Source organism: Mya arenaria, chromosome 11, assembly GCF_026914265.1.
Source record: "Mya arenaria isolate MELC-2E11 chromosome 11, ASM2691426v1".
NCBI classification, from domain to species: domain Eukaryota; kingdom Metazoa; phylum Mollusca; class Bivalvia; order Myida; family Myidae; genus Mya; species Mya arenaria.
Genome location: NC_069132.1, coordinates 8,902,915 through 9,047,093, shown reverse-complemented (window position 1 = coordinate 9,047,093; position 144,179 = coordinate 8,902,915). Strand labels below are relative to the sequence as shown.

General features: G+C 36.4%; 8 protein-coding genes across 10 annotated transcripts; 4 read left to right on the top strand and 4 right to left on the bottom strand.

Annotated features, from left to right (window-relative positions):
- Nucleotides 1-7,804: 7,804 nt before the first annotated feature.
- On the top strand, nucleotides 7,805-8,600 carry LOC128207885 (uncharacterized). Its single transcript, XM_052911066.1, has 2 exons — nucleotides 7,805-8,004; nucleotides 8,255-8,600. Exons 1-2 carry the CDS (start codon nucleotides 7,805-7,807, stop codon nucleotides 8,598-8,600), a joined length of 546 nt encoding a protein of 181 aa, XP_052767026.1.
- A 5,577-nt stretch (nucleotides 8,601-14,177) lies between these two features.
- LOC128207884 (aplysianin-A-like) lies at nucleotides 14,178-19,552 on the bottom strand. The gene is made up of 7 exons (XM_052911065.1): nucleotides 19,432-19,552; nucleotides 19,070-19,267; nucleotides 18,670-18,865; nucleotides 17,835-17,939; nucleotides 15,948-16,175; nucleotides 15,366-15,477; nucleotides 14,178-14,969 (listed from the first exon to the last, which is right to left on the bottom strand). The coding sequence occupies exons 1-7, from the start codon at nucleotides 19,550-19,552 to the stop codon at nucleotides 14,295-14,297; spliced, it is 1,635 nt and encodes a 544-aa protein (XP_052767025.1). The 3' UTR covers nucleotides 14,178-14,294.
- A 4,730-nt stretch (nucleotides 19,553-24,282) lies between these two features.
- Nucleotides 24,283-36,700, bottom strand: LOC128207883 (aplysianin-A-like). The gene is made up of 8 exons (XM_052911064.1): nucleotides 36,607-36,700; nucleotides 36,216-36,413; nucleotides 35,923-36,013; nucleotides 35,818-35,892; nucleotides 26,608-26,712; nucleotides 26,159-26,386; nucleotides 25,798-25,909; nucleotides 24,283-24,957 (listed from the first exon to the last, which is right to left on the bottom strand). The coding sequence occupies exons 1-8, from the start codon at nucleotides 36,698-36,700 to the stop codon at nucleotides 24,283-24,285; spliced, it is 1,578 nt and encodes a 525-aa protein (XP_052767024.1).
- Nucleotides 36,701-40,229: 3,529 nt separating this feature from the next.
- Nucleotides 40,230-42,735, top strand: LOC128207449 (uncharacterized). Its single transcript, XM_052910374.1, has 2 exons — nucleotides 40,230-40,467; nucleotides 41,224-42,735. Exons 1-2 carry the CDS (start codon nucleotides 40,432-40,434, stop codon nucleotides 42,031-42,033), a joined length of 846 nt encoding a protein of 281 aa, XP_052766334.1. The 5' UTR covers nucleotides 40,230-40,431; the 3' UTR covers nucleotides 42,034-42,735.
- Nucleotides 42,736-44,973: 2,238 nt separating this feature from the next.
- On the top strand, nucleotides 44,974-75,989 carry LOC128208165 (WD repeat-containing protein 81-like). 2 transcript variants are annotated; one of them, XM_052911581.1, is made up of 28 exons: nucleotides 44,974-45,190; nucleotides 45,988-46,166; nucleotides 46,376-46,532; nucleotides 46,665-47,945; nucleotides 48,105-48,275; nucleotides 49,449-49,489; nucleotides 49,750-49,882; nucleotides 52,326-52,519; nucleotides 56,221-57,050; nucleotides 57,348-57,505; nucleotides 61,149-61,674; nucleotides 61,939-62,078; nucleotides 62,276-62,395; nucleotides 62,644-62,914; nucleotides 66,294-66,473; nucleotides 66,707-66,821; nucleotides 67,101-67,192; nucleotides 67,464-67,674; nucleotides 68,018-68,088; nucleotides 68,231-68,290; nucleotides 68,903-69,023; nucleotides 69,126-69,228; nucleotides 70,313-70,443; nucleotides 70,663-70,724; nucleotides 71,069-71,208; nucleotides 71,837-71,939; nucleotides 72,290-72,390; nucleotides 73,527-75,989. In XM_052911581.1, the coding sequence occupies exons 1-28, from the start codon at nucleotides 45,104-45,106 to the stop codon at nucleotides 73,653-73,655; spliced, it is 5,907 nt and encodes a 1,968-aa protein (XP_052767541.1). In that variant the 5' UTR covers nucleotides 44,974-45,103; the 3' UTR covers nucleotides 73,656-75,989. The 2 variants fall into 2 exon arrangements, with proteins under 2 accessions (XP_052767541.1, XP_052767540.1); XM_052911580.1 differs by lacking the exon at nucleotides 49,449-49,489 and adding an exon at nucleotides 49,260-49,357.
- A 77-nt stretch (nucleotides 75,990-76,066) lies between these two features.
- Nucleotides 76,067-81,284, bottom strand: LOC128208166 (beta-galactoside-binding lectin-like). Its single transcript, XM_052911582.1, has 4 exons — nucleotides 80,965-81,284; nucleotides 78,558-78,640; nucleotides 77,860-78,079; nucleotides 76,067-76,840 (listed from the first exon to the last, which is right to left on the bottom strand). The coding sequence occupies exons 1-4, from the start codon at nucleotides 80,986-80,988 to the stop codon at nucleotides 76,727-76,729; spliced, it is 441 nt and encodes a 146-aa protein (XP_052767542.1). The 5' UTR covers nucleotides 80,989-81,284; the 3' UTR covers nucleotides 76,067-76,726.
- A 5,632-nt stretch (nucleotides 81,285-86,916) lies between these two features.
- On the bottom strand, nucleotides 86,917-112,229 carry LOC128209883 (poly [ADP-ribose] polymerase 1-like). Its single transcript, XM_052914142.1, has 25 exons — nucleotides 112,053-112,229; nucleotides 107,801-107,821; nucleotides 107,422-107,545; nucleotides 106,881-106,999; nucleotides 105,322-105,461; nucleotides 105,055-105,129; nucleotides 103,993-104,086; nucleotides 103,485-103,601; nucleotides 102,886-102,968; nucleotides 102,265-102,384; nucleotides 101,617-101,718; nucleotides 98,947-99,098; nucleotides 98,490-98,635; nucleotides 98,232-98,304; nucleotides 92,950-93,027; nucleotides 92,534-92,666; nucleotides 92,235-92,433; nucleotides 91,792-91,920; nucleotides 91,409-91,492; nucleotides 90,943-91,104; nucleotides 90,000-90,179; nucleotides 89,540-89,692; nucleotides 89,004-89,131; nucleotides 88,746-88,807; nucleotides 86,917-88,063 (listed from the first exon to the last, which is right to left on the bottom strand). Exons 1-25 carry the CDS (start codon nucleotides 112,170-112,172, stop codon nucleotides 87,870-87,872), a joined length of 2,988 nt encoding a protein of 995 aa, XP_052770102.1. The 5' UTR covers nucleotides 112,173-112,229; the 3' UTR covers nucleotides 86,917-87,869.
- Nucleotides 112,230-117,543: 5,314 nt separating this feature from the next.
- LOC128207269 (kinesin-like protein KIF6) lies at nucleotides 117,544-140,094 on the top strand. 2 transcript variants are annotated; one of them, XM_052910101.1, is made up of 22 exons: nucleotides 117,544-117,697; nucleotides 120,459-120,568; nucleotides 121,111-121,185; nucleotides 121,623-121,665; nucleotides 121,929-122,033; nucleotides 123,938-124,047; nucleotides 124,254-124,383; nucleotides 125,172-125,290; nucleotides 125,517-125,604; nucleotides 128,540-128,683; nucleotides 128,946-129,136; nucleotides 129,243-129,348; nucleotides 129,522-129,675; nucleotides 129,981-130,098; nucleotides 130,423-130,592; nucleotides 131,498-131,656; nucleotides 133,614-133,664; nucleotides 133,976-134,054; nucleotides 134,375-134,510; nucleotides 135,890-136,167; nucleotides 136,408-136,502; nucleotides 136,772-140,094. In XM_052910101.1, the coding sequence occupies exons 1-22, from the start codon at nucleotides 117,638-117,640 to the stop codon at nucleotides 136,783-136,785; spliced, it is 2,535 nt and encodes an 844-aa protein (XP_052766061.1). In that variant the 5' UTR covers nucleotides 117,544-117,637; the 3' UTR covers nucleotides 136,786-140,094. The 2 variants fall into 2 exon arrangements, with proteins under 2 accessions (XP_052766061.1, XP_052766060.1); XM_052910100.1 differs by having other exon boundaries at nucleotides 135,887-136,167.
- Nucleotides 140,095-144,179: the final 4,085 nt, after the last annotated feature.

Sequence of the window (144,179 nt, the reverse complement as noted above, 5' to 3'; positions counted from 1 at the left end):
TCTTCACGGACGGGGCATCGGCAACGGTAGTTACCGTCATATTAGCGACTGGCTACCAGACGAGATTTCCTTTCATTGGGGAGAAACTGGCAATTTCAAAGAAGACGTCATTCTACCCAGAGAAGATATACAAGGCGACCGTGCGCATGGGTGTCGCCGATCACAAATTATTTTTCATTGGATCCCAAGCTGGGTTGTATTCTTTTAGCCTCTTCGACAATATCGCAGCATGGATAGCTCAGTGGGCATAGCTTATGATATAGTGAATTAATAGTTTTATTGTTAATTGCAAGTATATATCTTTGCTTTTGCATTATTGGTCATTTAACCTTAATTATACATTGTATGCTTAAAGATGCACACTTATGCCCAAATAAGATGTGCCACAATTTAAACAATTATTTTAATTTACCGGAAAAGAAAGATAAATATCGAAAACGATGGTTATTATGAAGGATACCTTGTTTAATTTAAAAGAATTGTGTAGAAAACATGGTATTTCTACCTTTTCAGTTGATAGTTATCACTTTAAATCTTTGAGCACTCACCAAACACTTAATATTTTTGCGTGTTAAGCTATTAAATACACGGACACAATCTTGTTGTCAGTAATTGGTTTTTCCATAAATGCATTATTTAGTAAGTATTTAAAGGTTTATCATTCAAATTTATGTTTGTTATACATGTGTATGTAATACACAAACATGTAAAAATGTGTATTTATATACCAGTGTCACTTTAAAATATTGACTTTTTCTCGATGTCTAAGACATACATCCTTTTTTCTTACAGATATATCATGAAAGTCAATCAAAGAAATGGAAATCCATTCGAAGAGGTTTGTAGAGAGGGCAAAAGGGCTAAAAGATGTCGTCGCCATTGCAAACTTTCAGAACGACATAATGATGGAGCTTGCGATTGACTGGATTAAGTACCGGACAAAAGCAGACTGCGTCACAAACGGGAGGCAAGGTCGGTACCGTTCATGCCGGGCAACCAGGGAAAGAAAATACCGGCGTACAAGACACTCTTTGACGACAGCCTTGAATCATGGCTGAAATACTGACCGATAAAAGGACAGCCTTGAATCATGGCTGAAATACTGACCGATAAAACCGAAGTTGCATTTTGAATTTTATAGATCGTTCTGTGAATGTGTTGCTTTAACAAATGCCGATCATTTTTATTTCAATGACAAATAACTCAGTTAGTTATACAAAGTCCAAATATCATTATTTTATGTCGCTTATATCCATTTTCTTCTATAGCATTATATATTCTGTGTTATTAACCAATACGTACGGTATGGTTTATGGTGTATGATGAAGTAGCTTAATCTGTCCATCAACATATCTTTTTAGCCGAATTATAACACATATCAACGTACTTATTCATATTGAAGATGATTATTAAGATGAAGTTTGCACACTTACTTTCTCGTGTTATTTGTCTCATCTTTGACTAATGACATAGTTATGTTTAATAAATCAATGTGCTGTGAAATAATGGTGTTTATACTCGTTGGCTTTGCTGGTGTATGCTGTTGTTTTTTCTCCAAAAGTAATGCTAAAATAAAGATAAAGCTTAAAATCAAAATGTTTGTCTATGAAGAGATGGTGTGAAACGTGTTCTAGGTCTGTGGTACTATTTGGAGGATTCAAAGTATAAAACGGAAATATCAAAATAAGCTAATACCCATATAAACACGTCAGAGAAACGGGACATTTTCTTAAAGTGTGTTCGTCTAAGATGCAGTGTCGGTATTTCAAGCTTCCACTGTAAACCTGATAGTCTTGCCATAACATGGGTATGAAGACATTTTCCCTAGTTCATCACATGGGTATGAAGACATTTTCCCTAGTTCATCACATGGGTATGAAGACATTTTCCCTAGTTCATCACATGGGTATGAAGACATTTTCCCTAGTTCATCACATGGGTATGAAGACATTTTCCCTAGTTCATCACATGGGTATGAAGACATTTTCCCTAGTTCATCACATGGGTATGAAGACATTTTCCCTAGTTCATCACATGGGTATGAAGACATTTTCCCTAGTTCATCACATGTGTGTGAAGAGGTTGCGTAGGATTTATAGTTTATCACAAGAACATTTGTATTACATCAATATTCATCATAAAACAATATATCAACTCAAGGTATACATCACGCTTTGACCAAATACGCATGTGTAGTTTCATACTGATTATTCATACTCGATAATACTAGTTTTATCTTAAATGTAAGCTTCTTGAGTGAAATTCACCTGAAAATTGGTGAAAATGTTCTACTTTCGTATGTAAACATGCATGTGTTTGATGGGAGAATCGGTTTTATAACTCCATAAACAATATGTTTACAAAATAACCGAAATACGTGTGAAGATTAAACATATTTATATGGCACTGCATTCCCCGATTTCTCAAAAAAGCCCTCATAATTGTGATATTAGATAACGAGTCATACTTATGATGATATCCGTTCTTTTGCTCTAGCTCGGAAGTGTCATTGGCTCTTTTTTATACACAGCTCCTAAAAGAGCTGGAGCCACTGTTTCGCAGCCGTGTACTAGTGTTGCAAAAGAGGAACAAAAATGCTGTGGATTCACGTATCGAATCGGCAGGACAATTTCGATATGTTGTCGGAGAATAATGGAATCTGTATAATTTTACTTTTTCTGCATGTATTGTGATGAATTGTATGTATTTAAATAAATTAATCGCTTATTATTATTATACACAGACATGACTCAATTCGCAATATTTTATACCTACAGACTTATGTATATTTGAACAATTCTGTGTTACAGTCTCTACTCACTGTTTGCCATCTATTGTCCAAATTACTAGATGCCTCTAATCAATTAACGCAACATATAAATTCTACTTATTTATGCCAATCGTTAAACTGGTTCGTTTTGCTGGTGTAATGGTTCTCCAATTTACGCGTAAATTAACTCATAGCTTCAAAGCTTGCCGATGTGTTTCGATCCATGATTTTGCGTTCATGTTGCTAACGAACATATTTCCATAGGGCGATTCGTATTAAATGAACGTGTCATAGCCTGGCAAACGTGTGTTAAGGTAGCGTATGAGTTCATTAATCCAGTTAAAAAACAAATATTCATAATATATAGCGGAATGACGGTTGATCGCCTTTATGATGACCTTACAATCATGCACCACTCAAGTTTGACCCTTTGAACTGCTTAAAAAGGTATGCAAAAACTTATTCCATTACAAAATCATACAATTATCATCGAAAATAAAAATGAAAATCTTTATTTACTACGTCAGTTGATATGACTAGTATCAAGTCTACCAATTTATCGCTTGACTTCGCGTGTGAATAAATTGCTTGAATCGACTTCGAATGCAGTTTTAAAATGCGTATGTTTCTTTTTTTCGAAATGGTTTTACAGAGGTACGATACTTATTATCACACTTAAATCATAAACATGTTTTTGTCCTTCCCCTGAAGTACAGAGAGGTGAGTATTAACTGGGTCACAAAGCTAATATACTGTTAAATCATTTCTATTTGTGAGCTTGAACTTTCGTGGTTTTTCGAAAAAGGACAATATCGTGCGTACTTGAATTCGTGCATTTTTTAAATTTAAACAGCGATCGTAAAGCGTCTGCAAAATCATCACGCGCTGATCTCGTGCTATGTTTTATCTTCGTCAAGTAATTTATGGCACTAATTACAATATGCCAGTTGGCACAGATAGCCCTGTCAGCTATCGCTTATTCACACGCGAAGCCATTAAAATGATGCACCCTCATCAAGGATGTGATCCGAAATTCCAATCCGAAATTCCAATCGTCTATCATTACCAATTGACATCGCATAGAACCTTTTGGAAAAAAACAATATAACCTATTTTGCTTTATGGTGCAGAAATCTGGTGTTTTGGTAACAATGATAAATTGAAGAGTTGAACTTCAGTATATAAAATATATACTCAAATTGAAACTTTCGACGCCAAACAACATGGTATACGGCGAAACATGAATGAAACCTTTATCGATTAATATAGAAGAAAAAAAGTATTGCCTTTTGGAGAAGATTATTTTTTCCAAACAAAATAACACTTATGACAAGCTCTCATCCCTATGTTAATTGTATATACCTCATTTGCCATATGTTATGGTATGGGAGAAAAAACATTGACTTGAGGATATAAAATACTGAAGTCATTGAATGTCAGTAAAGTGTTTTTTTTGCAAACAAATATTAAAGATATAGCCGGATACAAGAAGGCCAGAAGAGAAACATTTAAGGCGACTACTGTAGATGTGCTCGAGCTCTGTTCTCACGTTCATATTGCATAGTAGTGTATTCCTTGTTGACATTTATTCATGTCAATGATAAGCTCATATCATTTCAATATTTATTTCATCTGTATTTCCTTCAATGAATATCTTTTTTACGTTCACTCGATATCTGTACATTTGATTTGTATGCAGCTCAGAAATAATCGATTCAATATTTTATCAAAGAAACTAAGTCACAAACGCACTACGTTTAGCACGTTTTATATAAGTGATGACACGATGAAAACTATCGTGTTACGGGTTTTTAGATGTAATGTCCGGAATACAGGGTGTCGCACACTGTATTAGTCGACTGTGACGCAATGTTGTTATAACTATAAGTTGTCTAACGCTCACTTCGAAAGTCTCATAGTAAAAGAGCATACAAGTTTTAAGTGTTTTATTTGATTATGAAGATAATCAATAACAGTGATAACAATTTCCTTACACTAGTTTAAAATGTTAATATATATTTGTGTCAATTTGATAGGAAGTCCAAGCAGAGGTGTATCCTCGACGCTTGTCAAAACCAGAATGTTTTATCATTATCTTTTGGTTATTATCTACCACGTGACTGTAATAAGGCTATAAATTCATTAATATAACTTTTATCCATGCTGGACCGCCGCATTTAGAAACAAGACGTTTTAACAACAAAATGCGCCTAGGGCGATAAGCATTAAAGATAGATATCTAAAGAATGTACTTGTAACGTAGTGGATATTTAACGAAAAAAAATACATTGTAAAATCAATATGCAATGAACATTTAAATAATGCAAAATATATATGTATTTTCATAATATAAAATTCAGTGATTAAATTGCTACAAGTAAATTATTTGCAAATAATTGGCGTTGTAGCATAAGTTGTACACATGAGGTAAAGAAACCGGCAATGTCATACATAGAAACTGAATACATGTACTAGTAATTAACTGAAACTTATTATCTATCACTGAGGTTAAATAATGTATAATATAAAACACTAATTGTAACATAAACAATGATAAGATACCCACAGATTGTAAACAGCGACCATGCATATTCATTTAAATGTATGTACTCCCTTTTACAAAGACAGTATGATTTCAGAATTAAAGGTAAAAAATTCGTTGGATCTTGAATTCGTGGATAAGCCAACCCACGAAATCCTCGAAATCCACGAAAATTAATGCCCAACGAATAATTATGATTTCACAGTATTAACGCTCAGTTGGATACTTTACTTACCGAATTTTAACGAGTTGGTTTGTATTTTATTGGTCAGGTATACTCAATATTGAGTGTTCTACTGTATGGTACCCACGAACCTTGCATTAGACAAAGTGGGTTTGTTTTTTTGTTTTGTTTATGACTTAGATATGGCTTCAAAACTACCTATATGTATTGTCGGAGCTGGGGCCGCGGGACTTTCTGCAGTGTATCAATTAATGAAGCTTCCGGACATACCTGATATAATATGCTACGAGAAACAGGACACATGGGGAGGAATCTCGAATTTGTCCTGGCGAGTTGGTACTGATTTTATTTTTTATGTATTTTAAGTTCCGATAAAGAATTAGAGCGTTAAGCAAATATTTAGTCGTTCCTACATACTATTTTGTGAATGAAATACGTTGTGGTGTAATAATTACCTTTTTATTTATGTTAGGTTATATATCTATTCCGATTAAAATAGCGATTGAAATGAGTCTTTTTTAGCCTTTTAAGTCTACCAACCTCATTTTACAGGCGTTGATGAGTATGGCGAGCCGGCTCACAACACCACCTATAAACACCTGTGGACTAATGGGCCGAAAGAAGTTTTCGAATACCCAGACTATTCGTTCGAGGATCATCTGACACGAAAGTGAATGATTCCGCGCTTTTATCAACGGATAAAGAATGATATTGTAATCTATGTATATGATTCGGGCTGTAAATGATCTGCATTAATAGTTTCTAAACAGCTTCGTTGTAAATTGTATTGTAATTGATAATCATGAACACGATTACAGATTAATTGATTTTTTAAGTTGTTTTTACTACTTTATACTGACGATACTGTTATATTGACTGAATCGGCTTGACATGTACTTAATGCACTATACATGTATGCGAACTATCGTTTGCAATTATAGTTAACTGTAAATACTTCGAAAACTAAGGTTGTCATTTCCTCCAGAGGTAGAGGAAATCATTATACATTTTTTATGTAATGATAATAGATGTTGTTACCGCATATACATATTAGAGTGCTATTTTTGCTAAAGTGGTGCGTTTTGTAAAACAAAGGACTATATTGCAAAACAGGCAACAAAGGCCATTTCTGTCTGCTTAAAAACTTTGCAACTAGATTTGTACGACCAAGTTATCAAACTTATTTTACTATACGGTTGTGAATGTTGGGGATTTGGAAACAATTATATACCCGAAAAGAATCAATTGATTATTATTTTTTTAATTTTCATTAAATGTATAAATATTATATATGGTGAAACGGGTGTTAAGCCTTTACAAATAGATATAGACTAACTTGTTCGTTCCGTCTCGCTATAAACGCTTAATCTCAGTATAAAACGTCATATTAAGTTATTTCTGTATTCTGCAAATGTAACAGCTAATGCTCACTACATTGCTCATTTCGTCATGCGTGTATGGCATGAGTTTACTGAATGCATATGAAACTTGAAACTTAAACAAAATCTATACACACTCAATCGTAATAACAACAAAGCGATCGTTTTGCCAGATTACATAAAACAGAAACATATTTAACTGATTACTATTCAGAAATAAGATATCGTACTGTTACTGTGAAACGACACGAAGTAAAAAAAAAAAGGGAAAATCATACATCCAACAGAGATATACAAAAGGTTACTCACAAATAAAAAAAACTGTACGAATGGGTGTTCATAATGCAATTTTGTTTTATATTTTATTGTGCGTAATCATTAAGTTTACCCTCATTTTCTTAACTACACTAAGATTCAATAGTAAGCTGTGCCAGACAAGCCTTATTAAATAATGTTTTACCACCATAACGTTTAAAAGTGCATATGGAATTTTTAAAGGGCGTTTCGGGAGGATCCCTGACCTAAAAGAGAAGATCCGGTTCCATACGGCTGTACGGCTGGTCGAATACGATGAAGACAATGACGTTTTCCACGTTACCACAGCTGACCTGAAGACAGGCGCCGTGGAACATAAGGACTTCAGTCACGTTATTGTTGCAAGCGGTGTTTTTTATTATCCTAACACACCGGAAATTCCTGGCATCGAAACCTTTGCAGGAAGGATAATGCACTCGCATGACTTTAAAAAACCCGAAGAGCTGAGGGGTCAGACAGTCTTAATTATTGGAGCAGGATGGTCCGCAGAGGATATTGCGGTTTTGGGTGTGAAGTTTGGGGCAAAGATGATCTACTTATCTTATCGTAGCGTGCCCATTGGTAAGAAATGGCCAATTGGCAAGGGGTGACCTTCGAGTATACACGAACACCCGATGGTAGAGAAGTTTGAAGGTAACACCGCATTCTTTAAGGACGGGGCATCGGCACAAGTAGATACCGTCATATTTGCAACTGGCTACCAATCTTTGTTTCCATTGCTTGATGAGAAACTGGCAATTTCAAAGGAAACGTCATTCTACTCAGAGAAGATATACAAGGCGACCTTGCGCATCGGTGTGGCCAATCACAAATTGTTCTTCATTGGAACGCATGCCTGATTGTTTTCTTTTAGTCTCTTCGATAATGTCGCAGCATGGATAGCTAAGTGAGTATAGCTCAAAAGAGGTCAGAAACGAGTGTTTCTGTTTTGGGGATTTTTTTTTGCAAAAAAAGTTTCAGTTTAAATCACTTTAATAATTAATTTATCCGCCTTCATCTTTAAACTGGTTTTGGTAATTTTACTGGATGTCTAAAACATGTTGTTTTTTTCTTATTGCTTACAGATACATCATGAATTTGATTCCGGATGAGCCAAAGTCAATCGCAGATATGGAATCTCATTCGAAGAAGTTAGTAAAAAGGGGAAATGAGCTGAAGGAGTTCGTCTCAATTGCGACCTTTCAGAAGGACATAATGCTGGAGCTTGCGGCAGACGCTGGATGCCAAACGACCGCTTTGGAATTGATTCAGGCGTTTGAAGTCTGGAAGAAGTACCGGACAGATGCAAACTGCGTCACAAACGGGAGACATGGTCAGTTTCGGTCATCAGTGACGGGCAACCTGGGTCATGATATACCGCCATATATCTCAATTTTCGACGACAGTCTTGAGACATGGCTGCAATACTGAAGTGAATTGGCATATGATCTTCCATACATACAAACAGTTTTGTAAACAAGTTGCTGTTACAAGTTGCCATCGTGACTATAAAAAGTATCAAGTAATTTAAACGAAATCGAATTATGTATTCTCTGCTTACAGTCATAAGCTTCGTCTATAGTATTTCATCTCATAATAAAGGGCCTTCAGCAGTGCTAAAGTGGGGAAGGCCAAAATTAAAACGTTTCTAAAGTTTATGTTTTATTTAGCTTTGAATAACGATCTTTTCGGGAGTAAAACATACATTTTTGTGACATGTTTTGGGGTAGTAAGGAGGTCACCAAATTTTACGAAATTTTATCAAAGGGCATTATTTTTCTTCGATAAAGTCTATCGACGTTATAACTTTGTTTGATGTGTCAAAATGCCTAAGACTATCTAATCAAAAATCAATTATTTTTTACACAGAGTACAAATCATTTTACATACTTGAGCACAGTAATGGAAAAATAACGATTTTATGTTTTTATAGCTTTATGCACTCTCGCATAAACCTTCTACCGCCCACACACACGCACGCATGCACACAGACCCACACGATCCACTCACGTGTACACATTCTTCCAATCTCTCAGGCTTTTTTCCCTTTATGGATTTTCGAAGCTAAGTATTGTAGTAAGTTATATTTAAAGGTGAAAAGGTAATAATGATTATTATTATAAAATACTGAACCAAATACTAGTTACGATGGGTCATTCGTGGCTGTATAAAACGTTATGGTAGAGTGCCGTATTTACTGTGAATTTTATCTAAAACTTCTCGTGTGATTCATATTTATCATTTTACAGTGCGATATGCAATTCAATTCTTTTTCTCAAAATCAAATACTGTTTGTATGAGTTGAAAGTCGGTATATTGTTTTTAGATTTAATAGAGAAGATATAAAATTTCATTTACAAAATTAAGGAAATACATATTACTGTGTATATTACATTTCCTTGAATACCTCTTGTTTTGTTATCCTGATATGTATTGATTGAGAAGCAATATAAATATTGAGTTCGTCCCATAAAGGTTGTATCTTCTGACAGTCACATTATACGTGCTCTATTGTTTCTGTATCTATGTTACAAAAGTCACATAGAGGTGTTGTTTTTATTTAGCATGTATACAGATATTTATGGGGTTTTATATTACATGTACATGTATACATATATTTATAAGTTAAACAATTCAAATTAAATTATTTATAATCTAGTGGCGACTAACTTAAAGTTATTTACATGGAAATTGAGAGACAGTCCCTTGTGTATGTGTTGCAAGGAAGTTGAAGATTATCAACATTTTTTATCCATTGTTCTTCATTATCCAATTTTTGGTCGACGATAAATGCCTTATTTAAAAAATGTGGTATAAAGAAAATGTTTCATGACATCAAATATATTGTAATAGGATATAAGATACACCAAAAAGAATACAACTGTGTTATTATTGTTTTAAGTCAAATATGTTACTGTATTTATAAAACATACTTCATATGCGACCGGAGAATGAAGCCCATAAATATATTGTCTTATTTATATTACGATCTCATTGCTTTAGAAACATACCTACGAATAAAAAATGTCAATTACCGATTCCTGAATGGCTTTATAAAAAACCTTAAGTGCATTCAATAGATACTTTGAGTATATATATATATTTATTCTTTGTCTATGTATTACTTTATTACTTGTGACATTGTTGCTTTTATAATCTAATAAACGGACTGTTATACTTTAGCAGTTGCAAAAAGAAAAAAAAAAACTTGGGAATAAAGTTCGCCATTAACGTTCTAACGGCGGTGTTAACATATATCTCTTTGCTGTAATCAATCAAGGAAATCTTTCTCTGTTTTTATTTCAGTAATTTATCAGTTTATTTATCTGGTGGTGTTTGGATAATCATAACAGACATAAGTTAAGTTTTTAATGATGCTGGTATAGAATTAACAAGTGTAAGATAATTTAGAAAATCTTGTTCATTAATGTCAAACAGAAATCAATGTTCATCAAAAGTGTAGCAGATATTGGTTCCTCGTGATGTACTTTCAAATAAGAAAGATATTCAATAAAATAATGAACAATCGTGGATTAAATTCATTTCCTGATTACTAAGTGCAAATATATTTCTTATTTCTTAAAATAGCTGCAATTAGAACCAGCCTTAAGAATTTGTTAATTGGGTACTATTGATAATGTTGACACAAAAACAACTGTTATAATGTAACTGTTATTAGTAGTTGAGCAAATTTAACGAAAGAAGATTTTATCAGATTTCCTATCGAAATGCATTTTCAGAAATGTCTAAATACAAAATGAATATGTGTTTGTGTCAAAATTATCAGTACTATCGAATCATTAAGATTTTAACTCAAGTCATCTAACTGTTACAAAAATAGCAAAACTCAATATATTTATTTATCTAAATTTAGGTAAAAGTTAGATAATTTGAACTTATATCTAATTTATTAAGAATTGGCGGATCGAGCGTTGCGAACGAGCCCTTCCTTAGCATTAAGATGTTACTTCAGCTTATCTAACTGACTTAGAATACAACCTCATTAGCTGACGCACTGTCAACGCGAAATCTGACACAGGGTGTGTGTATGGATGTGCCCGCGAAAGTTGAAGTTCTTCATGATTAAGTCTAGTACTTAATGATTGCTTATTCGCATTTCATTGGTTGAAAATGTTGTTTGTTTTCAACCCACTTATATTCTATACATTATATAAACTCCCAGTCCCAGTTTCTTTCAGTAATGAAAACTTATCGAAATGTATGTATATCCAAATGACTTCTCATCTCGTTACATTTTGATATGTTTAATAAGTGAATAGTGGAAACATTAAAAAACACACACACAATGACAACAGTCCCGGCATCCTGTTGAAAATTCGTTTTTTACCGCTCCGCTTGCGATCATCCTTTTTTCTTCGTAAACAAAAATTCGCGCGAAAACAATTGCATTACACACGTACTGCTAGCAGTATTGCTTATTTAAGTGTACACTGCGTGTTCGTAACTTACGAACTAGAACGCTACTTACGAGACCTTTAAGAGAGCATTTCAGATATTGAAGTAAGGCTTTCGTAGGCGAACCTTAGCGCCTACCTTATATGAATCGTAACTTGAAAATTTACGAGAGCCTCGAGATACTACTCCTAGACAGACTTACTGTATTTTTTTTAAAACGGTTCTGGAATCATTAGGAGGTGCATTCTCCATTTCGTTATGTACAAAGTTCATTATGTTATGTGAACTGATTAATATGTTAGGTACGTTCTAACATGCACATGTGTAAAATGAATAAAAAAAAGTATTCTATAAAAAATCATAAAATTCATCAATTCACTGTCGAAAATGAAACAATTCATTATTTACTATGTCAGTTGATATGACTTGTATCAAGTCTATCAATTTATCACTTGACATCGAGTTTTTATAAATTGCTTAGATCGCCTTCTAATATAGTTTTATAAAGCGTATGTTTCTTTACGAAATGGTTTTACAGAGGTAAGATAATTTTTATCCCACTCAAATCATTAAAATGCGTTTTTTCTTCCACTTCTGTACAGCGAGGTGAGTATAAACTGTGTCACAAACTTAAATTATAAAACCATTCTTTCAACATACAAACGGTTGAGGTTAAATAACAGTGTATGTATTAACATGTAGGTCAAATAAATTACTCTTCTATGGGCCGTGTGGATATATCAATTATAAACACATTTCAATATGAATAAGGTAAAGCTATTTCAAATAATTTAGTGAACAAGAATCTCAAGGTCAAATATATTTAAATAATAACTCTTTTAAAGTATAAGTAAATAGCACTACCTCGTGAGATGTTCTAGTTAGCATTGATAGTTTGTACTCATAATTTTACCTTTACACACTTTAAATGACTGATAGACACTGGACCTTGCAGGCATCTGACTGTCATTATTCACAAATTAACAAGCCGAAATACTTTTTATTGTAATCGTTCGTACCACTAGCAGCTCCAGGTGCGCCCTCTCCCCTCCCCCTCAAATCGTCCATGTTGACTTTTTATTTCAATATAGGAGAAAAAAGATAATATTATGCCCAAAATACACCATTTGGGACAAGAAATTGTTAAAATGTTCGTAGGGGGTACCCCCAAACCCCTCTACCAACACATTAAATTAACTAGTTTTCGGTTCTAAAGGAGGGGAGCAACTCAAGAGGTTACGCACCTAAGATACGCCCCCTCTTACGTCGGACCCTGGACCCGCCCCTGCATACGGCATGACCATTATATGCCTGATCATTGATCATGCCTCTAAAATTTACAACCTGATCATTTAACTATACTATGTGCATAACATCAATTAAATAAAATGATTCAGAAACTGTGTCTTTACAAGACAATTGACTTAGATCGATTCACATCTTTTATGTAGAATGAGCAGTATACATGCACAAGTGTTTGCAATTTCAAATTTGCATTTGTTACCCTAAACGCCCGGGAATCCTCGGCATCAAAAGGCTTGCCGGACGGACCATAAACTCGCATGACTGCAAACATCCCAAAGAGTTGGACGGTCACAAGGTATTTGTTATTGGCGCAGGATGGTCCGCACAGGATATGGCCGTTTTTGGAGGCATATTTGGGGCAACGGGAGTGTTGTTATCGAATCACAGCGTACCTATTGTTATGAAATGGTTAATAGGCAAGGGCTGGCTCCGAATATTTTAAAGACGGAGAATCCACCCGAGTGGCCATAGTTATATTTGCAACCGGCTACCAAACGCTTTATCTTTTCCTGGAAGAGAAACTGACACTATCAGAAACAGAATACTGCTCTCTATCCAGAGAAATTATACAAGTCGACCGTGCGCACTGATGTTGGCAGTAAGAAACTCTTCTTGGTTAATGCCCTTACTGCACTGTATACATTGACCATGTTTTGCTGTACGCATATAAAATTAAGTATGAACCTGGCAAGGCGATAACCATTGACTTAGTTAATTTAAAAAGTTGGATAAGTATTAATAGAGTTTTGTGTGATTTTGTTTTCGTTTGTGGTTTCTGTTCTTTTTCGTCCGGTGAAGGTGTTATCGATCTTTACTCATAAATGTTTTGGCAAGCTTGTGACTGAGTTCTATAAGACTATTTTTACTTTAAGATTGCAGTTTTGCTGGCGATGCAAGGGCGGTTATTTTATAAGAATATTATTAACTATATCTAAAGTGCTATACGTTATTCTCTCTGTGTCGAATGACGCAGTGTTATTTCTTATCTCTATCGGAATATAGCATACGTAACCGGCTCGGTGTTGATTTGCCAGCGATGTGCTAGTTTTGATGTTATGTTGATGTTACATGTATTTCTGATCTTACTCATAGCTAGGTAAACTGTTTCAACCATTGTGGGTACATGGGGTTAGCCGAACACAATCAAAGAGTTGGAACGTCTGTCTAGAAAACTTGTACAGAGGTGCAATGGTATCTACATGTATGTTCGTAGTAGCCGCCTTCCAGAACGATATAGAAATCCACATGCACGGCGCCTATCTATGGAGTATTACAAGTATGAGAGAAAAAGAGCAAGTTCATTTAATGGTTACAAAAGTGTGTATTGTATAAGTATCTCATTTGAACAATTTATGCAGGTTCACTGAGATCGACGTCGTATTTCTTTTGTTTATACCTTCACACTTAAATACTTAACAACTTGAGAACCCGTTCGACAGTTTCCAGGGCGTTGTTTGACCAGCTATCAGTCTCGCCAGGAGCGTACGATCCGGTGGCGAAGTAGACGTGGTCGGTTGGTGATGGTTGAAGAACATCTCTCCGTACATCATCCCAGTTATATCCTGGCATCCAAACGTGCCAACCACCACCGAAGGGAAACTTATCCCAAATAGATATGGCCCCATCTACCGGTGTGGGAATACTTTCCAATGGAATTTGAAATATTTCTGCCAGGAAGTTGGTAACGTGCTTTACCGCTGCTTCCGAAGGGCATGTGTCATTTCCGTTCAAACAGTTCATAAACGGCCCACGTGACTGCACTTCCCGCCAAAATTTCACAATGTCCATATCTCCGTAAGCCGCGGCCAATACAGACGTACTCGTTTGAGCCGAAGTTCCGAAGTCATACACCTGTCTGTTGGGGAGATCTGTTTCCGCGTGTGTGACGTTGGTCGTTCTCCACCATGGCGTGTCGTACGCTAGGAATATCTTGAAGGCAGGCACGTCTTTCACAGCGTTTTCTATGCTGTCGCTTAAGTCATGAGATATTGATAGTCCAGAAAATGTGACCTTTGACAATGCTAATCGAGGCACTGTTAACACTACTTTTTTCGCGCAAACTTCCAGCATTCTAAAATTCTATAAAATAAAAATTGTGTAAATGACTACGGTGGTTTCAAAAGGAATTACATTTTGTAATTAAAAAATATCTATTTCTATAGTTAGTTCTTGCTTTATTCTTTTATGGGATAAGGAAAATGAAATAATGTTTGTCTTTCAGTTGCTTCTCACGTCGATAAATAAATATTGGTACGTGTACTGGTGAAATATCTCAAATCCGCCGTGAACTCAGTGTTTCCAATGACCGTTTTAATGCGTAATATTCTCATACATAGTTAGGTTGTGTCTACATGTTTGTTTCTCTTTGATGGTTTATAAAACGTTTGTCAGTTTGCCTTAAACAAGCCCATAGTTAAATTTCTGGCAACTGGGCTCTTGCCTGTGCAGTTATTTGTATTATGAAGACATACTTACTTTTGCATATGTAGTTATACCGTTGGTAGTCACTGTTTCTTTGAACCGGAGCGTGTATGTCGCTCCTGTTCGTATAACCTTCGTTAATTCACGATTTAGATGAAGTTTGTGGCTGCAAAAGGATAAATAAATCAATGTTAACACGAGCGATCTGCTTTGTTGCCTTCCAGATGTCTGTAAGTGTGTATAACTAGGGTCAGGACACATAGAAAAGAATAGAAGATGGTTGTGTGTTTCGCCATCCGGTATCAATTAACTGACATAAATTATATTGTATCTGAAATAATATTTTTTAAAGCATCTCATCCTAGCTAAAATTCTCGACCAACCGCGGATGTGTAGATTTACTAAAAAGTTTGTTGAACGAACTTATACCAAAAGAAATTAAAGAATCGAGTGATATTACATTTGCTGTAATTTCCGTTCAGGAAGGAAGCTATACATATAATTCTTATTCCTAATTAACAGACATTGAAAAGAATACGATATATTTTGGCGATGATCTCAAACAAATCCATTCCTTGATGTAAAATGCATGACCGATACACAGGCTTGAACCAAGAAATAACTATGTTCGAGTACCTATGGCTCGTTTGGAGAAATCGGTCCATAAGAGTGTGCGGGACTGCCTCCATACCCTCTTTGACGGTCTGCACAACCCGCGGTCCTGTTGGGATGCGATTAGGGTTAGAAAGAGGTACGGCATTTGCGGAGGAGACGTCACCAAACATGAAGCGAAAACCTACCACATCGCGAATGAGGTCGGACATCTCCTTGCTGATTCCCATCGTGAAATACGCCGCCCTTGCACTAAGTAATAAGTACCAAGATGCGTATATAGAACTCGAAGTGTTCACTGCATTGCAAACATTTCATCACCTGTGTGATTATATATGTAAAGTATGATGTGTCAATACAGGACATCTTCCAAATAATTTAAAGTTCAATAATACTTATATCAAATAGAACAGATTTATATATGTGATACTTAAAAAGTACTATTTATTATACATTTATGTCATTTTTTGTTATACTATGTAAAGTTATGGTTTAAATAGTTGATAACATTATAACTAGAGGCCCATGGGGGCTGATGCTCCACTGGCATGGCTCTTGTGGTCTTTTCAATCCAGAGCATATATGTATGGGTAATAGGTAACAAACATAGTTCACGTTTTGTGTTTGGGTTAGCTGAAAATGTTGCACGTTCAACATCTGAGGACAGAAAGTGTTGAGAGCAGATTAGTTGCATGAACTAATTTAAGATGTGCCAGGTAAAGGTCATCTGACGAAAAAAAATATTTGCTTTCAAACCTGTACCCATGGTCAAAATTTCATTTCTGTAGCTTTAAAAATAAGGAGTTGGATCAAAAGGTCAAAAGCAAGGTCATCCGAGGACAACATTGATGCTCGTTTTCAAAACTGTACACATTGTCAAAATTTCATTGCTGTAGCTTAAAAATAAAAAAAAATAGGTCAAAAGGGGTTGGGCCAGCTTTGGCCCAGGGGCATAATTTTAACTGTTTTGCTAGACGGCCATCATATGATGCTCCACAACAAATATCAAAGGTATGAGCCTTGTGGTTTGAAACAAGAAGATTTTGAAAATATTTCTTAAATAAGTCTCTAGGAACAATCATGGTAGCGGACCACTAAATTATTCTTTTTTCAAAATAGCAAGGGTCTACATATCTGGTTCAAACAAAAATATTTTAAACATTCCCAATTTTAGTATACCAAACCTGTGAACCCCGGGGGATGGCCAGTAATGACCCCAGGGGCATAATTTAAACATTCACAAGCAATTGTGTTTAGATGGATGCGCGAACACACAAAAAGATGTTCAAACATTTCCCAATTTAAGTATACCAAACCTGTGAACCCTGGGGGGTGGTCAGCAATGACCCCAGGGGCATAATTTGAACAAACATTTACAACCAAATATGTTTAGATGGATGAGCGAACGACAGACATTTTGGCCTTTCAACAAGAACAAGGGCGAATAATTCACAAAATCAACTGCCGAACCAAAACCATGCCTTAAATCCTAGACTTGACTTTACATGTAAACTTGGCTAAAAATAGACTTCACTCATATACATGTTAACTTGGCTAAAAATAGACTTCGCTCATGTAGACTTGGCTAAAAATAAATTAACAAGAAATAGCATTTTTTTTAAACTTTCAAGGCCCATAATCTGGGCATGCATGGGCGGATCTGGCTGGTTTTCGAAAGGAACCAAGCTCTGATGGATATTTAAATACTGTACAAGTTTCATCGAGATACAATCAAAACTGAAGATTGTATCGTGTTCACAAACAATTGTTTACAGACGCACGCACGGACGCACGGACCCACATACGACATTACCATCGCATAGGATATTCTGGCCTTTGGTCAGTAGAGCTAAAAACCATGTTTGTATCATGGATAAATACAGTGTGGTGCATTGAAAGCGAGAGGCCCACCTTTGTTTATACAGTTCCAGTCCATCCTTAGTGCGGGTGTGAAGGAGTGCGTAATCGTTGAAGGTTCCGTTGGCCGGGAAGTCTGTCCCGTTCAAAAGCGCCTCCCTGGAATATAGATTATACGAACAAATGGTATGTTTATCATTTTCGTTTCACCATTGCACATATAACTGGTCGTATCGGTAAATGATGTTATCTGATAGTTCAATTACGCACCTAGATATCGACTTTATGTGTATGGAACATATTCCACGTAACTCCTAAATTGTTGCTCATACATATAACGCGAAATGACTTATTGGCTGTAATTCGGGTGGTGAGGGATATATTTTTCATTTAATCTTTATCAAGTTTCTGACTTTTACCGGGATATATCAATTCATTTTAACTTAGCTTATTTCCATCACTGATTGCTTCATTCGAATTATGATAAAGCAATATGCATTTATACAGACGCGACTTAATAGGCTCCAGTGTAAAATGCATATTGCTTTATTATAATTCGAATGAGGGAAAACACAAGCATAAGGGTTCAAATCAGTGTTGGAAATAAGCATGAATAAAAATTAATTGATATACGTTAAGCTGTAACCACCTTGCTGTTTTGAAATGTTCATTTTTTATGTCAATGCTCTTACATTAAAAATAGTCTTGTTGGATGTTTGAAAGCTAGTTGGTGTATGATATATTTCGTGTTGTTCATATCTTTGTGTTATGACTGTTATGGCATTGGTACCAATGTACTAGCTATTCGTAAATTGTTTTCAGACATTTTGGCTTGGCCTGTAGTTCAGGTTGAAAATGGGTATCAAACATTGCATTCCTGATCACTTACCACCGGAAATGTTGCAGGTCCAGATTTCTCTCGTTTTCATGCAAATTGTAAGGTATATGACCCTTTTTGATGTCACCAGAATGAAAATGTTGACCCCGCATGTACATAATATCTTTTCCTTCGACACCAAATCCCGGCTTGAATTCAACCGCCGCTAGACCAAGGTCTTGTATCGTAGATACAAGAAGTTGATGGGCTGATACAGTAATAGAAATGGAGCTAATATTAGCAATCAGTTGTGTCTAATGTTCATTCTACATTTAACATTTAATCAGAGTTTTTCAAAGTTCAACCTTTGTATTCAAAACTGATGATATTATAATATATGTAAACGCAAAATTAGTGCCTTTTTTCTTTAAAGATAAAATGAAACAAGTTTCAAAAGGGATGAAAAGCGTACCTGCTGGTAAAAACCTCATGGCACCTAGTTCCACGTTGATATCGGGTGAATTCGGAAACCGAATGGTCCGGAACCGACCTCCGACCCTGTTTGAATATTCGTACACGGAAATGCTGAGATTGTGGTCCCGAAGCCGCCAGGCAGCATAAGACCCACTGATTCCAGCGCCAATGATGGCAACATCTTCACAAGTTTGTTCTGAAACATGATTTAAAACACTAAAAAAGGCTACTTGAAAAGTACCGTTGTATACGATGAGAGGCGAAAGACCAAACAAGTGCATACAGATCTTCTTAAATGTGTAATAAACAAAATGCCATCCAAGGTGCGCCTTATATGTTATAACATCATCTTCAGCATACTTGAAGTCAGGTCTTCCGCTCTCGTACCGTCCAAGACAAATCCAGTCACAGAGATCAACAGGAGATCAAAGATGATGATGCAAGACAACTCATGGCGACAACGCTGTCCTTTAAACGCCATATTTCAAACTTAAACCGCGATTTTCCACAGGTTTACTCTGGATGTCCCTGATGTTTTGACCCGTAAAAAGAGCCGCTATAACTACTGCACATACTGACACTGTCAGAATGTAGCTAACGTATTTGTAGCTAACGTATTTGTAGCTGACGTATTTGTTAAGTTCGTCAACTTGCTATTAAGAGTGTTGACATAAAAATTGAACATTTCAAAACAGCAAGCTGGGTACAGCTTAACGTTTACTGATTTGTCAGTCACCAAACTATGTGAAGACATACATAGATGTTTTACAGATAATACCCTAAAACTATGGTTTTGAAGTGTGTTCAGCTCGTTTGACAACTCAGCCACGCGGATGATAACTGAATGTATATGTCAATGTTTATACTGTACTTTAAATTAGACAAATTTCAATCAATTTTCAAATATTTTCTCAGATAACCCCAAGAACACACATTTCTTGAACGTATTTTAGAAACACGTGTTCATGTCAAAAGAAAGAGACAAAGAAGCTTAAATAACAGTGGTTTCTTTCTTCCTCCCAGTGCCAAAGCTTATTCTTGTTTTGCGAAAAAAAACTGATACCTATTTTACTTTTCTCTCTATGTTTTGAAGCTTTCTTGTTAATGTCTTTAAAACTACTTATGAATTACAGATGTTATTCAAAAAAAGACATACTTTTTCAAAACTGAAGGTCATTGACTCCATTTCTAAATCGGTCGAACAACAGAATAAAACAGCATCAAAACAAACGGTTTGCAGCGTCAAACCTCGGCTTTACATAATCATTTATAATATAACGAAATAGTTGAACAACACCAATCATATGAAAGAGTAAGATTTTATTTCAAATATTAGCGTTAAATAAGTAAATATCACACTTAAATCATAAAATGCATTAATGCAGTTGTTATTCCTCTTCTGTATAGCAATGTGAGTATTAACTGTGTCACAAACTTAAATTATCTATAAATCCAATTTTTCAACATACAAACGTCTGAGGTTAAATTACAGCATATGTATTAACCCGAAGGTCAAATAAATTACTCTTATATGGGCCGTGTGGATATAACAAACATTTTAATATAAAGCTATTTCAAAGAAATTGGTGACCAAGAATCTCACGGTCAAATATATTTTAATAATAACTCTTTTGCATTGATAGTTTGTACTCATAGTTTTACCTATACAAACTTTGTTTAGTATATGACTGATACAGACCGGATCTTTCAGGCATCTGACTGGCATTATTCACAAATCCACAAACCGAAATATTCTAATGGCACCTGTCGCCCCCCTTCCCCTAAAATCGTCCATGTTTATTTGTCATTGCAATACAGGAGAAAAAAGCTAATAAAATACGCCCAACATGCACAATTTTAGACAAGAAATTGTTAAAATATTTGTGTGGAAATACAAAAAAAAAATGCCAACAAATCAAACAAACTAAAATTCGGTTCTGAGGGAGGGGCGCAAGTCAAAAAGTTACGCCCCACAGTTACCCTCCCTCTAACGTCGGATCCTGGACCCGCCCTTGCATACGGCATGACTATTATATGCCTGATCATTGATCATGCCTTTTAAATTTACAACCTGGTCATTTAATTACAATGAGTATAGCATCAGTTAAATAATGATTAAGAAACAGTGGAGTCTTTACAAGACTTAGATCGTTTCCCATCTTTTATTTAGAATGAGCAGTACAAATGTTTGCAATTTCAAATTTGCAAGTGTTACCCTAAACGCCCGGAAATCAAAACGCTTGCCGGGACATGCATTCGTATGACTGCAAACACCCCGAAGAGCTGGACGGTCACAAGGTATTTGTTATTGGTGCAGGATGGTCCGCACAGGCTATGGTCGTTTTGGGGGTCAAATTCGGGACAACGGAAGTGTTGATATCGAATCACAGCGTACCTATTGTTATGAAATGGTTAATAGGCATGTTCACGAACACTCGCTGGTATATTGAAAGGGTTGTTTTCAACCCTGTTCAGTGTAGCCACAAACTCGACACTCACAACAGAAAATTCCTATTAATAGTAACAAATGTCGCCTGCCGATTTACCACCAAAAATATAGTTTGAGAAAGTGCAGACTATATAAGTCTATATAAAGTGCAAGCTATGTTTCCAATAACCGAGGTAGATTTGACAAAGCAAGAAGCAATCACAACGCAATATCTATTTAAATAATTTAATCTGTTGAACTTAGATAAAGATAACATTAAAGTAGTATCCCTGCGCCAAAAAATTATGAATGAACATCGAAACGTAAACAAAGAATTACTATCCACTCAAAGGGCATCATTTAATCACGTGACATAATGATGAAGCCAAATGAATTTACAGTCAAAGAGAGATAATCCAGTATTGAGATAATGCAGTAAGTTAATCAGATTTCTCTCCCTTGCCTTTATACAGAAGAAGCGGGAACTCTCAAGCTTGATTGATTGTCGTGCAAAGTTGAAGTCTACAGAGATGTTTGTTTTACTATGTTTTAGAAAATTTGATTGTTTTACTTGGAATCTGAAGTTCTGATGGTTAGTAATTTGCATTTGCAATATTTTGTGTTTGTCTTGGGTTACCAATGGATTGGAATGATCATTATTTTATTCAGCTGCATTTATTTATTACGACATCAGCAGATTTTGTATTTAAAACGAGAATGGCAGTTCCATGATATTCTTTTAGCCTCTTTCTATATACTAATATATGTTGGTTTGGTTACAGATGATAACATGCATGGATATCAGAAGTCACCATGGGAGGGAGTAGGAGTGTTTGATTCCATAAATCAGTAAGTTCCATGTCAATGTTTTGTTTCATGGTGTTTGTATTATATATGTGTTTTATAAGCTTTAGCCATTTAATTTAATCTGCCACTGCACAGGATTAAATCATATTAGATATTAGACTGTTTACGATGTTAACTTATAAACATGTTATTATTCATTATCTTATGATTGTTTTTATTTATATTTTCAGGACGCTCCGATATTATATCTATATTCGATAATGTTGAATATAGAGATATTGAAGAACACTGTGTTTGTTGTTTGAACTATTTTTAAAAACTGCTAATGTACATATGGTAACCCGGACATATAGACCCTCCCTTGGGGATTACAAATGCATTATCATCTTAAAACCTGGAATGACCTAGAAAGCAACTATGGTCTCATTGATCTCAATGATCGCACAGTTTCCCTGCTTAAAACATCACGCCATAGCCCACGTGGGATCAACAAACGTGCTAAAGGACTGACGAGTTACCTAACGATATAGAAATGAATTTATTTTTGAAAATGGAATTTTATTGAAATGAATCGATTTCTTTTTTTGCTGGTTTGGTGTGAATATGAGAAAATATCGAGGATTTAATAACTTTTTAAGGTGTTTCATCTACAATTGTTTGAAATCAATTATTTTTTTTTATCATTTTAATTAAGAAATATTTCTCTTTAATCTGTTGTATTTACGAAGTTGTCCATCCTTGTTTGCCTTCTTACACAGCGACATTAATTTTATTGTCAATAAAATATTAATATTTTATTTACCACCATGCATCAATAAACCTGGGGCGGTCCGTGGTTATTTTACACGGGGACTCTTAGATTCACAGTGCAACTTATCAGCACCTTATTAATACACACATGGTCGTGAATCATAATGATGAAAACCCGTATAAAACCCTGTTCATGCAGCGCTATCAGCGCTTTGATTTTTAAAGTAACACCGTACTGTTTAAGGACGGAGAATCGGCCCGAGTGGCCATAGTTATATTTGCAACCGGCTATCAAACGCTTTATCTTTTCCAGGAAGAGAAACTGACACTATCAGAAACAGAAAACTGCTCTCTATCCAGAGAAATTATACAAGGCGACCGTGCGCATTGGTGTTGCCAATAACAAAATTCTCTTGGTTAATGCCCTTACTGCACTGTATATCTTGACCATGTTTTGCTGCATGGATAGAAAATTAAGTATAAACCTGCTAAGGCGATAACCACTCACTTATTTTATTTAAAAAGTTGGACAAGTGTTGATAGAATTTGGTGTTGTTTTGTTTTCGTTTGTGGTTTCTGTTCTTATTTTGTTTTGGTCTGGTGAAGGTGTTATCTTAACTGATACATATTTTGGCAAGCTTGTGACTGAATCTTATAAGATTTATTTTATTAATCTTTTGTTTTAAGCATGCAGTTTTGATGGCGATGCAAGCGCAGTAACTTTTTTAGAATATTATTAACTATATTTATTACTTTTTTTTGCTATACGTTTTTCTCTTTATGTCTAATGACGCAGCGTTATTTACTTATCTCTATCGGAGTAAATCATACGTAACTAGCTCGGGTAAAGTGACTTTCCAGCAATGTGTAAGTGTTAGTGTTATGTTGACGTTACATGTATTTCTGATCTTACTCATAGCTTGGTGAACTGTTTCACCCATTGCGGGTACATGGGGGTAGCCGAACACAATCGAAGAGATGAAACGTCTCTCTAGAAAACCTATATAGAGGTGCAATGGTATTTACCGGTATGTTTGCAGTAGCCGCCTTTCAGAACGATATAGAAATCAAAATGCACGTGTCTCAGTAATATTACTAGTATGAGAGATAAGGAACAAGTGCATTTAAATGTTACAAAAGTGTGTATTGTATAAGTATCTCATTTGAACAATTTATGCAGGTCCACTGAGATCGACGTCGTATTTCTTTTGTTTATACCCTCACACTTAAATACTTAACAACTTGAGAACCCGTTCGACAGTTTCCAGGGCGTTGTTTGACCAGCTATCAGTCTCGCCAGGAGCGTACGATCCGGTGGCGAAGTACACGTGGTCGGTTGGTGATGGTTGAATAACATCTCTCCATACATCATCCCAGTTATATCCTGGCATCCAAACGTGCCAACCACCACCGAAGGGAAACTGATCCCAAATAGATATGGCCCCATCTACCGGTGCAGGAATACTTTCCAATGGAATTTGGAATATTTCTGCCAGGAAGTTGGTAACGTGCTTTACCGCTGCTTCCGAGGGGCATGTACCATTTCCGTTCAAACAGTTCATAAAAGGCCCACGTGACTGCACTTCCCGCCAAAATTTCACAATGTCCATATCTCCGTAAGCCGCGGCCAATACAGACGTACTCGTTTGAGCCGAAGTTCCGAAGTCGTACACCTGTCTGTTGGGGAGATCTGTTTCCGCGTGTTTAACGTTGGTCATCCTCCACCATGGTGTGTCGTACGCTAGGAATATCCTGAAGGCAGGCACGTCTTTCACGGCGTTTTCTATGCTGTCGCTCAAGTCATGAGATATTGATAGTCCAGAAAATGTGACCTTTGACAATGCTAATTGAGGCACAGATAATATTACTCTTTTCGCGCAAACTTCCACCATTCTTAAATTCTAAAAAAATAATTATTGTGTAAATGGCTATGGTCATTTCAAAAGGAAATACATTTTGTAATTAAAAATATTTAACGTTATAGTTAGTTCTTGCTTTCATCTTTCATTTGATAAGAAAAATGAAAATGCTCCTCACGCCGATAAATATTCGAACAAGTATAATGTCAGTGTGTGTATACCACGTGATAAATTGCGTCATAAATGCTACGACGGAAGGCAACATTTTGTTTCGAATGACAACTTTAATCAAAGATAACTTTACTATTTCTTCACCATTTTAATATTAAACATAGCGCAATCTACTGTGCTTACGGAGCCCCGCCTTCGGTCTTTTACCAGAGTTTGATTGAGTGTTTAGTTTCTTAAAACACTTCGAAAAACCTTTTCACAATGCGGCCGTCTGACGGAGCACTATCATAACATTATTTTGAAAATAGGTTTGTCGCAGTGTTTGATGAAACTAACCACCTTATCAAACTACAGTAATTAAACGAAGGCGGGAAAGACTGCCCTCTGATTCATTTAAAATGGTGTAGTAAAAGAAAAGTAATCTTTGTTTTAAGTCTTCATTTTAAGCAAGATGTAGCATATATGACGTAATTTATCACGTGATATACACCCACGGAATGGTGAAATATCTTTAATCGCTTGTGAGCTCACGTTTCCATTGACCGTTATAATGCGGGATATTCTCCTACATATCTAGGTTGTTTCTTGTGTGTGCATCTCGTTGAGCCTCTTTTTAACTTTTGTCTTTTTGTCTTTAACAAGCTCATAGTCAAATTTCTGGCTACCGGGCTCGTGCCTGTGCAGTCACTTGTATTATTTAGACATACTTACTTTTGCATATGTAGTTATACCGTTGATGGTCACTGTTTCTTTGAACCTGAGCGTGTAAGTCGCTCCTGTACGTATAACCTCCGTTAATTCACGATTTAGATAAAGTTTGTGGCTGCAAAAGGATAAATAAATCAATGTTAACACGAGCGATCTGCGATTTGCTGTGCGTATTTTAAACAAAAGAATATGACAGCTGTATTTTCCGTTCAGAAAGGAAGCTATACATATAATTGGATATAATTAAAAGACTGAATAGAAGACGTTACATTTCTAGGCGATGGTCTTTAACAAATTCATTCCCTCATGCAATATGCACCACTGATGAACTGGCTTGAATCTAGAAATAACTATGTTCGAGTACCTATGGCTCGTTTGGAGAAATCGGTCCATAAGAGTGTGCGGGACTGCCTCCATACCCTCTTTGACGGTCTGCACAACCCGCGGTCCTGTTCGAATGTCATTAGGATTAAAAGCAGGTACGGCATTTGAGGAGGAGACGTCGCCAAACAAGAAGCGAAATCCTGTCACATCGCGAATGAAGTCGGACATCTCCTTGCTGATTCCCATCGTGAAATACGCCGCCCTTGCACTTAGTAGTAAGAGTGTTTTCAAAGCATGAAACAATACCAAGATGCGTATATAGATCTTTCAAGTGTTCAGGCAAAACTTGTTATTTATTATACATTAATGTTTAGTTTATTTCTTATGTTATACTATGTAATGTTATGTTTTAAACAATTGATAAGATTACAAAGCCATGTTTGTATCATGGATAAATACAGTGTAGGGCATTGAACGCGAGAGGCCCACCTCTGTTTATACAGTTCCAGTCCATCTTTGGTGCGGGTGTGAAGGAGTGCGTAATCGTTGAAGGTTCCGTTGGCCGGGAAGTCAGTCCCGTGCAAAACCGCATCCCTGAAATAAAGTATATACGAACAAATGATATCTTTATAATTTTCGTTGCACATATCACCGGCTGCATTGGTAAATTAGATTATCTGATAGCTTAATTACGCACCTAGATATCGACTTTACGTGTATGGAATATATTCCGCGTATCTTCTAAATTGTTCCTCATACATTTAATGCGAAATTACTTATTGGCTGCAATTCGATGGTGGGGGTTGTCGTGAAACTTCACGATTTTGGAATATGATAATTGTTGAAATATATGTACGAGTTTTAAAGACTGTTGTAGTAGTTATATTTACTACAAATATTATCATTATATTGAAATCTTATTTGTAATAGCTGACATCTTGCATTATACAAATAACATTATTCATTTGTTAATATCCTTTCCAGGGCCTCAAAGTTATTGCATAAGTGCTCTAAGTCTAACACGTGCAAGCACGATTAGCCTTGGATTACATATGTGTCAACATTTGATTGGTTGATATTGATACATAAGTCTTTAAACTCCTTTGTCAGTAAACTGTTTCATTCTCCTTTACTCTTGGCGGCAAATAACTTTATGTAAGCATGCTCCGTTCAGATATTGGCGGGAAAATACTTACATAAGGTATGCCACGTGTTTCATGCTTTTTATGCTTCTTTTGTTCTAAGCCATATTGGCGGGAACTTAGCTTAGTATAAATAGGCTGAATGTTATATTATTGGAGGAGCTAAAAAGTGAAAGGTGTATTAACATGAAATGTGTTATTGAAAGTTATAACGGAGTATTAAAACGGAGTAATTGTTAAAAGTGTAAACTGCTTGTGGAAAAAGAAAAAGTGGTAAAATAAAAATGTTAAAATTAAAAGTTGTTCTGTTATCAATGTGTCGTAGAGTAGTTGTTTAATTATTCTTCGCCACATTGAAATGGTCCCGCGAACCGGATGTTTAGAAGAAGTGTTTTAAAAGTGTGTTGTGTTTTTGTGTAGTGCCTTGTTGTGACACAGTGTAATTTCAAAATGGCGACAGTTGCATCCACCAAAGGAGTGAGGACAAGGTATAGGAATACTTTGGACAAGGAACTTAGAGTCGCAAAGGATTTACTGAAACAAGACGTGAGTAGATTTGAATTATCTGACATGCTTAAACAGATTCAAAAATCAAAATGTTTGTTGAAAACATATTCCGAAAAGTTAATGCTCCAAGTTGACAAGCTGTCTCAGATATTAGATGAAGATGAAGCAGATTTTCTAGAAAAGGCTTTAGATGAAGATTGCCAATTGAATTTCTTAGTTGAAGGTTGTTTAATAGAGCTGGACCAGTTTAATGAAAGCCTGTGTCCTAGTGATGTTCGAGCTGCCTCTCAAGATGAACCTTCAAATGCAACAAGGCTTGTAGATATTCAAGAATCAATGAAAGATCTGATACGTACACAAATAGACCAACAACTGGAACTTTTAAAGAATTTAGACCGTAAAGGGAAAGTGAACCCAAACTCAGTGAAACTTCCAAAAATAGAATTATACATGTTTTATGGAAACAAGTTACAGTGGCGTGAGTTTTGGGATGTCTTTGAATGCACCGTGCATAAGAATTCTAATTTATCCAACGTGGAGAAATTCAGCTATCTTCAAACCAAACTTGGAGGTGAAGCAAAACGTGCCGTTGCTGGATTGGCAAGGTCAAACGAAAACTATGAGATTGCATTGAGACTCCTTCATGAGAGATACGGAAATCAACAAGAAATTGTAGATTTACATTACAAAGCTCTGATGAACGTACATTCTCCTTTGAATAAGGTGGAGAGCCTTAGAAGTTTCATAGACACCACAGAAAAAATCCTCAGAAGCTTAGAGGTACTTGGAGAAAATGTCAATCAACACGTGTTTGTGTCTATGATTCGAACCAAGTTGCCGGAGGAAGTACTACGTCAACTCGAGTTCAACAAAGAAGCAAAGGCTGAATGGACACTAACGAAGTTGAGAGAACAGTTGAAAAACTATGTTGTTGCTTGTGAAAGAGCAGATAAGAAAAAAGTAGAGTATCAAAGTGTTACAAAAGTGAACCCTCTAAGCCATGTGAATGGATTTAAACCACCTTACCGTTATCCTCCTACTACTGGTGGGAATCGATATTCCAACACAGTAATGAAACAAAGTTCAGCTGAGTCATTGTTTGCTAGTGAAAAAGCACAAAGAGTGAAATCTGAAAATAAACCATATGTGTGTAAATATTGTTCAAGGTCACATTGGAGCGACGAGTGCACAGAATATAGAACAGTAGACGAGAGAAAGAGAAAAATCAAAGGTTGTTGCTTCAAATGTTTGAAATCTGGATATATGGCCAATGAGTGTAAAACAAGTAAAGCGTGCGTGTACTGTGGTGAATTCAATCAACATCATAGAAGCCTATGCCTCAAGAAGTTCTCTACAAAAGGTGCTTCAACAAAAACCAACGTCAATCTTACTGAAGAGGTAGGAGCTTGTGTAGAGGACATGACAAATTCTGGAGAGAATGTTATGGTTTCTGTCGGAGAAACAGTGTTCATGCAAACTGCAACAACAGAAGTGAAAAAAAGATCTTACAAACACAGATTATGTCAAAACAAGAATTCTTCTAGACTGTGGCTCTCAACGAACTTACATAACCAAGTCTTTAGCAGATAAGCTCGGTTTAAAGCCAAAGAAAACTGAAGAATTAAAAGTTGTTACATTTGGTAGCACTCATTCAAAGAACATCAAAACAGAGTTGACTACATTGTATTTGAAGTTGAAGAATGGACAGTACATTGAAATCAAAGCAAACATTGTCCCAGTGATCAGTGGTAACATTCAAAGGAAAACACTTAACATTAAAGCCATGAGTGACTTAGATCACTTAGTGAACAGTGTGGAACTGGCAGATACTATTCCGAGGAATTGTGAAATGGCAAATGTGGAACTTCTTCTGGGTAATGACTATTACCTGGATATTGTACTTTCTCAGAAGTTGGAAGTGACACCAGGACTGTATTTGTTAAGTTCAAAACTTGGTTGGATCCTAGCTGGACGTACCACCTCTGAAGAAACAGACGACAGTGTACCAAATATGTTAATTCTAACACATGGATCTACGTTCACAAAAACCAATGTGTTTCAATGTGTCGATAATGTTCTTGGAAGTAAACCTGAATTGGAGGATTTCTGGAGTATTGAAGCCATTGGTGTAAAGGACAAGCCAGATTATTCAGATGATGATATGGCCATGCAAATGTTTAAGAAAAACATCAAATTCCAGGATGGACGCTATCAGGTCACTTGGCCATGGAAAAATGAAATTCAAGAACTCCCGAAGAACCGAGAGCTAGCATATGGTCGACTGAAATCATGTGTGAAGAAACTGAAAGGAAAACCAGACTTTTTACAGAAGTATAACTCTGTCATCCAAGATCAATTTCAGAAAGGCATTATCGAGAAAGTTGAGGAAGCCGAATCAGATGGTCTTCAGCACTACTTACCCCATCATGCTGTTGTCAACCTACACAGAACTAGTACAAAGGTTAGAGTCGTTTTTGATGCTTCGGCAAAACTTACCAAAGACAGCAACAGCCTCAACGATTGTTTATACAGAGGACCTGTTCTACTTCATGATTTGTGTGGACTTTTGATGAGATTTCGTCTACACAAAGTCGCAATGGTATCTGACATTGAAAAGGCATTTTTACAAGTGGGATTGCAGACTAGCCAAAGAGATGTTACCCGATTCTTTTGGATAAAAGATGTTCAAAAACCAGAAGTCACATCTGAGAATCTACAAGTGTTTCGTTTCTGCAGAGTACCGTTTGGTGTGATATCGAGTCCTTTCTTGTTAGGTGCTACTGTGGAAAACCATCTGGATTCATATGAGTCAGACGTGTCACAGAAATTGAAAGGTGACATATATGTTGACAACATTGTTACCGGAGCAAACAGTGACAAAGAGGCTATTGATCTATACAAAACAGCAAAGTCAATTTTCAATGATGCGTCCATGAATTTACGCGAATGGCTTACTAACAGTGAAGAAGTCAATAAGTGCATTCCAACAGCCGATCTCGCAGAGCCAAAGGAAATGAAGGTTCTCGGTCACATCTGGGATCACAAATCTGACAAAATTTCTGTGAAAGAACCAAAGGTCATGGACGACGATTGTCCCACAACCAATCGCAACATATTGAAAAGAGTAGCGTCTGTGTTTGACCCTATGGGGTTATTTTCTCCTGTTGTGTTACAAGGGAAAGTGCTTCTTCAAGAATTGTGGTCTAGAGGGTTTGACTGGGATGATTCAATCGATGATGAAAAAGTGAGACAGTGTTGGAGTGAAATAGATTCAGAGTTGAAAGACATTCCAAAGTGCAAAGTTAATCGGTGCCTTGCAAACAGTGATCAAAAGAATATGTCTTGCAGTCTCTTGTGTTTCTGTGACGCTTCAAAATCTTCATAAGCGGCAGCTGTGTACCTTCATCAAGAGGGTCAACAAGAATCAAGAACAGATCTGTTATTTGCAAAGACAAGACTTGCTCCGGTCAAAGAGATGACTATACCTAAGCTTGAACTAATGGCTGTGTTGATCGGAGTAAGATGTCTGAAGTTTGTGAAAGAACAACTCAATATGGAAATATCAAAAGATTATTTGTGGAGTGACTCACAAGTTGTACTTGGTTGGTTGAACAGTAATAAAAAGTTATCGGTTTTTGTGAAGAACCGAGTTGATGAAATTAAAGTTAACAAAGACATAGAGATCAGTTATATAAACACAAAGGAAAACCCTGCTGACATAGCAACGAGAGGTTCTACTACAGCCATGCTATCTGAGAATCAACTATGGTGGAATGGACCAACATGGCTGAGAGACCCATCAAACACATGGATAACTGGTCAGCAGTCATTGTCAGGTAAAAACCCAACAGTGATGTGTGAGGAAAGTTGTTTAGTAGAGGAAAGTTCTCGAGAAAATAGTCAGAGTTCTGACAGTCATAGTGAAAAGAAAATTTGTGCTCCATTTGAAATGGATTGTGAAAGATATTCCTCACTTACCAAACTATTACGTGTTACAGCATATGTTAACAAATTCATCAGAAAACTGAGGAGGAAAGAAGTTGATTCTGATCTAAACAGTGATGATATCAAAGAGGCAGAATTGATTTGGACAAACTATGTTCAGAGGAAAGTTTATTCCAAAGAACTACACGGCCTCAAGACTAACAAAGCAACTAACTTGGAAAGACAACTAGGGTTGTATGTAGATGGTGATGACCTCCTTCGATGTACAGGCAGACTGGAAAATTCAAATTTAGAAGAAGGAGCAAGACGACCTATTCTATTACCACCAAGAGAACGGTTCACACAACTTATCATTGAAAAAACACACAGAAATATATTACATTCTGGTGTGTCACAGACACTTGCAAAACTTAGGTACAAGTATTGGATACCACATGGTCGTGCTACAGTAAAGTTAGTTTTACGTTTGTGTCAAGTATGTCGACGACATGAAGGTGGACCGTACAGAATGCCAAAAATGGCACCTTTACCTGCATCCAGAGTTCAAGAGTCAAATGCTTTTGCCAGAACAGGTGTAGACTATCTTGGACCACTGTACGTGAAAGCTCCTGAAGGATCAAAGAAAGTGTGGGTGTGTCTTTTTTCGTGCATGGTGACAAGAGCTATTCACTTGGAATTAGTGCAAGATATGACAATAGAAGAATTTCTTCTTGCTCTCAAACGATTTGTGTCTCAACGTGGTGTTCCAAGTGAAATTCTTAGTGATAACGCTAATCAATTCAAACTTGCAAATAAAACACTCGATGAAATATGGAAGAATGTGACAAACAGCAGTGAAGTTCAATCGTATTCATCATCTTCAGGAATAAATTGGCACTTCATTGTAGAACTAGCACCTTGGATGGGTGGTTTTTATGAGCGACTTGTCTCTTGGACGAAAGTTGCTCACTACAATTCAATTGCAAACTTTGTTAAAAGAAATAGAATCAGTCGTGAGTTCCCGACCACTTGTGTACATCACAGATGACCTGAGCTCAAATATCACTCTTACCCCCAGTCATTTTTAACACCTAATCCTAAAACAGGAATACCAGAAATAAGTGTTGAAAGTGATGATACAGACTATAGTCCTTATGACAGTTCTTGTGAAAGATTGTTGAATATATGGAAAAAAAGGTCAGAAGCTACTAGATGACTTTTGGAGAATTTGGAGAGATGAGTATCTATGTAGTCTTCGTGAGAGGACCCAGACGTTTCTTAAGGCGGGGAGGGTTGTATCACACAATGTACCCAGAATAGGAGATACAGTGTTAATAAAAGACAACACACCAAGAGGTAGTTGGAAAAATGGAAGAGTACAAGAACTTGTTCATAGTAGAGACAATGAAATCAGATCAGCAAAAGTTCAGTTATCGTCAAAGAAAGTTCTAGGTAGATCTTTGAATTTGCTGTATCCAGTTGAGTGCAACGACATATTCAAGCAGACACCGGGTACAGATAGGCCACCACAGATAGGCCACCGGAGCAAAGAGACAAGATAACCAAACAGTGTACAAAACGACCTGTTAGGCTAGCTGCGGAGGCTGCAAAGCGGAAGATAAAAACTTTAGTGTAATGTGTGGAAGTATGCTGTGAATGCTGTCTGAAATAAAATGTTAAATATCAGTACTGTATTCTCCAAACGTATTAACTTCTGTAATTAAATAACAATTTAGCGCCGCAAAGGGTTAAAAGAGTTAAATAGCTGTGTTGTGACCACGTGCTACACACTACACGGTTTATCACCGACGGAGCAAAGGATTATCGTATCTTTTATTTCGCTTTTCTCGTGCAGCAAGGATTAGCAAATCCACGTGTGTAGTGTCATTTCGTAACCAGAGTTTACTGAGAGAAGACGTGTGTTTTTGAGTTGTAAAAATGGTGAACTGCATTTGTGACATTTGTAACAGGAGTTACAAATATAAAAGAAACTTAAAAAGACACATTGAAGAAAAACACTCAGACATAGAACTATGGAACTGTTTAGTTGACAAATGTAAAGTGACATTTAAAAGAAGGAGTTATTTATATTCCCATCTACAACGAGTCCATGGTTTTGGCAGCAACGTTGCAAGACGCCGGGCTTTGTTGGCGAAAAGGGGCAATGATGATAAAGCTACAGCAAGTTATTATGATGATGTGAGTGAGGACGACTCGATTTTAGACTTGCTGACTATGAATGACGTTGAAAGCAGTAGCAGCAGTGATTCCGTAAGCAGTAGTAGCAGTGGCAGTAGTGATTCCGTAAGCAGTAGTAGCAGTAGCAGCAGTGATTCCGTAAGCAGTTGCAGCAGTACCAACAGAGATGACGTCATCAGTAACGGTTGTGATGACGTCAGCAACGTCAGCAGCAGCAGTGGTAGCAGCAGTGATGTAAATGCTAACAGTAAAAGTGTATCTTGTGGATTACGTGATGTTGTGTATAGTGATGTGAGCAGTGTAGACGCTCATTTTAGTGATATACATGATGAAGTTAGTGTTTCAGCAGACATAAGTGAAATTGGTGAGTGTAGTGAAGTAAGTATTTCTGCAGAGTTAAGTGAAATCGGTGAGATTGATGATATAAGTGTAGCTGCCGAAAGTTGTGAAGTTCATGAAAGTGAGGATGTTATTCCTGACGATGTCGACAGTGTTCGTGATACAAAAAGTATAGTTAACAGTGATGTTGACAGTGTTGTTTATATCAGTGATGATGATATAGTCGCCAGACCCGATTCTGAAATATCTCGAGTGACACAGTATGTAACATTTAGGTATGAACGTACCTATGTTTATCGAAATGAGGAAATCATTTCCACAGAGGACTTTATAGTACATGACTCGTGGGTGGAGAATAATTAAACTGAAACATTATATACTGTTAAGGTAAACTCATAAACTATTTGCTTTATTTTTTCTCAGTTAAGATAAACTGATTTCATATTTTTGTGACATTACAGTTACCTTAGTTCATGAGTAATGAACATATCTAACCGTTAATAAGTGGGGAGTGTCGTGAAACTTCACGATTTTGGAATATGATAATTGTTGAAATATATGTACGAGTTTTAAAGACTGTTGTAGTAGTTATATTTACTACAAATATTATCATTATATTGAAATCTTATTTGTAATAGCTGACATCTTGCATTATACAAATAACATTATTCATTTGTTAATATCCCTTCCAGGGCCACAAAGTTATTGCATAAGTGCTCTAAGTCTAACACGTGCAAGCACGATTAGCCTTGGATTACATATGTGTCAACATTTGATTGGTTGATATTGATACATAAGTCTTTAAACTCCTTTGTCAGTAAACTGTTTCATTCTCCTTTACTTTTGGCGGCAAATAACTTTATGTAAGCATGCTCCGTTCAGATATTGGCGGGAAAATACTTACATAAGGTATGCCACGTGTTTCATGCTTTTTATGCTTCTTTTGTTCTAAGCCATATTGGCGGGAACTTAGCTTAGTATAAATAGGCTGAATGTTATATTATTGGAGGAGCTAAAAAGTGAAAGGTGTATTAACATGAAATGTGTTATTGAAAGTTATAACGGAGTATTAAAACGGAGTAATTGTTAAAAGTGTAAACTGCTTGTGGAAAAAGAAAAAGTGGTAAAATAAAAATGTTAAAATTAAAAGTTGTTCTGTTATCAATGTGTCGTAGAGTAGTTGTTTAATTATTCTTCGCCACAGGGGTGCATTTTTATTATTTAATCAAGTTTCTGACTTGATATAGTATGTTTTACAGGGGTATATCAATTCATTCTATCCCTGCCTTTTTCCATCAGAAACGTTTAAACTTATGTTTACCCTAATTCGAATTATGATAAAACAATATGCCTTTTACACTTGAACTTATTCAGCCGCGTATTTGATGTCTTGCGTCAAAATTTGTATTGTTGGATTTTTGAAAGCTAGTTGATGTATGCTATATTTCGTAGTGTCAGTCTTTGTATTTTGATTTTTATGTCATTGGTACCAATGTACTAGCTTTTCGTACATTGTATTCAGACATTTGGCTTGGCCTTTAGTTCAGGTTGAAAATGGGTATCAAACATGGCATGCCTGTTCACTTACCACCGGAAATGTTGCAGGTCCAGGTTTCTCTCGTTTTCATGCAAATTGTAAGGTATATGACCCTTTTTGATGTCACCAGAATGAAAATGTTGACCCCGCATCTACATAATATCATCCCCTTCGACGCCAAATCCCGGCTTGAAATCAACCGCCGCTAGACCAAGGTCTTGTATCGTAGATATAAGAAGTTGATGGGCTGATACAGTAATAGAAATGGAGCTAATATTAGCAATCAGTTGTGTCCAATGTTGACTCTACATTTAACATTTAATCAGAGTTTTTCAAAGTTCAACCTTTGTATTCGAAACTGATAATAGTATAATATATGTTAACGCAAAATTAGTTTGTTTTTTTTAAAGATAAAATGAAACAAGTTTCAAAGGGGATGAAAGGCGTACCTGCTGGAAAAAACCTCATGGCACCTAGTTCCACGTTGATATCGGGTGAATTCGGAAACCGAATGGTCCGGAACCGACCTCCGACCCTGTTTGAATATTCGTACACGGAGACGCTGAGATTGCGGTCCCGGAGCCGCCAGGCAGCATAAGACCCACTGATTCCAGCGCCAATGATGGCAACATCTTCGCAAGTTTGATCTGAAACATGATTTAAAACACTAAATAAGGCTTCTTAAAAAAGTACCGTTGTATACGATGAGAGCCGAAAGACCAAACAAGTATCATACAGATCTTCTTTACTGTGTAATAAACAAAATGCCATCCAAGATGCGCATTTTATGTTATAACATCATCTTCAGCATATTTGAAGTCAGGTCTTCCTCTCTCGTACCGTCCAGGACAAATCCAGTCACAGAGATCAACAGGAGGTCAAAGATGATGATGCAAGCCAACTCATGGCGGCAATGCTTTCCTTTAAACGCCATATTTGAAACTTAAACCGCGATTTTCCACAGGTTTACTCTGGGTGTCTTGATATTTTTTACCAATAAAAAGAGCAGCTATTACTCCTGCACACACCGACACTACCAGAAAGTAGCTTACGTATTTGTAGCTAACGTATTTGTTTAGTTCGTCAACTTGGCAGCAAGAGCATCAACACAAAAATTGAACATTTCAAAACAGCAAGCTTGGTACAACTTAATGTATTCCTGGTACTGATTTGCCAGTTACCAAACTATGTGTTGACATCTATAGATGTCTGAAAGATAATCATCTAAAACTATTGATTTGAAGTGTACTCATCTCGTTTAACAACTCAGCCATGCGGACAGTATCTGAATATAAATGTATATATTTATGAAGTACTATAAATAAGATATATATAAAATTTAACGAATATTGAAATATTTTGTCTCTCAGATAACCCAAACAACACACAGCCTTTGGTCTGTATTTTAAGAAACACGTTTTCATGTCAAAAGAAAGAGACAATAAAGCTCATATAGCAGTGGTTTGTTTCTTCCTCTCATTGCCAAAGCTTTTTCTTGATGTTTTTTATGACAAAACCCTGATCTGTCTTACCCTTTTATGTCTATGTTTTGAAGCTTTCTTGTTGATTTCTTTTAAAAAAATAGGAATTACCGATTTTAGTCAAATAGACATACTTTTTTATAACAGAAAGTCCTCGACTCCATTTCTAAAATGGTCGAAAACAACAGAATAAAACAGCATTAAAACAAACGGTTTTCAACGTCAAAACTCACCTTTATATAATCTTTTACAATACGAGTATAATGAAATAATTAAACAGCACAAATCATATCAAAGAGTAAGATTTTATTTCCAATATTAAACAACCACAATCGGCCAGGCCTTAATGAAGCAACATAAGCTTTATTTTAAGGTCAACGATGTTTTAGGGTAAAATAATTTAGAGAAAATAAAAGAAATTATATAACTATATTACAATATCATATAATGTGTGCTAAAACATGCTTTACTAAACAGAAATATAAGGGAATGTTCAACGTAATCTCTAACTCAACTTGTCATTCGCTATATGCTAATGAGGTAGATACGTGGGCGCTAAATTAAGAATACTCTCTGGTTTTGTTGCATGTTTGTAATTACGATAAATGCATTTTGTTATAAGCTGTGGGTTAAAGAACGTCAAAAGTTTTAAGAGAATTTATTTGGATATACATACACTTTGATAAGTTTCCACTGTTAAAACAAGCCTTTAAAAAGTCACTGTATGCAAATTTCGTAGAAACGTTTTGCGCGCTAAATTTAGAATATACTTTTGTTTCCGGGGGGGGGGGGTAAAAAAATGTCTAAAACAGGAGCGGATCCAGTATTCGACGTTAAAGGGTGCGTAACTTAGGGGCGCAACCTTTTGACTTGTGCCCCTCCTTTATTTGGTGTAAAGTGTTGGCAGGGGAGTTAAGGGGGGGGGGGAATTTGCAGGTACTCCCCAAGGAAATATTTAACTATTTCTAGTCCGAAATGGTGCCTTTTAGGTGTATTTGTTACTTATTGTCTCGTATATTGAAAAAAAGTAAACTTGGGCGATTGCAGAGGCCTATCCCTGGAACCGCTAGTTTTAAAGGTTAAGAGTATAAGCGGAAGCGAGGTTTACCGAGTTCCTACAGAACACCCTGCGCGATGATATGGCTGAACCCATCTTCGCACAAGTGGCCATTGTAGATGCTTTATCGCCCACTTCAGATAAACAAAATAGTTTTTAAAAAAATGGCTGGAACTCTTTCTGAGTAGTGAAAAAAGTAGTTACATGCGGGTACTTTGTTATCTTTAACCGTGGGCAAGATAAGGATTAACAGCATGGCCAAATTTTTGGATCAACTTATCTGGGGTGGGAGAAAAATCAGTTGGATACAATTCGATAAATTTACACTACTAAAACATACAGGACCTTTACATGTTAACGTAAGATGCAATCACGTCATGTATTCAAAAGTGGGCGTGTCTGTCAACGTATACGATTGCAACGTGTCCTCGGAGTAGTCAGCACTATTGTTCCAACTCGATTTCATTTCAAGTGCACGTCTGTATCTGGTCAATGAGTTCTTGAAGTTAAATTTTAGTTGAATGTATGCTCCATTGCCTTCAAGTTAATGCTGGCTGCGATGAGTATTGATAAATGTTGGAGACGAGTGTGAGGTTGAGTGATTTAATCAATGCCCAGTGAATTCTTAGTTTTTATCGGACGTGACACGGCCTCGGCTACCCCAAGTTAAATTATGTTTAATGAGTCGTTGTCTTGTTACGGTTTTACTAGGTAACTGTTTGTTTGACCTTAGTTAAAATTTATAATTTTTGATTTAATAATATTTCATTGCATATAGAATAGTTTACGTTAAACACATTCGTATGCAGATATTTCAGCGTTTATTTATACAAAAGGTTAAGGCCACTAGTTTCTACGACAACGTATGTAAGCGACCCTCGCCGTTTTGTCAGAATAATATTTAAAAAAGCAATAAATAATCACTTTGATATAAACTGCTACGTTTAGAACATCTTGCAGTAAACTAATTGTATTAAAATAAGTTTAGTTGAATTTAGTTGATAAAACGTATTTTAAATGCATGCATGCAACCACAAAAAAGAGCAGGAAAAAAAAAGGTTGTCGCCGATATCCCTTTTTTAAATTTACACTTGAAAAAACAGCTATTATGAAAATATATAGTATGTCCTTCGGGGGTATTGACGGGTAATTATAAGAATATCTTAACCACTAACCAGTATGAATTATTATTAGCGTTTGGAACAGTGTGTAAGAAAGATTGACTAAATAACTAAATATGACGGTAAACCATTGTTTTTCTCCTTATAAACTAAAATTAGCTTTTGTATTTCCCTTCTGTCTGATAAGGAAATCCACCGAAATTATTTTAGCAAGTTATAAATGGACACTGATCTGGCCAATCCCGTTACCATGTAGACTGATGGGTTCCCTGTAGTTTCCATCGCATCCTCCACACACTCAAAATATACAAATATTAATTTAAATACATAAGAGCAAACGTATTTTATACATGTAACCTTTTTGTAAGTTATATTGATAATTTAAACGACGTTTTAAAGAATCTAGTACACATGTGTGAATCACTTGTGAATCTTTGGAATACCTTAAATTTAACACGTAACAATCAAATAAATGATTGACAAATATGTCAATCATTTATTTCATTGTTACGTGTTTGTAAATAATTAGGCATTTGATAAACATGTCATGTCATGTCATTGTGAGCAGTTATCAAGCATATAGCCCATACATGAACATGTCTTGATTTTTAATTACTAATTACATAGCTGTAATTATTAAACAGTTAATAGTTCAGACATAGTAGACGTTTTAGAATGTTGACAGTGAGCAATAGCGCGTGTCTGTCAACTTTGATCATTCGCTATATTTAGAAACGGTATCTCCTTCACTCATTGGTTAATAACTTCCTTTTACGTTGAATATAAACACATATATGTAGGTGTGGAAAGTCCTCTTATGATGTAAAGGAAAAATAGTTCACCAGTATATAACAAAAGAAACGAAACAGACAGCAACGAATTGGTGTAACTTTATAAACGGGGAAATATTGTGAAAGTTTGTTAGGATATCTAATTTTCATAAACAGTTTTAAGTTATAGTCGATTTATATCTATATAAAAGAACATATTTCGGAATAAGCGAAGAATGAAAATTAAATATGGATGGGCCTATTTCTTATCAGTAAGTATTAATGGTTCGTGTTTTATCTACATTGTAGCACAAATGAATCGTAAAAAAACCAAAAACAATTAGAATAGGCGTTGATGTTTTTCATAGTGATAATAACGATACTTTACAAAATACCATGTTTTTATGTTTAGTTTAAACAATATTTATTTCAATAAAACATTTTAAAGGCATACAAATTTTAAGGTTTGGAAATATTACCATTCATCTTTTCAATTTATTTTCATCAATTTATCTTGGGTGTGTTTGTACAGTCACTTTTAGGACGTTTTATACATATAACTAGCATAACGTTTATAATTGTGTCTCATGTTCGATATGATTGGAATGTTATATTATTAACGTTAAAGCTGCAGTCTCACAGATTGACCGACTTCACATATTGTTTCAAATGTTGTCTCAGAGTCAGCTGATTTCGACATCATTGCTTTAAAATTATTCATATAAGGTATCTCACAATAGAACATATCTCAATCGTATAGTAAATTTCCGAAAATTACATTTTCTTTACGCGTTAGTAACGCCTTTTTCCATCAAACATCAATTTTTAAGCGTTAATATTTAAAACTGCCATCTGACATTTTATCACCAGTCTTATATCGCTGGTTTCCAGACATTTACGCAAAATTTGGCTCATCCAAGAAAAAAAAATAAAGTTGATAAAACGGTCAATCTGTTAGAGTGCAGCTTTAGTGTAAAAAAACCCAGCTCGTGTATGCCCAATTTACATGACGTTTTTTTTCTCATCAGGTGTCACTGGTAGCCTCAGCGCTCGCTCAACCAACGGACAAAATTGAAAGCGGCACCACAGATGGCGGAATCATTGCCCCGGCCACGGGTGGCATATGGAACTTCCTGTACGGTCAAGGAATGTCTCCAGATCAACAAAGGAACATCGGTTTGATTGAAGAGTTCGTAACTTTTTCGGATGATTATACTACCGAGCAGAGTATGACCCAAGCAAGTAGTTCTGACAACTCTGCAACAGAGGCATCAGCAACTCAACAATACCCTGATGCGATTATTAAAAACACAAACGAAATCAGTCCTGACACTATGCCGCCAGAGGAGTTTGCGAAATGGTTGAACAGTATCGAGCCTGGTAGAACGCAGAAGCCCACAGAAACCGAGACCTCAGTCAGTATTGATCATGCCAACCCCGAAGAATTTCCTCCAGATAAATTTCGAAATTGGCTCGAGTCAAAGACACCTCGCCCGGTCAGTGCAATTGAAACTCACCATCGGACGAAGGCGGTTGATAAACAGACTGGGTTGTCAAGAAACATGATCATCGTCATCTCAACGGCAGGCGGCACCGCATGCTTCTGCATTATACTCATAGCATCTGTGTTCTGTCTTAAACGGAAAAAGGTCACCAAAACAGTTGAAGATGTGGACTACAAGAACTTCACAGTAAAAACCCTACACCCGCTCTCAGTGACAGGCAAGACCTCAGACTTGTTCATGGGTATCCCGGCAAACAACGAAATCTGGAAGGATTTGCAGACATTACCCAAGTCTTCTTCAAACACGTCTTTGTCAGATTCAGAAAAGAAATAAAATTGATTATGAAAGTATGTTCTGTGTCATAAATCATTATCTTACATGAAATAGTACGTGCGATTAAATTATTTCGACATATAAACAATGACAATATTACTGACACACGTTTCTGTTGTCTTGTTTTATCAAGCTATCCTATCATTTAATTGATTGTCGAATAGATATATATTCCTTGTTTACTACTTACGATATTTTACACTGAATGCTAGGGCTACGGTTTATTATCAGTAATAACTTTCAGTTACAAATAGAGACTGATCTCAATGGGTTGTTGTTGGACATATTCAAGTACATGTCCTTAGTAATTCATATAATTGGGTTACTATGTCAGTAACTCTGCCTTTGTACAAGTTTCTCAGTGCGTTTATGGCGAAGCTTGACCCTGGTGATTGTCATACTGGGCCGATAACAGGCGTTTTCCGGCCATCGACATTGTCCACATAATTAACATTTCGTCCATGGTCCCTCATTAACATGACAGCCGGGATAATTATACATCTAGCTTTATGCAATGTTTACACTAACGTTTTACTTGAGATGCTATTTAGTATCTTGAGCATGTATGTGCGTACAGTGTAGATTTTGATTGATGGTAATGAATTGTTCCAGTACGTGAATGTAATTGCTAATGACGTATTGTTATTATCCTTTATATTGTTTTTGTTTTTTTGGTTGAAAATAAATACGTTTTTGTTTAAATCTTATTGTGTTTTCCAGTATGCATGAAGTGCGTGGTTTTAAGAAACAGTTCGCTGTATAATAATACAAAATGAGCTCAAAATACAATTTAAGTACATTAAATGTCAATTGAACTATTTCATTTATGATTGAAAGATATGTGTCAAACATCTTTTCGATAACCATCATTGTGACATTATGACACCTGTCAGTTTAAATGTTACAACTTAGCGAGCATTGCGAACACCAATGTAGTAGCCAAACACCTGTCGGACTTGAGAATGAATGGTTCAATGTTAACCCTAGGAAAAGGTTTGGCGCCGCCTTCGGAGTAAGAGAAAATTTCGAAAAAGAACAGGAACGTTTGGAGGGGAAATGAAAATGGAAACGGTAAACACGTGAAGGATTGAAAATGGAAAAGTAGGAGAAGATGATTGTTTGTTTCATCGCAATAAATATTTCGCCGATAGCCTGCGATCTTATACTGAAACTAACAATGTTTCTGTTTATTATATGCCTATAAGTGAAATAAAATGAAAGTTTTCAGAAAAGCACGAAACTTCGTATGCGAACGTAACGTCATTTCGAATATGACGTCGTTGGAATTGTGCCCCGACCATGTGCGCACTGACGTTTGATTTCGAGAGCGGGGCTAAACATTCAAAACAGTGATATACAAAAAAATTCTCATATGTAAAACTCTAGAAACCACCTGAAAGTGTATAATAAAACGGGTTTATATCATAAATGACGGCGCCATCATGAAACAACGTCCTATTTTTTTATTTGCACAAAAGTAGTGATGATATAAATAGATTATCACATTCGTGTCATTCAATACGGAATTTAAAACACGAGTTTTCTAAAATTGTTTTAAAAAAAACAGCCTTGGTCAATTATGTAGCAATTTACAGCGCTATATCATAGCGGGGCATTTTTCAATGTTATAAATGGAGTATTATTGTTATTATTATTATTATTATTATTATTATTATTATTATTATTATTATTATTATTATTATTATTATTATTATTATAACTTTACACTATAAAATTATATTAAAAATATATAATGGCATTTAAAAACAATTTGATTCGTGATGACGTGATGGCGAGGTCAAGCCATAATGCAGCCAATGGGCGCGGGCAGACCTTGATAAACTCAAATAAACCAAACGAATGGTTGTGTGAGGGAGGAATGAGTGGGAAAGGAAAATTCTTCGGATCGGAAGACCCGAAACAAATGCGATATGATATAGGCGCAGAAAAATACTGTCTACAGCTCGGGTACTAGAGCCCCACCCAAGATGGCGAATGAACTATATAATCACCTTAATTTAACCTTAAATTGATACCTATAAATTCTCGATCCACCATTCCTCTTAGATTTAAATTGACCTTAAAACGTACATGTGTATTTATCAGTACCGTTGAATTCAGTAGAAAAAAATACCCTTTTATGTTCCTTGAAGGTGTTAACTATACAACAAATTTGAATATATATCAGTGATTTAAATGAAATGTCCAATGTATTATGTTTACCCGAAAACTACACAAAAATATTAGAAAAAGTGTCAAGTTTAAAGAAGACAACACATTTGTTACGATACGTGATTTAAAAGGTGAGGAAAATGATTGTGTCTGGGTAGCATATATTCTTTTTATGTTTCCATTACATTAAAGAGCACAATATCAAATTGTCGAACATTGAAAATATACACTTTTATCCGTTATAACTGGGAGTAAGTCGATTATATATTGGTTTCAAGTAATAAGTACAAAGCATAAAAGCCTTTATTAAAGAACAAACATCATTAAAAGTACACACTTAAATATATATTTTTATAGTATTCAAAATAGATTAATACAAATTATATGAGTTATCAAATAAATGTAATAAACAAGGTAAGGACAACAAATGAGCACATTAATGTAAACCTAGCCCGAAAAACGAAATGTGACGTGTGTGTGCAAAGTGCGGGTGACAACCTCCTATTACCCCAGTAAAGAAAAATTGTACTATTTAATTAGTTTCTACAGTCAAGCTTTGTAATATCAATCGAATTTTATTTTCGGAATACTGTCCTGTCGTCGTTATTTCACACAAAAATGACAGCTATAGTGGCCTGAGGTGGCGGAATCCTCCTTTCTCCCGCCTTTTACATTTTCCAGGCAATGATATCATTTCGTTAATTGGCCGTTTGATATAGAGACGTTCTGACTTAAAATAATTTAGCAGAGTGACTTCCCTTATTTTGAGTTTCATCATTTGTAATTAAATTTCCTCCCCCATTCTAAAAGTTTCCAGGTGTTTCAGCAATACGTTCCCGTTTCGATATAGTTGAAATGTCATCAAACATTCTTTGACATATGAAGATACCAGTGTAAAATGGCACATGATGGTTCGCTTCGAGATGTTCTATTTATTCCAAAACACCATCAGAAATGTGTTTCCCTGTCGAGATATATATGTCTGGTAATAATGATATGTCACTGTTTTCTACTTTTATTTTGTCAGAAGTATTCCTCTCGACATTCTGATTACGGGGGGTGAAGTACTCAAGTTTGGATACATTTCATGGTACAGAAGTATTCCTGGATTTACCAAGGAAAATATGATTAAGTGACTAAGAGGTTGAAAAGTCAGAGAATGAGTGAATTTTACACAATGTCAACAATAAGAATAGAAAGAAATATTGTTGATCGTCAGATGTTTTTACCTTATATATATATATATATAATATATTAATACATTTTTTATGCGTTTTTTATCCATTTTATTACTGGGAAATATCAGATATTACTAATTTCGTATTAATACAAATTTCATATCGATTATTTCAGTCGATATTAAGCCCTACTACTTTTTATGTAGAAGTTTACCTTACTACTTTTTCTTCATTCTTTAATAGCATCAGTCATTTCCAACCTTATTTTGTTACTCTGAATATTATGATTTTGAAGTCCTTATTTTTTTCATGTGATTTAGCTTTGTCTGGAACGCGACACATTCAAATAAAGCAATGTTTAAAAACCTAAACAATTTTTATCTGATCAAAGGTCAAGTTTCAATGAATTTTGTTCTAACTTGAATATTGCTGTTGGGAGTCAGACGAATCTAATTATACCCTAAAAAAATGACACGAAAAACTAATCTTAGCCTTAGAGATATTATTTTGATAGCATGATTAATTTGTAGCATTCAGGTCAGTTATAAGTTGTTTCTAAATAGCCGTTCCATGTCGTTAAGGTATGATCATGTTAAAACTGCAGGTGCATGAGGATTGGCTGAAGAGTTTGCATCAAAAGACTTTGCAGGAGTGTCCAAAAGCAGCGTTGATCGGGCGTGATGATGCAAGTCTGTTTCTTGCTCCCTCTCACCAAACGCTGCCAAAATACTGGAAAAGAATTAGTGTGAAGATCGTGCAGAAGTTTGATCAACCATGCAAACTGTAAGATCATAATGAAAAGTTAAATAACAACAACTCCATGTATTTATCTTAAAACAAAAAAGACACTTGTAGTTGGGAATGTGTACTTCTGAGCTGACCCGTATGTAATCAACCATATTGTCGTGAACAAAGATTCAAAGGTAAATTTGTGAATGATGTATGTATCAATTTTTGTGTGTAAAATTGTTATGAAATATTTATCATTACAGCTTACGAAATGGTCCTCTATGCAACACAAGCCGCGTAACCACATGCACGGAGCATCTAGCTCAGACAGCACGGGAAAATTTCAGTAATCTTTGGTCAGCTGCACATATGCATTACACAACACAACCAATGGACACTGTCCACCATATGCAGGATAAGGTATAAACATCATTTTGCCCCAGTTATATGTGGTAAACTCTTCAAAAATGATTTGTTGTATTTATATATATATGTTCAAAATGTGAAATTCTCTTTACTGTATGTTTCATGAGATGGTTTTCTTTTGTACAGTTCAGCAATGTACTGCGGAGCTACTTGCAAAGACTGAAGCCAGAAGTGTATATAACTCTGCCAGACAACCACCAAATTGATGAGTTACCTAGCAACCACACTTGTTACCATGACAAAATGTTTGGTAACAATGCCATTCCAACCTTTGCTGTGATAGAGACAATGTCGACATTCTATATCATCCAACCTTACATTGCATACTCTTTATGGGACATAGTGGCCTACAGCCCAGCTGTGTTTGAAAGTTCACATGCAAAATGTCTGTTTGTGCTCTACCAGATACTGCAGGCCATGCAATCATTCCATAGGATTGGCTTATCAGTGGGGGATTTATTGTTGGATAATGTAAGAATTGATGAGAAACTGTGGGTGTATTGTACATACCCAAGCATTCCTGGTTTATTTAAGGATGTGTCAGTCAAGAATCAGGTAGAATACTCTAGTTCTGTTATAAATATTGGAAAGGATACCCAAAGCAATGATCTGGAATCAAACTATACTGAGGAGTTGAATGTGAGTTCTGTTGAAGGCCTAATTCAGTCAGGTAGTATGAGTGAATGTGACAGTGAAGTAAGATTAGAGAGAAAATTATCCAGACTCAGTGATAAAGAGAACTTCATGATGGATGCTCTGGATGTAATGGACGAGTTCCAGGTTATAAACCTCAGCCTTGACAACTTGGCATCCATTACTGAGCAGTGGGTCCATTATAAAATGAGCAATTTCCGATATCTGATGTACCTGAACTATCTTGCTGGTCGTAGGCTAGGAGATCCAAACCACCATCCTGTAATACCCTGGGTCATGGACTTCACCTCTACCCATTCTGGACTAAGAGACTTGACTATGTCAAAGTTTAGGTTAAATAAAGGTGACAGTCAACTTGACTTCACCTTTGAAGCCATGGGAGAGATTGGAGGGGACAGTGAACACATCCCACATCATGTGTCTGATGTTCTCTCTGACATCACTTATTATTTGTATAAGGCAAGAAGAACACCTAAACATTTACTCTGCACATATGTTAGAACTAAATGGGTGCCAAATGAGTACCCTTCCAGCATTGAGAGAATGTACCAATGGACTCCAGATGAGTGTATCCCAGAGTTCTTCACAGATCCTACTATATTTACCTCCATCCATGAAGATCTCCCTGACCTGGAGCTGCCCAGCTGGTGCTCATCTGCCCCTGAGTTCGTGGAGCGACATCTCGCCATGCTTGAGAGTGAACAGGTCTCATGTGACCTGCACCACTGGATTGACACTACATTTGGCTTCAAGGTAAAAGTTTCTTGAAAGGTAGAAAACTAATACATTGAATTGATATGAGAAGCGATACTCCCTGTGTAAATAATTAAAGTATTGGGTTGGTACAGTGTATTTTGTTAATACCAAACCATATTTACGTGAATAAATGTGTCCATTCTATTCTTCATGCAGCTGAGTGGCTACTCCGCCATCAAGTGTAAGAATGTGTACCTGCACCTAGTTGATGGTCACCGAACGGTCCAAAACCATGGTGTGGTGCAGATGTTCCCCCAGCCCCACCCCCACAGGCTTCCCTTTACACACACACTCTCACTCCTCCCCATCAGGGTACGCAAACCTCAGGTAAGAAAGGGTTAAAATGATAAAATATACTAAATAATTGCAACATAGCAAAATATCTGGGCATATTGCATATAGGGTGTTGTATTGACATGTAGAGCATTTAAATTGTTATTAAGAAATTGTTTATATAAGAGCAGGTTTCCGTTAAGAATTTTAAAGTGAAAGTTCCTTGCCATCACTTTTGGAAGTTTTTCTGCCAAACATGGGAGTTCAAGTTTCTCAAACACAGCAATTTTCTCCATTATTGTACAACAATTCTGACCAAAAAAAATATGTAATTTGCAACTACATGTAAGATATGGCAAATCCACAAAAGTACATTTAAACTAATAATTTCATTAAAAACTTATTGACAATGTGGCCTTTAATGCAGCATTGACACCAGGGGATATTTGTATAAAACTGGATACATGTACTTATAATATTTTGGTCAGTTTGCGCATGCAAGCAATTTATTTCATCATCAGTCATAAATGGATAAATATCGACCATCATTTCGACTAGCTTGAACCAAACCAAAGAAATAACCAGTTATATACATCTGGCTGCAGTTGTTACTATCTTAATCCTCACCTTTAGTTATATACTAGCAATCATCCTTTACAGACGCCCTAAAAGAATATTAAAATGTCCTACTATATGCTATAACATGGAAACGTTTTTCTTTAACAACTCTTTTTGGTGTAATTTAAAAAAATGCATGATGAATGTTTGGGGTTTTAAACTTAATGTATGTGCATGATGTGTGAACTATTTTCAGATATTAGTACATTGTTTTGTCAAACTTCTATGATGTAACCTCTTTGTGATCATGTTGTTATGAAAGAAAGGTTATCTAAGTACACTTAATTGCAAATGCATTTCAACAAAATATCATAAAATAATGCAGTTTTTAATTATCATAATAACACTCTGAAGAAAAGTTTGAAAACATTGTAATGACCAGTTGAGCACTAATTAATGTAATGTACTGTGATGTTGTAGGACAGATTGATTCCCCTGTATGAGGGCCTGGGTCATGGACCTGATCCTTCGAAGCATGACGCTGAAAGTCTTGTATATACATACATTGTAGACTACAGGTGCTACCTTCTTGTATTATGTAGCCTTGGTGTAGTATATATTTGCTGAATTTATTCTCACCTGCTTATCCTTGCATTCCCTGTCTTTCAGACAATGCATCCATCCTCCAGTAAAGCAACTCTGTCTGACAGGTAATTCATCCCGATATTGTAGAATGTTTCTGCTTTTTGAGGCTTATTTGATAGCACACTGACCACAGCTTGGCAATTATATACTTATAAATCATAAACCATTACAAGCATTGATATCGCATTTGTATTGAGTAAATAGTTAATAGAACGCATTAGCAATATATTGTTATATTTGATATATTTGATTTATCTGAAGTGCATGCATGCATGACTGTTTCTAGCATCCATACATGTAACCAGTTCACATATATTTTCTACAGGGATGTAGAGCATAGTCTTATAAAGCTTCCAGATGACTTTGATCCCACTGCTGCACTGGATCATTTGGAGGCTTTGCATTCATTCACCTTGAAAACTGCTGACAGACTGCCACCCAACTGTACTGGGAAGAAGGTAGGAATTCTTCCTCCATTGTCATGTTAATGGTTGATTATAACAGACCATTAATTAATCTCACTGCAATCAATTTCTGGAGCCATGATTATGAACAGCCTCAAAGTCTTAAGTTCAGACTCATGAGGCAAAACTGCAAATCTTAAAAAAGTTTGTTTCATTTGCTAAATCAAAATATGCAATTGTACAATTATTCACATTTATTTTTGTTACACAAATTGAATAAAGATGATTCTCTGTTATTTTGTAAAAGTGTTTTTGAACAGGGTTGTTTCAACCCTGTTCAGTGTAGCCACAAACTCGACACTCACAACAGAAAATTCCTATTAATAGTAACAAATGTCGCCTGCTGATTTACCACCAAAAATATAGTTTGAGAAAGTGCAGACTATATTAATTGCAAGCTATGTTTCCAATAACAGAGTAAGATTTGACAAAGCAAGAAGCAATCATAACGCAATATCTATTTAAATAATTTAATCTGATGAACTTAGATAGAAATAACATTAAAGTAGTATCCCAAAAAATGAATGAAGATCGAAACGTACACAAAGAATTACTATCCACTCAAAGCGCATCATTAAATCACGTGACACAATGATGAAGCCAAGTGAATTTACAGTCGAAGAGAGATAATCCCAAATGAGATAATGCAGTAAGTTAATCAGATTTCTCTCCCTTGTCTTTGTAAATAAGAAGCGGGAACTCTCAAGCTTGATTGATTGTCGTGCACAGTTGAAGTCTACAGAGATGTTTGTTTTACTTTGTTTTAGAAAACATGATTGTTTTACTTGGAATCTGATGTTCTGATGGTTAGTATTGATTTGCATTTGTAGTCTTTTGTGTTTGTCTTGGGTTAGCAATGGATTGGAATGATCATTATTTCATTCAGCTGCATTTATTTAGTTTTGTCATGTATTTTTACGACATCAGCAGATTTTGTATTTAAAACGAGAATGGCAGTTCCGTGATTTTCTTTTAGCCTCTTTCCATATACTAATATATGGGGTTTGGTAACAGATGATAACATGCATGGATAACAGAAGTCACCATGGGAGTACGAGGGAGTAGGAGTGTTTGATTCCATAAATCAGTAAGTTCCATGTCAATGTTTTGTTTTATGATGTACTGTGTTGTTTTTGTTGTTGTAATCGCTTGTATTATATGTGTGTTTTATATGCTTTAGCCATTTAATTTAATCTGCCACTGCACACGAATAAATCATATAAGATATTAGACTGTTTACGATGTTAACTTAATAAACATGTTATTATTCATTATCTTATGATTGTTTATATTTATATTTTCAGGACGCTCCGATATTATATCTACATTCGATAATGTTGAATATAGAGATATTGAAGAGCACTGTGTTTGTTGTTTGAACTATCAAACTGCTACATATGGTAACCTGGACATAAAGACCTACCCTTGCTTAGGAATTACAAATGTATTTACATCTTAAAACCTGGAATGACCTAGAATGCAACAATGGTCTCATTGATCTCAATGATTGCACAGTTTCCCTGCTTAAAACATCACTTGATAGCCCACGTGGGAATAACAAACATGCTAAAGTGCTGATGAGTTACCTGACGATATAGAAAATAGAAGAGAGTTGCTGACCATATAGACAATGAAGGAAAAAATGTTTTGAAATTAAAGATTTTATGCTAACTTTATTTTTATATATATATATATATACACACACACACTTTTTATAGTGTACGTATAGACGGATGTTTGTGCATTTATTTTTGTAAATGGAATTTTATTTAAATGAATCGATTTCTATGTTTGCTGATTTGGTGTAAATATGAGAAAATATCGAAGATTTAATAACTTTTTTAGGTGTTTCATCTACAATTGTTTGAAATCAATTATTTAAATTTTCATCATTTTAATTAAGAAACTATTTCTCTTTAATCTGTTGTATTTTCGAAGTTGTTTTGTGAATAACAAGGCTAACATAGGCAAACTCTTTCTAATGAGTAAAGTTTGATAAGTATATATATACTCATATGTAACACCATATGATGGAGTTCTGCTTGGATTGGTTACATTCTCCATCCTTTTGCCTTCTTACACAGCGACATTAATTTTATTGTCAAATATTAATTTTTCATTTACCATCATGCTTCAATAAACCTGGGGCGGCCCCTGTGGTTGTTTTACATGGGGACTCTCAGATTCACTGTGCAACATATCAGCACCTTATTATACACACATGATCGTGAATCATAATGGTGAAAACCCGTATAAAACCCTGTTCAAGCCTGAATCAAGACTTGGACTTGAGACTGTTCGTAATCAGGACCCCTGGTCTGTTCCACAATTTAAACAGAAAATACATTACCAGTAATAATCACCTTTTACTTAATTATACTAAAACAAACCTTAAGTCATCGTTGATTGAAGAGGAATTCTTCTTTAATTATTATAGAAAGTAGAGATGAGGTTTACTGAGCTGCATGATAACATGGGAGTGGTATGGCGGGACATACAGCAGTTTGCTTGCCTCATGTGTGAACTGTGTCTCGGGAACCAGCTGCTGGCCCTCACCAGGCAAGCCAGTCTACGGGAGAGGTACAACACCATTGGGAGACTCTGGTCTCGGGATAAGGGCAGTCTACCAAGGTGAGTCTATATTCATAACCCGGTATATCAAAAAGAAAATAACAGAAATTTGAAAGAAAAAAAATCCAATGGTTATAATTTCATAAAGTGAGAACATTCTGCAGGACTTAAATATTTTTAGCTCTACTGACCAAAGGCCAGAAGAGCTTATACGATGGTAATGTGTACGTAGTATGTTCGTCCGTGCATCTGTAAACAATTGCTTGTGAACACGATACAGTCTTCAGTTTTGATTATATCTCGATGAAACTTGTACAGTATCTCGATATCCATTAGAGCTCGGTTCCTTTTGAAAAGTCAGATCCGCCCATGCATGCCTAGATTATGGCCCTTGATAGTATAAAAAAAAAGCTATTGTGTAAACAATTGGTTGTGAACACGATACAGTCTTCAGTTTTGATTGTATCTCGATGAAACTTGTACAGTATCTAGATATCCATTAGAGCTCGGTTCCTTTTGAAAACCAGCCAGATCTGCCCATGCATGCCTAGATTATGGCCCTTGATAGTATATAAATGCTATTGTGAAAACACTAGCTTGTGAACACGATACAGTCTTCAGTTTTGATTGTATCTCGATGAAACTTGTATAGTATCTAGATATCCATTAGAGCTCGGTTCCTTTCGAAAACCAGCCATATCCCACCATGCATGCCTAGATTATGGCCCTTGATAGTATAAAAAAATGCTATTGTGTAAACACTAGCTTGTGAACATGATACAGTCTTCAGTTTTGATTGTATCTCGATAAAACTTGTACAGTATTTAGATATCCATTAGAACTCTGTTCCTTTTGAAAACCAGCCAGATTTGCCCATGCATGCCTGGATTATGGGTCTTGAAAGTATAAAAAATGCTATTTTAAGCTATTTTAAGCTAAGTCTAATTTTTAGCCAAGACTACATGAACGAAGTCTATTTTCAGCCAAGTGTACAAAGTTTGTTCAAATTATGCCCCTGGGATCATTACTGCCCCCCCCCCCCCCCCCCCCGGATATTGTCCCACAAGTTGTTGTTCAAATTATGCCCCTTGGGTCAAAACTGGCACTGCCTTGGGTGTCACAATTTTCCTAGAGTCTTATTTAAGAAATATTTTCAAAATCTTCTAGTTTCAAACCACAAGGCCCATACCTTTGATATTTGTTGTGGAGCATGTGGAGCATCATATGATGTAATTGAAAACATTTGAAATAATGCCCCTTGGGCAAAAGCTGGCCCCACCCCTTTTGACTTAATTATTAATTTTTAAAGCTACAGTAATGAAATTTTGACCATGTGAACAGTTTTGCAAACAAGCATTAATGTTGTTCTCGGATGTCCTTGACTTTGACCTTTGACCGACTTTTTATTTTTAAGGCCACAGAAATGAAATTTTGACGATGAGTACAGTTTTAAAAGCAAATATTTCTTACCCTCAGAATACCTTTACTTGGCAAATATTAAAATAGTTCATGCAACTAATCAGCTTACAACACTTCCTGTCCTCAGATGTTGAACGTGCAGCGTTTTCAGCTAACCCAAACACTAAAAGTTAACTATGTATTTGTTGCCTATTACTCAAACGTACATGCTCTGGATTGAAAATGACCACAAGAGCCATGCCAGTAGAGCATAGGCCCTTTTGGGCCTCTTGTTTTACAAAACGGGACCACTTAAGGTGTTTGATATGAAAGTTATGTGGTATAAGATAATTTTGTTACAAATATTTTTTTTTTTAAAAATACTTAAAATTTATGAAGATTCTGATGTTATAAAAATCATAATCAGCGTATGCTGTTCCAAGCCATTTTTATGCCCCCCTTCGAAGAAGAGGGGTATATTGCTTTGCACAGTCATGTCGGTCGGTCGGTCCGTCGGTAGACCAAAGCTTGTATGAGTGATAACTCAACAATTCCTGGACGTATGGTCATCAAACTTGACATGAAGGTTGGGCCTGACCAGTAGATGATCCCTATACATTTTAGGGCTCATCAGGTCAAAGGTCAAGGTCACAGTGACCTTTAATGGTAAAATAATTTTTAAGCTTGTCCGAGTGATAACTCCACAATGCCTAGACCTATGGTCATCAAACTTGATATGGAAGTTGGGCCTGACCAGTAGATGACCCCTATTGTTTTTGGGGGTCATCGGGCCAAAGGTCAAGTTCACAGTGACCTTGAATGGTAAAAGGTTGTCCGAGTGATAACTCGACAATGCCTGCACCCATGGCCCTCATACTTGACTTTGAGATTGGGCCTGACCAGTAGATGACCCCTATTGTTTTTGGGGGTCATCGTGCAAAACGTTAAAGTCACAGTGACCTTGAATGGTAAAAGGTTGTTCGTGTAATAACTGGACAATGCCTGCACCCATGGCCCTCAAACTTGACTTGGAGGTTGGGCCTGACCAGTAGATGAACCCTATTTTTTTGGGGGGGGAGGAGGGAGTCATCGGACCAAAGGTCAAGGTCACAATGACCTTGAATGGTAAATGGTTGTCCAAGTGATAACTAGAAAATGCCTGCACCCATGGCCCTCAAACTTAACTTGGAGGTTGGGCCTGACCAGTAGATGGCCCCTATTGATTTTAGGGGTCATAGGGCCAAAGGTCAAAGTCACAGTGACCTTGAATGATAAAAGGTTGTCCGAATAATATCTAGACAATGCCAACACCCATGGCTCTCAGACTTGACTTGGAGGTTGGGCCTGACCAGAAGATGACCCCTATTGATTTTATGGGTCAAAGGTCAAGGTAACAGTGACCTTGAAAGCAAACTCACAATTCCTGGACTTATGGTCATCAAACTTGACATGAAGGTTGGGCCTGACCAGTAGATGACCCCTTTTATCTTTGGGGGTCATCGGGCCAAGGTCAAGTCACACTGACCTTGAAAGCAAACTCAACAATTCCTGGACGTATGGTCATCAAACTTGACATGAAGGTTGGGCCTGACAAGAAGATGACCCCTCTTGACTTTGGGGTCATCGGGCCAAGGTCAGGGCCACAGTAACCTTAAACGCAAAAAAAATCTCCCAGCGATATCTCAACAATGCCTGAACCTATCATCATCAAACTTGACATGGAAGTTGGGCCTGACCAGTAGATGACCATTATTGATTTTAGAAGCCATTGGGTCAAAGGTCAAGTTCACAGTGACCTTGAGTGCGAAAATGTTTCGAGTGATAACTCGACAATGCCTGCACCCATGGCTCTCAAACTTGTCTTGGAGTTGCGTCTGACCTGTAGATGACCCCTTATGATTTTAGGTGTCAAAGGTCAAGGTCACAGTGACCTTGACGAAAAAAGCTTGTCTGTGTGATAACTTGTATATGCCTTCACCCATGGCCCTCAAACTTGACATTTAGATATTTGGTGACCAGCTGATGACTCCTATGGATTTTCCTATGGATTTTGAGGTCATAGAGGCAAAGGTCATGGTCATAACACACTCTATCCTCACACTTTGAATGGTCATAATCTTAAAACTGTCTTAACGACATCCAATGTCAGTGACAAATCAGCTGTCATTTCGGTCCATGCATATTTCATTCAATTGTCCATATAATCCTGACAACATGGCGCTGAGAGTGGCATAATGTTTGACAAACATCTCTTGTTAAACATAATTTATGGAATGTTAAGCCTTAACTTAAGGACATAATAAATACATACATGTAGCTTAAGCAGTTGGTGAATGGATCTTTTAGCTTTATTTCCTTTGCAGAATTATTCACACTGCTGCTGAGATTCTCTTGAATCTTGAAAACTTCAAGGAACAAGATAAAGAAACTGATACTAGTGGTTTGCTGTTCGAGTACCCCATGGTGAACAGCCTAGGTCTACCCCCACCTACCCCGGCCCTGCTAGTTCAACCAAGCTGTAATGTATTGCCCTTCCCTCCATACTTTGGTGGGCTGTATGAGCTCATCAATAACATGAAAAACATTGACAAGGATGTCAGCTATAAACTCAACCAGCTGAAATCTGCTCGAGAAAAAAATAAGGTAGAAAAAATCCTTCTCAGAAAGAAAGTTGAGATATTGGAGTTGTATTTAAGGAAAAACAGTGGTAGAATATCAGATGAAGGGTTTGAGATCCTTCTACCCTACATCAGGGACCTGTTTGAGGACCCAGTGACTACTGTGCAGGCAGCCTGGTCCATCCTGGGACATGTAGGCAGAGAGCTGGGTCCGGCCCAGCTGGCCAAGAACCTCATGCCATGTCTTATCAGAATATACAGTGGTGAAGACTCAACACCAAAACACATGAAACTCTACCATCGATCATTTCTGGTTCAACTGTTGCTCCATCTTGGTCTAGAGTCGTTCTTGTCTAATTTCTCTACCCTCCTGGTGGAAGCTGTGGCAGGATACAAAAACTTTGTGGTTATCCCTCATACCTCACAGGATGACATGGAAGAAGAGAAAGAGGAGGAGGGGTTTCCTAGCAACAGTGATCACCATAGCAGCCATCAAGATGAAGCAGAGGACCAGATAAATGAAGAAATACCTGAATGTGAAGAAAATGATGACGAACAGGATCCAATGCAAGTTGGTATGCACAAGTGAATTGATTGCCTTTCATTAAACATTTCTGAAGAGTCTTGCGCTTAAATACCTTGATAACATACTTTATTGGTAACAAAAGAGACCTTTATCAATACCTTTTTCTTTAGTGTGTGTTTGAAGTATTCAAATTCCTGTTGTCACAATGTTTTTCATTTTTTTTTTTTTTTTTTTAAATATCTTATTATAAGTACCTTTCCAAAACATTTTGGCATCTGGTAAATGTTTAAATAAGTGGTGAACCATTCAGCCATTCATAACATTATTTAACAATTACTCTTCGCAGAAGATGAGGATGTTCGACCGGACCAGAGAGAGGATGAGCAGCCAGACTACCTTGGGGATTACGCAGAGGACGATGATGTCACAGAGCTGGAGGGGGCATTCCCTAGCCTCATTCTGGGACACCACAATAAGTCTGAGGATTCCTTCAGTACAGATAGGGTGAGCAGTGAAGAGTCTTTTCTGCAGTAGAAAAATATTTCTGTAAAATCACAATAATGCAAAAAATAAGCATGATGTGTCAGTATTTTAATATGCCCCCCTTCCAAGAAGAGAGGTATATTGCGTTGCACATGTCGGTCGGTCGGTAGGTCAGTCGGTCTGTCGGTCCTGGAGGTCCATCGGTAGACCAAAGCTTGTCCGAGTGATACCTCAACAATGCCTAGACCTATGGTCATCAAACTTGACTTGGAGGTTGGGCCTGACCAGTAGATGGCCCCTATTGATTTTCGGGGACATTGGGCAAAAGGTCAAGGTCACAGTGACCTTGAATGATAAAAGGTTGTCAGAGTGATAACTCAACAATGCCTGCACCCATGGCCCTCAAACTTGACTTGGAGGTTGGGCCTGACCAGTAGATGACCCCTATTGATTTTAGGGGTCGAAGGTCAAGGTCACAGTGACCTTGAAAGCAAACTCGACAATTCCTGGACCTATGGTCATCAAACTTGACATGAAGGTTGGGCCTGACCAGTAGATGACCCCTCTTGACTTTGGGGGTCATCAGGCCAAGGTCAAGGTCACAGTAACCTTTAACGCAAAAAAGTTAACAAATCTTCTCCCAGTGATATCTTAACAATGCCTGAACCTATCATCATCAAACTTGACATGGAAGTTGGGCCTGACCAGTAGATGACCTTTATTGAATTTAGGAGTCATCAGGTCAAAGGTCAAGTTCACAGTGACCTTGATTGCGAAAATGTTTCGAGTGATAACTCGACAATGCGTGCACCCATGGCACTCAAACTTGACTTGGAGTTGCGTCTGACCTGTAGATGACCCCTTATGATTTTAGGGGTCATAGGGTAAAAGGTCAAGGTCACAGTGATATTGAGCGAAAAAGCTTGTCTGTGTGATAACTTGTTAATGCCTGCACCCACGGCCCTCAAACTTGACATTTAGATTTTTGGTGACCAGCTGATAACACACTCTATCCTCACATTTTGAATGGTCATAATCTTCAATGCCTCAATGGCATCCAATGTCATTGACAAATCAGCTGTCATTTTGGTCCATGCATATTTCAATCAATTGTCCTTATAATCCTGACAACATGGCGCTCAGGGGAGAATAATGTTTGACAAACATCTCTTGTTTATTTTACCTTACTGCAAGCTTAAACACAATTTAATGCATTTTGTAAGTCATGGAAAGATGTTTTCATTGTGTTTATGCAATTAAATCGCTTGGCCAATTCTTAATACAATAGATCTCTGAAACCTGTTTATAGCATGACAGTTGGTATGGTCATAGCCTTGGTTTTGCCATCTGAACAGGAGTTCCAGTCATGAAAAAATGATTCTCATAACAAAAATATTCATATGAAAGTTATTACTTATGTTTGTACCCACTAGCAATGTACTTATGCATGGTAAGTCCAATAACTCTGAGGGAAATTTTTTCATGTCCCTTGGTTAAATGAGAACAAATGGATGATCATTATGTCTCCCCCTCACTGGGGGAGACATATTGTTTTTGCCCTGTCCGTCAGTCCGGTAGTCCGTCAGTCCGTCCGTACGTCACACTTCGTTTCCGATCGATAACTGGAAAACCGCTTGACCTAGGATCACCAAACTTGGTAGGGAGGTTGGTCGTGAGGTGTAGAGGATCCCTATTGTTTTTGGGGTCACTAGGTCAAAGGTCAAGGTCGCGGCGACCCCCAATATAAAAAACATTTCTGCTCAAAATCTTGAGAACGGTTTGACCTAGGTTCACCAAACTTGGTAGGGAGGTTGGTCATGAGGTGTAGAAGATCCCTATTGTTTTTGGGGTCACTAGGTCAAAGGTCAAGGTCGCGGCGACCCCCAATGTAAAAAAACATTTCCGCTCAATATCTTGAGAATGGTTTGACCTAGGTTCACCAAACTTGGTAGGGAGGTTGATCATGAGGTTTAGAAAACTCCTATATTTTGGGGGGTCACAAGGTCAAAGGTCAACGTCGCTGTGACCTCTAATGTAAAAAAATATTTCCGTGCAATATCAGGAGAATGCTTTGATCTAGGTTCACCAAACTTTGAAGTGAGGTTGGTCATGATGTCTAGATGATCCCAATTGTTTTGGGGGTAACAAGGTCAATAGTCAAGGTCGTGGTGACCTTCCATGTAAAAATCATTTGCGTGTAATATCTTTATGTCTCCCCCATTCATGGGGAGACATATTGTTTTTGCCCTGTCCGTCAGTCAGTCCATCAGTCTGTCAGTCAGTCAGTCAGTACGTCACACTTCGTTTCCGCCCAATAACTATAGAATTCTTAGACCCAGGAACTTCATACTTGGTATGCTAGTTGGTCATGACTAGTAGATGACCCCTATTGAATTTGGGGTCACTAGGTCAAAGATCAGGGTCAACGTGACCTTGAGGTTAAGAAACGGTTTCCACTCAATAACTAAAGATCCTTTGGGTCCAGGAACTTCATACTTGGTATGCTAGTTGTTCATGACTATTAGATGACTCCTATTGATTTTGAGATCAAAAGGTCAAAGGTCAAGGTTACCTTCAGGTAAAAAATGTTATGTTGGCAGTGACCTTAAGCTTAAAAATGGTTTCTGCTCAATAACTAAAGAAAGCTTGTACCCAGGAACTTCATAGTTGTTCATGACTAGTAGATGACTCCTATTGATTTTGAGATCAGTAGGTCAATGGTCAAGGTCACCGTGACCTTGAGGTGAAGAAACTGTTTCCGCTCAATAACTAGAGAACGCTTGCAACCAGGAATTTCATACTTGGTATGCTAGTTGGTCATGACTAGAAGATGACCCAAATTGATTTTGAGATCACTAGGTCAAAGGTCAAGGTTGCCATGACCTTGAAGTGAAGAAAAAGTTTCCGCTCAATAACTAAAGATCCTTTGGTTTCAGGAACTTCATACTTGGTAAGCTAGTTGTTCATGACTAGAAGATGACCCCTATTGATTTTCAGATCAAAAGGTCAAAGGTCAAGGTTACCTTCAGGTAAAAAATGATACGTTGGCGGTGACCTTAAGCTTAAAAATGGTTTCTGCTCAATAACTTAAGAACGCTTGTACCCAGGAACTTCATTCTTGGTACGCTAGTCGGTCATGACTAGTAGATGACCCCTATTGATTTTGAGATCAGTAGGTCAAAGGTCAAGGTTGCCATGACCTTGAGTTGAAGAAATGGTTACCGCTCAGTAACTAAAGAACACTTGCACCCAAGAACTTAATACTTGGTATGCAAGTTGGTTATGTAGATGATCCCTATTGATGTTGTGATCAGTAGGTAAAAGGTCATGGTCACGATGACTGTGAGCTGAAAAATGGTTTCCGATCAATAATTGAATAACGCTTGCGCCCAGGAACTTCATACAATGCAAACTTCGTTTACATTTTCCATGATTAATCAACAACACTTTCTTCTCTTCACTATTTAATATAATCGAATAAACCAAACTTCACTGTTGGTTTGTCTCCAGTCCAAAGTTACAAATTTCATGTCCATCATTTATTTTTTCTCAGCTACGACCACACAATAGGGGAGACAAGCGCTTTTTCAAAAAAGCAATCTCTAGTTGGAATCTGCTTTCGGTGCTATTGTTTTTTTAATCTGGGACTCTTGTACAATTCCAGATGTCCCAGCAGAGCTATGAATATGAAGCCAATAGGGATGATGACTCTGGGCGGACTGATCCCAGCAGTTCTGACAAGGCCTCTGTCCACAGTATCTCCCACATTCTCGATATGTCAGAGGATTCTAGCAGGGCCTCACAGGAGCCAGAAGATACCAGCGAGGAGAGGAAGATGAAACACAGCCACTCAGTGCACTTTGAAATGGAAGAGGAGTTGTATGGGGGTAGAAGTCAATTAAACACAAGTACTGAACACCAGAATGATCAGGAAAAAGCAGAGGTAGTAGAAAATGGAGAGGAGGAATCAAAATTAAGCTCCTTCATGATCCGGAGTGAGACGGATGAGTTTCAGCAGATCCACTACAGTCACACTATAAACATCTGTGACGTTGCTGCTGAGAGTATTAAATGGTTATCACATCGCCTAGGGCCCCTACTGACAGCCAAGTTTCTCTCCAAGAATCTTGTCCGTATGCTGGCACTGTGCTACCTTGCAGAGGAACAGATAGAACCTGTACATGAACAGTGTAGGTGAAAATTCATAACTTTGTTAACAGCATTTACCATATGATTTAAAATCTTTTAATGAAAAGTCCTAGCAATTAATGCATTAATTGTCACCCTTAAAATATTGTTTCTTTTATTCACTTAATGGATTTCTATTGAGATTTAATTATATAAGGAATGTGGCTTGTACATATAACTAACCACAGTTGAGTATAATGACAGGATATTTATGTATTTATATCCACAAGTTGTTATGTACCTCCCCATCCTTACATGTTATGCAGGTTCAAGCCTTGCCCAGTCCACTCGGCAGGTCCAGGGTGACAGTAATGCCCACAAGGTGCTTGAGTGTCTCAGCTATGTGGCCTGTATATATGGGGAGCAAGTCATACTTATACAGTACCTACCCTGCATCACTGACATGGTTTGTACATCAATTTGTTCGTAGGCAGGCACCAATTTAGAATTTTGATCAGCATGCCAGATTCCTTACAATACTATGTGGCTAAGCATACAACCATTTAACTTGTGGGCTTGGGCTAATCTGGACCACTGAATAAGCCTTAAAAAACAGCTAAACCAAAAAAAATCATAAATTCACTCAAATTATTTTTTCTGTAGATCCATGTAGCCCGGAAACGCCTGACTATCAGAGCGGAGGCCGGACTGGTGGCTGCTGTAGTCCTGTTACGGAGTATGCTCCCCTTACTGACGGATAAAACATTCATGCAAGTGCTACTGGTAAGATTTATAGGCTGTACATATCTGTAATGGTTGTTTAAAATACATTATATTTTCCTGGGTAGGTTTAACACAGTGTTTGTGTATGTGTTATAAAAGTTAGGATGCATAACTCTTTGTGACTTAGTATTTTCAGGAATGATGAAGATTTCACTGTTTTGATAAATCAATTTAATTAAATGTAACTATACATTTGAACAATGTTTATCATTGCATATGAATTAGTGTTTTATTCATCTCATTTACAGGACTCTGTGATACGTGATGCCTTGAGGCCAATACTCAAGCTGGTCTCCTCAGCCTCAACAGCTTTCCCGAGCGGTGCTTCCATGCGCTCCTTGATCCTGTACAAGATAATTGACCTAATGTACATCATAGGCCTGCGACTGGGCTTTGAGAACACCCGAAGGTTTCTCACCCCCACCCTACAGATGTTCTTTGCCCCATTTGATCAGGTGTACTCAACAATGGACGCGGATGGGATGTGGAAAAGTTGCTCCTCAGAAATACTCAAAGATGGTATTAAATCAACACAATGTGCTCACTTCAGTTCTTATCAAGTGTGCAATTCATCAATCTTATTCATTTTGCAAAAAAAAAAAATGAAAATTTAAAAAGTAAAAGTAAAGTTGAAATCAGTATTCTAGAATTATTATATATATTTCAAATTACTAAGTACTCTCATAAATAGCCTTTCATGCCTTTATGTCTTGTGAATTGCGTTTCTAGTCAAATATTCTATAATGATATTGTATAATAAGTGATGGCGTGATTATCGAATATAAATAAATAATTGTCCATGGTTGCCCAACATTGGCTATATTCAGTTATGATCATTCTTGACCAATGTTCATCAAACTTCAATATTTATACCCCCGACAAACGAAGTTTGAAGGGGGTATATTGGAGTCACCCTGTGGTCGGTTGGTTTGTCGGTCGGTCCGTTGCAATTTACCTTGTCCGGAGCATAACTTGGATGGAATTGGATTAAACTTCATACAATGGTAGAGCATAATGAGAGGAAGTGCAGTGCACAATAACCATAACTCTATTCTTGCCTATTACTGAGTTATTGCCTTTGTTACTTTTTTTTGTCCGGAGTATAACTTGAAAAGTACTGGATGGAATTGATTGGAACTTCATACAATGGTAAAGCACAATGAAAGGAAGTGCAGTGTTCAAGAACCATAACACTACTTTAGCTAATTACTGAGTAATTGCCCTTTATTTGTTTTTATTCTGTCATTTTTTTTCAGACATTAACTTGCAAACTTCAAGATGGAATTTATTAAAACTTAATACAATGGTAAAGCACAATGAGAGGAAGCAGTGCACAGGAACCGCAATTCTATTTTAGCAAATTACAGAAGTACTGCCCTTTGTAACTTTTTCTTGTCCGGAGCATAACTTGAAAATATTGGATGGAATTTAATAAAACTTCATACAGTGATAGATCATAATGAGAGGAAGTGCAGTGTACAGGAACCGCAATTCTCTTTCAGCCAATTACAGAGTTATTGCCCTTTGTTACTTTTTCTTGTCCGGAGCATAACTTGAAAACTACCGGAAGGAATGTAATAAAACTTTATACAATGGTACAGCACAATGAGAAGGAGTTCAGTGTTCATGAATTATTACACTATTTTAGCAAATTACAGAGTTATTGCCTTTTTCTGTGTTTTTTTTTTGTCGAACTTTTGTCCGCACAGTAACTTGAAAACTACTAGATGGAATTTCATAAAACTTTATACAATGATTAATCATAATGAGAGGCGGCTTTCGGGGGTATTAAATTAATCACCTTCAGTGATAGCTCTAGTTTACTTTTAAATGAAAACAGAAAAATATGTGTTTAGTACTATACTATCATTTATTGAGAGATTACATCCTATATCTAAGTTGGTGCTATGAACGTACATTTTATAAGCCCCCGAAGGTGGGCATATTAAAATCGCACCGTCCGTCCGTCCATCCGTCCGTGTGTCCGGCTCAATAACTCATGTCCGGGCTGTAACTTTCCCTTGTAAGGACAGATTTTAAAATAACTTGCCACATTGCTCCACATACAAAGACGACGTGTCGCGTGCAAGACCCGTGTCCCTACCTCTAAGGTCAAGGTCACACTTAGTGTTTATTCACAATGGAGTGCTGCATATAAGGACATAGAGTATAGATTGTCGTGTCCGGGCTGTAACTTTCCTTTGTATCGACAGATTTTAAAATAACTTGCCACATGTGTTCCACATACCAAGACGATGTGTCGTGTGCAAGACCCATGTCCCTATCTCTAAGGTCAAGGTCACACTTAGTGTTTATTCACAATGGAGTGCTGCATATAAGGACATAGAGTATAGGTTGTCGTGTCCGGGCTGTAACTTTCCATTGTAAGGACAGATTTTAAAATAACTTGCCACATTTGTTCCACATACCAAGAGGATGTGTCGCGTGCAAGAGCCGTGTCCCTACCTATAAAGTCAAGGTCACACTTAGGTGTTTATTCACAATGGAGTGCTGCTTATAAGGACATCGAATATAGGTTGTCGTGTCCAGGCTGTAACTTTCCCTTTTTACAGATTTTAAAATAACTTGCCACATGTGTTCGACATACCAAGAGGATATGTCGCGTGCAAGACTCATGTCCCTACCTCTAAGGTGAAAGATACACTTAGTGTTTATTCACAATGGAATGCTGAATATAAGGACATAAGAGTGTAGGTTGTCATATATGGGTGTTTTTTTTTATTTTCAGAGGCAATTTAAAATAACTTGCCATATGTATTTGACATGTAAAGGCAAGATCAACTTTTCATGTACTGACCTTGTTCATAGGTCAATGTCACATTCGGGGGCATTCGTCACATACTGTGACAGCTCTTGTTTTCTTCTATTTTTAGCTCTACTGGCCAAAGGCCAGAAGAGCTTATGCGATGGTTATGTGCTATTGTGTAAACAATTGGTTGTGAACATGATACAGTCTTCATTTCTGATTGTATCTCGATGAAACTTGTACAGTATTTAGGTATCCATTAGAGCTCGGTTCCTTTCGAAAACCAGCCAGATCCGCCCATGCATGCCTAGATTATGGCCCTTGATAGTATAAAAAAAATGCTATTGTGTAAACACTAGCTTGTGACCACGATACAGCCTCCAGTTTTGATTGTATCTCGATGAAACTTGTACAGTATTTAGATATCCATTAGAACTTGGTTCCTTTTGTAAACCAGCCAGATCCGACCATGCATGCCTAGATTATGGAATTTGAAAGTATTAAAATTTTGACCATGTGAACAGTTTTCCAAACAAGCATTAATGTTGTCCTCGGATGTCCATAACTTTGACCTTTGCCCAACTTTTTATTTTTAAAGCTACAGAATTGAACTCTTGACAATGAGTACAGTTTTGAAAGCAAATATTTTTTTACCCTCAGATTACCTTTACTTGGCACATATTAAGATAGTTCATGCAACTAATCTGCTTACAACGCTTCCTGTCCTCAGATGTTGAATGTGCAGCATTTTCAGCTAACCCAAACACTAAAAGTGAACTATATATTTGTTGCCTATTACTCAAACGTACATGCTCTGGATTGAAAATGACCATAAGAGCCATGTCAGTAGAGCATAGGCCCTTTTGGGCCTCTTGTTCAGTCATTCAATATGTTTGTTAAGTTTTTGAATTTGTAAATCATAGAAGTTGTTGAAATAAATATAAAAATCATAACAATATTTAGTATGAAAATACTCTGTGATTATTTCTGATTTGATGATCAAGTAGATGTCCATTTTGATTCAATTATCAATAAGAAAATTTGTCCAATTATCCCCTCCCCCATCTGGCCCACAGATGCATAGCTGAAACAAAATTGCTTCAAACTGTATTAGACTGTTCTCATTCACAGACACAAGTTCAGTGGATGAGTCGTATCTAAACATCAAGATGGACACTGTCACAAACCAGGTTATGATTGGTTCTCCAGTCAACATCAACACGTCCCCAAGGCCCACAGACCACGTGAAGAAATGGCGTGCCCCCTGGTTGAACTACAGCCTCACTGATATACACACGATGGATGACCGAGGTAGGTTGGCTTCATTTTATCACAACAGAGTGGTGATTTTTTCAAAGGGGGAAACCTCATGATCTCATTAATTACTGTATTGTTGACTTTCATATTGAATAAAGTCTTGAAACATTAATTCCGTTTGTACTTTAAAAAACCTAAAAAGTTTAATAAAAATAAATCCATGCCACTGTACTGAAAGTTTTGGAGGCTGTACTATATGTATTGAATTTATCCTGTTTCCATTGCAGATGAGGTAGATGGGCGGTCGACCAGCCAGGAGATCCTACTGTCTGAGTTCAGACAGACGTATAGCCCCGAGCTGGCACTGGCGGCATATATTCCCCTCACATCCGTGTTTGGAAGGTAAGTGTAAAACATGTGCTATATGTACAGATTTTTGATAGAAAATAGTTGCACAAATAAAAAGAATCTTTAGCTCATCTGGTTATTTAAAGAGGAATGTTACCATTATCTGATACTTGTTTATTGCGACTTTGCTTAAGCTTTAGTTTTAGGTCATTATCATAATTCAGACAAACATTCGGTACCTGCAAGTGATTGATTTCCTCATTTCATTTAATACTCTGTAATGGAACAAGCTAATGTTTTGATCTCCAGTCTTATGAAATGATGATATTCCAGTCACCACATGGAGGGAGCCCTACCCAATGACGACCTGATCCGACGGCTGTGTGCCCAATATGACAGTGCCCTCTATAGTGATAATAATGAAGGTGAGCTTGGATTGAGATGAGGCATAATTGGGACTGAGTTTTAAATGCCCAAACAAAGTCTAAACATCTTGAGTTGCTCTTGTTGCCATTATTAAAGATTTAAAGAAAATAAGAGTGCACAAGATAAACAATTTTTATGGCAAAGTTAATCAGTATCATTAAGTTTATGCTCTGCTTTTCATAATGGTAACTATGTGTGTTCGGATTCTTCTGTCGTACCAAATAATATGTGTCGTTGTTTACAATTTTTTCACATATCTCGACCCTGTAGACCCCACTGGTCCAGTTCCATCAGACATGAGCCCAGCAGACCTCTCTGGTACACAGGCTGATACAGATCTAGGCAGCAATGTAGCCCTTGTTGGGAACCAGCTGTGTCTACAGGAGGACCCTGCCCCGACCCCAAGTCCGGAGGTGATCCGCCTTAGACCCCATGCCAAACACCGAGGCATCCTTCGTATTGACCCCGAGGACACCCGTAGGTAAGTCTCGCTTTTTTGGGTGCTTAGTGTATTTGGTACTGCTCCTTGGTAATGGAGATTTGTAAATATTCAATATTGTTTAAAACAATTTGTCTTCCCTTAAAATACCTTGTTTTTACCCAAGAATTTATACTAGCTCTATACAGTGGGTTATGATTCAAAATTTGATCCTTGTAATAAGCTTATTATGCTCAGATATTACTTTTCTTTGTTTAATTTTAAATGAAAGTATCAAAAAACTATCAGGCCTGTAACTTATTTTAACAGCCGTTGTTAGTAATCAACATTCAACCTGTAAGATGATATTTTTAATATATTGACCTATATACACATGAATTTCCAGTGATGACCTTGAACACAAAAATCTCAGACATTTGAAGGGCAACTGGCTCGCCTACTGGGAACATGAGCTTGGTAAGATCGCAAACATCATTGTAAAAGAATAAATTTCTAGTAATGGTATTTAAACTAACATGAATCCTGTACAGTATCATTGCATGTCTTTACATGTATTTAGTAATATGTAAGCATTCATCTTGTGGCTTGTTTGTTCCAGGTCTGAATGAGAGAGACACACTGTTCAATTTCAAGCAGATAAAACTTCAGACATTCCAAGGTGAATTAGATATTATATAAAATGTTTTTACAAAAACACCTACATTTCAACTTCGACACTCACGTGTTCACATAATTTTACTAACAATATAAACCAGGTTGTGGCTTCCTTTACTTTAAGACATGAACTAGGAATGTTCACTTAATGGTTCAGAGTTTAATTTGCAAATTCTTTGTAAATTGTCGTAAACTGGAACTATTCCTTGTTTTTTTAGTTGGTGTATACAACATTGCGCTGCTTTTTGAAAACTTAGTTGAAGTAAACAATGCTGTAAAAGGCATCTTTAACTAACTAACTAGTGTAAACTATAACCATATACTTAAATTAAACAAACGCAGCTGAAACAGTTGTCTCAAATCCTGTGAGAAATACTGCTGAATACAGGTGTGTTCAAGGACCATCCAGAGCAATAAAGCTTTAAGTCAACCAAAATGATGTTAACAGCGTTTAACCTTGACACAGTTTAAAACAATCAGTGCATAATTTGAATATAGAAATGAATAAATGTTGGCAATGGGCCAGTGATCTAGAAAAAGCAATAAGGTAATTGACATTGTGTTTAAGTTAGAGTTTAAGCCAATTGGATGTACAACCAACATCTCTCCCCTGTAGGCCACACCAACAGTATTCGATGTATAACAAGACTGGACAATGAGAACTCCTTCATCAGTGCCAGCAAGGACAAAACAGTGAAACTCTGGTCCATACAAAGCTTTGGGGATGGAACAGGGAGGTAGGATTTCTTAATTTCATTGTTTTTATGGGCTTTAAACTTCTATATATGACAAGGCTTTGTCATCACCCTTAAACATTTTTTTTTTATTGCATATTTCAGATGCCGGAGCCAATTTTCATATAACCTCCACAAGAAGTCAGTATTTTCTGTCGCCTACATGGAGAACCAGAAACTGGTCGCCTCCTGTGATAGTACAGTCCATGTAAGAGTTGTTACTACACATTTTGTCTAGTCATGAAATGATAAGTTATGAATTCATGCAATGATATTGTTATTTTTAGATTCATGAGATTACCAATAAAAAAACAGGTTTGCATATCATTATGATATAATTAGGGATGCAAACAAATGAAAAAATTGATATTCGAATATTCGGTAATTCTTTCGAACGAATTTTCGAATATTTGATTACCAAACTACATATTTTAAAACTTGTAGTAAACTATTATAATATTCGCTTAAGTAACAGCCGGGGCATTTTAGTTCTACTTTGTTGTAACCGCTACGCACAGCCGACCCTGAATTTCACCAAATGAGCCTCTGAAATTCCTCATTTCAGAAAGACAAAAAGTAATACATAATATTTGAATTTATATTCCTCTGCCTTCATATTTGTAAACAACGTGAACTTCGATGGATTTCTGGTCAAATTGCGCCATACGCCAATGGAGGGTCTTTCCGTGGGACGAACGGCCTCGTTCTGGGATTGACCTCTACTAGAAAAAAAAAAAAAAAAAAAACAACTCTGGAACTAGTTTATTCCTTAATTAGTAGAGGCATTTAATTTACCGAAAATAATTGGATTTTTGTTTCACTTGACTTACAGCCAGTTATTGTAAAATTACGGGGACTTTTTAAAGTACCCTATGATATGTCCCTAAATGACATATGACGCATGTATAGTGTATTATCATCACATTCACACCTCTGGTATTATGGGACAATCGTTGTAAAAACAAGACAAACGAATTTTAAACACAACAACAGAGTTGAAGGCAAAATATTTATTCTTATATTTATTGAACAAATCATTGAATATTCGAATACTGATTTTGACATTCGTATACCAAACATTTGATCAAATATTCGAATATTCGTTTGCATCCCTAGATATAATCAACATTAAATCAAACTGTATTTCTCATATTTATCATTAAATTGACTTATTTCTATTGGGGTATAAGACCAGTTCTCTGGAATGCCAGGGCAGCTGTCCCATAAGTGTATCCTGTATACCTCCCTGGTCTTAATACTATAATATTAACAATACTGTCCACTGTGTTCAGGTGTGGGACCCATTCACAGGAGACCCTGTGCGTCAGCTGGAATCACAAAAATACAGTCCTGTGATCGCCCTTGCCCCAATCCCCGGACCCAGCACCGTGGTGGTCACAGCTACTACAGATAACACACTCAGGTAAGAATATGCTCATTGTAAATTATATGAACACAAATTATTGTCTGCTGAATATTGTGCCCATACATGTAGATACATGCATTCATCATACAAAGTCATCAGTTTGTTTTGCTCAATGGAAAACAAAGGTAGCATGAAAACTTGTGTAGTAATAATATGTGTGGTTTTGCATATCCGATAATTGTCATTCCGACTCACAAAACTCACACTGTATTGCAGGTTCCTGGACATGAGGTCAGCCAGATATGCACATGAATACAAGTGTGTCATTGGATCACATGGTAAAAATTCTTCTTATTCTCAAGTACTTGTAGGCATTTGGACTTGCATGTATAAAACACATGACTATGGCTTTGTCTTTTGTTGTTTAAAACAGATATGATATATGGATGTCTGCAAGTAAAGTATTCCATTATAAGTGTTATAGCTTTTACTTTCAATCGATGTCTTGATGCTAATTTCCACAGTTTCATTTATAATAGTTTTAAATTATGAAATTTCTAATAAAATTACTTTAAAATTGTATCCATGTAGTTATATAATGTATTTATTTTTTTCATGATTTTGTTGATATGATTTCATGAATATTTTGTGCACAATAACATATAGCATTTATCGTATACAGGCTTGATAAGGAACATAGCAACCAGCCCTGATGGGTCATGGGTGGCAGTAGGGTTTTCAGCGGGCGTGATTTCCCTACTCAGTCTCCACACTGGCATACTGCTGGGCACATGGAAGGCCCATGATGGCGAGATATTACAGGTAAGAACACAGCTACCTTAAACAGCCTGATCACACGGAAGTCTATTATTTAAAAATTGGAAATTGATAAAAACTATACAATAATCAAGGGATAGTACTTTATACGTTAATGCCTAATGCGGTAATGCCTAATGCGTATAAAGAACTTTTATTCGTTTCCATTTTTTAGACCTACCCTAATGTTTTGCTCTCACCCTTATATGTTTGTGGTCAATGTTTTTAGAAAAGTTACCATTATTGTTTTTTCCTATTGGGATATACATGTATTTCCATTAGTTCCTTGCACAAATGATAGGTTTCGGTGTAAAAATGATATTCAGATTCTTAACTATTCCAACCTACCTACCCATATTTTTTAGTATTTATATCAGAAACAGATTGTTTTGGATGGTCTGATAAATGTTTAAATAAATGTTAATATTTACAAGTTAATATTAACTGAAACGCCATGATATGCTTTACCACTTCACATACTAAATTAGTGGGAAAGGACTTTCATAAGTTGTTTATCATCTTTCAGTCCAGTCCTATATTTTGATACTGTATATATGACCTTGCATACTTTGTATGTTTCTTTCAAAAATAAAATATGTTGAGAACAAAAGAAGAAAAATTCATTTCATTTCAGTTGAAGGCCCATAACAAGACATCATTCCTGTCCACGGCCTTTGACCTGACCATGAAACTTTGGCCTGTAGACGGCTCCACCAAGGAACTCTGCAGCTTTAGAGGTAAAACACTTTCTTTGCTTTTTCACTTTATAAACATGGGTGGTAAATGTCTTCTGTTAAAATAAGCTTTTGTCGTATTATGACCATTGTTCTTACAAGTAATGCTTATTCATTTTCTCAAATATGATATCAGGATGTTCTTAGTCTATGTCCATTGTTGTTCCGTTAATAATACTAGTGACTGTGTAGTAGAAGATAACAATTGCTTTTTTCTGGACATAATGAATGTTGGTGTTTAAGTTTCCTATAACCAGTTCATATACCTTATACTATATATATCTACCTTCTGGTTTGAAACTCTAGCATATGTTTCCACAGTACACAGACCTTATACATGTATGTGTTTCTAGGTCATACGGAACCAGTCCACTGTGTGAACTTCTACAAGAACCAAATAGTGAGTGCCAGCACCAGCAACAAGATAGGGGTCCACACTGCTGTAGACACTCAGGTTGGTGCTTTTTATGAGGAGCATTTAAAATGTAGTTTCAACAGCAGCCGTTAACGTTAAAGATTGTGTCTGTGCAGTATTATCCCGTCAAAATATTTTCTCTTGGTATCCACACACTTTTTGAGTGGTAAAATCAAGTTTGAAAATGCCTTTGCAAACTCTCCTTTTGGTATACTGTTTATACACTGGTATAAGGCACTCCCTATCGCAATGGCACTGCATGTCTTCAAAGGATGTCCGCATAGACAGGACTTGACGTGGGGATTCAATCAGAAGTCTCCAGGTTTTAGGTCTGGCCTGAATTGAGAAGATCGCATAACTTTGAGATTGTGCTGTTGCAAATATTATGTAGCCAGTGCATTGAGATGCACTTGTGCATTATTGTGCAAAAACTTGACATCGCGTGACCTGGTACATGGAAGATTTGTATTATAGTGGTCAGTATCAGCAGAGAAAATATGATCCCTGTTAAATATGCTTGTGACATGTCTGTGCTGGTACTGAGATCTTGTCTACAATCTCATCACTGTCAAAAAACCTTTTTGTTCTTCTTGTATATTTTAGCAATATTTCAGCCAGTATGAAATGCTATGTTCTATTTTATAATCATATTTAACTACTCGTATGAAATACATGAATATGAAATGTGTTTAAATTTGGATGGGTTTATAGAAAAATCAAGACTGTTTTCAATTCTACATAAATATGCACTCGGAAACTTTTTTTTGCAGCTATTTTGCAACTAATAAAATTCTTCTCATACTGACCTTTTATTGATATTCATATGGGATTTCAAATTATAATCAGTCCCATTTCAAATTATAATCAATCACACAATCACTGGTTTCAAAAACATTCTCTTCCAGTCATTCTTCTGATATCATTTATTGCTCCTTGAATATGAGGGGGGGATCAGCTATATAATTATATTGATATATTTTTACCTAGTGTTATGTTCCCTGCTCCCCAATGGCAGAGTATGTAGTTTCCACTTTGTTTATCTGTCTGTCTTTTTTACTGTACATCCCGATCTTGTGTTCGCCAGAACTCTATAAACTCTAAAATGATTTTGAATTCCCTTGTTGTTTTTATTTTCGCTTGTAAAACCTTAAGGCCATAATATTTCTGTTATTCAGGCCAACTTTACCAGCACAAAGCTGCGTAGCGAGGTTTTCAAGGGGGTCCTAACAAGCATGGAGATCCTGCCCCTCAACCGGAGCCTGCTGCTGGGAGCAGACAATGGGCTTATCAGGCTCATCTGCTAAACTGACACAATAAGAATTCATATATAATAGACAGTAGTCAGTGTCACAGCATTTCTCGGGTTGTTCACATCCATGGATGTCTGTGGCTCGCCGCTGAAGGCAGACAATTTACTTTTGATCTGCAACTGTAGACGTCATCTTACCATGTCTAAGACTTTGGGATAACACTCAGACTCAGGGTATCGTTGATCAGACACGGACTTATAAGGCCTGTCTATCAGATATAAGATACAAACCAGTATAGGTGTCAGTTTGGGAACAAAAGTTGAGGTAGTAAATTTATGTTGTTGGCTGATAGTTATTAAGATCTACTTTTTATGCTACTTAGTAATAAGGTCTATATTAACATTCTGGCATGTCTCATTTTGTACTTGTTTATGCTTCTAAGTTCTATGACTCAGTATAGATCACAAAGCTCCCATCCAGATGCTGTTTAAACTCAACACATTTCTGGCCAGTTTGGTAATTTTAGTTTGTGAATATTATATAACAGAAATACCTGATTGGAAAAATAAGAGCTTGTAAGCTTGTACTCAAAACTTTCCAATAATACATATTTAACACCTGGTTTACTCACTACATCTCATTCTGGTAGCCATTTTAACTGTCATGTAAGCACGTGGGACTTGCTCATGACTAATTTTAAACAGACCGGAGTGAAATTATAAGAGTAATTACAACACCTGTTCCGCACAGTTTGTTATTCTGGGCATTCAAATTAAGTGTAGAGATCATGCTCTCGGCCTCATTACCGGCATCTAAGAGTAATATTAGTGTTGAGAAATTTGATAAGGGCAGTTGTATTTGTAAGGGCAGTTGTATTTGGTCATGATATATAAATCAACATCGTTTCCAATCCAATATGTCTGAAATCATTAAACCATAGCTTAAACAAGCACGTCCCTACAGCCTGAAGTTATGGGTTAGTTATTCTTATTATGATATTATTAATCTTAACTATACCATTTATTAGTTAGTGTGAACTTCCTGTTTGTATTCAAGACTTTCAGGATTTCATCAAATGACTTTCTACTTGCCATAACTGAACGTTCATATCATATATGTTGATAAGTTTGCATTTTAATTCTACTATATCAATATGTTAAGTGCGGGATTGGTGCAATAGTGTTGTATCTGATGTAGCTTGTGTTGTATCATTTTGTTATAAAGTTAAGGGTATTTTCAGCAATATAATTACACCAAAGGGACCAAACTTCAGTTTAGGTTGCAAAGGTGTTCAAAATATTACACCTTGTCAAAGACAGATATATGCATGTATATATGTGTAGTTCTTTTTAATGTTACACTTCTTTGTCAAAGACAGATATATGTGATGTTTTAAGTGAAAATTAGTCCTATGGAGGAAAAGATACCTTTTCATCTTTTCAAGGTTTCATGCCTCTTAAGAAGGCAATGTTTTACATAATTTCGAAAAGGATCTTGTATTAAATTATACTCATTGTTATAAGTTTATTTGTAAACATATCTCTTGGTAGAAGATTGTTCTTGCTGTTAACTGGAACACGTCAACAGGACTCGTTTTCGTAGACAACCTCACATACGAACGATTGTACTTCAAAATGGTCTGTTATAAATGATATAACATGGTAAACTTAACCTATTTTCTCAAAACCTTTGTTGGAACATGTCGGTCAAGCCTTAACTGCAAAACATGAAACTCATAGAAGTTGATGGAGTAATATTTTGTATAATTTATAGTATATACATCTAATGTATACTGGCCAATATTTTGACCATGGAATTAAGTAAGAACTTAAGTTATTAAATAAAGAATTCAATTTAAAGTGTCTGTGTTTATGGGCGTATATGTAATACTAGAAATGACCTGTAAAAATAAATGTGCCAGTGCCTTGAACATGTACCAAGGGCAGACTACTCTGACAGTTAAAGATAATGGTTAGAAGGAATACAGAAATGCCTGTATCTACAGGGGTCATATATTGTGGGGTTACAACAAAGTGATTGTGTGTACATGTTATGGTCTACATGACATTTACCATATAACAGAACTGTTTTAAGTACCCTTGCATCTATGTATGTGTGTATATGTAGTTCTTTCTTGCCAGATACAACAGTACATATAATATGTATATTATATGAAACATGTACATTTATGTGCATTGTACATGCATGCCATAATAACTTGAACTATTCCAATATAACAAGGCAACTAACTATCAACCAATTTGATGACAAGTTTGTTTTTAATGTTTTATATTTTGTTTTTGTTTGTTTTTACATTTGTATATTGTGCAATCAAAATTCAAGATGCAAAGAAACATAAATAAATTATTATTAAAGAAATGAAAACTACATTGTTGATATGTTGATCAGTTTATGCATGAACTAGTGCCCTGTACTTGCAGGAAAACAACAAAGCCAACAGTATAGACTTATTAGTTATTTTATTCAGTTGTATAGTAAAATGCCCAATACATCAGAATACATTAGCACCAATAATAAAGCTTTTAACAAGTAAACAAATGGACCAATTAAATTGCTGCCTGTCTATTCCATAGATGCCTTACAAGTTGATGATTTACATAATGAAGGCTTGGTATTGTTTCAATTAAATAAATAATTATAAAGTTTCAATATGATAGATTCAAAAACATCTGATGGTCTGTGTATAACATACCAGATGGCTTGACTTCTAAACAAAGCTATGGAATAGTATGTTAGAAGGTGATATATCAGTTATACAAAAGAACAATTAACAGTACAACAATAAGAGGAGTATCATAAGGTCACAGCCACCTGGAGAAATAAGTCTGCTGCCTACAGATGGAAAAACAATCCAAGACCACTGGTCAAGCTAAGCCAAGAGCAGCCGCATGCGTTCCGTTATAGAACATTTCATCAATAGCATTCTTTCTATACGCCTTTCAACAAACTCGCGAGTCGGTTGATCAAGTTGTCCTCGTATATGTAAACATTTTTTCCTCTAAACTTGCTACAATTATTCGGCCAGTTAAGAATATCTTTATTATTGAAAGTCACAGCTGGAACTCGGGCCTGGCCAGTGGTCAGTGTAATTTCTTATAAGGTGGCTACTGGAGTTTGACGGATGTGAGCTTCACGTCGTTCTGGATGCGGATGCAGTTGATGGTCTTCGCGGACAGCTTCTGCTCATACTCCAGTAAATCCTCACCATTTACCTTCACCTGCAAATACAGGTATATTGAATCATGGACAAGGATTACACATGTGGACAGTTAACCATGGACAAACACACCTGAGGACATTCAATTACAAGCAAATACATGGACAGAAATTATCTGTAAATGCACCGTGGTCATTAGTCCACAAACAAGCATTATTCTTATCCTACAGGTATAAGACCATAAGCAAATAATTCTTTCCAACAGGCTGTGGCCATTAGTCAACGAACAAGAATTCTTCTCATCTTACATGAATCAATCCATAAACAAACAGTTACATCCTACAGGTATAGCTGTGGCTATAAGTCCAAGAACAAACATGTCCTGTCCAGCAATTACACCCATGCATGGTTATGAAATTAAAGACAAACATGCATGTACATATAACCTGTCGTAAATGGAGCTTAAAGCGCAAATCCATTTCATATTAGTAGACTTAATCAGTTCCTTCTCTTAAACAACACCCCGTTGCTATTTCACCATGAGCAAGCTGATACATGAATCATTTTCGACGCAACCAGTACTTGGCGTGCAGTGTCAATGCAAAGTTCATGTTGGTTTTATAAAAAAAAATTGTCTACATCGCATATTACGTGCTGTAAATCACGGTTTGCCTAAACGCATAAAACGTGCAGGATGTCCCGGTTTCACTGACGCAATTCAAACAAGAACGTTAGAGATAACGTGCTTGTACAATACACAACAGTGAATCAAGTTGTACATTTAAAACGTGTAGGTTTTTGGTTGACAACAAGCGATAGCTCTTGATAGCTGTATACATATTATATTAATTTAAACAGCGTCTAATCTAGTTCTGTCATAAAAGCTCATTCTATTTTAAGAAAATTTATCACAAATTACACACAGGTGTTAGATGATAGGTTGTCAGTTTGAGGAAAATGATATCAGAAATGCTGATTTGACGCAGTTTACACATAACTGACCCACTGAGAGATCATAATTCAAGAGATCTGTCATTAAAACTGATATCAAATAAATAGTCGAGGAGTTTGATACCATACCTTAAATGAGTCGTCATCAACGATGATCTTGATCTTGAAGTCCTCCTCCTCATTGAAGGGGAAGGGACAGTCCTTGTCCTCCTCCGTCTGCCAGGCGCCATCGATCTTGCAGTTAGTTACGATCTTGTTCTGAGAAGCGCCGAAATTGAAGCGCGCGTCAAACACGAACGCGACCTCTTCTGGCTCGTCTTCCGGTCCCTGCTGCAGGTAGATTGTAAACCTGTGGGCGAAAGAGGCTTGTTAGAGCGGAACAATTTATTTTAGCTTTTTGTTTAGCCTTGGTGACGTTGCCAGCGATGTGTTCGCTCCGCGGCGCTCGTGTGAAACATGCCACAGCTCTTTTTTATACGCACAAGAGCTGCATTAAGACGATTTGTTTTGCCAGGCGCTTGTTTAATTAACCATAATGAAAGATATAGCGCCGCATGTCCTTATTGTACTAAAACATGAGTTAATGCTTCATTATGATCGCGTTTGACCCCTAAACCCATATCTAGAACGCGTTCTCCAGTAGAAATATATACAATTATACTACCGCCACAACATGTATCTATCTTGAGGCCTCGTCGTTCTTTGGTTCGGGTAGACACAAAACATGTACATCAATACGCAAACAATTTTAAGAGAATGATACTGATTGCCACGACGGTGCCGTCAACTCAAAGCTATGGTAACTGCTCGAGGGTTTGTCAACGTACCTGGATGCGCCGGCCGGAGCTTTGCCTTTGATGTTGATTTTCTGGATCCAGTCTGTGTCCATGTACTGGACAAAAGGAATATCCTGAAATGGCAAGGTATGGAAATGCGTTACATTACTCTCTTTTTATAATCTGAACGTAGAAATTACTACAGAAGAAGAAGAACGAACCTAAAGAAGTAATAACTGTTGATCAATCATAATGCCTCTATGTGCAAACTAGCCAAAAGTTGAACAAATGGATACATGTCTATGCGTATACATATTGAAGTTTCGGCGGTTTGGGACTCGATCAATGATTTGTCAATGGTTATGATTTATGTAGCAGGGTAAATAAAATATGAGTTTGGGTCGATTGAAAGAGTACCATTGATGCTACGCACTCTGTCCTCAACCCACTTTGCATTGAAATACAAGTGTCAGTGCAGGTTGTAAAACCATGTAAGTGGGCGCGAACGTAATAAATTGGTTTGAAGATTGAAATAGTGATCTCAAAAGATACATTATTTCGCCAACAGACGAAAGAGTAAACATCCAGTTTTGTTTAAACTTGCCACTCAGGAGACAAACACCCATACGTCTATGCAAACATAATTCTAAGCCCGTCAAGCCCCAGGAAGATATCATTAGACACGGTAAATCATCGGTCAATAGATGAAATGATAAGGTGTGACCCAGACAAATTTGCGTGCATAATGAGTAATATAAATGTACTACTTCATATTTGGCAGGTTTTTTTGTGTGTGTATGCGTTCCATGAACATGTCCCTGCACGCATGTACTGAACCATAATCATAGCGTCATCACCAGCAACGTTAACATTATCCGGCATTGCTAAATAACATCAAACTGAGAAGTCATTTATAGTTTTATTAAATTGTTTAAGGTGGTCTTTTATCTTAGTATGTGCGATTTATGGCCTTAATGTTAGAAATCTTGGCGAGTTTACAAAGAAAGCGAAGTGGTCATTTTGGGCCACGGCCAGCCTACCGATAAGCCCGGGCAAACGAAATCTGGTTAACCGGTCACTGTTGCCTTTCAGATATAGTGACCGGCCGAAACTATGTGATATCTATATATGTAGTCTACTAAACTAGCCGAACTTTCAAGAGTTGGGTGTCAATATCCACATTTATGAACGGAATAAAACCATACGTAGCATAGAGTCTCCCGTGATCATTTAAGCGCTTGTAGTGCAGAAGATGTAACTCTGGCATTTTTTAAATATACTCATGCGCATCAGATCTGGGGCTTGTTACTATGATCAGGACGCACCCATAGACGTTAAATTGTTACTAACGAAATCAACGGGGATGACGGGCTACTTGACGTTTGATCCCAGCTTCAGTGCAGTTTGTTACCGCTTAACCGCTATGCATACACCCTAACATGAGAATCAAACTGTATCTATGGTGACGCAACTATATAAGCCATACAGACAAGATATTGATGGACAAAGGAAGAATGTCCTAATCTGTCCTTTCACAAACCTGATAACATTGGTGTTTGTTTGAATACTAGCGTCCATGTCAAGTTGTAATGTGGGGTCAGAGATAACGTGTTTTATGGGGAACCAGTTCATTCATGATTATTTTCCTTTTATGTGGGCGTGGTACCTGTATGCCAGCTTTGAGAATGAAAAGTCAGTTTTGGTTAGCTCGATATTCAATAAGGTTTAGAGCAATATTCGATACACAAGAGTGTGCTACACATACGAAAACAAATGGGGTACTAGTATTTTGCTCGAAATCTCGAATGTAGTAGACGCTACTAATAGTTGGTACGAATGAACTAAATATATCCAGCGTGTATAGAAAGTGACATAGGCATCTTAGCGCTCCTTTACTTAAATATACAAACCGGTTCTACGATAGTTATACTGTGTTAGCAACGTGTACGTAGACTTTTATGCGATTTATTAACCCGTTTGCTATAGTTCACGGTATCTGAAATTCACAGAATACCGCTTTAACTAATCCATCTTGTCCCAGGCTGCTGTCCCGGGTGACTGAGACCGCTGGTATTCCAGGAAATTGAGATTTCTTTTTCACGTAACGTTGGTAAAAACGTAAACTGTCAAGTAAATAATCTCGGTCAACATATAGATATATCAGATAACTTCAAACCAACGTGCAACGTTCCCATGCTAATACGAAATATTAACCTATGTATTAAACAGTCGACTTATTCCAGCATGTTCTGGCGTTGAAACGTGTGAAAGTACACATCTTTACGTTTATTGTCCTTCTTTGTTTAGTTTAATAAACGATACGTGGAAATTAGTTCAGTGTCGTTAAATACGTGTAGTATTTGCATGCGCCTGAAGCTATTCATGAGTTTATTAGACAATTCACATAATAAATAGCAATATAACGAAAGGTAAAATTAGAAAAATTAGATGCACTTACCGGATCTTCTACTTTGAAAACCATCTTGTCCGTTTATCAGTCCGTTTGAGTCGCTGTATCACGGGATAGTGTCGATATCGCGGTGGAAATAGTATAGTCTAGTTTTGATTTATTACCAACGATAAAATAATCAATGAACTCTTCAGAGATAAGAGGCCCGGTCGAGGGCGTGATTGTTTATCAGTTTAATTAAAGTTACCAATCCTATAAAAGTATGTCAGTCCTTTTAATCCAGTACAGATTTATCACCTTCAACAAATATTTTACTCTGCAGCAGTATTTAAACAGTTCACAACACGGATAGAGTCACCATTCAGTTATGACGCAACAGTACAAGGGATAGTTAACGATTTCAGATTTGGCAATGGTCTTCCACTGTGGGAGCAATGGACCTCGAGATTGCTTGTTAACTTCAACTTATCAAACTGTCACCATTTCAGAGTTGTTCCCTCTCTTGGCCTCAATGTCGTGGGCTGTAGCAAATATTTGGGCGTTAGATAAGGTCGTCCAAGGCCTATTTGTGAAGGGTAACGTAGTTATTACATTGCGAATGTATCGTAAATCCATGGGTATTACTATCCGCTTGTCGGGATCGTAGATTCATTCACAACGCTTTTAGGCAGGAATGCCGTTTCAAGGCATGTGTTGTAACGCATTTGGTTGATTAACGTATATTTCTGCGCCATGTCTGAAAGGACCAATAGGCTGGTCGCACCTATATTAAAGGCAGATCCTGTTGTATCATTATAACTATTCCACCGAGTTATACAAGTAACTCGCTATTTAATATACATAATACCCATGTTCCTACAATTCAGTTTAAAATACAACAGCATAATAGGATTATACGTCCTACATCGTAGAGGTCTACGTCATGATATTATAATTACATGACCTGGTGAAGTATTTTAGTGAAAATGATGGCAATGACCGGTTTAGCCGTGACCCTTAAGGTCAAGGTCAAATGCATGACGACTTGATTGTAAATGTCATGGTAATATATGACGATTTATATCTTGAAGGTCAAGTTGACACATGACAAAGAAGTTAAAAATGCGCACTAGACAAAACAAGAGCCATCACACGATGTGACAAGGGCCCCTAATGATAGCATATTAGAGTATGGGATTGGTTTGAGGGGCATGTTTAAAGTGAAGTTGAATTACTATGGCAATATGAGCAATTCTAAGAAAATGAGTCTATCTCATCAGGACTGTTTTATATTTCAGATATATTTAAATGCATTGGATTATATTTAAATATGTTATATACCCTAACCAAACCATACAAGTTTAAGCAGAGGAATATTAAGCAAAGGGACATGCTCAGCGTACATGTATTACTTTTTTAAATAAGTAAGTTGCGTCCACTTATCACTATTATATGCACATGTTAATATTGGATCTGTTTTTTTCCCTTTCAATAAGGCTGCATTGCCATCTCTATATTTCAAGTTTCAATATATTAGCGTTGAAAACATCTGTTTTATTTTTAAATAAGTTAATAAGAGCCATAAGTATAATGACATAAACAATTTGAGTTCTATAACTTGTCAGAATGAGCATATTGTTGCTGCGAGTAAGTGTATGAAGTTTGAAGTCAATATCTTCAATAGTTTAAAAGTTATTAAGAAACAAAAGTAATAAGTGCCAAAACACTTACAATATTTAAGTTGGAGTAATATTACTTGTCAGAAAAGAGCATAATGTTATGTGAGGTATTAAAACACAAAACAAACATGTGTACCTTTTAAAAGTTACAAAGGACCATAAATCTTAGGAAATTAATGTTGTGTGTAACTTGCCTTTAGAGAACATAGTAATGTTCAGTAAGTTTCTTATGTTTGAAAATGATATCTTCAATGTTTGAAGGAAATAAACAACATGAAAAATGTGTAATTCTTAAAAGTTACACAAGTGCCATGACTGTCGCAATATTAAAGTTTGAGTAATATGCCTCGCCAGGAAATAGCACATTGTGACTGTTAGTGAATGAAGGTTTTAGCTGATATCTTTAATTGGTTGATAAGTTATCAATAAAAATATGAATTATAACAAGAGGGCCGAATGGCTCTGAATTGCTCACCTGTCATATATTGCACGTTGGATTGATAAGAAATCTGGATGGTTCAAAGTAGTTAAGGTTTTTTAGAAGTCTGGAATAAGCTAGGACTTATGGAGTATATCAAGTAAGAGGATGATATGTTGCCAATTTTGACCCCAAGGCCATAATTTGAACAATCTTTGTAGACGTCCACTAGACGATGAATCATTCCAAATATCTAAGCTCTAGTCCAAGTAAGTTCAGAGGAGAAGATTTTTGAAGTTTTAACTATAAACATATAGAGAATACCCTAACCCCCCGGGGCGGGGCCAATTTTGACCCCAAGGCCATAATTTGAACAATCTTTGAAGAGGTCCACTAGACGATGAATCATGCCAAATATCTAAGCTCTAAGCAACGTAAGTTCAGAGGAGATTTTTGATTTATTTTACTATAAACATATAGAGAAAACCCATGACCCCCCGGAGGCGGGGCCAATTTCGACCCCAGGGCCATAATTTGAACAATCTTTGTAGAGGACCAAATATCAACGGCCTAAGCCTTGTGGTTTGGGAGAAGAAGATTTTTAAAGTTTTTCCTTTTGGTTGCCATGGCAACCAGAGTCCTGCATGGAATTGAATTCTTTGAACAACTTTGATAGAAGACCACCCAAGGGACATCCCTATGAAGTTTTATTAATATTGGCCCAGCGGTTAAGGAGGAGATGTCTTTTAAGTAAATTGTTGACGGACGACACACGACGGACAAAAGGCGATCACAAAAGCTCACCTTGTCACAAAGTGACAGGTGAGCTAAAAATACAAAGGACAATTACTTTTAAAATATTTAAGTAGGAGTTATATACCTCATTAGAAATTAGCACATTGTGACTGCAAGTGTATGTATGAAATTTATATTTTCAATGGTTGAAAGTAATTAATGAGTGCCAACTGTCACAAAATACACCCGTCCTTATTTTAAAATATCAAGTTTGGTGACAAGTGGTTGTACGTTTAGCCAATTTTAGAGAGCGGACACTGCTAAGACAGTTTTTGCCACTTTACAGGTCATAACTCTTAAGCAACATGGCTAGTTATAGAACCTGTACAATATATTCTGACCAAAATTGGTGATGATAGGACAAAGGATTAAAAAATAATTGATTAGGCAAGACGAAGTTTAGGTAATTTCTATAATTGAAGTGTGATAACTCTTGAGTGACTTAAATTGTTATGGCATTAATGGGCCAAGATGGCTCTAAATATTGATCACCTGATTGGACAAAGGGATATTAAGTTATTGACCAGACAACATACTGGATGAATCCTGCCCTGCGCTGCAGATAAATCAACAAGCAAATTCGTTGAATTGATATCACTCGCCTGATTGGGCTTAGTCAAGTAATGGAAATCAATTGTTGATGAAATATATATATATATATATATATATATATATATATATATATATATATATATATATATATATATATATGAGTTTGAGTTTGATTGCAACTGTTTGAAATAAAAAAATAATATTGTATATAATGTAACATTTAGAATTGACTATGAAACCCAGTTTATGACTCCATGTTACCCAGTTCCAAACTAATCTAAGATTTCATCAAGGCAAACATTCTGATCAAGTTTCATGAAGATTGGTCCAGATATATGCAAAAATATAGCCTCTAGAGTGTCCACAAAGTTTTTTTAAGATTTCACTCAGTGACCTCATTTTTGACCCCACATGACCTACTAGTTTCAAACTATTCCAAGAATTCATCGAGGCATTCTGATTAAGTTTCATGCAAATTAGAGCAGATGTATTGCCTCTAGAGTGTTCCCAAGATTTCTGTAAGATATGAGCTAGTGACCTAGTTTTTGACCCATATGACCCAATTTTAAAACGCAGTCGAAATTTAACCTGGCCATTTTTGAACTTAATCAGACCAAACACCACCATAAAATAGTTTTCGGACAAGATTTTTGAAAGATTTGACCTAGTGACTTAATTTCTTATCACATGTAACCCAGTTTCAAACAGCTCCAAGAGTTCATCAAGGAAAACATTCTGATCAAGTTTCATGAATATAAGACCATACATATTGCCTCTAATGTGTTTCAAAGATTTTTCTAAAATTAGACCTAGTGACCTAATTTTTGACCGCACATGCCCCTTTTTTACAAGCGGTCCATATTTCATCAAGGGGTACATCATGACCAAGTTTGAACATAATCGGACCAATCATTACAATTCCGGACCAAACATTTCTAAGATTTGACCTTGTGACCTAATTTTCGATCATATGTGACCCAGTTATAAATAAGTCCAAGATTTCATCATGGAAAACATTCTAATTCAGTTTTATGAATATTTGACCATGTATAATGCCTCTAGTATGTTCCAAAGATTTTTCTAAGATTTGACCTACTGACCTAAATTTTGACCCCATGTGACCCACTTTTTTAAGTGGTCCATATTTCATCAAGGTTAACATCATGACCAATATTGAACATAACTTGACCAATTATTACCATGATATGATTCCGGACAAGATTTTTCTAAGATTTGACCTAGTGACCTAATTTTTGACCATATGTGACCCAGTTTTATTTCGGACCAAAAGTTCATCCAGGAAAACATTCTGATTAAGTTTCATGAATATTTGACCTTGTATAATGCCTCTAGAGTGTTCCAAAGATTATTCTAAGATTTGACCTACTGACCTAGTTTTTGATCCCATGTGACCCACATTTTTAAGTGGTCCATATTTCATCAAGGTTAACATTATGACCAATTTTGAACATAACTTGACCAATCATTACCATGATATGATTCCGGACATGATTTTTCTAAGATTTGACCTACTGACCTAATTTTTGACCATATGTGACCCAGTTTTATTTCCAACCAAAAGTTCATCGAGGAAAACATTCTGATTAAGTTTCATGAATATTTGACCTTGTATAATGCCTCTAGTATGTTCTAAGATTTTTCTAAGATTTGACCTACTGACCTAGTTTTTGATCCCATGTGACCCACTTTTTAAAGTGGTTGAGATATGATCAAGGGAAACATTCTGACCAAGTTTGATCATTTTCTGATCAATGCCTACCAAGATATGGTACCGGACGGACAGACGGACGGACAACGCCAAAACAATATCCCCCTCCCGAAATCTTCGATTCGGCGGGGGATAATAACTCATGTTTTCTTAAACAGGTGTATTAAAACATAAAAAATGTATTTGTTTAAAACGGTAACTAAGGGCCATAACTCTTGCAATAATTAAGTTGGAGTTATATAACTTGTCACAAAAGAGCACATATTCTATGATTTTAAATCAATAAAGATTATAAAAAAACAGGTAATAAAATAAAGAAAATACTCAATAAATTTGATCAATGGGTCACCTAAGGAACATTTCTGTGGAAATATTTTGAAATCAAGTTAATGGTTTTTGAAGCGAGATTTTCCATATAGGAATATAGTAAAAACTAGCCCCGTCCCATGAAACCACTTTTTTATAAGGAATCTGGAATTGGACCTCCCGAAGAACATCCTGTGAAATTTGGTTGAAACTGTCCCAGTGGGTTAGGAGCAGAAGTTGTTTGAAGTAAAGTGTTGTCGGCGGATGGATAACAAACAATCACCTTATCACAATAACTAACGCTTAGCACTTTGCACAGGACAGACAGACAAATGGATAGACAATTGATTACTATAGGGCACCTGCAAAAAAAATGTATGTGGTAATGCAGTTATTATGTATATTATGTAATTATATATATAAATACGTATGTCATATCAAGGCAAAATATCGAATTGTTATTTAACAGTTAACTTTACATATAGAGTTCCCCCGGGGAGATTTTTTAACGATTGTACTCCACAATATAGAAGGACACAAACTGAACTGTTTTATCTTTTTTTATTCAAAAACATTCTAACGAGAACTCTAATAGGTGATGGTTATGCAAGTAAAAAGTTATTGTGGATAGTCAGATTAAAATCCCCACTTCTACATGCATTCATGCTATTTACATAAAACAAAAACAATAAAAAAACATTACAACAAGATGAAACAAGTTCTTAACAATTTTTGAATTCCTCCAATTCATACATTCCAAAAACTTTAACTCTTACTAATAACAAACACCTAGAATGGCCAGCATTCAAACGATAAAGCAACTTAAATATTACTGAAAAGATGTTTATTGTTAAATTAAATTTAGATGGTTCAACTGACCTTACGCCAAATACAATGATGACATGGTTTAGGATTAAAAAGAAGAGACGTGAACAAAACAATGTATTGAAATCAAGAATCATTCTACTCAATAAACACACATTCCTAATACCCAAACATTCCTTATACCCTTAAAGTAGCAACCACATAAAATGATACAAAATGATGAATCACTTTAATACTAGAGAAATTATACAACAGTGCCATAAACCATTATAATTGGTTGAAAAATGCTTGGTTTTTAACAATGCAATGCATGAAATAAACACAACTAAGCACTATCGCACATCACAAAAATATATGCCAAAAGTAGGACAGATATGTTGGTCATTATGATCGTGTCGGGACATGGGTTGTGCAGACTAATACACTACATAACTATATTGTTTGATCACAACGCAGTTCTCTAAAACAACAACATGTGACCATTACAAAAATGACACACCTAAAGGATTGTATTGGAATTTAAAGGATATATATCAGTAATGGGTTAATTACACATTCTGATTCATGAAGGCTGGATTTCCAATCTGTTAACAGTCTCAAGCCACAATTCCAATGTTTACCAGTAATATGGATTTTAACAGTCTCAAACCATTTGTACAGCTTTCCAGAGTTACCACTTATATTTGAAGTTCATCTTGAACATGTACTTCATGTTGATCTGTGCAGCGTCATACACTATAAACTCATTATACAGTAAACTGGTTTGCCCCTTGTACCCTCCCTGCATGCCCTTCCCCATGGGTATTTCCATACCATCTGGGGTTACATAGGAGCCTGCAGGGTCAGGGCATGTTGACCCAATACCTGAAATGGCAGAAAAAAAATTGTTTGTGATGTTATTATGTAAAATCTAAAGGTCAGTGGTTTCTGTAAATGGAATATTACTCATCAAGTTGACAGTGCTCACCTTACCGCCATGCCAAGTTTGATCTATTTTTAGTGTCATTGGCAGGTTGGTATTCCACTTTCAACCCATGATGAATCTACTCAACAGAATATTGAGCTGCTATCATAAATGATAAAATGAGTTAAGATCAGACAATAAAAAAATATGTTAACTGTGAAAGGCTAAATTTCTTGTTAGTTACATACATACAAATATATATGCCCTTAAAAGCTCATAGGTAAATCCATTTGGTGATTGTTTAAAAAGAAAAGATAATTAGTCTTTGTTAAAGAACTTTGTTCTTCCAATATATTTTTAAATTTGAACCTTAAGCTAAACAAAGAATTTGGTATGGTCTTACTGTCTATAAACAACCCCCACAACACTGGGTCAGCTGTGTTATAATTCAGTAGTGTTCAGTGTGTCAGAGGGATCTCTCTGCCAGAATGTATCTAGCTTAAAACTCACCCCCCTTGTCAGAATGAAACCAAGAATCAATGGAACATGTTGCTTGTTTGGCAGCCACAAACTGCACAACCTACGGTACCATGTATTAATAGCAAATCTAAACCAAGTTTTCAGAAATGCAACCATTCCTACCTTTGCAGCTGTGTTTCCCCTTAGGAAGTTTGTTGACAAATTCTGCTCTGGTACACTCATACCTGCAATCAATTTGTTACACCATTTACAAGTAGAATGCTTTTAATCATTGAAGTTTTCATTCCACATTTCTAACTCTCTAAACATCAGTAGAACCCTTTTTGAGTGGTAAAAAAGCTTGCACTTAATTAGAAAGATTTATACAGACACATTTTCTGACTTGAATAAGTTGCAACAGCTCTAAGCGTTTCTACTTACATATTTCCCAGAGCGACCTCACACAGCATCATGAGGCCCTTGGGTTCCTGTTTGGAGGTGCGGCAGTAGTTGGCACTCTTAGATACCATGTCTGCGAAGTACACGCCCTTCCCAAACATGTAACCAGTCTGAAAGAAAATTGGGTAATCTTCATTCAAACATCACATTACACCCAGTATTCTTTTAAAAAGTGAACGTCTCATTTCTTTTTAATGTGTAAACAAAACTCCCAAACATGTAACCAGTCTGAAAGAAAGTTGGGTAATCTTCATTTTAACATCACAATATTACACTCAGTATTCTTTTAAAAAGTCATATCTTTTAAATGTGTAAACAAAACATTGAAAAACATGCAGCCAGTCTGAAAGAAAGTTGGGCAATCTTCATTCAAAGATCACAATATTACACTCAGTATTCTTTTAAAACATGAACATCTCATTTTTGTTTTGATGTGCAAACAGCACTTTAAGAAAGGGTTGTTTTTCACCAGGAAAACAGGCCCAAGACATTGTCTCATTCAACACTGTTTCACTCACCACAGGTGCCTCTGGTGGGGCAATCCGAAGACCCTGTGACAGAATACCTCCAAAGTTTGTAGTTCGGGAGCCATGCCATAGTAATTGCCTATTGGGCAGGTCCCTGAATGGCTTGTAGCGCCCAAACTCTCCCTCACGCTTTATCTTCCATATCTACAAGAGTGAAACATACAGTCATCTGCTCATTAGAAATAACAGTTACAACCCACAGTAATAACAGCTTACAGAAAACCGGGATGGCAACCATGAATGTTAGCGTTGCAAAGAGTCTCATATAATGCTTTTCCTATAAACATCTCTGAACTGTATTGCACAGGTCATCAGGACGCAGTTGAATGAGCTGTTGACATACAAGCAGGGGATCCTGTGCTCAATCCCTGGATAGATGCATATTAACATAAACACATGAACCATAAATGTTATCATGATGAAGCAAATGAAACATCGTAGGCCAACATACCTCCTCAACATCGAGCTCGTACATGGTGTGGGTGGCACCATGCGTGTTCTTTACATAGGTAACGAGGCGATCATACTCTTCCCCAGGTTCAAGGGGCACAATCTCTGTCTTCAACTTCTTGTAATGGCTGTCGATAGGGTCCTCCCCTTCATCTCCACCCTTCAACATGCTGTATGCAACCTGGTGGAAAACAACATACAGGTAGTTGTTATACATGTATCTCATACATTATGAAAGTTGATCCTAAAATACACAGACACTACCTGTGCACATAATCTACAAATGTTTTGAATATGATACTGGTATCAAGCAATTCTTCATCCATCAAAATGAATAAAGTCAGTTTGAACTGACATCATATGTAGTTCAAATAGTTGAGTATGTGAATCCCAGCCATATTCATGAAACAAGTTTCAACTATTTTTTATTGAGGAAAACCTTTAACGGCAATCTGAAATATAAAACAAATAAATAGTTGCACATGTCTTTTTCATTTTCATTCATTGGATATACAAACAGTTAAGTGGATATAACAGCTCATATACGTCTGTTTAACATATGAAAAACTGATGGAGTTGAATGTAAACAATTTTTTTGACTGTTATCTATAAAGTCAAACATTAAAACATTGTTTATGATACAGAGACATAAAATGATACATTGTTACTTTTCTCTGCAAATAAAAGAATTTTAAAATAGCAGATTTACATTTTTGAAAGAGGTTGGAAACTGAAAAACCTTTTTTTTTTTAAATAACAGGCCAGTTTCAGAGATCAGATTATAGAAATGCCCAATGAATTCGGTCACACATTTTCACAATTTGCATTTTGTCAATAATTGTTTGCGATGCAGCACTTAGTAAGTGGTGCTTAAGAGCCATCGTAGTCTATTTACATTGTAGTTTATACAATTTTTTTGCCTCTGATGTCATTTTAAAACATACCTCAATTTCCAGCAGGTTATCCAGCATTTCTGTCTTTGTCTTGATAATATCAGAGGTGTCCAGCATGGGTGGTTTCTTCATGCCAAAGTCATGAGGAATGAGCGTATAGAAACGATTACTAGCGTCCAGAATCTTAGTTGGCGTACCCTTCTCCTCAACCAGCTTAAAGATGTAACGAAAGATCATTAGTATCTTAAAGATGACTTCTATTCCACTATCTTTTCCAAATTTCACTGAATTTAACCTTAATTCATACATTTCACTGGCTCATCTTCCAAGAACTGGGAGCTTGCAATTGAGTTCCACCAATACTTCAGTATTAAAACAACCACAGCAGTTATTTTTACAAGTTTAATTATCAAGATAATTATCAGACATTTTCACATTTTGAATATTAAAACCATTTATCACCACTAGTGAGGCAGGAATTGCAGATATGGCACAGATAAACACAGCAGTCTCTCACCTTCTGAGCTTCTGTAAGGACGGCATATGCTGACTTGATCTGCTTCTTCGACAACTTTCCCAGGGGCATTTTCTTCAAATCAATCTACATAAACAGAAACAAATTGCTTTTGATTTCTTCATAATCTATTAAATGATGTTCTATACCAATGCAATCTTGGTAAAAAAGCATCTAAACACAACAATTAAAACTTTTACTTTTACTTTTACAAATCAACTCTCTTTGCATCAATATGCATGCAGGAAGCCCCTTAAAAAATTGGGTTCTACACCTCATAACATAAATTGATTTTCAAGTTTGCTAGATGGTCAACGGTCTAAAAACTTATTGAGTTATATGTCTGACCGACTCTAAAGAAAACTTGTCTCAATCCCAGTCTTTACCTCAAATTCCATCATGGCCTTCTTCATGCTCTCCACATCAAAGATCATGCACACGAGGTCCTGGACGGACGGGGGAAGTTTAGACTTGGAACCCTTCATACTGATCTTCTTCACATCACCTGCATCATCCTAAACAAACCTTGCAAGGATTAGAACATTTCAGAGTTCAATCATTCTTATGACTTTTTTTGGTGTACAAGTTTCTGTAGCAGTAATCACAAAATATGTTGTTTGATGGTCATAAGCGTAGATACACTGCTCAACTCTATGGGAATGTTAATTTCAAAAGCTATAACTTACAGGTACAGCTCCTAACCCTATACATACACACATGAAGATCAAAAAAATTATTACATAAAATTCTACAAATCATGAATCTATCTATACAAGATATTTCAAAAAATGACCCATTCCCAACCTTGGCAATAAATGAATAATCATACCGCTCCATAGTCAATATCCAGGGGATAGAACTTGTTGGGGTATTTCTTGAAGTCATTCCTGTCCTCCCAAGCGTTACCTGTCTTCTCACCATACAGCCCCTTGAAGTGCTCGATGGCGTTGGCACGGGAACCAAATCTCTCTACCTTGTTGCCCCCGACTGTTGTGCCCACCCGACCCCAGGCTCGAAACACCCACCACCTGTAACATGTTTAAATGCACCATGCTCATACACATTGAATAATCAGATTCAGTTTATTTAAAGAGTATTTTCAACCATCATTAAAGCATGCTCACTTACAGGGATTTGTTGTCTCCCTCTAGGGCCTGTATCTTGTAGTAAGAGTTAGTTCCCTTGACGACATCGACCAATCCTAGGACAGCATTGTAGATGACGTCCTTATCCTGGATCACATGGGCCTTGTCTGCCACACCTATCAGAGGGATGGGAGGGGGTTATTTGTAGAGGCCTTTTTCTCAATGACAATTTATATAATTTTGACAGCCACTTCTTACAAAACAATGTCCCATTTTACATGAAATGTTAAAATAACATCAGTGAGCCAATCTCAGGAATAAACTTTATTTGCTTGTTAACAACATTTATTCTCCTTTGTTCAGTATCTATTAAAAGTTATAACAGAACTACAAGCATATCGTGATTTTTGAATTTTTATTAACAGATGAGAAATACAGGTGAATCAAGTAAAATCTTACCTGAGTCTGGATCTACAGCTGCACCTCCCTTCACGGTCATCTTCAGCTTGTCAGGCAGATTCTTGGTGAACATGGTCTCTATAAATGGAAATTCAATTCAGTCCAATCTCATTTCAGCACTTCAGAATGCAATCAAATCACTGCAACCAATACAAGAAATATATGCTACAATATAACAAGAGGCGCATGAGGGCCTATGATCTACTGGCATGGTTCTTGTGTTCATTTTCAATCCAGAGCATACAAAATGTATATGTATGGGTAATAGGCAACAAGCATATAGTTCACGTTTTGTGTTTGGGTTAGCTGAAAACGTTGCACGCTCAACATCTGAGGACAGAAAGTGTTGTAAGTTGCATTAACTATTTTAATATGTGCCAAGTCATCTGAGGAAAAAAAATATTTGCTTTCAAAACTGTACTCACGGTCAAAATTTCATTTCTGTAGCTTTAAAATAAAAAAAAGTTGGTCAAAAGGTCAAAGGTCATCCGAGGACAACACTGATGCTCATTTGCAAAACTGCACACATGGTTCAAATTTCATTGCTGTAACTTTAAAATAAACAAGAGCTGTCGTAAGACAGCGCGCTCGACTTCGCCGCTTTGACTAAGAAGTGAATACAATAACAATGTAATATTACCACCTTTGGTCTATTTATGTCAAACCTAACTAAAATTATTCAATACATAAGGTGACTTTGATGCTGCCCTCCCACCACCCGAAAAATGACACAAATCATTCAAATAACTTGATTTCCCATTATGAAAATGTGGTAAAGAATATATAAATATGCCTTTAAAAAAAAAATAAAAAAAAAATAATATATATATAAAAAAAATTCAAGGGCCATGTAGCATAGCCCTCCTACTTGGTAAAAATATGGTTAAGAATGTAAAAATGTCAAAAGAAATTAAAAAAAAATAAAATAAAAATATTCAAGGGACATAATTTGTATTTAGGGTTAAAATGGAGTTATGTTTCTTGTTGTAAGATGGTTGTAAATAATTTTGAATTTTATTAAGTGCATTGAATGAAAGGTATAGAAGTTTTTTTTAATTAAAATCCCAACTTGCCCTTAACTTTTACTTGCCTAAAACTTTAACCTAAGTCAATCAGGGGCCATAACTTGTATTAAGGATATGGAGTTATGTAACCTCATTGGGTGATGGTCCTGAACACTTGTGTGAAGTATTAAGTCAATTGAATGAAGGGTAAAGAAGTTATTAAATAAATATCCCAACTTGCCCTAAAACTTTAACCTAAGTCCATCAGGGGCCATAACTTGTATTAAGGATAATATGGAGTTATGTTAACTTATTGTGTGATGGTCCTGAACAACTGTGTGAAGTATTAAGTCATTTGAACAAAGGGTATATAAGTTATTAATAAATATCCCAATCAGCCCTAAAACTTTAACCCAAGTTCCATAGTCAATCAGGGCCCATAATCTGTGTAAAGAATAATATGGAGTTATCTAACCTCATCATGTGATGGCCCTGATCAACTGTGTGAAGTATTAAGTCAATTAAATGAAGGGTATTGGACTTATAAGTGACTAGAACTGTAAGCCAAAGGCTAACGAATACCCCCCAACCCTTTCCTGTCTAGGTTGTTTGCCCTGGCCTTAGTTATGGTATCATTAGAAAGCACAAGGCAATACATTTATTTAGTTTATTTAGAATACCTATTAATTGGAGACATGATCATGTGATTCCAACCACAATCACAGGGGCAAATGTTCTCACCATGGCTAAAAGTTTGAAAAAGATTCATTCAAAAATGACGAAGGAGTAGGACGAACAAAACTAATTTTACCCAATTTAACTCATTAAGGGGCCACAACTCCACTCAGGATCATGTGACTCCCACCAAATTCATGGAGGCAAAGGTTTACATCATGGCCATTAATATTTGAAAGTTTGAAAAAGATTTGCTCAATAGCTTCAAAGAAGAATCCTGGACAAAGCTAATTTTGCCCAATTTAACTCATTAAGGGGCCACAACTCCACTCAGGATCATGCGACTCTGACCAAATCCACGGAGGCACAGGTTTACATCATGGTCATTAATATTTGAAAGTTTGAAAAAGATTTGTTCAATAACGACAAAGATGAATCCCGGACAAAAAAAAACGGACGGACAGACGGACAGACAGACAGACGGACAGACGGACAACCCGATTCCAGTATACCCCCCCCCAAACTTTGTTTTGGGGGGTATAAAAATCCCAACTTGCCCTAAAACTTTAACTGGACGCCGACTCCGACGCCGGGGTGAGTAATATAGCCCACCTATTCTTCGAATAGTCGAGCTAAAAAAGGAGGTCAAAAGGGGTGGGGCCAGCTGTGGCCCCACAGGCATAATTTCAACTGTTTCGCTAGACGGTCATTGTACGATGCTCCACAACAAATATGAGCCATGTGGTTTGAAACAAGAAGATTTTGAAAATATTTCTTAAATAAGTCTCTAGGAAACTTGTGACCCCCGGGGCAGTGCCAGTTTTGACCCCAGGGGCATAATTTGAACAACCATGGTAGTGGACCACTAAATTATGCCTTATTCAAAATAGCAAGGGTCTGCATAGCTGGTTCAGATAAAAAGATTTTCAAACACCGTAAATGACTGGGTATTAGACGCACTTTTTTTCCTCAGATTTTGATGCAAAAAAATGCCTGCGTATAATACCCAGTAACAATTTTTTGAACTTTTTTTCTGAGGTCAATTTCAAGCCGAGAGTTTGTTTAGATTTATGTAGAAAGGGATGTTACTCGCGTCATATTGATCGAGTATATACGGGTTAAAACGGCAGTTGAAGATCGGGATACGGTATATCGTAAGACGTTTATAATTTCAACAAAAATATTTTTCGATTAAAGTTACCGTAATTCACCTAAGAGTTCTGACACTCTAAATATTTGGACACCCGTAATTATTTCCCAAAATAATTTATTTTGCGTACCTAATTTTCTGACACCCAAGGACATCAATCACAACTTTCATAGTTACCAAGTTTCACAGACGAAGATTATTGATTTTTATCTTTACAATGCCTGGCTAGATTACCTAGCCATATACACCACTGTGACAATTTAATTAGTTACTACCCATCCTAAACGATTTATTGCCTGTTGAAAAGGAAGTGTGATATATTTATTTGAGGATTAAACAAACAACAAGGGCAATCAAGGGATTAAGAAAACATCGACATGGCATGTTTGTAAAACGATCTACCAATAAGCTTTCAAACTTGTACCACACTTATAGACTATATGAAGCAATAATCGTACAGTTATACATTAATCCTGCATAGCAATGTCCATGCTCTCCACGAGATCCTCGTGGGTATAACTGTAAGTTATGTGACGTCACACAGTGTGACTCTTTGATCTGAAGCCGATAGAATGTGTTTATTCAGTTCAGTGCATGTATAAAATGGTGTTTTAATTAACTTCATGAAGGATTTACACTTATAGGCGTAATAAATAAGTTTATGACCATTGATTACTACGGATAAATTAATAAGTGGTAAAAAGCAAACATGAAGAAAAAAGGCAGGTTGAACAAACATGTAAATTAGATGTAAAAATGATAATTTTCTATGTATTCGGAGAGCGAAAATAAAATAAAAATTATGGTGTCCGAACTCTTGTGAATTACGGTATTCAATATTATTTTGAATAATAAATTGAATTAAACAATAATCAAACTTACATATAAAAAAGCAAAGTTGGGCACTGTCAAAATATTTTTTGCATAACATAACTTTTCATTCTCGACAGTATGGTTGTATGGTTTTAAAGATAACCATCGCCATTTTCACGAAAAAAAATTTTTTCGTCACTGTCAACAAACATGGTGGCTGAAAGTGCCGGACGATTTTGACATTTTTTCTATGCGTCTTTTAACCAAAAACATAGATTAAAAGTTTTTTTCTCGGATTTTTCACAGATTTTTTTCCCTGCGTCTAATACCCCCTGTCGTCTTATAACCAGTCATTTACGGCATTCCCAATATAAGTATCCCAAACCGGTGAACACTGGGGCGTGGCCAGTAATGACCCCAGGGGCATAATTTGAACAAACATTCACAAGCAAGTGTGCTTAGATGGATGCGCAAACAAACAAAAAGATTTTCAAACATTTCCCAATTTAAGTATACCAAACCTGTGAACCCTGGGGCGTGGCCAGTTATGACCCCAGGGGCATAATTTGAACAAACATTCACAACCAATTGTGTTTTGATGATTGCGCGAACGACAGACACTTTGGCCAAAAGAGCTAAAGAATGGCCTTTCAACAAGAACAAGGGAGAGTAATTCATAAAATCAACTGCAGAACCAAAAAGCAAGTTGTCTCCCTTTAATCCTAGACTTTACATGTAAACTTGGCTAAAATAGACTTCGCTCATGTAGACTTGGCTAAAAATAAACTTAGCTAAAAATAGCATTTTTTTTACACTTTCAAGGCCCATGATCTAGGCATGCATGGGCGGGTCTGGCTGGTTTTCAAAAGGAACCAAGCTCTGGTGGATATCTAAATACTGTACAAGTTTTATCCTGATACAATCAAAACTGATACCTGTATCGTGTTCACAAGCAATTGTTTACAGATGCACTGACGCACACACATATGACGTACACATTACCATCGCATAAGCTCTTCTGGCCGTTGGCCAGTAGAGCTAAAAATGTTGGTGTACAATGTTATTTCGAGTGTTCTGATTTCATGTTATTATGGGTGGGCCATTATAAAATGGGTTAGCTGGAGCCCTGTCTTCTATCATTGCAACAAGGCAAATACCCATATATACAACAGTTCTAAATACAGAAGTGAAGCTCTTACCCTTCAAATATAAGCACATAAATACATTTCTACTATAAAATCAGTGTCCACCTCGTATCTGTCCGCAGGAAAGGCTTAGGAACCTACGGTCATCAGAAGGGGTTTTGATATGGGAAGTTAGAGTGACAGGCTGGCTGGACTCGTGCACAGCCGGAGTATCTACCTCCATAGCATTTACAGGTTAAATAACAAAAGTTTGAATCAACATTAAAAACAAAATTACTGATCTGCTCTTATTCTTCAAATACAAGTACAATTAGTTCTACACTAATATTGGTGTCCATCTCGTATCTGTCCGCAGGCGGGGCTTGGGAACCTACGGTCATCAGAAGGCGTAATAATATAGGAAGTTTTAGTGACAGGCTGGCTCGGCTCATGCACAGCCCGAGTATCTACCTCCATGTTAAACATGACATGAATTGAATACCAAACTTCACCTACCATCCCTCTTTGAGACACCTTTGCTCTTTCCAATGCTCTTTGTTACAGCCGTCAGGGCTATTCTCTTCTCCGGCTGAATCACAATTTAGCAACACAAATTAAATACAACGCATCATCTTTTATGAAAAGTATCACAATTATATCTTTATTTTTGCTTTTCACCGCTCATGGTGCTTAAAATTGTATGTCTTAAATTTTGGTTTAATCCGTAGGCATTAGGAATGAACATTCTAAGATTTTGAAATCAAGATGACTCACATCTGACCCCCATGTAGCTATGCTGTGTTGAGTGATAAGGAGGGCAGCCCCGCCCTTGGTGACTTTCTCCAGGAATGTCTCATCTACAACATGTACATCCATTGACTCCGCCTCTTTGATAGACTTGCTCTTCTTGTCTACCTCATCTGGAAATAGTCGGTTCATATGTCATCTTGCTTTCTTAAAAGGGGAACGCAATTAACATATCAAATCAATATGGTAAAACTTTTTTATGATAAAAACCTTAAATCAATACAGATCTTTCTTAGTTTTTAATCATGCATTTTGCATCAAATTTGAAAGAAGATTATGGTGGAACATGATGCATAATACACATCTAATCAAACCATGAATTAACATAATGTTATCCTCAATTTCCATAATTTGCCTCACAAATGTTGATTTCAATGACTTCCTGCACTGAACTAATTAAAGAAACAATTCCACACTCTCCTACCTTTAGTGCTGATTACGGCCGTGGTCTTTTTGTCACACTTAGTGACCACAGTCCCACCCATCCTGGTTACCATGGCAACAATCTCCGCCTTGGGCTTGGTGAACTTGCCTGACAGCAAGAACTTCATCCCCTCCAGCGGGTGAAAGTTCACTCTGTCAAATATGGAAATGGTTCATTTGTGGGGTCGAAAATCACAAGAAGTGAAAATGAGAAATTTTATGTGATTTTTTTACTGATTGGACAATGCTAAAATAGAACAAGAGCTGTCACAGTATGTGACGAATGCCCCCGATTGTGACTTTGACCTATGAACAAGATCAGTACATGAAAAGTTGATCTTGCCTTTACATGTCAAATACATATGGCAAGTTATTTTAAATTGCCTCTAAACATAAAAAAATACCACCCATAGTTGACAACCAACACTGTTATGTCCTTATATATGCAGCATTCCATTGTGAATAAACACCCAAGTGTGACCTTGACCTTTGAGAAAGGAACACGGGTCTGTCATGCGACACATCGTCTTGGTATGTGGAACACATGTGGCAAGTTATTTTAAAATCTGTCCATACAAGGGAAAGTTACAGCCCGGACACGACAACTTATACTCTATGTCCTTATATGCAACACTCTGTTGTGAATAAACATCTAAGTGTGACCTTGACCTTAGAGGTAGGGACACGGGTCTTGCACGCGACAAGTCATCTTGGTATGTGGAACACATGTGGCAAGTTATTTTAAAATCTCTCCATACAAGGGAAAGTTACAGCCCGGACACGACAACCTATACTCAATGTCCTTATATGCAGCACTCCATTGTGAATAAACACTAAGTGTGACCTTGACATTAGAGGTAGGGACACGGGTCGTTCACGCGACACGTTGTCTTGGTATGTGGAGCACATGTGGCAAGTTATTTTAAAATCTGTCCATACATGGGAAAGTTACACCCCGGACATGACAACCTATACTCTTATGTCCTATATGCAGCACTCCATTGTGAATAAACACTAAGTGTGACCTTGACCTTTGAGGTAGGGGCACGGGTCTTGCACGCTACACGTCATCTTGGAATGTGGAACACATGTGGCAAGTTATTTTAAAATCTGTCCATACAAGGGAAAGTTACAGCCTGGACACGAGTTATTGAGCCGGACACACGGACGGACGGAAGGACGGACAGACGGACGGTGCGATTTTAATATGCCCACCTTCGGGGGCATAAAGACACATAGAACAAGAGCTGTCATAGAGACAGCGCGCTAGACTATCCCGCCGCTTTTCGGTGTATGGATTGAAAACATTTGGCGAAACATGCATGGATCACTGTTAGATTAGATTTCAATGCAATACATGATGTGCCGAGATATTTACATGAATTGAATTGAAAATATTTGAGGTGGTACACAAACTTTAACGTAAATTCTAAGTCGAAAAAGGGGCATAATTTTTTCAAAATACTTGATAGAGTAACCTCCTCCTGTGTTCAGGTTGGGGGTATAATGGTGAACAAGCGTGCAAAGTTTCAAAGCCAGCTGTCAATGGACTTTGAAAATATTTGAGGTGGTACAAAAACTTTAACATTAATTCTAAGTTGAAAAAGGGGCAAATTTTTTAAAATGCTTGATACGAGTTACCTCCTCCTGTGTACTGGTTGGGGGCATGATGGTGAACAAGTGTGCAATGTTTCAAAGCCATATGTCAATGGACTTTAAAAATATTTGAGGTGATACGCAAACTTTAACATAATTTCTAAGTAGAAAAAGGGGCATAATTTTGTCAAAATATTTGATAGAGTTACCTCATCCTGTGTACAGGGTGGGGGCATGATGGTGAACAAGTGTGCAAATTTCATAGCCAAATGTCAATATCTGAGGTGGTACACAAACTCTTAACAAAAACTTTAACATAAGTGGTTACGCCGACGCTCGGGTGACTAGGATAGCTCTCATTATTCTTCGAATAGTCGAGCTAAAAATTATCAAAGCAGATCTGTGGTTTGGAAAGGGAAGAAAGAAGTTTCTGTCAGTGTGCACCAGTGCTCCAGATAACATTTTGAGGTAAAGAGTCTTTATTCCCTCCTGAGAACCCCTTAACCAGTATTTCCAAGTCGAAAAATAAAGAGCAATCATTTGAAAAATACAGTTATCTAACTTGGTAATTCAAGTAGGTTGTCTCCTTGTATAAAGTCTCAATGCAAGGCATCAAGTAGTTGTTTAGATATTAATCTACTTGTGCTTACATGCAAAACCTTAACCAGAATTTCTATGACAAATAATAAAGGGCAATTATTGCATTAAATGCACGAAAGCAGTTATCTTCCTCAATAAATTAAGAACATTAGATGGTTGGGAGCCCTTGTAAAAAGTTTCAATGCAATACATCTAGTAGTTGCTGAAATATTGACTTAAATGTGGTTACATGCGAAACCTGAAACAGAATTCCTAAGTCTAATAATAAAGGGCAATAATTTGCATTACATTATATATTCAAGATAGAGTTATCTAACTATTAACTAAGTGATACTCAACAGTTCATCAGAATGCATTGGATCTTACAATGCATACTACAACACAGAAATAATTCTTTATTCATTTCACAGTACTTCAGTGCTTAATAACATTGCAGTACAAATATTTGTAAATGAATAGCAATGCAAAGACATACGCGCCATCTACGGAATCCAGCGAAGAGCTGACTGGTCCCTCTGTGGTCCGTGCCGTCACTGCAGGAAACACTCGGTCCCGTTTTACATATTTGTACTTCTTCCTACATAAATGCACATGGTCCTTATCATAACACACTCTAACAATGAGCAAAATGAACAGTATTTTACAGGATTATGAGTATTTACCATAATATATTAATTAAATATGAACTGATCCAACAATTTAAGAAACATACTTTATCAAAGAAATTATTTTATTATATGCTTTTTGGTGGTTTATAGAGATCTATAAGTGAAATAAAATTGATATTTCAATGTTTAAAACAGTGAATGTATCACTTTGGTATTCACCGTTTTGAAATTTTGGACACAATTTCAACGAAGTCATTTCCGAATAGATGTTATGAGTGCATACAAATTGAAAAAAAAATCTAAAAAAGTATAAATAATTGAACTTGACCATAAGTGAAAAGTAAAATTAGTATAAATAACTGAACTGGAGAACACTAAACATGAATATCATACACGTTGCAATGCCACTCACGAAATATATATTTTGGTGCTCACTAGGTGAAATATATTATGCTCTTACACTGAATCAAACAAAAATCCACTTGCTACATTACTCTTAAATACAACAAACATACAAGATTTCTGCATCATGGTATTCTTTGGGTATTTTGAAAGCCTTGCGTTTGGGTGTCATGGTCTTGTGGATACACTTTGTCCACTCTGTCATGTTGCCAGTACATCTGTACCCATCAGCCCTGGAAATAGAAATGAAACAAGATAATGCACCATTGATAACTCAAGTCTGAACATTTAGCGCTTACACATACTTTGTATATATACATATTAGTAACTTTTGTTATTAATTATTGTGTTTGCATAACTTTCAGTTATGCACTCTTTGCCATGTTTTTTTTGTACTCAGTAATGCACTCAAACGATCAGCTAGCATGATAAATCCTTCCATTATCTTACTTTAGTGTTTATGATCATGTCCCACCAGAAGGATTGCAAGATGAGAAGGGATTGAATCATTAAAAACAACCTTTGGCAAAAAATTAAGGCCAAATTTCCTTCAAACATTTATTGACATGGGCACTGGCTTATACAGAGACAGTCACCTCAACAGAATGTTATCATTTATTCTTGCTTTTGCTTTACTACACCTTTAGTTTGACAGCCAGGTTGCTCCCAAAAAATGCTGATTTAATGGCTAAGTAAAGCAAAAATAAACAATAAGAATTACTTATTCTACTCACATGTACACAAGCTGACCATCCTTACACTCGGGACACTTCTCAATGGCCCCGAATGCCATACAGTCTGCTACACGGTCCAGCAGCTGAAAAATATGGTAGCAGTAAGTTCAACAGTTTTAAATGATACTTTTATTCAATGGTATTAGTATTTCTAGATACGGTTAAACACCGTTGGCTCGATTACATTGTTGACCAATTTCTTTCTACTGAAGGTAAGCATTCCCGCTTGGCTCCAATTTCCAGAGGCTCAAGGTATTTTCGTTGGTCCCATGGAGATCGAGCCAACGAGGTTTGACTTTAGTTTTTAAGTAACAGCTTCGGCAAAATAGTAAATTTCTACACCAGTTATACCACTGTCATTTTTGAGAAAAAACAGATTTATTTTCAGCAAAATATCTAGTCCATATATCAGATACCAATGATCAATGACTACACAATAACTTCAATATGGTTATTTGTACTCACTCGACTACATGTTCCATTTGTTTCATCTAAACAATAACCATCCCTTACGTTAACACTATTGGGACAACTGTACTAGCTGTGCAAGTGAAAGTTAGAACTTTCAACCACTATATGGAAAGAAATGAAGTGTAAACCTTGCTCTCTCCGGCGGGAATGTCCTGTTTATTGAGCTCCAATAGCAATTTGAGGGCTGAATTGTTGACTTCCCGCTGGAGGCCATCTCGAAACTTCCATAACAGCTGACTCTGTTCCTGAATACATAGTAAACACATATAAACAATAAATGACAAAAGCGATTTCCATGGCTAAGGAACTTGATCAAGATATTATGGTCACAAACATGTGTTTAAAGTTTGGTGAGGATTGGACAAACGGTTTTCAAGAATTAGATCGGAAACAATCTTCGGGACGTACGTACGTACAGACAGACAGACGTACGTACAAGGGACAAGGGCAACCCTATATGCCGCCACTTTGTGGGGGCATAAAAATGTGCCACCCCCATGGATGCAGCCAGTTGTTTAAGCAGACACAGCTATGGTGTCATACTTCCTGCCAGGTTACATTGACAATATTATCTGGTTCATTCCTTTATGTTTTTCCTGAAATGTGTATTGTAACACATCTGAATGGAGTACTGACCTTGAGAGCCTTCTCCTCCGCTGTCTCTTCCTGTTTCTTCTTCTTCCCACCAGAACCCTGCGCCTCCTCACCCTTCCTCTTTTTACCTGCAGCACTGAAAACACAAAATAAGTCAACTTAATTTAGCAACCTCCATGTCATTGACTGTTACTTCAAAATAGCATTGACAAATCACCTGCCATACCACAGATGTCCATCCTTTTATCTTTTTTTGTCATTTGTGTTCTTTAATCATGCTACTGATTCTATACTAATTGGGTTATACAGTGGAAACTCACTAAACCGGACAAGGTCCAGACTGGGCAAGATTTCCGGTTTAGTGAGGATTCCGGTTTAGTGAGGATTTGATGTACGGAGTAAGTTTACTCAAAATATTAACTGAGATAACCTTTAAAGGGAAGTTGACGTTTAGACGGAGGTTGAGACATGATTAAAGCACATGCAAAAGTGATAATCATAATTAAACATTTCTGCGTTTTTATAATCATCTTTTTTTCAAAGTCTTAAAATAAAACAACTCGCGTAATAATTTAATGCTTGTTAAGTATGTTTGATAGTTTAATTAACGCACCGCTCTAATTTGATTCAATCATAGAAACAACCCTCCAAAATGATCACTTAATAACCGTTTCTGGTTCTTTATTTTCTGCAACAAACAAATTAATGTTTCAATCAATTTCCTTTTCACAAGTTTGATTATCGCGCGGCAGTCAATCCACAGCGCAATCATCATTACTGATTATCAAGTTAACACAACATCACAGGTGCAATATTTAACGACGCACCGGCTGTCAAAACAAAGTGACAAAGTGACACGCGATTCGCGAATTCCTAATACACAAAATCATTTTGACATGTTTGAACAAATATACGTCCGCTTTTGTGAGGTTAAATAACGTTGACAAGTAACAAATTTTCTTGAAAATAGAAGGGGAAAACCGGGACTCTGAAAAAAGTCCGGTATCCCGAGGATTCCGGTTTAGTGAGTTTCCACTGTATTACATTTCAATATTCTTTCTTAAAATCAACTAACAGCTAGTTTGCTAAAGTAAGTTTTAATACCTTTTTTCACCCTTTCCCAGCTTCTCTATCAGCGTGTCCTTATCTTCCTTCTTAAGACCTTGAAATCCTTTTATCCTGAAGCAGATTTTTTTTTTTAAAGTGAAGATTTATCTTTTTATGTAGAAGTACAATGTTAGCATCAAATTAAGAACACCTTATGCATGAAAATGCTGTTACAAGCTGTATTTTACTAGATAATTGGATAAACAAAGACAAACTTGTCCATTAAGCCATGATGTCATGATGATGACAGCTGATAAGCCATACTTGTCTGGGTTCATGTCTGTAGAGAAGCCAAGCTCATCACGATTGTCCACAAAACAGTCTACATGGTGCCACAAGTCTACTGGTCCATACATCACCGCACGCTGACTTTCATAGTCCTTCTTTGATATTCGCACTTCACCCTTCAAATACATATGTATCATTATTATCTTTAGCATAAAATACATGGGTGAAAGTTGCAAATTTTCAAAATACTGAAAAATTAAGCTGGGGGCCGCAGGGCAAAGCCCTGGCCAGGGGTCCAAGGGGCCGGAGGCCCCCGGAAGCGCCAGAAATTTAGCATTTTAAAACACATTTCAAAGCCTTTCCTGTCTTTTAATCAAATCTATGCTGTATATTTATAATATTTCTGGCAGCTTTTGTCAACATACATGTACATAAGGCCCCTGACAGAAATATCCCTCAATACTTCAATTCTTGCTCATTAATCAAGAATTCATTTAACTCTGTAACTCATTCAATAAAAGTTAAAAAATGAAAAGCAGAATACATTTAAAGATTTATATTGAATGGTAAAACACCAATCGGACCATTTCACACCCTTCGAATCAACTTTTGACAGCCATTGCCACATCCATTTGTTTTTCGCAGGCTGTTCAAGCTCTTTAGTATTATACCCTGGGGGTACAAACTTCATTGTTCGATTTTGACAGCAGTATTTCGATTTATTTGATTGTTTATTTTTGCCTCCAATTTGCGGTGTGTCGTAAAAGTCGTAAAGGATACTGACCATAAATATTCGGCGAAAACCGGCTTTTTCCGCCATCCAAGTTTTTGTTGGCGCGGAAACTGCCGAGGTTATTCGGAGAACATTGGAATGACTATGCTTTTTTACAAAAAGAAACGACTATTTTCGGAAACGTTCGGCTGATATCGCCGACAGTATTTTACCACTTATGACAACGCTATTTATAGACCGAAATTGGGAAACCAGAAAATTTAACTTTGTTTTATCTTCGATTTTGAGTAGATCGCGATGATTATGATGGGGTTTGGGGTACCCCCTCCACCCCCCTGAAAAACTCCACGGATTTACACGATTTAGAAAAATGACCCCTGAGAAGACCGAAAATACGGAATTCCGTATTAATACGGAAAACTTTCACCCATGAAAATATTGTTTTTAAAATATACTAGGTAAGACTTTAATTCTTGGTTATTTTGGATTTGAAAAAGCAACTTGAACTGTAGAATGGATTTGTACCAACAATAACAAAACTGAAAGCACATTTCTTCATTGTCAGTTTGTAAATAACAAGTGCAGTCTCCACCAAGTATCTTAAGTCTACTTTGAATAACAGTCAAAATACGAATATGTATACTGGTTAGGTCCCAATTTGTTTGGCTCAAAGTAGGCTGACCTTTTGGATAAAATAAGTCATTAACTTTATCACAGTTCAATCCATTAAGACTGCAACAACAATTTTTATTCTAAATTGAGGCTTTGGCCTTTTGACTGAAAGTCTGGTGGTGCCATACGTTTTAGCCTATACAGATACACTAACAGATACAAAGATAAAAACAAACAGTCCCACACACACCTTGGCAATTTTGTCCTCACATCCCCGGCACTTGGCGGCCCCAGACTTGGCATACTCAGTGGTAAAGTCAGAGACTGGTATGCCACTGGTTCCTGCATCCCCAGCTGCCCCACCCTCACCTACAGGCAATAAAAGAACTTAGCTATAGCCCACGGCTATCACATGGTCCTGCATACATATTGGTTTAAAATAAGGAGTGCATACATGGAGTCCAGCCAGTTTTAACTTGAATTTGTGTTTCCAACTTGGTTGAAATTGGTGTTTATGCTTGTTTTGATCATAAATTTTCCTTGGTGCTTTGTTTGTCTGTTAGTGTTTGTTGCTTTAACATAATGAGATTGTGTACTTTCTTTCTCATACTTTTTATTCTTCAGTTTTTCTTGACGTTTTCTTTAAAATATTAACGTTAATAGAGCAAACAGATGCTTGTTTTTCTACAGGGGCGGAAATGTAATACTTATACAAATCATTCCCATTACAATTTTTTTAAACAATACCTTTCATATTTGAGTACTTATAATGTTCAAAATTTATGCTTTACCTCCAAGTTGCTCCTTGATTTTCTGCTGATCTTCCCATCGAAGGCCATCATAGCCGTAGATTTCATGGGTGCCACCGCAGCGAGCTCGTTTCCAAAAACATTTGAAATGAAACCAGTTTGGAATCTGCAAACAAAAAATGGGGGAAATAAAAAATCTTTTATCATACTTGCTTTTTGGGTTTATATCATCATTCTAAGAATACTTTATTTCTAAATAAAAACAAAGATTACAATGCAGATAATGTATTGTGTTAATCAGTAAACGCATCTTTATGTATAAGGACTTATCCAGAACTTATCAGTTGAACTTTTTCATAGAATTAGAAAGGTACATTAATAGAACATCCTCTATGACAAACCAAACTTTAAAAAGACTTACCTTCCCATCGAACATAGGTGACTGAAAAGAAAAACAGATAAATAATAATTAATAATCAAGTTCCAATTGATGAAATCAAAATTTATGACTAAAAACAATCAGATTGGCCTATATCCGACCCATTCATATTTGTCTATAGGAAAATATTAAAAAGAACAGTTTGATTACTAAAAAATAGTAGAAGAAGCAGTAAACTAAAAGGAAAACATCTTCTTCATATTTCTCTCAATAATAATGTCAGAGCCGGAGTTAAGGTCATTCAATGCTCAGTGGGTCAAATAACATTCTTGCACTATGATATAATATACAGATATTTAAGTATAAAGGCTGTTTATAATTGCAGTCAAACTGAATGTTCACTGAATGTTCATTTACTGACATCAAAGATAATACTGATGGTTAAATAAAAATAGATTGTTTCAATATTACTCTAATACCAATTGATAATATGTGGATAGTTGTATTTTAGTTGTGTCTGGTAGAGAGACTCATATGTCTACCTCACCCCCTCCAAGACCCACCCTAGCTCCACAATACAAAATTATTTCCAGCACCTCCGAATGTCTATCTAAAGAGTCTTGTTTGAATATAATCTCATGTTCAACTAAGTCAATCATAATTTTGCAGCCAAAGCCTAAATCAAAACAAAAACTCATAAGTGAATTCATTTATTCTATAAATATTATTTTTGCTAAAACCCCCCATTTAAGATCTCCTTGAATATAGATAGCCATTCATACATAAACAGAAATGCACAAACCTCTCTTGTTATAAAGGCATATTTGTATCTGTACAGTTATATGTTTTGCACTATTTCTTGGAATTCTTTAGAGGAATGACGGTGCTGTTGGTGTTTCATGTGCACAATTAGTGAACAAATTGACACATGATGAAACCACTATCTACCCCACTCCCATTTTATTACCGCTAAGAATATCCATTTACGCTTCAAATGTTCTTTTGAAATAAATACAAGAAATAATTTTATTCATTTCTAACAAGTTATTGACAGGATCCGTAGTATCAAGAAAACAATTACAGCAGCCCTGAACTCTCATTATTGTAGCTTCCTCTGATATGTTCAATTACTACTCATGTTTTCCTTATTTATATCGTAATTGATAAATCATAACAATTTTCATGGAAAAGAGTAATTAATGCAAACACAATTTAGATACGTTCTCTGAATTTGACCAAACAAACATGGCAGTGTTCAGCGTATTGAAGTTTCATCGAAAATGGTGTTATTTAACTGAACCATCAACGACCAAAATATTCCAAACACTTTATACCATTTTATACATGACCACAAGCTACAAATTTTACAGAATTTGGCACACTTGATAAACAATCAAAACATGTAAGTGTTTCATGTTATCTGAACATGTTTGTTTTATACATAATCAGTCATCAAAATTAGTCTTTTGGATGAACAAGCCTGAATACATATACTTCTGCTAGGAATAGCATTTTAAAGAAGCCCTGCGGTATAAAACCCAGAAATTGAGCAAGCCCAGAAACCATTTTACCAGTGCATTTCACCTTGCAGGCTTGTGCTAATTTCGACCACTGCATAATGACAAACAAATACGTGTTTGATAGTAGGCATTAATTTTTACATAGTAATAATAAAAGATTATTTCAAAATTGTTGCGCATTGATTCTTCTTACAAGGAATCCGCTTGCTACTTTCAGCTCGCTGGTGGACGCCTCGAGTCTGCCATGCTCATAAAATAGTCAGGACTTTACATTGCAGGTCAACTACTCATTAATATACCTTCATTATTTGACGACTGTTAATAATAGTTAGGTGCATTTCATATTTAAAAAGTATACAAGGTGCAATTTTGAACTGTTTATACATACATGCCATATTTTCTGGAGACCATTCAGGGGGATTTGTTCAGAAAGGCTGAAAATTCAGGGGGATTTTGGTAGTATTCAGGGGGATTTTTTAGAAGGTCTAATTTGGCAAAATTTCAAAGTATTTTAAGACGCAAGTACGAAAAAAAAAACAAATTGCCATATTTTTGAAAGGCTCCCCAGGGGATTTTGTCCAGAATTCAAGGGGATTTGGGTCACAATACCAGAGGCTTTTCATCATTGCCATGTAGCGCTATGGCGCACGTGCCAATTCACCTTGTTTACCCCTTTTTCAAGCAGTTCAACAATATTTTTATGAGACACAGCCATTTGCATAATAAAAGCACTCACAATACTTACAAAATACAATACTTCATAGAAAAATATATTTCAGAAACAATTTAATGGGCTTACCATCCTCTTAAATTGGATAATGGAACAAATTATCAATATTTTTCATTTCAATTCCCAAATGTTCATATTTGTTTGCTTTTGATCAAAAGCAAATGCATAATTTTTTATATAAGTTCATAAACATATCTCCTTTTGGCATTCATCAAAAAATAAAAACATCAACACCATAAAAAATAAATACTTGTCATTTCATCCGAATTGTCTACTTTCAGTTTCTCTTCTGAAGTTCTGTTATTTTCTGATATTTGCGATGAAGGTCAATGTCATGTATGTAAACATTTATGTGAGGCATATGATAACAAAGAACAGCATTGTCTATTAGTTATTTTAATCCTTTTCTTCACCGAATAATTTACTGTCACCTTTAAATTATTAATCCTTTTGATCCCAACGACACATGTTTTGAAGAACTTTTTAATTTGTTACATCCTCCCTGATTGGATAAAAATTATAGTTAAACCAATGAAAATCGACCTTTTATCTGACCAGTCTAATTTACATTTCTTTCGCAAATTCTGTCAGCTTCAATCAGAACAATGCATGAAATGTGCCTTGCTGATGTATTAAGGCCAAAAAAAAAAATAGGTTCGTTTCCGGTCTCCTTCCCAAAAAAAAGAGGGTAGGTAGGTAGGCATTTTTTTTTTTTTTTTTTTTTTGGGGGGGGGGGGAAGTGATCTAGAATAGAAGGCGGCTGACTTTTATTCAAAAACAACCATATTAACTGCGTATGAGACAATTTTAAAAGGTACTAAAGCATAAAATGTAAATACAAGTCCATTCATTTATTAAGAACTGTATAATGTGTATTAATTATAATGTATAGATATACATTTTCTAGAATATAAATGCATGTATTGTTGAACATGTTTGTCTGTATGACAGATGTCGAAAAAGAGTGCCTCAGATTTGTCAATTTTTCATATTTACCAATTTCACATTTGTGCTATAATGCTATTCTTATATTTGATAGAATATTAAAATTCCAAACATTGACAGAAGCTGTTTTTGTCACTTCAATGATCTCCGAAGTACACCTGACCCGTGTTCACAAAGCGTTTCCATTCTCAACTTAATTAAGAGTATGAAACTTAATTTCTTATTTAAATCTCAAAAATATGTTTAGTACTAAATTTAAGACACTAACTATTTGAAAGTGATAATTAGGTACTGGTTATCTGACTTATTTGGAGTTTAAACCTGAGGTTTGGTAACACTGATATCAAAATTTCATACTCAAACTCAATTGAGATCCATAAATGTTTTGTGAACACATGCCAGTTCTAATTACACATCCACAAGCTGGCTACTTCACTTTATGCTGAGAAAAATCAACATTTTTCTCAAAAAATGTTCATGGAATGGTATGACCTGCTGTGATATGACAGAATATAGTACTTAATACTATATCACTTCAAGTTCTCACAGAAGACTACAAAGTGAAAATGGTGTTTTTATATTTATAATTCAAAACATGAAATTCAAATAGGTGTTGTTAAAACACACCATCAGTTGATAATCCAATTAAGCTTAAGGACAAGACGGGCAATATAACTGTAAACAGGCTAATATAATTAAACCCTTTGATAAATTTGCGTAATTTTAAACACTTTTTTTTATTCCAAGGGATATTCATCCCACTCCGGGAGACCGGGAGATGGGTCGAAATTCCGTGGGGATTTTTTCCACCACCGGGGGATATGGCATGTATGTTTGTAGTACGTTCAACCAATTATATTGATTTTACCTTTTTTAGGACAGAAAAAGGACTTTATAAGTGCCTTACCTCATTTAAAAAAAACATGAAACAAATCATATAAAATCCAGTTAAAGTCGGATCTTTCTCAAATAAAAAGTGTTTGCATTCTTATGCCTGGAATAAAATGAAAATGCATCAACATTGTTAATGTCAGAATTGATTAAAAAAAAATATTGGTACATGCATGTTTTTAACTAGAAAACAACAACGCCTCTTTACCTGCACCATTATAGCTAGCCTCAAGCTATCCTGCGTGATGCCACCTTTACAGGCTTTGCAGGACGCTCGACTACTTTTTGCATATTCAGCTTTGAACCCCAAATCGGAGTGATCACCCATTTTTTAATGCAAAATTATGCGTTGTTAGCAAAAAATGTAAAAATGTCCAGCAAAATATGGCGGGAGATAATGCAGACTGGTTCACAATAATTCTTGAGCAAATTATCAACATATTATGCTATTAAATATTCAGTCAATCGACCAGAAAGGTGTAGAGTGCGGATCCTTGCATCAACCAATCTCACGCAGTGATCTCGCTGTATATATTTCGAAGACATATCAATATTATAAAGAAATAAGAATTTGAAACTTTGATGCTTGGTGTCGGTCGTCCTTCTTGCAAAGTGGAACTACCGAGGCATCCCGCCAGTCATATTCACTTTTGCTAAGGCTGTGGCTAATTACGTATGTATGTAGCAGATGCTGCAATATATATACTTATGTGAAAAACTACAGAAACAAGCTCAGTAGCCAAAAGTATAAAGATAAACCCCGTTTAATGTCATAGGGTAAACGCCAAAGACATAGAACACACAAAAATAAAAAATAAATCAGAAAACAAGAAACATGGATTAACAGCACAAAACTCCACAAACAACACAGTGCATATATACTTAAATAACTTAAATAATCTCAACTTAAATAATGACGAAGGCATGACGCTCATCAGCGTCAGTGGCTTTATTTGTCGTAATGTTCATCAGCAGCTTGTAAGCACTATTACATTGAACTGAAATGTTTGGCATAGATGGTATACTAGTATTGCTCTGTCCCTGAAATGTTTGGCATAGATGGTATACTAGTATTGCTCTGTCCCTGAAATGTTTGGCATAGATGGTATACTAGTATTGCTCTGTCCCATGTCTGGAGTGTTGCTGGTGTCTTCGTGGGTAAATACAGAGAGAAACTGTTCGTTTAGAATATTTGCCCTGGCTGCATTGCTGTTCTGGAGGAAACCATCCTTGTTTTTTCAAAGATGCAACACCGGTAGTTTCCAGTCTCTTGCTTTTGACGAAGGCCCGAAAGTCGTTAAATTTGCTTATAAGTTTTTTGCTGACTCAGTGACTGCATGTATCCGCAAGGTATTGTAACGGTCCGCTGTAGGCGGCGGATGTGCGTTCAAAGTATAACATTCCGTTATATAGACGGTAGTACGTTCATAGTACGTATGTTTACTTGGTTGGAAATATGCAAATTAGCAAAACCCGGGCTTTGTGTGGATTGAGAGTTTACTGTATATAAAGTCCAGCGGACCCCTTCAGGGTCGAACATGCTTTTCTCTGAAGGGATCTGTTGGCCTTGTTGGCCTCGCACGTTACAGTGTTTCTTGTTGGCCTAACACTTTTGGTATTGGACTTCTTTCTGTAACCTCTTGTACCTGTCTTGGTCTCGTTTCTTGTTTGTTCTTCTCGCTGTTTTCTTCAGGTGCTTCTCTTATTTCGGTGTCCATTCATGGACTGCTATGCCGTGATATTGTCATTTTTGAATGGATATGCTTTTCAATGGCTGTGTGCATAATGGTCTTTAACCTTGACTTTCCATGGAGGAGTCATTCATGTTGAATATGTTTGCCGGTCTGATAAATCATCCCTTATAGCTTGGATATATTCTTTTTTTGTGAAAGTATTTTCGCTCTTGGCCATTATGGACGTCTAGCACTGAAAGTTGTATCGAACATGCGAATGTCGTTCACGGTTGCCATTAGAGGGCTTAGGCTTTGTATCGATCGTTGTTTGAAGCTAGGATGTTTTGTGAGTGTTAAATCCAGAGTGAGTTTAACCCACATTTAAGAAAAGTGTTTATGTATGAGGCCTAAAAAAAAAATATGTCTGTTTCCTGTAACCCGACCGACCGTAATTTTTTACCGCCGACCGCAATTTTTTTATGCCCCAAAATTCGAAAAGTCAGATTTTAAGCGATCTCTGGCCTATGATGACAACGATAATTTAAATATTTTGGTAGTGTCCGAATCGTTGCATACAACGATAATTTAAATATTTTGGTAGTGTCCGAATCGTTGCATAGTTACAAACGTTTCCGGTTTGGCAAGTTGAAACAATGGCAAAAACCTTAATGGCTGTGACATTAAACTGCAGGGCTTTCAATTGACCCGAGCTCCCGGGTTTTGACGCACAGGAATCGTAAATGACCCGAAATCAACGCATCATCCATTTATAATATGCATCAGTTTTGACACGGGATATTTCGGTGTGAGAGTCGGTATCATCTGAAAGGAGCCTCAATGCATGATCTGAATGTTTGTTTAACCCGCAAGAGCAATTTACACCCGAAGTGACAAGTGATTATCGATCTGGAATCTGATCGGTAACCTTGTCAATTAGCAGCACTCAAACTCAATGACGTAATATTAACTCCGCCCATTATGCAAATTAACGGATACCTTCCGCTTTTTCGCTATGTGCAATGGTTTTGAAAAACAACAATGCTAGGATATATTTTGTTCATTTATTTTAAGTTTTTTTTTATTATATCTCCAGTTAATTAAAAAATATTCTTATAAGTTTTTAATGAGTTAACAGAAAAATAAACATATTTCATACCACATGGTCTAAAAAGCACGGAAAACAGGTGCACGCTAACTTCCTGTCAATTTTAATGAAAATGAAAGGAGAACTACGTAGATCGTTGTCAGTGTTATAGTTTAGTTCTATCACGGACCTGGTTTATAGGTCCGTGGTTCTATAACAAAACTGTTATGGTTTTGCCATTTATGAAAAATACGATGTTGCAATACTGGCAATAGGAACGTAAATGTTTTTGTTTACTTCCGGAAAAAAAGATAAACCTGAAAGTGAAAGTTAAAGTAAGAAAGATGTCGTTGCAACTAAACAATCGCTGGTGCATATTGGAATTTGACAAGGATGCACTGGATCACATAACGAAGATGCATTAACTAAATAATATGTTCGTCAGAGTCAGAACATATTTTACCAAGTTTTGACTCTGGGAATGTTTTAACCCCCGTAGTCCAGTCAAGTCCAGAAAAGGAAAAAAACAACAAGGTATTCTATTGAAAGTTACATTGATTATCGTGCTTGAGATTTTTACAGAATGAACAGTGGATCTAATACAGCAGATCTTTTTACAACACTGAAAATTGTTTAAAAAAACAAGTTGTGGAAACTATTTAAGGTACTGTACGTGTACTAGTTTTGCTGTTTAACTGTTTAAAAGAAAATGGTATTACTTTTTATTAGTCAGTCTAAGCTTTTTTGATACTGATTCTAGTCTATTTAAACACATTCCAGTCCAATCTGTTATTTTACACTGTTCGCTGTCGAGTCAGCAGGTAAGGTTTAAGTGTCCAAGCAGTGAACAGCGTAGACCATGGGTCTACACTGGTCCTAAAGATCTGTACAATTCTGACAGCCTCTAAGAGTTAAATGGTTTAGTCATTGATTCTAGTCATTTATCAATCGAAGTATTGATTTATATAAAATTATGTTTTGTGGAGATTCTTGCCTGTTCTTGTTGTAACAGCATTTTATTTTACAATAGTTGTCATGTACATTTAATTGTTATACAACTTGATATTATTACACAGTCTATCTTAAAATAGTCTGTGCAATAATATCATGTTTTATTATTAGAAAATGTATGCATTTTGAAAGTTTTGTTAAAAACATTTGCAAAAAATAAATTGTCTAAATGTTCTTTGATTCACTCTTTCACTGGGTTATATTTGCAAAGTCTAAAGATGAACTGCTTCCCTGGTGAACATACTGACAATGCTCAAAATTGCACATAATGTTGCCACCGCTGGGAGTCGAACCCATGGCTTGCCCTTCAACAGGATGCATTCTACAACTGAAATACATGTACCATGGCTAAAAATAACTGATAAACAATGCTGTTTCTTGGTCAAGCTTCACCTATATATAGATGTGAAAAAATCACTTAGTCTTGATTTATTACAATGATGATGTATTTTATGTTTTGATGGCTGTCAAGCTAGCAGTTTTAGCTTATAAGTGGCAGAAAGATTGAATCTATATATCACACTGAATTCTTATTAAAATAATTCACCTGAAATAAACTTGAATATTGGATCATTCTGACATTAAAAAAAAAAAAAAAAAAAAAAAAAATCCCTACCTACCGACCCATCTTTTTTTCAGCATGTTACAGGAAACAGACATATTTTTTTTTTAGGCCTGATGAGCATCGACAGTAATATGATATAGTAAGTAAATATGATTTTTTTTTTTACATTTTCCAAAATAAAATGTCCATGACCCTTTACTATTGGCTTACCGAACGGCGACGACGGCCTTGTATCATAATCAATACAAAGTTTTAATGTATACCCAATAACTAAGTTTAAAGCATCGTGTAATTGAAAAAAAAAACACGTGCGGAATACACATATGAATATATTGGAATGCTTGCAGGAAGGTATACATGGAAAGGGATGGGATTCCCCTACCCCCTGGAGAACATTTTAAAATATGTATATTGAATGGTGCAATTTGTAGTATATTTCATATCATGTGGATTTGTTCTTGTATTGTCATTAGCACAATGTTTGTACCTTTGTACATGTACATGTAGTCATGTTTTATGGTAGCAGGACTTTTCAACCCCAAGACATAATGTGCCACGTTATAATTTCCTCATGTTCTTAAACTTTGCCAAATATAGACATTTTGAAAAGATTGTCCCACTCAAGGCCCAGCTAGTATGAGAGGGCGTTGGAAGAAACAGACGTGAGGTTTACTCAGACATGGACCGTGACACGCATGTACATGAGTCGTAGGAGCAGTACGAGGCACATGATAACTTGTACAAGGATTTCCTCGGGGTGATAGGGAAAAATAATGGCTAATCGACTGAACAGCTAAATGAACAGTCATGCATTTTTTGTTTTTGTTTTCCATGTAAATTTTTAATGAATTATTGTATGATCATGTGTTTCAAGTACATGTATGTATATTGTGTTTATTGTTGTAGTTATTATCTGAAATTATTATTGAGAAATTAAGAGATGAAAAGTCTTTGTTTGTTAGGGGTTGAAAAGTCTTCGTTTTAAGGTAGGTTGAAAAGTCAATGGGGTTGAAAAGTCTTTGATTCCACAAATGACAAAGGGGTTGAAAAGTCTGACAGTCATTAACTGTACATAGTGCGGTTAAGTTATGACCTGGCAGTAAAATCTGTTATGTAGAGTGTTTGATTTCACCTGGGACCAATAACTCCTACTCCCAGATGTCACTCACAATGTGCAAAGCTTTTAAATTAGCACATTGTATTATGATATAATATGATTGAAGCGTATTGCTTTCAAATGTCTCCTATTCGGATTTTTAAAAAAATATATTTAGGGGACGTGAAGTACCGGGCTTTACACGGCGTCTATTGAATGCGAAATTTACGACGCGGTTTTATTTTAACAACAAATAGTTTCCAACATGGCTGATTGTCAATGTAAACAATTTGATAAATGGTGTTGTTTCATTTAATGTCATGATATTTAGCGTTTCCTTATTTACAAAACCAATCTTTTCATCATGGTGAAACAAACCATTCAAATATTCTCTAGAATCAAACCAACAAAATCAAAAGCTGGGGTAAGTACAGTAACAATTATTTTTGCCTGGTTTCTTGACCATTAGTAGTCCGTATACACAGCCGCTTCAGAGTAAAATGCAATGCAATGCAGTGTTAAATAGTGTGGGGTTACAGTTTTTCGAAGAATGTAACCCCACAATATTTAACACTGCATTCTTAAATAAAAGCTCAAAAGTTACACATAAATTATTGTTAGCCAATACATTTTGTCGTATGTATGTATGTATTTCTTTAGACCTTGTGATCAAGGATAACCCGTGAAAGTGCAAGCACTTATTTCCAACGGGGTCCTTTGTTTTTTGCTGAAGGGACAGCACGCTGATGAGAAAGTGGTGGGATACAAGGAAGTCCGGGTGCGAGACCCTAGCTCTTTTTCGAAGAGACCCCTTGGTTCTTTTACGTGCTCGGTGTAAAGCACCGATACACGGGGTACAACTTTCCTGGGTTAAACCAGTACTGAGTACACCACTTTTCCAAGCACTACCCTTTAAATGCCAAGCGCCAGGCAAGGGAGCTACTTGTACCAACTTTTAACGTCTTTTGGTATGACGCGGCCAGGGATCGAACCCACGACCTCCCGCTCCGTAGGCGGACGCTTATCCACTAGGCCACAGAGACGGTCACACCTGTTATTACACTTACACTAATTCTGATCGTCTTCTGTCAACAAAGAATCGCTATGAAGCAGGTGCCCATTATCTTTCCGCTCAATATACCTAGTGAGTGGATTTGTCATTCTTGTGGCTAGGAAAACAACAAGTGGGATATGGACGCGTATAGTCCAAATAGTTGTACGTTGACAGATTTTTTTTACGATTTATGATATGGCAAATCCTTCAAGTACAAATTGTTTTGTACCAAAAATGGGTAGTTGTTCCGATCAGGATTCCGCGTTAAAGCATATTGCGTCCATAAAATATCATAAAAACAAGAAATATTTCTAGATAATGTTATTTTATATTAGTTCCGTACACAAAAAATAAATATCCAACGAATAATTATGAGTTTGATAGGGTTTTCTTCATTTCATTCTGTCAAAACATAAAGCGCAGGGCTGCAGTTCACAGTTTTACAACAATCGGAGCACTTCAGTCATGGCTGAGTTGTTACGATTGTATTTACGAGGTCCAACACGAAGCTTGTCGGAGGTGGCCAAGTTATTACGATTGGGTCGAGTTGTTCCGCTTGGCATAGTTCTGGTCTGTGTCAGTCAAGTTTCGTTTTATTGGAAAGGTAGATCATGTGTTTAATGCTTGTTTTGTGCAAAATAGCTTTATACTTACATGGTAAAATATGAATATAAACCTTTATTATCCATTTCAAACATAAAATACTTCACTTTATACAATTTCAATATTTTTCAAACCCACCCAGTTTTTGCACAAACCCGTTTAGATGTTAGGGATTGAAAGAATCCCGTATAACATGTCTATTATTTAAGACTAGGACCCGTAGAGTCGCCAAAACAAAAATCGTCAAAGACTCTGAAGCAGCTTGTCTGTGTTTCTTAAAGTCACAAAGATCACAAAATGTTGCGTTGTTTTAACCCAACCCCATCCCTCCCATAACTAAATTACTTCCCCCCCCCCCCCCCCCCAAACTATGACCCACCAAATTAAATATGCAATATATATGGGTTGACTGGTTAGCGCATTCGATTCTCACCAAGGCAACTCTGGTTTGATTCCCGGCATGGGCGCATGTGAGTTTGGTTTGTAGTCACCAAGCCGGAACAAGTGGGTTTTCTCCGTTTTTCCCCACAACACAAGACCATATATTCTTGCGCAACATTGTGCCAATGAGAGTGACTTAGTATAAGTTATCATAACTTTCTTCACAATTGTTGTAAAATATGTACTGTTTAAACTAAAATATCCAAAATCTCTCAAACACATCCAGATGTTGTTTTAACATCATCATATGATATAACATTCAACTTTCGACAATTTCCCATCTGTGACAAAGTATATTATCTTAAGGCAGACATGAAAGCCTGATGAAAACACACATCTTCTTCTTGACTACAATCTACAAGGGTCAGAATTTGTCCCAAAAAAGTGGGTTCAAATAGATATATTCAAATGTCTTTGTTCAAATCCGGTTTAGTCTGAATTAAGGGTCCTCTATAGGATTTGGGATATTAAATTTAAATTAGGTTATTGTGTCAAACTATATAACACATGCCCTTAGTATTTGACATACAACATTGTGTTGTAAGTTGAATTTGATCAAATTAATCACCTGTTGTCAGGTATGGATGGCCCTTGCATGAAACCTATACATATAAAGGAAGATATTCAGAGCTCTTTCGACCAACTAACACTATAGAACTTAAATGACACACTCCAGATATAATTTAGCCAAGATGAAACTAGGACCTACGACCGAGGTTCATGGTTATAGGTCAGTGATGGAACTTACATCTCATGCAGTGTAGAATCAACAGTATAAATTTAATGTCGTACAACAACGAAAATATGGTTCAACACTGACTTCTAGTTTCTTTAAATAAGACCAGCCCAAATAACCTACTTGTGACCCGCTTTTCTAACAATAGGTACCATCACCCTTTCTTGCCATGCAACTCACACCTGAGAGACTCTCAAATTTAATGTATCCCTGAAATCTGTTTAAATTGTGTGTTTGAAACTATTCAGGACTCTTTAAAAAAGTTAAGCAGTATTCAGGACTTGCTAAAACACCAACAGTCATATAACATTTACTTGTTATTTTATTGATGATATACATTTTTGGTTTCAGTTATATCACATCGATGAAGATGATGAAGGATTACCCAGACTCACTTTTAACATTCCCAGAGACCTTGCTGAGGGATTTATCAACAACAAAAAAGAAAATTATAAATTTAGGTATAAAGATGCTTTGACAAACATTGTAACAACTTATAATATTTATGTTTCAAGTGATATGTATTTGTTGTCGAGCACATACAACTGTTTGCAAATAAACTAAGCAAAACATGCTTGTCAATGAGTTAAACAAAGAATGCATGCAACCAAAGAAGGAGTAATTGTTTTACCTCCTCAATGGCATCTTCAGAAGTCAGTTTCAACTCTTCAAAGAGTTAATTTGTCATGTCATTGTAAGGAGCCTAATTGAATTGGCCTGTTGAAGTAAAACAAATTTAAACTGTATATGTATGACAGCTTTGCAGGGAAATGTATACCTCTTCAAAACCATGAAATGTTAGGTTCATTTGCATACAGTAGTATGATCAGAATTAATTAACCACAACGGTTACCTATTTTCATGCTTTTCAAAATATAATCCCTGCCTAGTATAGAATTTCTGTCATTTTCACTGAACTGCATTATTCATGTATATTGTGTTCATATGTGTTGCACCGGTATTATCTTTTTCATGATTGAGAAAACATTTTATTATTTTCCAGGTTTCAAAAAGTGTTTGATCAAAACTCAAAGCAAGATGAAATTTTTGACAATGTTGCAAAGCCAGTTATAGATAAGTATGTATTTTTTTGGTTGAGAATTTATTTGTTACGGTGAAAATAAAAGTACAAGTGCATTCAGTAAGAAGTATTTGGACTAATATAATATGATATTATAAAGTGTTCAATGAATAATACTTATTTTCAATGAAGTTTAACTAAGTTGCTCTAAAACTGACTATGCTGTTATTGTGGCTGTCTGAAAGGTACCTTTCAAATTAACAAATTTACAGATATTTAGAAAGTTAAGTTGTATTGTTTAACATCCAGAACAAGTATATACATCATACATGTAGCAATTGTATATTATATGAGCATCAATGAATAGTAAGGATTAAATTATCTCCATGATTGAAGTACATTTTTTTTGTGTAAAACAGTGTTTTACTTGCATATCTATTTTTTGCTACCAAGCAATAATAATTGTTTACACTTGCATTTGTTTCCTATTCCAGTGTGTTGCAAGGATACAATGGAACAATCTTTGCTTATGGACAGGTAAGCAGTTTCTTCTCCCTCTATACCATTAACAAGCATATCTTACTGTTTGTTGTTTGACTTACACTTTTTAAGCCTTTTCACAAATAAACCAGTCTTAATATTTTAATGTAATAATACACAAACATATTTTTTTTCTTTCAATGTTTAAAGGATAAGGAGTGAGAACATAAGAAATGAACACCAAAAGGTATTCTGATTATTTAAAACTGATTTCTGATGATAAAGAATGAACTAAAGATAAAGATGATATAATATTACAGACCGGGAGTGGGAAGACATTCACCATCACTGGTGGAGCAGAGAAGTACAACGACAGAGGAATCATTCCCAGGATGCTCTCCTATATATTCGAATATTTTGAGCAGGTCAATATAAAATATTCTTAAAGAAAACATAGTATGAAGGTGCCAAAAGGTACTTAGCAACATTAGGATATGGGAGGTTAGCAATATTATAATATGGATGGTTAGCAACATTAGGATATGGAAGGTAAGCAACATTTGGATGGGGGATGTTAGCAATTTAGCATTAGGATATGGATGGTTAGCAACATTAGGATAAGAGGTTAGCAACATTAGGATATGTAGGATTAGCAGCATTAGGATATGGGGGATTAGCAACATTAGGATATGTGGGATTAGCAGCATTAGGATATGTGGGATTAGCAACATTAGGATATGGATGGTTAGCAGCATTAGGATAAGAGGTTAGCAACATTAGGATATGTAGGATTAGCAGCATTAGGATATGGCGGATTAGCAACATTAGGATATGTGGGACTAGCAACATTAGGATATGTGGGATTAGCAACATTAGGTTATGTGGGATTAGCAACATTAGGTTATGTGGGATTAGTAACATTAGGGTATGTGGGATTAGCAACATTAGGATATGGAAGGTTAGCAACATTAGGATATGGAAGGTTAGCAACATTAGGATATGGAAGGTTAGCAACATTAGGATATGGAAGGTTAGCAATGTTAGGATAGAGGAGGTTAGCAACATAAGGATAGAGAATGATAGCAACATTAGGATATGGAAGGTTAGCAACATCATTTTAAAGAAGGTTAGCAACATTAGGATATGGAAGGTTAGCAACATTAGGATATGGAAGGTTAGCAACATTAGGATATGGAAGGTTAGCAACATTAGGATATGGAAGGTTAGCAACATTAGGATATGGAAGGTTAGCAACATTAGGATATGGAAGGCTAGCAACATTAGGATATGGAAGGCTAGCAACATTAGGATATGGAAGGTTAGCAACATTAGGATATGGAAGGTTAGCAACATTAGGATATGGAAGGTTAGCAACATTAGGATATGGAAGGCTAGCAACATTAGGATATGGAAGGTTAGCAATGTTAGGATAGAGGAGGTTAGCAACATAAGGATAGAGAATGATAGCAACATTAGGATATGGAAGGTTAGCAACATCATTTTAAAGAAGGTTAGCAACATTAGGATAGAGGATGTTAGCAACATTAATATAAATAAGGTTAGCAACATTAGGATAGAGGATGTTAGCAACATAAGGATAGAGGATGTTAGCAGCATTAGGATAGAGGATGTTAGCAACACTAGGATATGGAAGGTTTTTGTAACTTCCATATACATGTAATTACACAAAATATACCAAAACAAAAATAGTGAGCTTAGCTCAATATTGTTTAAAGCTGTTTTGAAACATTTAGGCCTGCAGTTTGAAAATGATCATATAAAAATTGCAATAAATAGTATTTTTGTATCTGCTGAAAGGTAGACTCATTTGTTTTACATAGTAGTATATGTAGTTATTATATCAAATTGAATAACATAAGTCAATGGCCTAAATATTTTCTGAGAGATATACATAACACTCTATCCCCCTTGAATTGCATCACTCAGTGCTAGCTTTCATGGCTCATATCTTATACTATCCCCCTTGAATTGCATCACTCAGTGCCGACTTTCACGGATCAATATCTTATACTATCCACCTTGAATTGCATCACTCAGTGCCGACTTTCACGGATCAATATCTTATACTATCCACCTTGAATTGCATCACTCAGTGCCGACTTTCACGGATCAATATCTAATACTATCCACCTTGAATTGCATCAGTCAGTGCTGACTTTCACGGATCAATATCTTATACTATCCACCTTGAATTGCATCACTCAGTGCCAGCATCTACGGCTCATATCTTATACTATCCCCCTTTAATTGCATCACTCCCTGCCGGCATTCACGGCTCATATCTTGTACTATTTCCCTTGATTTTCAGAACTCAGATCGGGCCTTTACGGCTCATATCTCGTACCTTGAGATCTACAATGAGAGTGGCTATGATCTGCTGGATCCAAAACATGAAGCTGCAAAATTAGAAGACTTGCCGTAAGTAAAAGTTGATAAATCTGCAGGTAAATGTTTCAGAGGACACAAGATTTTCATACATGTATATATTTTGTAAAATTAATGTGTGCCATTATGTGAAACATAAATGACAATTACTTCGTTCTTCCTCAAAAAATCTCAAAAATCTGATTCCCTTTTAGTTCAACTGCATCTTAAGCGTAACATACCTATTGCCTATTTTTCAGAAAGGTGAGCCTACTGGAGGATTCAGACCAGAACATCCACCTGAAAAACTTGTCTGTGCACCAGGCCAGCAATGAGGAGGAGGCACTAAATCTGCTGTTCCTTGGGGATACAAATAGAATGATAGCTGAGGTAGGTGGTGGGGAAGTTGAGGGGAGTTGATAGGGGAAGAAACTGTCAGTGCACCAGGCCAGCAATGAGGAGGAGGCTTTGCTCTTCCTGGGGGATACAAATAGGATGATAGCTGAGGTGTATTGGGTGAAATGGGGAGGGAAAGTTAAGGGGAGTTGGTAGGTGGAAGAAACTGTCAGTGCACCAGGCCGGCAATAAGGAAGAGGCTCTGCTCTTCCTGGGGGATACAAGTAGGATGATAGCTGAGGTGGGGATATGGGGAGGGGAAGTTGAGGGGAAGGTGGTAGGGGAAGAAACTGTCAGTGTGCCCTGCCGGCAATGACGAGGAGGCTCTGCTCTTCCTCGGGGATACAAATAGGATGATAGTTGAGGTAGGTGGTTGGGATTTTGGAAGGGGAAGTTGAGGGAAGGTGGTAGGGGAAGAAACTGTCAGAGCACCAGGCCAGCAACGAGGAGGAGGCTTTGCTCTTCCTGGGGGATACAAATAGGATGATAGCTGAGGTAGGTGGTGGGGATATGGGGAGGGGAAGTTGAGGGGAAGGTGGTAGGGGAAGAAACTGTCAGTGCACCAGTACAGCAATGAGGAGGAGGCTCCGCTCTTCCTGGGGGATACATATAGGATGATAGCTGAGGTAGGGGCTGGGGATATGGTGAGGGGAAGTTGAAGGGAGACATAGTCAAGGCTGTGAAAATTGAGGAATGCAAAATAAGATAGGTATTGTGTATTTGCTGCTTTGTACATATAAGTCATAACTACCTTGTATTCATTTTAACTATCTTTGTTTAAGACCCCTATGAACCAGGCGTCCACCCGCTCCCACTGTATATTTACTATTCATCTGACCTCGAGGGAACATGGCTCTGCCACCCTACGTAGAGCCAAACTTCACCTGGTGGATTTGGCTGGGTATGTATTGTCTATATATGTGATATAATGTTAGAAAAAAATACACTTATGATTGTCCAATTAAAGGCTTAATTTAATATTTGGATCAATTTATCATCAGTATGTAACGTCTTCATAATTAAAACGTTTTTAAGCATGCAAACATCTCAAAATAACTGCAACCCTTGAAAGTTGGAGAAAATTATTAACTCCTATGATATAACATGGTTGCCATTTCCTTTAACAGTTCAGAGAGGGTGTCAAAGACTGGAGTTAATGGCGTGCTGCTAGCGGAGGCGAAATACATCAACTTGTCTCTACACTTCCTGGAACAGGTCAGCTACTCTCATGCATGACCATGAGTTTTATCAAATATTTCAATGATACCCAATAAGTTACTTACAGAAAATAGATTATATAGAAATGAACCTGCTATCTATTTCTGATTTTGTTTTAAGGAATGAATTGCGGGGTTGATGTCATTATCGGGGTATGAACGCAATGAGGAGGAATGAATTGTGGGGTTGATGTCATTATCGGGGTATGAACGCAATTGGGCTGGCCAAAGTGTGTGGAGTCCGAGTACTTTGACCAGCCCAATTGCGTTCATATCCCCGATAATGACATCAACCCTGCAATTCATTACTTATATTTACACCAATAGTTCCTTATTTCATTCAATAATCGTTAAAAAATACTTCATTTCATTTAAGAAAACCATTATTTTACCCATTCTGTAAATAGAACGACCCGATTGTAACCGGAAACATTTTTTTCAAATGACGTCACAATAACGCGGGAAAAGATCAACCACTTCAAAACACTTTTAAACGAATAAACACTTATGGCAACAATACATTTAAAAGATAGTAAATTAACACTTTCTAACATAATGATTTATATTTTACGGGACCTGCTGACACAATACAAACACTAACAAGATCAATAGTTTTCATGTATATTGTTATGCGATGAATTGCGATCCGAACATATCCGAAGATGTTGCGTTCATCGATTGATGAACCAATTGCCGAAAGGCAGTTCATTTAGGGAATGGAAGTTGAGGTGTAAATATTACTATGTGAATCAGGTAAATCTTCAAACACTCATTTATGCATGGAAATTAGGGATGCAAACGAATATTCGAATATTCGAATATTCGATCGAACGTTTAGTATTCGAATATTAAAATCGGTATTCGAATATTCGATTATTTTTTTCAAAAAATAATGATATAAACCTTGAGTCTTTAGGGCAGTTGTTGTGTTTAAAATTATATTGTCTTGTTTTTACAACAATACGCATCTTGTGCCTGAGGCATTAACGAGATGACAATCGAGTGTGCGTCATGTGTCAATTAGGGATCGATCGTAGGGTACTATAAACAGTGTCCATAATTGTAAAATAACTGGCTATTAGGAAGTGACATCAAACAAGTTTAATTGATTTTCAGTTCTTTTAAATGACCATGCTAATTAAGAATTTAAGGAAGCGGCCTTCACACCCTCTTGTCAGTTTGCCTGCCAATTAAGCTGAGCAATATTGCTCAAATCGGTGATTGATATTATACGCTGAAAGTAGATACCACTTCATTCCTTCAGAATATATGTTCGCAAAACATTATAAGTTAAACTTATTATTATTATTATTATTATTATTATTATTATTATTATATATTAGATTTGTATTCTTTAACAACGTAAAAGATGCCAGCCACATCTGAAGTATGGACTTTTTTCACCCGCTCTGTTGACAAGAAATCTGTCACGTGCAAACTATGCAGTGTGAGGTTGTCGTACATGGGCACGACGACTAATCTCTGGAATCACGTGAAGGCTAAGCATCCGAGTTCTCAAAGTGAAAGCAGTAAACAGCAATCAATGAAAAAGTTTACCGTTTCTGGTCTTAAACATGATTTGTGTTCTGGGTGCTTTGGGCAAACACTGCAGCTGGCCATCAAGCCGGCATTTGCTCTCCCGGATGTCAACAGGGTCGTCTCCAGATGTTATAAGCTGGTCGGGCACATCAAACACTCGACTACATTGACGGCCGAAATGCGCAAGCGCCAAGCTACTCTAAAGGTGCCCAAACACGAGCTGATGCAGGATGTTACAACCCGATGGAACATCACGCATGCTATACTGGCCCGGCTGAAGGAGCAACGCCGCGTCCTGTCCGACCTCATGCTGGAAACTCGGGTTACCCGGAAGGCCGACCAGCACCTGTCGTTGAAGGACGGCGAGTGGACCGTCGTCTCCGAGCTGAGCGACGTACTCAGTCATTTGACTGAGACGACTTCGTGTATGTCAACGGAGAAGAACGTGTCATGCAGTGAAGTTTATCTCATCGTGACAAGTCTTTTGGACAACACACTCCTTGCATGCGAGGCTGATTCCCATGTCGTCAAGGAAGTGAAGGGTGTTATTGCTGCTGAGCTTCGTCGCCGCTTCCGACCTTCGAACGATGCCACCGCCACATCCACCCTAGTCCTTGCCGCTCTATTGGACCCCGCTACAAAGACCTGGACTTCCTGTCTGTCGGAACAGCGGCGCTACACGGAAGACGCGCTCGAGAGTAGATTGGACGATGTTCCATTTCGGTTGCCAACCCCGACGAGAGTGCGTCAACACCCTCCAAACGACCCCGTCTTAGCTTCATGGTTCCAAAGACGACCAAGACGGCTAACGACGAGCTGCGTCGGTACCGGCACGAACCTCCGACGAGGAGGCCACTCCACTTGCATGATGGAAAAAGAACGAGCGACGCTTTCCTCGCGTTGCACATGTTGCTCGCCAACTGCTTGGGATACCTGCGCCGTCTGTGCCATCAGAAAGAATTTTCTCCTGCGCCGGACTCATTGTTAACAAACTTAGAAACAGACTGTCATGTGATATTGTTGATAAGATAATATTTCTGAATAAGAACAAGGCCATCATATGTGATGATTTTATTGATGAGTGATTTCATTGAATTGTATGTGCTTGTTATGTGCTAGATATGTATTTCATATGTCGATGTAATAATATTCGACACGCTGCTATGTATTGTATTGTATTATGATAACACTGGAAACATTCGACAGATAAAGAAAAGGGTATCGTGGTTTATAACTAAAATTAATAGATAACTATAACTTTATAAAGATTCAATTTTTATCGAATATTCGATCGAAAGAATTACCGAATATTCGAATATCGATTTTGCCATTCGTTTGCATCCCTAATGGAAATACATAATGAACCATGTTTAACACATACATAATCCCTACAGGTGATTATCTCGCTGTCAGACAAGAGTCGTTCACACATCCCATACCGTAACTCAATGATGACCTCAGTGCTACGAGACAGTCTCGGGGGAAACTGTATGACCACCATGATCGCCACATGCTCCATAGACAAGAGGAACATGGATGTTAGTAAATCAGTTAATATTCCTTTCTTTAAGCTTAATTGTCACAAGTATTTGGAAAAGTTTTGTTTAAGATATATTTAGTTTCAAATTCATTGAATTTCATCTTTTATCCAATAGATTGCTGTGAAATATTTGTGTGCATGCCAAAACATTATCCCAATGTAAAAACTTATTATTAAGTAAATATAGTAAACTTGATGTGTCCTGAGAAGCATTACAAAAAACAACAATAGCTATTTACAGTCACATGTTCACATTACAGGAGTCAATATCCACATGCCGTTTTGCGCAGCGTGTGGCCATGATCAAGAATGATGTGATGGTAAATGAGGAGATGGACCCCAAACTTCTTGTGCAGAAACTCAAGCGCGAGATCCAGCAACTCCGGGAGGAACTTGCCATGGCAACTGGGGAACAGCGTACAGATGAGTTGTCCCCAGAGGACCTTGATAGGTAGTTATAGTGTAGTTTGTGTTCATTGTAAAATTGCATTGCACAACGAAATTTTAGTGAGCATATTGCTTGTTGGAAAGTTCTCAGTTTCATTGTTTGTTGGTAGGTGTGAGGATGCTGTGAAGGCATACCTGGCTGATGCTGATCCAGAGGCCATGATAAATGTTGGCACTGACATGAGGAAAATACACACATGCTTCAGAATACTTAAGGTATATTATTTTGAGGTTTATTGCTTAATTGAAACTAGACAACAGATTAAAGACTGAGATTTAAGATCCTTAGTTCCTTATATTCATTTTAGCCCCCTTCCTGCTCATCATTAAAAATGATCTCAGAATCCCAATAATACTAAGGTATACTGATCAATCATATTCTGTCACAGAAGCGAGTGTTGGAGCGCCCCAGTCCTTCCCCACACAAGCCTCCTACGCCAGCCCCGATGGAAGCCCCTGAGCCTCCTGTAGACACAGGTCCATACAGTGATACAGAAAACAACAGGCTTAAACAGCTTGTGGTCCAACGGGACAATGAAATCAGTATCTTTGATCATGTTAAATTGTAGCAATATCACCGCTGATTGAATTCTTGACTTTAAGTTAAGGTAATATGTAAAAAGGTAATATGTCAAGAACTTCCAAATTTCTCCAATGAAAACAGAAAAAAGGCTCATTATAGAAATGCATTTCTTTTCACACATTGTCATTATTGTGTGGCATAGTGTTTTTGAATATTTTGTGTATTTACTAAGTTCCATGGTGATACTGTGTGTTAATACAGTGTTATAATTAGTGTTCAGGTATATGAGTGCTTAAGTTAAAGGTATTCCTTAATGACTGCCAAGATATTTTGGTAAACATGTTGAAGAAGGAGAAGAAGCGCGTAAAGGATGCCTCCCTGCAGCTCGAGAAGCTCGGGCAACGGCCTCCTTCCAGCGCACGTGGTGAGGGGTACAGTGAAAGGTAACATTTTTTCACATTCTAGGGGTTATTTAAATGAGAGAGGTGGCAAAGGCCTTTGGCCACAGTACATATTTATGGTTGTGAAGTTTCCTTTTGTGTAGTTTTATTTGTGATTTTTAAAATCACCAACAAAAGTTAGCATTATAACACTTGATTTAGCCATCAGTGTTTTTTAGATACAAGTTGAAAATAGATTTAGACAAGAATATAATCCAAAATATCTTGCTTATATTTATTTTAAATCTAAGGAACTTCTCATCATTCCGGATTATTGTTTTATTGTCCTTAGGTATGCAAGTTTCAATCGGCCATTTATGTTTCCAGTTTTTCCACATCAACAAGTGAAAGTCGAGTGAATGGTCACGTATCAGCCGGGTCACGGGCAAACACTGGCAACTCAGATGACTGGAGACGACCACCTGTAGGTGCACCTATCAATCAAGAAAAACAGAGACAGCGAAGGGAAAATGATGCAAAAGTCAAAAAAAAAATATGTAAGTGCTGTTAAGTTTTTACAGATATATTTTATCTTGCTTGTGAAGAGATATGAATCACACTCAAGACTGTTTCCTGTGCAGAAACCAGTGTATCGCTATATGTCCTTATGGAGGGGCAAAGAGAATGTGGGGCAGGAAGCCTCAATGTTTAAAAAGAGAGGCAGGCACCTATACCATTAGATCACTTTCACACTTATGTCTTCTTTGGGCCTGCTGTCTTACATTTATGGATGCAATTGTTAAGTAATGCTGGTGTCAGAATCTCACTAAAGTGGTTGGGGGTCTAAAGCACAATCAGGGGCCTTATTTAACTTGTTTGTTTTGATTTTTCATGTACTTCATCTCCTTGAAATATGCTACAAATATAGTCATATGGGAAGAAATTGCAATTATAAGTTTATTGTGACTGTATTATATTATATATATAAGTATTTGTATTAAAAAAGACAACATACCAATCTTTAAAAAATATTGTTTATTGAATGTATTGAGGTCTTGAATAATTATAAAAAAAATAATCATGGCAAATATATTAGTCAGTATTCTTGTCAGATAATAAACAAGGCCATATCCAGTTTCATTTGTCAACCTTCCAAAGTCTATATGACCGTAAACAATGCTTTTTGATTAAGTTTCAAGATCCCACTTTAATTGAATATAAATTGAATATAATGTAAATTTGTCATTAAACTCACTGTTGTATTGGAGATGATCTCACATTTATTTCATAGAATTTATAAGAATATTTTAGTGAGTGTGTATTGTGTAGCAAATAATGGAGGAACTACTACCAGGTATTTGAAGACATCAATCTTTTACATGTATTACTAGTATTAGTAATTTTCTGTTAGTTCATTTTAAATGAAATGCAAGGCTAAGTGTTGTTATATTGCCTTTTCTAGTAGGAGACATGTCAGTGGGTCGTCAGGAAGCATTTGAGTTATTCCGGCGGGATTACCATGAGAATCAGAAGATAGAACACAACAAGCAGGTGCTCAAACAGTGTTATGCCGAGGCGAAGTCACTCGGAGAGAAAGTCAACACTCTCAGACATTCTATCAGTAAGTAGCAGGATTGTGAACTAAACCATTTGTAACAATAATTTAAATGATACACATGATTTTTATTTAATCTTTCTTTTTTTAACAATGATTGTAAAGAAAGATATATTGGCATGGTGTTGCTTGAGAGTGAAGTCTTGTGCATTAGGTTTCCCTTAGTGCATTAGGGGTAACCTGAGTGCATTTGGGGTAACCAGAGTGAATTTGGGGTAACCTGAGTACATTTTTGGTTCCCTTAGTGCATTAGAGATAACCTGAGTGCATTTGAAAAAAACAGAGTGCATTAAGGGTAACCAGAGTGCATTAGGGGTAACCAGAGTGCATTAGGGGTTCCCTTAGTGCATAAGGGGTAACCTAAGTGCATTGGGGTAACCAGAGTGCATTAGGGGTAACCAGAGTGCATTAGGGGTAACCTGAGTGCATTAGGGGTAACCTGAGTGCGATAGGGGTATCCTGAGTGCATTAGGGGTAACCTGGGTGCAATAGGGGTAACCAGAGTGCATTAGGGGTAACCAGAGTGCATTAGGGGTAACCTGAGTGCATTAGGGGTATCCTGAGTGCATTAGGGGTAACCTGAGTGCAATAGGGGTAACCAGAGTGCAATAGGGGTATCCTGAGTGCATTAGGGGTAACCTGAGTGCAATAGGGGAAACCAGAGTGCATTAGGGGTTCCCTTAGTGCATTAGAGATAACCTGAGTGCATTTGGGGAAACCAGAGTGCATTAGGGGTAACCAGAGTGCATTAGGGGTTCCCTTAGTGCATAAGGGGTAACCTAAGTGCATTGGGGTAACCAGAGTGCATGAGGGGTAACCAGAGTGCATTAGGGGTAACCTGAGTGCATTAGGGGTAACCTGAGTGCGATAGGGGTATCCTGAGTGCATTACGGGTTCCCTTAGTGCATTAGAGATAACCTGAGTGCATTAGGGGTAACCTGAGTGTGATAGGGGTAACCTGGGTGCATTACGGGTTCCCTTAGTGCATTAGAGATAACCTGAGTGCATTTGGGGAAACCAGAGTGCATTAGGGGTAACCAGAGTGCATTAGGGGTTCCCTTAGTGCATAAGGGGTAACCTAAGTGCATTGGGGTAACCAGAGTGCATGAGGGGTAACCAGAGTGCATTAGGGGTAACCTGAGTGCATTAGGGGTAACCTGAGTGCGATAGGGGTATCCTGAGTGCATTACGGGTTCCCTTAGTGCATTAGAGATAACCTGAGTGCATTAGGGGTAACCTGAGTGTGATAGGGGTAACCTGGGTGCATTACGGGTTCCCTTAGTGCATTAGAGATAACCTGAGTGCATTTGGGGAAACCAGAGTGCATTAGGGGTAACCAGAGTGCATTAGGGGTTCCCTTAGTGCATAAGGGGTAACCTAAGTGCATTGGGGTAACCAGAGTGCATGAGGGGTAACCAGAGTGCATTAGGGGTAACCTGAGTGCATTAGGGGTAACCTGAGTGCGATAGGGGTATCCTGAGTGCATTAGGGGTAACCTGAGTGCATTAGGGGTAACCTGAGTGCGGTAGAGGTAACCTGAGTGCATTAGGGGTAACCTGAGTGCAATAGGGGTAACCAGAGTGCATTAGGGGTAACCAGAGTGCATAAGGGGTATCCTGAGTGCAATAGGGGTCCTGAGACAACCCACTTTCCACAAAGATATATAAATATTCTCCCTTAAATAGTCTCCCTTTAATGAGTTTGAGACTGCTTAAAGAAATAGTATGTATGTTTGTCAGGATATACTATTTTTGTTTTGAAAATGAAATTGAAGTATGAAATTGAGCTAATTGAAACAAGGTACTTAAGCCTGTTACGACTTTTCGAGAAATTGGAGCCTGACTACTTAAGACTTTAAAGTGAACACAGTAATATTGCCGACTTGGATTTTAATTGAAGCATATCTATTTTCAGAGATGTACAGAATGTTTGACCCAATTTTTGTGTCTCTCTTACATTCCAGATCATTTGAAAAGTCAAATAGAACATCACAGGATGACAATTGCAATGCAAGGTAAATACATTTGTGGATTTTCAGGATATTCTTGAATTTTGCAGTATTGTACAATGTGTAAAAATTGTAGTTTTCATTATACAGTGTGGTAACTTCATACTTTTTTACAGCATGAAAAATTAGTAGTTTTGTACTGAATGCAAAGTTTGTAATTTTGTACAGTGTGCAAAGGAAATTACCGTTAGAACTAATCTAAAAAATGTTTGATATGATTTTTTATGTGTGTTTATGATTATAATTGCTAGTAAGCACATGCTATAGAATATAACATGAATATGAATCAAAACAATTGTATGTTTGGTTGCCTGCAGGTCTGAGTGAGTCCCAAAGCCTGGAACCAGATGAGGAGGAGGTGAGGCTGAGGGGCCGGATGGAGGAGGAGAAGGCCAGGTATTGTGGAGCTTATTGCTTAATGACTTAAAACAAGAGGTATTGTCATAGGCTTGTTATTGGCATGTTTATACAAAAAACATGGATACAAAAATTCAACTGGGCATAATGAATGCTACGTTACTTTTATTATAGAATTATGGCAACCAACTTCTATAAGAGCAGTGAAAATAAAAAACAAATATTTGTCCTTGCATAGAAAATAACATGATATTTCACCTTTAAGCATAGAAGAATATCATAACACTTTGAACAAATACTCAGGAATTGTACTAAAAGATAATTTACACAACTTCAAACCTATTTTTGACCATTGACAGTTACAAGGAGACATTTAACCGTCTGAAGACATTGAAGACAGAGATAGAACACCTACAGCACTTGCTGGAGAAGGCCAAGGTGAAACTGATGAAGGACTTTGAGCTCTGGTGGGCAGATCAGGTCTCTCTCTCACAGGTATGGCACATAATTCAATAGAGTGATTGTTTGACCTTGGCTGGATTACAACGACCAGTTTGTGGCTTCATTTTTAGCTCGACTATTCGAAAAATAAGGAGAGCTATACTACTCACCCAAGTGTCGGCAAAACAACTTGGTTAAGGTTTTGCATGTTAGCACTTTTAGGTCATTATCTCAGCAAGTGCATCATGTATTGCATTGAAACTTTATATATGTACTCCCAACTATCTAACCTACTTAATTAATCAAGTAAGATAACTGTTATTTAAATATAATGCAAATTATGGGCCTTTATTATTTGACTTTAAAATTCTGGTTAAGGTTTTGCACGTTACTACATTTAAGTCAATATCTCAGCAAATAAAACATGAATTGGATTAAAACTTAGACAGACATGTGTTCCCAACTATCTAACTTACTTAATAAATCAAGTAAGATAACTCTATCTTGACTATAATGCAAACTATTGCCCTTTATTATTTGACTTAAAAATTTTGGTTAAGGTTTTGCATGTAAGCACACATATGTTTATATCTCAGCAACTACCTGATATATTGCAATGAGACTTTATACAATGGTATTCAACCGTCCAACCTACTTGAAAAACCAAGTTATATAACTGTGTTTTGCAAATGATGGCCCTTAATTATTCGACTTAGAAATTCTGGTTAAGGTTTTGCATGTAACCACACTTAAGTCAATATCTCAGCAACTACTTGATGTATTGCATTGAAAATTTAAACAATCAAGTCTGATAACTCTATTTTGCATATAATACAAATTTTTGCCCCTTTATTATTAGACTTAGAAATTCTGAATAAGGTTTTGCATTTAAGCTTATTTTACAGTGATTCAGCATGTTTCACTAAAACTTTGCAATTCTTATCTTTAAGGGGGCTGAATAGTCAAGCGCGCTGTCTCTGTGACAGCTCTTGTTATCAGAATTGTCTTATAAGGCAGAAGTTATATGTGTTATTTTTAGCTTTAGCTTATTGAAAGAGAAAAAGTTGAGGTATTGTGAGCATTGATGTTCGCATTGGTTCCTTCATCCTGCGAAAAACTTTTACTCTGACAAGATTCAGAAACCTTTTAAGATATTAAAACTTACAATATGCACATGTCTAGCAAGGCCCATAACTAGGACTTTAATAATTGTTGAGTTATTCCCCTTGTTCTACTAAAAAAAAACAACAGCAGACAAGCACTGAAATTCAGAATATTCATACACAGTTAAACAGTACTATAGATATTGTGAAATAAAAGGTACGGATTTGCTTAACAATGCAAACAATTTGACTGTGCACTTCCTTGTTATTCAAAACATATTATTTGGAATGCTCATAGTGTTATGAAGTTTCCCTTTAATTACTTAGCAGCAAGAGAACCAGGGCAGTGTGGGAAGTGGTAACACAGGTACAGTGCGGAACGCATGGGCGACACCACCAGCCAACATATCCAGAGGTCGGACCCCCTCCCCTGCCCCTTCAGACACCTCCCAGGGGGGCTTGCCCCAGGGTGGGAGACTTGGGCGTGTCAGAGGAGGGGTTGCAGGCAGTATAGCTACGCAGCTGCGGGCTTCCAATAGTGCTGATGGGCGGATAAATGAGGAGAGCCCGCCAAGAAAACAGTTACTTGGCAGCAGCAGTAGCACAAGGTACTTCGCTTTGGTCTTCACAAAATATCAGATAAAGTTGTTGCTTAAGATTATTTCAGCTTTTAGTTGATGTAATTATTTTGTTTAAAACAATGTTCTGGTTTTGATTATAAACTGTAGTAAAAAAGTGTCTTTACCATAGATAAAAACTTGGATGTCTTAATTTAGAGTTTATCATTCTTAATTCTTAAATAACATGTTTCATCATTATAATAATCAAACATTGTTTGCGAATTGCAGGTCCAGTCCATCAGGTCTCCGACTGACAGGGGATCCTCAGGCAGATGCTGACATCATGGCCTTTGTCAAGGCCAGACAGAACATACTACAGCAAAGTGAGTACTGAATGTATGGACTGTTCCCTTTAAGATTTAAGAAACAAAGGTTAGTGGATATTTAAAAACCTGTCAGTCTTTTCCTTGTACGATTTTAATTTAAATATTTCCTTTGTATGAGTGCATAAAATACCTTTTTGTACGAAATAAATAACCTAGATATGAGTTCCATTGATCATAACTTAATCAATATAAGTTGGTTTTCGTGTGAATCATCTTAAAAAAAATCGTGTATAAAATGGCTTGTATGCATATTGTTTTATTTTCAGCCCAGAAGCGATGACAGCCTTATCATGGAAGGAATGTGAACTCAGATAAGAGAAAATGCCTGCCGAGGCTTAATGAACTGTGGTGCAACATGATGGATTATATGTGTTCCAAACATATCAAACTATACTGTGTTGATGCACTCCATTGGTGCATTAACTTCCATAGCAGAAAACAATAATGTGGAGGCGCTACATTTATTCATTAACTTCCATAGTAGAGATCAATGTCTTACCGTTTGATTATGTACCATGTTAGAAGTGCTTTGTATACTGGACAAAAGAACAAAGTCTAACATAACATGACAGTATCCTTTAGAAATTTCAGTTTTGTCAGTATAATGTCTATAGCATGAATTGATAAGCAATGTTGTTGGTACCATTTGTTAACTGTGGTAGTATTGCTTGAGCCAGGTATTATTGCTTTTTAATTGCTCAGTCATTTTATATGTATAGATTTGACCTTATAAAGGTGTTTTCATATTTATTCAAAATATTCTTCTTTTAGAATAAAATAATGTGACATTGAATGATTATGACAAAGAATCCTATTGCAGCAGTCAGGTTATCGATGAAAACAAGATTTATCCAGTGATCAGATATTATGTGATGTACAAACAGCTGATCACGATAAGTCAAAGTAAATTAGTGACCCTTTTTGAGTGTATTTCAACATAACAAAGAATGGATGCTTATGAGGCACAATACTTATCAAACATTGGAAATCACAAGACTCATATTAGCTGACAATGTCACAAATGTGTTGAAATGTCCGTCCTTTAACGTTTATAAGAATGTGATCCAGTAAATCAGCAACTGCAGAGCTTTCCCTTCACTCCCAAGTTCTTGAAGCCTTCTTATATTTCCAGTATGATGAAGGGTTGTGGTCATTGAATAATGTCAGCCTGTGCATGTAAACTAGCCTGATGTTCTTGTCCTCACTTAGGTAAATCATTGTGTTATAAAAAATTCTTAGGCTGAAGAATGAACTTAGAATGAATATTTCTTTCTGCACTCATAATATGGCTTATACCTACAGTGTATATCTGCTGATGTTTGTGCATATAATCATTTGGCTCGTCTTTTTAGCTTGACTATTTGTAGTTGAAGGAGGCTTTATTACTCACCCCTGTATGGGTTGGTGTCGGCATCCGGTTAGAATTTTAGGGTAAGTTGGCAATCTCAGTTATAACTTCATTACCCTTTATTCAGTTCACTTTAAACTTTTTTTAACAGTTTTTCAGGACCATCACACAATTAGGTTACATATTTCCATATTAACCCTTTTATTATGGCCTTGATTGACTTTTGAAAAAAACAAACACTTCTTTTCTATTGCTTTTGACAGGCAAATTTCTAATATTTTTCACCAAAGTTAGATCTGGTTATTAGAATGGTGTACGCTGTTGTTAGGGCGGGCCCGAATGAGTGTCAAACTCACCTATTGTATAAAACAATTTTAGTTAGGTTTGACAAATGGTGACCAGACTTGGTATATAAATGTATGAGAAGAGTTTATGAAGACCTTTCATGGGATTGCATAATTGGCCCTTAGGGTCAAGGTCACTGTTACTGAAAATAGAAAAGTAGTTGGTAATGAATAACTTTAATAAGGGTTGACATAATTTCATTCAAACTTTGTATATAGGAAGAGTTTATATAGACCTTTCATGGGAATGTGTTTAGAGCTCCGTGGTCACGTTCAAAGTCACTGTTGCTAAAATAGATAAATGGTAAGTAAATTAATAACTTTTGTTTTGGTTGACATATTGTGAGCAAACTTGGTATATAGGAAGAGTTTATAAAGATCTTTTATGGGTTTGTATAAGGGGCTCCTAGGGTCAAGGTCACTGTAACTAAAATAGAAAAATGGTTGGTACTGAATTACTGTAGTTAGGGGTGATATATTGCAACCAAACTTGGTATATAGGAAGAGTGTACTTAGAACTTTCATGGGATTGAATTTGGGACCCTAGGGTCAAGGTCAAGGACACTGTTACTAAAAATAGGTAACCATTTGGTACTGAATAACTTTAGTTAGGGTCGACATATTGTGAACAAACTTGGTATGTAAGAAGTGTTTATGGAGGACTTCCATGGGGTTGCATTTTGGGCCCCTAGGCTCAAGGTACGGTCACTGTTAATTGAAGTAGAAAAAAAACCCAGTTAAAACTGAATCTCACAACAAAGGCTTAAGTTCTTCTGTCAATCACCTGGTTTCGTTGCATTGCGGCATTTCTTACTTTTTAATTTATCATTTGTTTTTGACAGACACATATTAAATCATTATTGTATTCATTTCTAAGACAAAACGAGATATAGTCGAGCGCACTGTTCTATGGCAGCACTTGTTTTCAATTGAAAAAAGCTCTAGAATTGGCATATTCATAGTATTTGTGTTTTTGGCAGCGGCCTGGTAGTCATTGGTATCATGGAAAAAAACATTATGTTGCCTTTTACTTGGAACCTGATATTTACATTATCTCAACATATCTTGATATACAGGCAACTTATAAATATGCCAGGTTTAAATTGTTTCATATGTTTATGCTTAATGCATAATTTACATTGATAAATGATTTACTTACTGTAGCAAGTCCCATAACTCTGGCTTAAACATTTGTCAAAGGTAGGATTTTTGTTGAACCTGAAAGGACAATCAACGAGTGGTGACATCACCTGGAGGGTGTCTTGTTTATGCAAGTCTAGTAAATACTTATATACAATTATAAACATGCAATGCCTGAATGTAAGATTGATCATGAGAAAGAACTCCTTCTGCCTAGATCATATCACACTTTTTCAAATACATTAATGTTAAAATATGAAGTTTGATATTATGTATAAGAAAAAGAAAAACATTGAATGATATATAAAGTAATTTTTCAAATTAGAATTCACCCAAAAATTGGAGTTTTAAATTGCATTATTCCATTCATATTTTTATGGTGCTTACCTGTAAATAACGAACCAATTGACATAAAGTAAGTTGGCTTATACTTACAGTATTACTTAAACACTGCTGATTGTGTACCGGTATTAAAAAAATAATGCTATTTTCTAAGGGAATCTTTATTGACATTTAAGGTTTAATATTTGACAAGGACTTGTATAATCTACTGCCTACAGCTGTGATAAGAAACAAAGATTTGATTTATTTTGTTGTTTTCCATTCCATGTTAGTGATATTATATTATTGTTTTAGTGTAGTGTTTATACATGTACATTGCCATGTGGTTCAAGTAAATACGTAGTTTTGTATATATTGCACAACTTTGTGTACTTATTTATTGATATAAATGAATAAAATACAGTGGACCAAGTCAGACTCTTTATTCACCAATTCTATATGATAGGGGTTTATAGGTTGACATGTTACCATAAGCAATTTTCTGAAGACAGCAACAAGTATGATCAATATTAAAACTTTTTATTCATGTTTTCAACATGTTATATTTAAAAACAAGTATGTTTGATGGAAGGGTAACACGAGGTTTAATTAAATTTTCAGATTAAAGCTTATTTTGTTGTACGCTTAATGATAAGATAAAATTTATTAGAGGGCCCTTGAAAACTGGTACATCAAAAACTTCTGTGTCATAACAGCTTAATTTTACTAGTCTGTTTTTTCTCAGCAAAATTGCGGTTGAAACACCATTTGTACATAAATATATATGCATGTAGTAAAATTGGTTATAACTGTAAGGTTGCACTTTGCAGAAAGCACGGAATGACTCATGTCGGTACCTATAAAAGATAATCGCTTGATGTTGCCGTAAACTGTTTTTAGCCCACATAAATGTGACAGCTGGTTGCATTGCAATGATACATGCCAGATATATAAAGTTATTGGTATGTCTACCAAATGGCTGTGAAACAGAAATTATATATAAATAGCACAGCATGCTGGCCTTTGTCAGAAATAAGACACAAGGTATCAATTTGATGTTTTTAGTGAGTTGATTCTATAATACAGGAGTTAAAACATGTAGTGATGTTTATGAAATGTTGATTTGATGAATATAACTATTTTATTTCAATAATTATACCTAAGTTACATGAAGATTTTAAGCCTGATTATTCTTGCAGGTTGTTTCAGCTATTGTATTCAATGTTTTGCATGTTTATTGTAAGGAGATAATTACATGTATTACAGCACTGTCTTGACATGCATGATAAAAAAAACAAAGACACGTTATTAAACATGTTGAAAGTGTTTCTTTGGGAATATCACTTAAGTTAACTTGTTTGGGCTTTTGTAGATAATGCTTGCTTTTTTATCAGCCATAATAGGCTCAAAGCGTTCCATAATACAAGTCTAGATTGGTTCATTAAATCTATTGTTCAACAGTAATCCGCCATATACTTAGACTCTTGTATTTCTTTACTCTTTGATGCCGTAAAAGTCAATAAAATATGGAGGAATAACATTTTGATTGAATATTTCATATCAAGCTTGATCATTGGTATTTTAGTGGATTAAACTTACATATTAGGTTATGGATCAGAGTTATTTAAATTGGGATTAAGGATAGTGACGCAGCTAAGTTGTTCTATCTGCATGTATGTCGCAATGTCAAAGGATATGTTGGGTTACTTGGTACAACAGAGTGGAACTTTATCAGCATTTTGATATGACTCGAATGTTGAAGTGTTAGATATACCAGGCTAATTGGAAAACATGTTTTGTGCCTTCTTCTATGAAAAATAACTGGATATAAGCCTTCAGTTTGACATTCTGGTATAAATATTCGTTATGAGCACAGTGTTAATAAAGTTATTGATTATGATTGAGATTTACGAAAGTTTAATATTTTCAATAAGCTTGATTGTAGGATATCTTGTGTATGTTTAGTTTTAAAAATAATTGTTTTGCTGGTGAAGATTTATTATTAATTTGTGCGGAGTGAGTAAATACAAAAGAACACTTTATTCTGAGCTTATTCTACCAATATCTGTTCTCTTTTATGACTGGGATTTGTGCCATGAAATGATTTTCATTACAAATTGAAATCAAAGTATGAATCACAACTGAGTATATAAGGAAGGTCATGAGTGCCAGTTCTTAAAATGAGTCAGTTCTTGGGAATGGGAAAAGTTTAATAAAATGATATAAACTGAAAGTTTGCATGCATCTACAGAATGCATTTTGTCGGCATTCAAACCTGTTATATAATTATTTTCTGTAAAACAGTAAAAAACAGGCAATTGTCAAGTATTAAACAGAGTAATCATATGATTTGCCATCATTCACTATGATGATTCTCATAGCTGCAGCATCAGACACATACCTCCTTAAATGTCACGGTGAACTTGTTATGTAAAACTGATGGAAACAGGCATGTTAAACCATTCAAACAAATTGCACAATTATCCCAGGGGCGGCTGTGAAACTTACTTATTTATACATTTCGTCTCTGGTATTGCAATGTTACATTTCATTTGGGAACTTTGATGCCATTGCATGACTGTTTTGTACTCGGGGCATTGCCTGTATAACATCTATTAAGTATTTTTGTGTAATTAACAGGGTATTTTTTCTAGTTTGCAAAATTTCCTTTGTGGCTAAACATAATATATACAATGTAGATTCAAAATGGAGTTTTCTGTGAGTCTTCTAAAATGTTGTTTTTTCGTGTGATATTGTGATGGGACAGATAATTATTAAGTATATTCAATGTACTAAAGCTCAAACTTGTTTAATTGTGAGTGTATATATTATCAGGTAACTTGGCACCAAAGTGTCAGATTTTATGTAAGTTATGTATATCTTCTTCATAACCAGCAGTGACATTTCCCAAAATCCCATACATCACACACAGGGTTTGCTTACAAATCTGTGAATGAGTTATAAAATAGCCATAGAATGGTGATATTGAAACTTGATCAATAGAAAAAAAATCATATAAGTTTATTGACCCACTGATCATTTGCATACTTTGGACACTTTCCTTATGTGATTTGAATGCTACCGTGACAAAACATGCTGGGGTTTTCAGGATTCAATGGTGTCATTTGAAGATGCAATGTTACTCTGACAGCATAAACATTCTTTCAGTGCCTTTGTAGTGGCCTTTGAATAGGTATTTTTCCAGTTTTCCAAATGTTAAATGCAAGTCATAGATAGGTTTTTGTTTACCATTTGTTAAATGCCTAATTTCTTACTTTCATCTTCAACACATGTAAACTGAAAATACACGTACTTAAAGTGGTTTATATTTCTGATGGCTTGTTGATATTAATTCCTCTCTTTAGAACATGTAAACATACAGATAGATAATTGCACACAAAATAGATAACTTTATATAGGTATAAGCCCAAACTTTCATTTAATTTGTAAAGATCAATACAATGAACATTTCCCAGGGTGTTCTGTTTCTGCTCAATAAAGTTGTATCAGATATTTTTGCGATGAATAATCATAATTATGTACATAATGATTTGTGAGCGCTATTGATTGATAGATTAAAGAACAATATTTTGGCAAAAATTGCAGTTTCTTTCGCTTTTTAACCATATTTATTATCTTTGTGTTTCATTAATGGTATCATTCTCAATGTGTGCGAGACCATCATAAAATGTAATATTCTGGATATGATTTGTATTTTATTAAGGTCAAGGAATAAATCAGCACAAAAATGGTCTGTAGCCATGACTTATTAAGTGGATAAAGTTGTTTGTCGAAGGCTGTTTGACTTAGGTTGTTTGTCCATTGGTTGCTTGTCTAAGGTTGTTGGTCTAACTTTGTTTGTCTATCATTGTTTGTCTAAGACTGTTTGTCTAAGTTTGTGTGTCTATGATGTTTATGGTTGTTTGTCTAAGACTGTTTGTCTAAGTTTGTGTGTCTATGATGGTTTGTAATTTTCTAAGGTTTTTTGTCAAAGTTTGTTTGTCTATTATTGTTTGTCTAAGGTTGTTCTTTCTAAGGTTGTTTATCTTAGGTTGTTTGTCTAAGGTTGATTTCTATGGTTAATGTATAAGATTGTATTTCTACCATTCATGTCTTAGGTTGTTTGTCTTAGGTTGATGTCTTAGATTGTTTGTCTAAGTTGTCTGTCTAAGGCTGTTGATGTCTTACGTTGTTTGTCTAATGCTGTTAATTTATAATGTCATTTGTCTAAGGCTGTTAATGTCTAAGGTTGTTTGTCTCAGGTATATGACGAAATATTTCATCTTGCCGTGCTGTTTTAACATTATTACCCATTATGTTATACTGGTTGATTTATGGAACTAAGTTCATGTAAACATTACCTTCCCCCTGATCAATTTGAGTGTTGACTGTTGATCATGGACAGAGTCATCATGATCATTATTTCAAGAGGCACCTACTGTACATAGGCAAATAAAGTATCTAAGGTTCACACTGTTCACTCATAGCCAATACATTTATGATCTTTCTCTGTTTTTGATG

Excerpts from the sequence above, each read along its gene's own strand:
- LOC128207883 (XM_052911064.1), bottom strand. The coding sequence starts at position 36,700 with ATGGCGTTTAAAGGAAAGCATTGCCGCCATGAGTTGGCTTGCATCATC. Across the intron at positions 26,713-35,817 it reads GACCTGCAACATTTCCGGTG|GGATGCGGTTTTGCACGGGA; the intron begins GTAAGTGAACAG and ends ACTTTATTTCAG. Across the intron at positions 25,910-26,158 it reads TTTCTCCAAACGAGCCATAG|CCACAAACTTTATCTAAATC; the intron begins GTACTCGAACAT and ends ATCCTTTTGCAG.
- LOC128209883 (XM_052914142.1), bottom strand. The coding sequence starts at position 112,172 with ATGGGTGATCACTCCGATTTGGGGTTCAAAGCTGAATATGCAAAAAGT. Across the intron at positions 102,385-102,885 it reads GATGGTCAGCTTGTGTACAT|GGCTGATGGGTACAGATGTA; the intron begins GTGAGTAGAATA and ends TTCTATTTCCAG. Across the intron at positions 89,132-89,539 it reads CCCCACCAGAGGCACCTGTG|ACTGGTTACATGTTTGGGAA; the intron begins GTGAGTGAAACA and ends ATTTTCTTTCAG.
- LOC128208166 (XM_052911582.1), bottom strand. The coding sequence starts at position 80,988 with ATGGTTTTCAAAGTAGAAGATCCG. Across the intron at positions 78,080-78,557 it reads GCTCCGGCCGGCGCATCCAG|GTTTACAATCTACCTGCAGC; the intron begins GTACGTTGACAA and ends TTTCGCCCACAG. Across the intron at positions 76,841-77,859 it reads TTGATGACGACTCATTTAAG|GTGAAGGTAAATGGTGAGGA; the intron begins GTATGGTATCAA and ends CTGTATTTGCAG.
- LOC128207884 (XM_052911065.1), bottom strand. The coding sequence starts at position 19,552 with ATGGCGTTTAAAGGACAGCGTTGTCGCCATGAGTTGTCTTGCATCATC. Across the intron at positions 18,866-19,069 it reads CATGAGGTTTTTACCAGCAG|CCCATCAACTTCTTGTATCT; the intron begins GTACGCTTTTCA and ends TTACTGTATCAG. Across the intron at positions 16,176-17,834 it reads CTGGAACTGTATAAACAAAG|TGCAAGGGCGGCGTATTTCA; the intron begins GTGGGCCTCTCG and ends CTTATTACTTAG.
- LOC128207269 (XM_052910100.1), top strand. The coding sequence starts at position 117,638 with ATGGTGAAACAAACCATTCAAATATTCTCTAGAATCAAACCAACAAAA. Across the intron at positions 129,137-129,242 it reads TCCCCAGAGGACCTTGATAG|GTGTGAGGATGCTGTGAAGG; the intron begins GTAGTTATAGTG and ends GTTTGTTGGTAG. Across the intron at positions 129,349-129,521 it reads CATGCTTCAGAATACTTAAG|AAGCGAGTGTTGGAGCGCCC; the intron begins GTATATTATTTT and ends ATTCTGTCACAG.
- LOC128208165 (XM_052911580.1), top strand. The coding sequence starts at position 45,104 with ATGGCACATGATGGTTCGCTTCGAGATGTTCTATTTATTCCAAAACAC. Across the intron at positions 62,079-62,275 it reads TACCCTGCATCACTGACATG|ATCCATGTAGCCCGGAAACG; the intron begins GTTTGTACATCA and ends TTTTTTCTGTAG. Across the intron at positions 67,675-68,017 it reads GACCCCGAGGACACCCGTAG|TGATGACCTTGAACACAAAA; the intron begins GTAAGTCTCGCT and ends ATGAATTTCCAG.
- LOC128207885 (XM_052911066.1), top strand. The coding sequence starts at position 7,805 with ATGGTAGAGAAGTTTGAAGGTAACACCGCATTCTTTAAGGACGGGGCA. Across the intron at positions 8,005-8,254 it reads GGTGTGGCCAATCACAAATT|ATACATCATGAATTTGATTC; the intron begins GTTCTTCATTGG and ends TATTGCTTACAG.
- LOC128207449 (XM_052910374.1), top strand. The coding sequence starts at position 40,432 with ATGAAAATTAAATATGGATGGGCCTATTTCTTATCA. Across the intron at positions 40,468-41,223 it reads GATGGGCCTATTTCTTATCA|GTGTCACTGGTAGCCTCAGC; the intron begins GTAAGTATTAAT and ends TTTTCTCATCAG.